General features: G+C 52.8%; 1 protein-coding gene and 1 pseudogene across 1 annotated transcript; one reads left to right on the top strand and one right to left on the bottom strand.

Annotated features, from left to right (window-relative positions):
• Positions 1–272: 272 nt before the first annotated feature.
• Positions 273–100,651, bottom strand: CFAP46 (cilia and flagella associated protein 46). Its single transcript, XM_088019923.1, has 59 exons — positions 100,603–100,651; positions 100,081–100,205; positions 99,775–99,906; positions 99,160–99,224; positions 97,718–97,882; positions 96,692–96,815; positions 96,124–96,218; positions 94,210–94,320; positions 89,832–89,931; positions 78,664–78,762; positions 76,264–76,454; positions 72,154–72,382; positions 71,916–72,036; positions 70,449–70,572; positions 70,144–70,274; positions 69,315–69,442; positions 68,296–68,429; positions 66,783–66,995; positions 65,395–65,560; positions 64,882–65,031; positions 64,181–64,288; positions 63,827–63,993; positions 55,187–55,318; positions 54,656–54,818; positions 49,255–49,339; positions 46,914–47,052; positions 46,381–46,564; positions 43,283–43,442; positions 42,836–43,041; positions 41,724–41,978; positions 40,840–40,989; positions 35,296–35,444; positions 34,387–34,485; positions 33,879–34,011; positions 32,975–33,121; positions 30,800–31,000; positions 30,600–30,706; positions 29,426–29,593; positions 28,187–28,322; positions 22,933–23,121; positions 22,050–22,238; positions 20,412–20,546; positions 20,158–20,337; positions 19,535–19,705; positions 14,330–14,427; positions 13,816–13,892; positions 13,120–13,250; positions 12,481–12,602; positions 11,615–11,694; positions 10,075–10,236; positions 5,438–5,499; positions 5,300–5,360; positions 5,194–5,229; positions 4,596–4,698; positions 3,362–3,474; positions 2,043–2,124; positions 1,377–1,513; positions 1,193–1,273; positions 273–397 (listed from the first exon to the last, which is right to left on the bottom strand). The coding sequence occupies exons 1-59, from the start codon at positions 100,649–100,651 to the stop codon at positions 273–275; spliced, it is 7,875 nt and encodes a 2,624-aa protein (XP_087876049.1).
• LOC114221833 (phosphatidylinositol N-acetylglucosaminyltransferase subunit P pseudogene) lies at positions 36,772–37,182 on the top strand (annotated as a pseudogene).
• Positions 100,652–121,896: the final 21,245 nt, after the last annotated feature.

The following is a 121,896-nucleotide window of genomic DNA, read 5'->3' as shown; positions in this document are numbered from 1 at the left end:
GGTTCTGGGGGTCCAGGCAGCTGTGGGGTCAGCCCCAATGCAGAGCCCCCAGAGGGACTGTCCTCCCCCTCCCCAAGGGTCCCCGTGCGAGCCGGGCAGGAGCAGGTTGAGGAGGAAGCACCAGAGCAGATCAGATTCAGGAGGGCCCTGGCATGACCCTGAGCAGAACTGGGGTTCAGGGGCGGGGCCCCCGGAGGAGGGGCGCCTACAGGGCGGGGAGGGCTGGGTGGTGGGTTCTTGGAGGGGCAGTCAAGGTCCTTGCCCCAGGGGGGTCACCCGATGGCCAGGTGTGGCAGCCCGTACAGGACTGGGTTGAGGGCGATGCGCAGCTGCTCCTGGTCGCTGAGCTGTGGCGGGAGGGACAGCAGTTTGTCCCTGGAGGCCCATGGAGGCTCACCTGAGGGAGAGTGAGACCGCGCTCGTGGCCTGTGTGGAGCCCTGGGGGCAGGGCGCATGGTGGACGACGGTGAAGACGCGGCCCCGCCGTGGACACGGCCACACATGTACAGCCACGGACACCGAGGCCCACGGCTGGTGGCATCCAGCCAGGGAGGGACCTCGCCAGGCCCGGGTCTGCCTGTCGCCTCCACACCTCACCACTCCCAGCACCGTGGGGCCAGGCAGCCAGAAGATCCCACCAGCAACTCCTCCTGCCATCAGCCAGCTGCCACCGCTGACCATGGGGTGTCCCTTCCTTCCAAGGCACATCCACACAGAACAACAGAGGCCACGTGGGCACCCCTTCCTCTGTCCCCAAAGCAGCTCGTTAGCAGCTCCTCACACCACTGGCTCTTCTAGGGTCCTCCGCTCTCGCGCACCTGCTGGTGCTCCCTCCCTCCCACACACACTCAACAGCCTTCACTGTCTGGTAACCGTGTTCTGGGCACTGTGCACCACGTCACTTCTAAATTTTAAGCTCCTTTTGTGGGGTATAGTTTGAAGATTTCCTGCTCCCACCCCAGAGAGCACGCCTGGGCTTCCAGAACTTGGGCGCCTTGAGCCCTTCTAACGCCGAGTGTGTTTGGCCCTGAGGATCTCACGGGAGGCTGTGCTCTCCGTCGGCACACGCTGAGCCGTGGAAGCGGCCCGGAAACGGCGGGCACCCCAGCCCGGCGGCGCCACTGGGACGCTGGCTGGGAGGTGGCCCAGAAGGGCCTGAGCAGCGGTGGGGACGGGGGACAGCTTCTGCTACCGTGGTTCCTCAGCTCACCAGATCCCATGCTCTGAAGGAGACGGACTGCTCTCCCGATCGGCCTGCCAACTGTCAACAGACCTAGGAAGGAAGCATCCCTCAGACTGGTCAGGGGCACCGCCGGCAGGCTTCCAGGGAGGCCCACAGGGCTGCAGACGGGCCTGGGACACCCGCACCCACTCACTTTCCCACAGGATGCCGGCCCGCAGGGCGTTGTCCTGCAGGAATGTCGGCCACTGGTTTGCCAGGATGCTCCTGACCCCCACCAGACTCAGAAGGATGGCAGTCTTGATGGGCTCCTCCAAGGACAGTTGGGGCACGCTGCAGGGGATCGAGCTCCAGTGGGACGGCCCGAGCCAATTCTTGAAACAATCAAGAACACCCTCCCCCCACTCCGCCCCCTGCCCCCCCCCCCCCCCCCCCCCCCCCCCCGGCCACGTGAAATGCCATTTAACAAGACAAGGCATTCCGGAATGCTGCCAAATCCCTCCAGACCACTCCCAGCCTTGGGGTGGAGTCAGGAGGCAGAGCATCCATCATGAGAGGGCAGCCCACACAGGCCCTGGGGTGTGTGTGATGTGGGGAGCTCTGAAGCCAGGGCGCCCTCCCAGCTGCTGGCCCCCTGGCCCCTGGCCCAGTCCCCGCAGGCCTTAGTCTTCCACTGCACCCCCCCACCCCCCCAGGGTGGGTCTTGCAGGGTGGGGTCTGGGGGCAGATGGCTCTGCCCATGGGACGTAGGGACACTGTCCCCCACACTCCCCGGGAAGCACATCCATCAGTCCTAGGCCCCGCAGGCACCCCCATTCGGTGTGTGGAGGCCAGGCTGCTGGCTCAAAGCTGGTGCAGGCACCTCTTGTTCTCTGAGTTCTCCATGTGCCGCTGCATGCTCTTGTGGGACCGCGTCAGGCCCAGCAGGACCATCATCTGGCACTCTGCAGGACACAAGAAGGGCAGCTCAGCAGCCGCACGCCCAGGAGTGGGAGGCCAGTGCAGGCTGGTGGTGTCACCCAGGGCATGGGGCAATCAGGGAAATGCAGCCCAGTATGGCCAAGGCTTGGACTTGAAGTCCATAGTCCCTTTCCCAAGACCCGCCGGCTGCACCAGCACATGGGGACACTCTCTGCTTTGGGAACCCCACACCCTTCCCAGTCTTCTAGTGCAATCGGCTCAGCTCCCAGCATGCCATGCCAACAAGGCAGCCCAGCCTGCCAGGGGCGGTCTCAGGCACATGGCCCCATGTGTCCGCTCAAACAGCAACACTTGGCTGTGGGCATGCCGAGAGCCCCATGGGCACAGAGTTGACTGTGCACTTCCTGCAGTGGCCTGGCTGAGGGCAGGCTTGGGGGGCTGTCCCTAGGGGCAGGCAGAGCCTCCAACAGTCGGGAATAGCATAGGACACCAGTGGTGTTGTCAGCCCCACACGAGCCTGGTGAGCTTAAGAAAGCCTCTGACCTCATGCATCTGAGAAGGCCTTGTTTCTACCTCCCCTGGGGGTAAGGAATGCGCCGGTGACAGGCTTCTGGGGTGGGGTGGACTGTTGCGTGGCCCATCTCCAGGGCCTGGGAAGGAGACCGGTAGCAGGTGATGGTGTGGGGGTGTTCAGGTGCCCTGACCACGGGACACATGTCCACGTGCTTGTTATGCTGTTGTCACTGGGCCATGTGCCTCTTGAGGGTCCCCGAAAAGGCTCTCCTAGCAACTACGCAGTGTGACCAGTCAGCCACTGCCTCAGGGGAAGGTCACTCAAGGCCAAGCCAGACCGCCCACTCAGATGTCCTCAGGGGATGGCCAGACAGAATACAAGGCCTAGAGTGCCCACATTTGTGCTAGGAGTCGGGAGGGGGGTGTTGTGGTCAGTGTGTTCTGGAAGTGCCCACCCTAGCCCTCCTGGACTCTGCAGGCCCAGCCCTGGGGGTGACCCTCCCAGCTCCTGCCTCCGGCTGCACCTGTCAGCTCTAGAACTCTGAACGGGGTCTCTGAGAAGTGGAGGAGGGCTGCCCCCAGAGCCCTGCTGTGCTTCCAGAGTACCCCGGGCCCCTGAGCCCTTTCTCAGACAGACGATGACTGACGGCGGCGCAGGGGCCTTGCTCTGTCCCTGTGTGGATCCATCTCAAGCACTGGGATCCTGGCAGAGCATCGGGCTTCTGGGGCCCTGAGGGACTGCCTCACCTCGTAGGTTCATGGCAGCCAACCTTTCCACCAGTATGTGGGACAGGAAGCTCTCCATCCCGTAGAAGAAGAAGCCGCTGCAGCTGCCCAGGAGCTGCTCCCACTCGGCCTGGCTGCAAATGGAAGGAGGGCGGCCCGGTGGTCGGAGCCAGAGGCCGGCCGCCGGCATCCCAGGACGTCCCTGGGGTGCTGTGGCCAGAACCACATCTGTCCTGAGGCCTTCGGGGCTGGGCTGCAGGCCGGACAAGCTCCCAGGACGTGCTTTGAAAGCAAAGCCTGTCCTGTGCTCTTCGCTCCCCGTCCCACCCCTCTGTAGGACAGGGCTAACGTCCACTCTCCTGATGCCCCGCGTCAGCCTCCATCCTGCATTCTATCCACATGGTTCTCCGGAGAAAGGACCTCGGGTCCCTGGAATGAACTCTCATCTCACGGAGCAGTGGCTCTGGAAAGTGCTGGAAGGACACTTCCCTGATGGCCAACCACTCCCAGGTCTCTGCGAGAACCCACAGGGGCGTGTCCCTGCCCCCTGCAGTCCACACCACTCCAGCAGGCCCCGCCCACTGCCCACAGGCCCCGCCCACGCGCAACCTACTCTTCTCCAGCAGGCCCCTCTACAATGCTGCCCCTCCTCCTCTCACAGGCCCCGCCCCCTCTCAGCCCCGCCTTCTCTCGCGCGGCCCCGCCCCACGGGCCCCGCCCTTCCCTCGCAGCCCCGCCCTTCCCTCGAAGCCCCGCCCCACGCCCCCACGCCCTTCTCCCTCGCAGCCCCGCCCACGGGCCCCGCCCTTCTCCCCCGCAGCCCCGCCCACGGGCCCCGCCCTTCTCCCCCGCAGCCCCGCCCCTCTCCAGCCCGTTCTCCTCCCAAGCCAGGGGCACGCCCTGCACTGGACTGGCTGGGGGACCCCGGGCAAAATCACACTCCCGGGGGCCAGGTCCTCGTCGGTAAAGTGGGGATGAGGACAATGACGCCACCATGCAGGCACCATGAGGACCAAGGAGCCCACTGTGTGGTGAAGAAAGGCCAGACACCAGGAGCCTCTGAGGGTGGGGGTGGCAGGGGTTTGACAGCACGGAATGCGGGGTCAGGGTTGGGGGCGCCTGAGGAAGGAGGGAGGAGTGCGCGACAGGCGGAGACGGAGGACAGCGGCCCCTCCCACCACGTGCGGCGCACCCCCGGCCGGCCCACATCCACCTGCCGCTGCAGGGCCGCGTCCCCAGACACCCCGGCACCGACCTGGGGAAGTGCTTATTTCCCAGATGTCCCACCCAGAGAGCAGTGAACGTGTCTCGGAATCTTTCCAGAATTTCCCGGGTGACGAAGACAGGAGTCAGCCTTTCTGCAACAGGAGTTGAATGGAGCTTGTCTCACATGTGGAGCACTGAGGGAGATGGGCAGCAGGCAGTCCCCTGGCGTGGCCCCTCGCGTAGAGATACAGGACACGGTGCGGCCAACGTTTACTGCGTGTGGAAATGTCAGTGCTCCCTCCCTCCCTCCTTCGTAAGGGGATCTTACACTCGATCTTAGCCAAAGGCCGAGAAGTGATGTAAAACCAATTTAGCAAAAGAAGAGCCCACAAGAGTTAGACACTTAGAGCTGCCCTGGGTGGCAGGAAGTCCCATTTGGGGCTCTGAGAAGGGGGGCAGTGGACCTCGCTTCAGGGGTTCACTTTTCCTACAGCTATGGTCCCGACTTGGCTGTGCTGGCCACGGTCACGGGACCCCACGCCCCCCGTGGTCAGTGTAATGGGAGGCAGCCAAGGGTGGAGCCCAGAGGGTGGTGTGTCGAGTGTGTGCACGTGTGCACGCATCAGGGGCCCGTGGGAGGCGCTCACCTATGCCCCGGGCCTCCCCGTAGGGGTCCACGATGACTAGGTCTGGGTTAAGGAGAAACAGCGCTTGCGCCTGGGTGTCCCAGACGGCGGGGCCAGTGAAGGATACACTTGAAGTTGTCGGCGTCCACTACGACGCAGTCGGGGGGGATGAGCCGGGGCGGAGCGTCCTGCACCACAGACAAGGGTCGCTGGGGAGCCCGCGTCCTGTAGGGGGGACCCGGCCTCCCCAGGCCCGTCTGCCCACCTTCTGTCCCTTCTTCGCTGGACCCCGCTTCCTGCCTCTGCTCTCCTTCACGGTCCCCTCAGCTGCAGACAGCGAAAGAAGGTGGTGTTTGGGGCTAGAATAGTGGGTGGCACATAGCATTATGAACACAATAAATGTCCCTGAAATGTTCACTTTAAAATGGTTATTTTTTTCACCTTAATGAAAAAAAAAAAAAGTAGTGCGAACAATTGACTTTAATTTTTGTAAAGGTGAAAGAGCCATGGTTTCTGAAATGTAAAGGCTTGCAGGGCTGGGGAAGGCCCGAGGCAGGAGACCTCAAGAAAGAAACCGTCACCAGAGGCCCTGCTGCCTACCCAGCTGACATTCACACACCATGCCGGGCACCCACCAGTGTGCCCGTGGCGTGGCCCAGTCACAGGGCCGGGACCGGCTGGTTCCTCTGCCTCCCGCACAAGGATTTACACGTGTCTGTTCTAGTGGCTCGCAGATTCTTTTGCAGGGTCCAAAAATAATGACAGTTCACTTCCTTCCCGCCCTCATGCCTCTCATGTCTGTGTGTCTGCCCGAATTGCAGCTCCCACAGAGAAGGGACGGAAGTGCGGCCGAGGCTCCTGCTGTGTCCTGACAGCAAGCTCCCCGGGGTGTGCCGTCAGGAGGGCGGCTCGCTCTCGGTCTGGATGGAGCCTCCACCAGGGTGAGGTATGTCCACTCTGTCCCGGTTTGCTAAGAATTTCTATTATGAACGCACACATTTTATCAAATGCTCTTTTCCTGCAGCAACTGAGAGGGTTGTAACTTCGTTTTCCTTTAATCCAATATAACAACACTTGCAAATTTTTGAGGTCAGACTGGGTGATATAAGTTCTATTTTTCTTTCTTGTGCTGGTCTTGGCAGTCTGGGTGTCAGGGGCCGACAGAAGGCTAGGACGGGTTGGCCCCTTTTCCCTACTCCAGGGAGATCTGTTAAGACTGATGTGAACTGTTTCCGGCAAGTCTGGTAGATCTCAAGGGAGTAAATCTATTCATCTCCTTTCCTTGCTGGTTCTGAGACTGTTCGGGGTGTTCCTTCTTGAGTCTGTGAGCTGTTTTTCCCCAGGACTTGGTCCGCTTTGCCTAAGGGTTTGGATATACTGTTGTCAGGTCTCTTAGGATCTTTTAAATCCCTGATGCATCTTTAGAGTTTGAGTCTCTTTTCATTCCCAACTTTGTGTATTTGTGCACCATCCACCTTTTTTCTTGATCATTCTTACCAGAATGTGTCTATTTTATGAGTTAAAAAAAAAAAATTATTTCCAGGGCGCCAGGGTGGCTCAGTCGGTTAAGGGTCTGCCTTCGGCTCAGGTCATGATCCCAGGGTCCTGGGATCGAGCCCCGCATCGGGCTCCCTGCTCAGCGGGGAGCCTGCTTCTCCCTCTGCTGCTCCCCCTGCTTGTGTGCGCTCTCTCTCGGTCTCGCTCTCTCTCTGTCAAATAAATAACATCTTTAAAAAATTTTGTTTTGCTTTCTATTTTGTTGATGTCTGCTCATGTGTTTATTGTACCCTTTCCTCTGCTTTGAGTTTTTTTTTTCTTTTGCTGTTCTTGCTCTAACCTCATAAATTTGATGCTTAGCTTGTACACTTCCAACCTTTTCCTTTTCCGATACGAACATCCAAAGCTGTGAGATCCTTCCAGATCCTGCGGCCATAGCACTCCACCGGCCTGGGACGTCCTGCGATCCTTTCTCCTGAGGCCCGGGAGATATGCAGAGGTGTGTTTTTAAATTTGAAATGAATGGAATTTAAGAAATCCTCCTTTGGGTAATGGCTTCTGAGCTGATCACACTGTGGTGTCGGCCCATGTGGTCGTCACTCCAGGTGTTGTTCCTGGGGAGAACGTCCCCAGTTGTTGTACGGCTCCGGGTCTGTCCACAGCGCGGCTCAGGCTCTGCTCTTCCTGTTTGTCCGACCTACCGGACGTGGGGCGTGCATGATCTACCACCGCGGGACGGGTCCCCCTGTGTTGCCCTGGTTCTTGACTGCTCGTTGCTTCACATAGTTTGAGGCGATTTTATCCTGCTGACGAACCGACCATTACCACCATGGAATGACCCCAGCCCTAATGGTGCTTACAGCCATCAGGTCTGTTCTGCGAGACGATGGGTCACTCCATCTGTCTGTCCGTTCTCTGGCCTGCTGTCGAACCCATGTCCCCGGCTTCGGCCTGCCTTGTCAACCACGCTGTCACGGAGTTGACCGGTGTGGTCCACTTATTTATGTTTTAGTTTATGACCCACATGGACTAATCTCCACCACTTTGCCTTTTGATTTTTATTTGTTCCATTCACTGGCTGCTAGCAGCTTGGGTGAGGTGTTCGGACCATTTGCTTTTCTTGCGCTTGTCCCTCTGTTGATCTGGAGTTCATACACCGATTCTCTGCCTTTGGTGGTTCTCCTTAAATATTTGCCAGGAATGTTTCACCCGCAAACATGCATGCAGCCGGCGCAGCTCGCGGCCCCGACAAAACCCCCTCTGGGTGTGCGGGACCCTGGGGGTCAGGGCTCAGTACCTAATGCGTAGAGAGACTGAACTCACACCTCGCCAGTATTTTTGTTAAGAGTTTGGGCGCATTTTGTGTTGCTGCTGTAACAAATCACCACACGCGTTGGGGCTTGAAACCACACACATTTAGTGTCTCACAGACCTGGAGGTCAGGGTTGAACGGGTCCACTGGGCTGAAATCAAGGTGTGTGCAGGGCTCTTTCCTCCTGGGGAGAATCGGTTCTGGCCCTTTCCAGCCTCCGGCGGCCTCTGTCAGCGCCTCCCCATCTTCAGAGGTGGCAGCGTGGCCTCCTCCCGTGTCTCTGTGACCCTCCTGCCCCCGTCTCAGGAGGAGCCCGGTGCTGCCATCGGGCCTCCCAGCTCATCCAGGACACTGTCCTGTGTCACGGGTCACACTCCCAGATCCTAGGGAGCAGGGTGTGCACACACCCGGGCCGCCGCTCCTCCCGCCGCCACGACAACACTGGCCACGCGGAGCCGAGGAGAAAGGACCCTCCCGTAAATGGTGCTCCCAAGGGGAAGAGACGGAACCGTACCTCACGCTGTGGGTCAGGAGCGTGGATACCACGTAAAAGGCAGGAAAGAAAAACAGATGTATTTACGAGATATCATGGGAGAATAGCTTCATGATTGTGACATAAAACAAGTTAAAAAAAAAAACCCCAAAGCTCCAGCGATTAAGCAAAAGATTGATATATTGGACTATATTAAAATATTGTGTTCAAACAGCACCATTTAGGCGAGTGAGCAGACAAGCTCCAGAGTGGGAGGAGGCATCTGTCGCTCATGTAAATAATAAGAAAATCCGTATGCAAACCTATGGAAACCCCACAAACCGAAAAGAACAAAAACCAGATAACCCGGCAAAACTTGGCCCTAGACGCGGACACGAGCGAGTCCACGGCGTGGCCGGCAGGGGGCGGCGTGTCCTCTGTCCTGTTATTTGAGAGGGTCTTGGGCGCCGCAAGCTCGCCCACGAAGGGCCCTCCCTTCTCACCGGGGGCTGGCACCGTCTGCGCAGGAAGGGCAAATACACCTGCTGTCGGTCCACCAGCCCCGTCTGCTCTTTGTCCCCCGCTTTCCCTCTTTTTCTGCCTTTTGCGCATTGTGTATTTTGTGCTCCGCTTCATCTTCTTCGTCGGTGTGCGGGCTGTAGCCCTCAGACCTTCTGCAGTGATGTGAGGATGTTGCTCGTCGCCTGCGTGGTCTCTGTCAGGCAGCTGGGGTCACTCCTGGCCTCGCGGAGGCTGCTGAAACACTGCTGGGGTCCTCGTCACTCTGACCACCTGCCCTGGAGTCTCCTCTCCGCTTCCTGTGTCCGGGACTTATGGAAACATGGGATTACGGTTTTCGTCAGATCTGGGGGGGGACACGGGCCATTATTAATTCCTGTATCCCTTCTCTGGGCTCACGGCCCATCCTCCATGGGGTCGGCCCCATTCTCGGGGACCAGGTTCCGCACGGCCTGCCCTCCAGCGTCCGAGACCCACCACTCCATCTATTTCGGGTTTTCACTTATTTCTGTTAGAAGGGCAATTTGGTCCTTGTTACCCTCTCCTGGATGGAAGCCAAAGTCCAAACTATTTGTTTTTAGTTGAACACATTCACTGAAGTGCAGCACAGAGCACGAGCCTCCAGCCTGGGCAGGTTCACACGCTGGGCGCACGGGCGCACACAGCCCCCAGGACAGGACAGGGTCAGCCCGAGTCCCCAGCTGCCCCCAGGCCTGAGTGCCGTCCGTCTTCCTGGTCCCCTCCCTCCCTGCCCCTCACCACCTAAGAAATGAGTAGCCATGTCGTTGGGCACCACCCATCCCCGGTTTGTGGGCCAAGAGCAATGTTTAATTTCTCCTTCAGTGGACCTTTAGCACCTCACAGACACTGGGCGCGTAGTAGGTGCTCTGTGACTATGAGCGGATGAGGGCCTGGAACAAAGCGTGAACATCTGATAAGAAGCGTCTGCAGGAGTCCGCGTGAGGTACTCAGACGGGCCCGCTGGAGGGTCCGTACGGTGAGGGCCCCGCTGGAGGGTCCGTACGGTGGGGGCCCCGCTGGAGGGTCCGTACGGTGGGGGCCCCGCTGGAGGGTCCGTACGGTGAGGCCAAGGGCACCTTACCTGACTCCTCTTTATGGAGGCGATTGCACAACATCTGCAAGGAGAATTCTCGGGACACGGAGGAGACCGTGCCCTCCTTAAACGCAGAGAGGCCTTCCAGCGGCAACTCCAGAAGATCCTTGTCCACAATGAGGATGGTGTTGTCTGCAGCCTCGAGCTGAACTGCGGACAGGGGACGCCAGCTATGAAGGCAGGGGGAGACGCGCTCCTGCGGACCGGCAAACCCCTGCGGCGGGCCTGCTGGTCCGGGTCTGTCCCTCCTTGTGGAAGCCATTCGACTGCACACAGACCAAGAAGTCTGAGCCGGGCTCAGCGCATGAGGAGCGGGGCCCGGGGCGCGCCAGGGTTCTCTGGGGGATGGACACTGGTTCTGGTGGCACGGCTAAGTCACAGCTCAGACCTGGGTGGGGCCTCCATGGCCCGAGGACCTGCCCCCACATGGACAGCCAATTCCAGGGCAGGTCCAGGGATGCCATGACTCCCTCTAAGCATGGAACCCCCTTTCAAAGGATGAAGATGTGCGCTAAAGGATTTGCATCCCTGCGATGTGGCAGCTTCTCCAAGTGACCACGGAGCCCTCGGAGAAGCTGCTGAACCTGCCTGGCTCATGAGAAAACCTGCTCTTTGCGACAGGTGTGAAGGGGATGAAGGGCAAGGCCACAAGACGCCTGAACTGAATTCACTGTATGTACAAAGTAAAAACAAATCACTTAAAAGTGAGCAAAGGCCTTAACCTGGGGAATTTTTAGGGCAGAATCTCAGTTCACAGAAGTGACCTCAGGTGGGCAAGCTCAGCCCCTCACCCTAAGGGCGGCCCCAGGCAGCCGCGGGCACTGGCACGCGAGCCGGAGTGACCACGTCTGGGGCGAGGTCCTGGCCCGAGGGCACCTCCAGGCACTTCTGGAAACCAAAGCACCCTTGGATAGAGCAGCCCCTCCTTTCCCTTCTATTGAGTAATTCTGTGGGGGCAACAGAAAAGGCGAGCGATGAAAATGCCTTTGAAAAAACGATTTATCAAGCCGCAGGTGCCGGGTGGGAGGCAGAACCCTCCCGGACGCGCCACGCCCCTGGCCACTTGTGGTGTTTGGGTGATGGCGCCAGCACGTTTCCCACACATGTGAGCACAGCGAGTGAGAACCGGAAGGTCTGTCCTGGTGGCACAAAAGGTGACCGGGAAGACACCGCTCAGGCGCCGGGGCCCTCTCCCCTGCGGCGGCTGCACCAGGCACATTCACCCTTCCTCCGGGAGATCAGCAGATCACTGACGCAGAAGCTCGTCTGCCCCTCGTGTCGTCTGGCGCACACACGCAGGCTGCTGACTTTCCCAGGAAGTGTGGGCGTGCTGGGGTCTGTGCTGCGGCCGGCAGCGGCATGAAGCCCCCACCCAGGGCACCGGCGTGGGGCTGCGCACACAACCTTCTGGGGACCTTCCCACCTCCCTGGGAGACCCTCTGGGGGGCCTGTTCCTGCCCCGACTGCGCTCTCCAGTGAATCCCAGCCCAAGTTCTCCAGCAGAAGCTCCCATCAGGCCCCTACTCACCATGGGGCAGGGACACTTTCCTTTCCTTATCTTTGCCTTTTGATTTCCCGGAATCCGCAGCAGGCGTGGGACTCTGTGTTCTAGAAGTCAAAGGCATGTCCAGGTTCTTAAAAACATGTGAACATCACATGTACTAAGAATGGGAGGAACATCAGGCAGTGAGCGCCACGAGGCACGTTCCGTAACTCACTCCTGGGGGCCGGTCTCCCTGTGCGGGAGGCCAGGGGTAACAGCACACACAGGAGCAGACAGGACTCAGGATTATCTCTGATCTACGGGCAAATCTCAGAAGTACCGCCCACCCCACTGCCCAGGTCCTCTGCCTTCTTCTCTACTGAGCATAAATCACAGGGGCTCAGGACTGGGCCGTGCTCCCCACTCCCACCCTGCACCAGCAACAGAAGGGACCTGAGTGGCTGGGATGTGCCCCCAGAGAAGATTTTCAGCAGCCCTAGGGCTTCTTCCCTACAACAGAGGGTTCTGAGTCGGGCACTGGGGATGTGAATTCAGCATGGCCTGATTCAGCACAGAGCAAAGCTCATCAACTTCACAGCGTCAGAGACCCGGACTTCCACGTGGGAACAGCATTCCCCCACCCCACAGCCGGCTCATTCTGGGATTTGGAGAGGCAGCGGAGCCGACAGGCAGAGCCCCCCACCCTGTCCACCCTGGCTCCTGGGCACCCTATTCCTGACTGCTCCCAGCATTGGGGCTGGGGACGGAGACATGGCGACCCTCCTGTCTGTCCCGAGGAGAGTGCCGACTTTGGGCCTGAAAACCACCCCCGCTGGGATGTAGCCAGCCGCGCCCTTGCCCTCTGTGGCCTCTGCCCTCAGGCCTGGCAGCTGTCAGCCCACGGCAGGTACCTGGCCGCAGGGCTGCTGAGCACTGGGAACAGTGGCCTCAGGTACTCCTCCATGGATGCCAGGACATCACTGAATCTCTGCAGAGAGTGTCTTTCCCTCTCAAGGTGCACACTTTCCAATTCCTGTCTCAACCCAAACATCAGCCAGTGATCAGAAGTGTCTAAGGGGGAGGGGCCTCATAAAATCCCAACCCTGTTAGAGCAAAGAGTGGGAAGGACCCTGCAGGACCCTCGACCACGCCCTTCCCCAAAAAAGCCTGGCAGCCGGAGGCCCAGCCGGCTGCAGAGCAGGGCTCCCTGCACCCGCCCGCGCCAGGACCAGGGCCCACCAGATCCCCCTGCGGGCAGTGCTCCTTGCCGCTTCCACCCGCCCCATCCTTCGAGAGGTCACCCTGGCACCCCGGCCCCACAGTTGTCTCTGCTGACGTCAAGGAGGCAGCCGCACCAGACTCGCTCAGGGATTCAAAGAACTGGCTACCCTGTGGGGACCCCGACCTGGGTGTCCAGCAGTGCCTGGGGTCTGGATGGCCGGTGCCATTCACCTAGCCCGCCCTGCCCCAGCTTGCTGCAGCCGGGCCAGGGTCTTGGTGCCCTGCATGGTGGCGGCAGCAGCACTGGGAGCTGGGCTCATGGGTCTTACCGTGCCTGAGCTCAGGGCCGGGTCCTCATTGTTCACCTCAGCTTGGGTCAGCTCCCGGAACTGCTGGGCACTGGCCAATAGGCAGGAGAAGGTGTCTGGGTTCACGGCCACCCGTGCCACCTTGCAGGAGCCTGCGGAGACCGACACCCCTGCTGTCCCACCCCGCGGCCTCACAGACCACCCTCTGGGGCCGAGGACAGAGTGGGGGGTGTGCATAAACGCCGGGAGTGGGTAATCGTGAGCAAACTGTGGGCACAGGATTTCTCCACGTGAGAAGAAGTTCCTGGCTATGGACACGGCTCGCTCGTGGGCACTCACAATAGCTGTCAAAAGTGCGGACACAGATGGATGTCTCCGTTCCACAGCCTTCCTTCATTTTAAATGAAATGCTAAGTGGAATTATATGCCAGAGATGTTAAGGAAGAAAGTGGGAATATAGTCTTTTTTTGGGAGAAGAAATTCTTGAGGGGGAGGGGGTGGCTGGTCCATCTCAGGGCCACTGGTGGTCCGGGAAACACCCCTGCCTCCTTCCCTGTCTCTCACGGGCTGAACAAACCCCACTGGGCAAGCACATGGAGGGCTGGGCCACCAAGCCCCCAAGGTATGCGTCGTGGCCCCCGCCTGTGGAGGCCCTGCGCGGTGCGTGCCCTACAACGTGGGTGAGGCCTGATAAACACCTTCTGCAGCAGAACTCACCTCCCACTTGGAGCACCTTCCCTTTGGCCGCGGGGATGGACTTGGGTCTCTCATAGGCTGTGCAGTACAGATGGGCCCTGTTGGCAGGACACAGGGCAGGGTCGAAGCCCAGCTCGTGGGGTCCTGAGTCAGTGAACCACATACACCCCAGCAGGAGCCCCCTTCCCATGAATGCCTTGGCCAAGTCAAGACACAGAATTGAAACAGGCCCATCTGGGCACAGGCGAGGGTTCTGCTCCATGGTGAGGGAGGCCTTCAGCAGATGCACAGGTCCCATGCTGTGGACGGCAGGTGGATCGGGGTCCCCAGTGGTCCCAGCCTGGCCTCTCCCAGGGGGCTGCTGCCCCACCCCATCACAGCTGGGAGCCTCTGCCAGTCCGTGTCGGTCCAGCCACGGCCTTCGGTCCACCCATAACATGCCCTCCGTCGCAGCCCCGGTGCGGTATTCACGCAGCACGGGAGACTTCTTAACAGGGTGGGGGCCGGCCCCACAACAGGAATAGGAAGGCTTTACCGGTCCGGCGAGTGCTGCAGGATGACGATCCGAAAGGCAGGCGGGATTTCATTCAGGAGGTTAAAATGCTGCTCAGTGACCCTTAGATTTTGCCAAGCCTGTGTGTGATAAACAGGAATCAACCGACCGTGCACGATGCAGGCCCCGTCGCTGAGATGTCTGCTAGACTTCGTGCGGGGCCTCAGGCCGGGTGCCCCGCGGCCGGACAGGGGCGCGACCCCTGCAGGACGCGCGGCCGCCACAAGGGGGCAGAGGGCGCACGCGGAATCCGCCGGGATCCCCGAGCTTCCACCCTCGGCCTCCATCACAAACCTGACCTGGCTGACACGAGCAAGCCTAAGAACCCAACCAAGTAACCAACGGAAGATCCTCCAGCAACCTAGCGGCTTCCCTCCGTCCTCCTCCCGGTCCCCTGAACGCCACGCGTGTGGACAGGCGCGCGCGCCCCGGCCCTCCCGTGCGCCCCCCGCGCCCCGGCCCTCCCGTGCGCCCCCCGCGCCCCGGCCCTCCCGTGCGCCCCCCGCGCCCCGGCCCTCCCGTGCGCCCCCCGCGCCCCGGCCCCGGCTCCGCAGCCCTCCTAGATGAGCCACAACGGCCCACAAGCACACCTCCCCACTTGCTGATGAAACCAGCTTCGCGTTTGCAAGCGCCGGCTGGGGTCCGCACTGGCGTCCACGTGTGCGGGTGGAACAGAGAGAAAGCAGAAAATCCTAAGCGAGCCGCACCCACCGGCCCGGATGAGAAGCGGAGCGTCGCAGGCGCGGAGTCCCGCGCAGCCCGAGCGCGCCCCCAGCCTGTGTCCCCTCCGGGCAGTCCCCGCCCGCTTTGGCCGAAGCTGCAGGACGGGCCTCCAGGCACGTGTTCCCTGGGGACAAGGCTCTTCCATTGATGCGGCCCCGCTCGCTCCATTGCAGATGTTCAGGTGGGGGTCTAGTAGTGACTGAATGCAGTTTTAATTTTTGCAATTCCCTGATAACGAATGAAGCTGGGTGCCATTAAAAATGTCTAGGGACCATTTGGGTATCTTTTGCGGCATTCCAGTCTTGTAGTTTTTCTTCTGTGTCAGCGTCTGTCCTTTTCTCGTTGAGGGGAGCACAGAATGCGTGCTCTGAGGGTCTCCTCTGGGGCTTGCTTTTTGTTTAGGTTTTTATTTTAACTCCAGTAGAGTTAACATGCAGTGCAATATTAGTTCCAGGTGTGCAACACAGTGATTCAAGACTTGCATACATCACCCGGTGCTCAGCACAAGTGCACACCTTCATCCCCTGTTCCGCCTGCCCCCACCTCCCCTCTGGTGACCATCAGCGTGTTCTCTAGAGTTAGCAGTCGGCTTGTTTCCTGGCTTGTCTTTTTCCCTCTGCTCATTTTGTTTCTTAAATTCCACATAAGTGCAATCATATGGTATTTGCCCTTCTCTGACTTACTTCCCTTAGCACAATACTTTTGAGCTGTATCCACATCGCTGCAAATGGCAAGATCTCATCCTTTCTGATGGCTGAACAATATTCCATTGTGTATATAGACCACATCTTCTTTATCCATTCATCAGTCAATGGACACTTTGGCTATTGTAGATAATGCTGCTATAAACACCGGGGTTCATGTATCCCTTTGAATTGATGTTTTTGTATTTCTTGGGTAAATACCCAGTAGTGCAATTGCTGGATCGTAGGGTAGCTCTATTTTCAACTGTTTGAGGAACCTCCGTACTGTTTTCCAGAGTGGCTGCACCAGCTTGCGTTCCCCCCAACAGTGTAGGAGGGGTCCCCTTTCTCCGCATCCTTGCCAACTGGGCCTGGAGTTTTCTTTGTGGGGATGTTTTTAATAAAAGATTCAATTTCTTTAACAGATAATAAGTCATCCAGATTTTCTATTCTGTCAGCTTTGATAAGTTGTATTTTTTGAGAAATTTCTCTATTCCATCCAGATTGCCAAACTTTACTAGAGCACGGTCGTACAGAATATTCCCTTATTGGCTTTTTGAAGTCTGAAGGATCTCCATGATGTCTTTTTATTGCTGATAGTGGAATTTTGGGCTTTCTTTCTTTCTTTCTTTTTTCCTTTTCGAGTCTTTCTAAATGTTCATCAATTTTATTAGTCTTCTCTTTGGAACCCTTCTACCCCTGTTGGTTTCCTCTACCCTATATTTGTTTTAATTCCATTGTTTCTGTTGTGTTTCTTATTTGTTACCTTCTATTTTTCTTAGAGGTGTTCTTATTCTAGCTTCTAGAAGTCAAAACCTAAATTATTGCTTTTAAGATTTTCTCCCTGTATTCAAGGCTGTATTTTTCCTCTAAGCCTTGCTTTAGACAAGTCTCATAGGTTTTGATATATGGCATTTTCATTCTCTAAGTCAGTTTAAAATATTTTCTAAATTTCATTGTGAGTTCTCCTTTGACTAATTGATGATGATAGGTATATTGCTTAATTTCAGATTAATCGTATCTTTCAGTTATTGATTTCTAATTTAATTGCACTGTGGCTGGACAACAAAGGGAATGATTTCCCTTGGTTGGAGAGTCTTGAGGCTTGCTATGGCCCGGAACCAGTCCATCCTGGCACACGCTCCCTGCACACTTGGAAGGAAGAGAACCCAGTCGTGGTTGGTGCTGCGCTCTGTGAACGCCTCTGTGAGTGTCCGCGCAGACCTGCGCGCGAACAGCTTTCCCACGCACCCCTGCGTGCTTACTTCCATGGGAAGCCGAGGCAGCAGTGGGTCTCCCAGCGGACGTGGGCCTGTCCGGCACTGCTGTCATTCCTGTCACTTCTGTTTCGTGCATTTGAAGCTACCTCATTGTATGTACAGACGGAGGGCGCTGATCTCTGTCCACTGACCCCCGGGTCACCTGGCTTTCATCCGATGAGTATCTTCATGGCTTAGATACTGTTTCTCATCTCTTCCATCCAACATTTCTGTGTCCTTATATGTGAAGCAGGTCTCATTTAAGTGGCATGTGATTGGATTTTGTTTTTCTTGTCAACCAGTCTGACAATTTTAAGTCTTTGACTTGTAGGGTTTGGTCGACTTACATTTATTGTAATTATATATATATTTGGGTTTTGAAATACCATTGCCCTGCCTTTTCCTACTGGGAACATATGTTTTTATATTCTCTCTCCTCACTCTTTTTGCCTGTTTTTGGGATAATAAAATACTATTATTTGAATTTTTTCTTTTTATTAACTTAGTTACACATTAATTTAGTGGTTACCCTAGGGACCATGACATTCACCTTTGGCTTATTATAATCTAATAAAAATGTAATTTTTACCCTTCCCTAGTAGTGACAGAAGCTCTGCATTGTAAGCTCTGTTTAATCTCTCCTGCTTTTTGCATCATTGGCTTTCATTTTACTTCCACAAAATAAGCTCAACTCTACAAGATGTTAAAATTACTGTTTTACACACTTAAAATTTATTTCCTTGTACCTAAATATTTGCCTTTGTGGGATTCTTGGTTCTCTCGTGCGTTCTGGTGTTTCTGTCTGGCCGCCCCTCCTAGCTTCTTGTGCTGCAGGCCACCTGGCGGCCCACTCCCTCGGTTTCTGTGCGTCCACGCGTGTCTGTGCTGCCGCGGTGGGCAGTGGTCTCCCGGCTGGCTCACAGGTGCCCATGGCTCCTTGCTGGCGGCCCTCGGGGTTTCTGACCTGGGCTGCAGCGGTTCCATGCTCATGGATGCGCTGCGGCTTTCCTGTGTTCCTCTTGCGTGGTGATGCCGGCGCTCCTGAGCCTGGGGGCTCGTGAGTCTGGGGAGACCGTAAGCCATCGTGTCACTGTTGTCTCCGGCGGGGCGATCGTCTGCTAGTCCGCCTTCCCTGTGCCGTGTTCATGCTCTCTGAGGAGACCTCACGTGGCGTCTTGCTGGAGCTGGTATCCTGGAGGCCACTTCCTCCCAGGATGGTCCTTATTTCCCAGGTGCCATGAGAACCACAAGGAGTTTCACTGCCGTCCACGAGCTTTCAGGCAAACTCCCCACAGCCCAGGACGCAGCTGCAGTCCCCAGGCGGGTCGTCCCAAGCCTGCTGCGAGTCCCAGAGGGTCAGCGCTGACGCGGCGGTGGGGGCGCAGTCAGGGACAGCTCGCGGCAGACAGCTTCTCCTCTCAGGAGCTGTGGCTCAGCCTGCTCTCCTGTCCACAGCAGAGGCTTAAGGACAGCAGTTTCTGCTCATCACCGGGCTCCTGCTGGGGTGGCCTGCTGTGGTCCACGCCCCACCCCCAAGGGCAGCCGACTCCTGAGTCTGTGACTGGTCTGTGCACCTGACCCAGTCGATGCAGGTCTTCTGCAAGGATCCCTGAAACAGCAGGAGGAGGAGCCCTCAGAGCACCCGAGATGGAGTTGGCCGCCACCGACCCGTCCCTCCACGGACCCGTCCCGCCACCGACCCGTCCCGCCAAAGACTCGTCCTGCCATGGACCAAGCCCCTGCCCCCCGCATCCAGCCCCATCCTCAGCACTGCACATGCATCGCTGCATTGGTCCCTCAAGGTTCCTCTGAGGTGGGTGCTGGGTCACGCCCACCCCTCAGTGGGCCTCAGTGGACACACATGGACGTGTCCTCCAAGTGTCGGTGCCTGGGCTGTGCGGCTTCTCCCGGTGGACTGGCCTGCTCGTCCCTGCACCTGTGACGGCCTGCACTGCTCTTCAGGAGAAGGCGAGGCTTTCCAGCACTGGCGCTCAGCTGGGGGTGATTCTGGGGACCTTTGTGGTTGTCGCAGCTGGGGAGGGGCTGCCAGCAGCTGGTGAGCACACACGGTGCACAGGACGCCCCACCACGAACGACGACCCGGCCCCAAGCATCAGAGGGAGAAGAGGAGCTCTGGACAAAGGGCTGAGGTCGGACCCACACAGGTGTGCACAGAGCAGCAGGGAGGAAGACAAGTCGGCTCCTGGCTGCCGTCCCGGTTTGTTGCTTTCATCAAGTTCCATTTCCTTAAACCCCAGTCCACACTGCTCTTCCAAGCCGATAGGACGTGCTAGCCTCTGCAGTGTTTTACTGCGGGCTGAAAGAAGCACGCCCGCTCCAGAAGCCCCTCGGGGGCCCTGTCCCCTCCTGGCCTGCTGCAGGCCCGGGCATTACAGTCACCAGGAGGCCCTCGAGGAGGCAGAGGCCAGAGAGGGTGAGTGACGCCCCCAGAGTCACACAGCTATCGACAGAGTGGCACCGCTGGGCTGTGTGGCCCGGGCGGGCACAGACGGCTCGCTCACCTTGGAAACGACAGCTAACGTCTGCTCCACGCTCGCAAACAAGCTGGTGGACACCCTCCCCTTCTGCTTCAGCTGGTGCTCGAGCTGCAGCAGGGCCGCAAGCTGTGAGCTGCTGGTGTTGGCCGTGGCCGTGAACAGGACATCCCGCATCATCTCTGAAGCCAGGCAGCTCTGAAACAGACACGGGACGGGGCCAAGGGCTTGAGCCCTGCCCTGAGCCAGGGGGCGCCCATGTGGGAGGGGGGCCAGGGGCTGCTCATCTTGGGATGCTGTGCTTCTCCTGGCCCCCGGCCGTCACCAGGTCCTTCACCACTGTGCCCCCAGCACCTGCTCACTTCTTTGCTCTCAGCCTCAAGAGCATGAGGCTTGGTGGACCAGCAGGACGTCAGTAATAGGGGCTGGGGCTCAGGAGAACCTCAGGAGGATGGGACAGCCTTCCCTACTTCTTCCGGTGACTGGAAGCTCCCTCTTCCAGCTGAGCACCACTCTCTCAAGGCAAAGACGCTGGCTGTAGCCTAGCTGGCCAGCCCACCAGCAGGAGGGAGTGCTGGATGCCCAGGGAAGTCTCCCTTCCAAGGTGGCCAAGAAGGGCCTTGAGGAAGGGGCACAGAGCAGAGCCATACCTGAGACAGTGCCAGGAACTGGCAGGTGGCTGCCGGGTCCAGGGCGCCGGTGCACTCCACCATGTCCAGGCTGGCAGCGGCGGCAACGTCCAGGAGGCAGCTTCCCAGGGCAACCTGCATGCACTGCAGCAGCACCTCAGAGGCCTGGGCTAGGTACCGCTGGGCCAGCACCATCCTCCTCTGTGGGGGCGCAAGGCTCGGGCTCAGGTGGGGTCTGTGGGCAGGGCCTCATGGGGCAGGTGGTGTGACCGTACCTGCTGATCCGAGCCCTTCCTGCTGTGCTTCTTGGGGGTGGCCCTCAAGGCTCGCAGGTCTTCGTAGTGATCCTTGCCAGCCCTGTCCTCTGGGACGGTCTCCAGTTGCCCAAGGCTGTTCAGCTCAGTGATGGCCTACGGAGAAGGCACCTCCTGTCAACCAGCATCCACCCCACTGCCAAGCCCGGGTGTGCCTGTCACGCTTGGGGCATCTCTGTGGGACCCCTCGGTAAGGCGTGCTGCAGGTAGCCGTCAGGCCTCTCACCGACTGGATGGACCTGTGGGGCCCTGGCCAGGAGCCCTGGTGGCTGGCAGGTGCAGCCTGTGTGGGGAAGCAGCTCTGGAGAAGCAAGCCCGAGTATCCCCAGTCTCAGAACAATCGAATTCTGTGCTTACTTTTCTTCAATCCTTCAAAATCACCTTCCCCAGGCATGGGCATCAGCCAGCACTGTGCAGCCAGGACTGAGTAAGTCAGGCGCCCACCTGCCCCCGGGGACCTGGGCCTGCCTGACTGCAGGACCAGCCACACTGATGAGGTCCTCGGGGTTGTCAGGGGGACTCTGCTGGGGGGGGCAGGCAGCTGGTACAGAGGGAGCCCCTGGGTCTGTGGGGTCACGACAGGGACCAGCAGGGGGAAGCCTGGCTGGAGAACGGGGCTGGGGAACAGGGGTGGGGCTGAGGGGGCACACTTCTTGGAAGCCACCTGCATGTGTTTCCCTGATGGCCCCTCTGAGAGGGAGCATGGTTAGTGCCATTCCATAGGCGAGGACCCCAACCCCGAGGGGAGGGGACTGCTAAGGCTGCATCTCTGGTCGATGTCCACCCGACTCCACACCTGTGCAGGTGCTCAGCACACACAGACTGAGCGAGGGGCCAAAACTCCATCATTGCACCCAAATGTGAGTCCAGTCCCAGGTCCTGGGACCACACAGATACTACATCAGGACTGGCAATCACATGGGGGTACGGAGCCCAACTGCTCGGGGCTGGGGTCTTCCTATAAGAGCAGAGTCCATGGGGATGAGCCTGACTCTGCCTTTGAGCAGGTGCCTTCCAGATGGAAGAAGTGGCATCCACAGAGGCATTTAGGCCGGTGGCCTGCCGTTTCTATAGCAGCAACTATCACCAGCACTCTTGTCCAGGGCTGGGGGGCTCCCCCGGGGCCACCAGGCCTGCTGGGCAGCCTTGCTGGGGGCTCTAGAGAAGGGCAGGGCCCCAGACAGTGTGGGTGGTAGAAGGGAGTGAGGGGGCTTGGGGCTCCCTGCTGCACACGAGGAGGGGGGTTTTCTGCACCCAGCACTCAGGCAGACCCCAGACCCCCTGGAGGAGAGCTGCTGAGGTGCAGGCAGGGTGCCCACACTGGGGGCTGGGGCATGCTGCACTTGGACCACCTCTGTGCTCGCTTCCCCTTCCTCTCTAGAGTCTATCTCCAGAAGTCCGTTTTCCTCTCCCACCCACTGGCCACGCCGGACAGACTACGGCTTGCCTTTTTCTCCCTTTCTCAGGTCACACCACCATTCTCAACCCGGGACAATTCGAGGCCTGTTTCATATCCCTGTTCTTACTGAGATTAGGTGAGGTTTAAATAGCTGCTTTGGTTTTTACGCATGGGTGAGGGGCTTGCAGGTGAGCACATACCGAGAGGCCCTCCTCCCAGTAGCAGGTGGGGCGCTCGGGGTCTGCGTGCACCGCCAGCAGGCGGAGGGCCTTCCCCGCCAGGCCCAGGACCTGAGCACGGATCTCCACGCAGCCAGCACACAGCGAATGCAGGCTCCCCAGCTGCACCAACACAACGTGGGCCAGGGTCCGCCTCAGCATGAACCATTTCTACAGGAACACAAACCGCCTTGTGGTTACTTGCACCCCGCCCTGGAAAGTGCCAGAGGACGACCCTCTAACGCCCCCGATACCCCACCACCACCCCATCCTGCCCCTGAGCTCCCTGGTCTAACGCCCCCAGGAGTGGCGCTATTCAAGCTGAGAAATGCACCCTCTGGCCTTTGGGGAGGGTTTCCAGGGCTTAGGTGTTGGGAGGGTCACTAAAATCTGCTTATATAACCTTAATTTCAGACTCACTGACAAATAGATAAGCTCATATCAAGTTCAATTTTAGGCCTATCTTTGATGTATTTATGGTTACATCAAGTTAATTTGATTCATAGTACATGAAATCTAAGAATTTGTCCGAAATGGCAGGATGTTTCCTTCAGATCTTTTGCAAACTCAACTTTTTTTTTTAACAAAATGAATTCACCTCTGTAGAGCTCTTTAATATGCTGCCATAATTAGTCAAAGCAAACGCACACCCTGGGTAGGAGAGTGCAATGCCCCTGGGAACGTCCCCCAGGAGACGGCCAAGGCCATCAGACCGGGGGCCCTGGGAGCCGCTGGGGCTGAGAACACACTCGCGGGCAGAGAGCTCGGCCCTGCGCCTTCTCCCGGTCAGTCTTGCTGTCCCAGCACACGGCAGCCCGCAGACGGGACCGAGAGCCATGGGCCCGCTTCGTCTCGGGGAGGTTACCAGGCCAATGGAGGTGTAGTCACTCAAGCTCTGCAGGTAGTCACCCAGCAGCTTGTCCATGGAGCCCTGCTCAAGCTGCTGGGCCTGGGCCTCCGCCCACATGAGCTGCAGCATGTCCAGAGACGCTTCGGCAAGGCTGAGCCGCAGGAGCGCCAGCTTCCTCATCAGAGGCGTGTTGATGTTCTGCAACTGGGCGTGCCAGACACACACACAGAGCGCCACAATTAAAACAATGCACGGGTCCCTCTCCCCCAAATCCTCATGCCCCTTTCTTTTCTTGTTTTTTTTTTTTGAATGGATAAGCATTCCTTTTTATTTATTTGTTTTTTATTTTTATTAACATATAATGTATTATTTGTTTCAGAGGTGCAAGTTTGTGATTCATCAGTCTTATATAACACCCAGTGCTCATTCCATCACATACCCACCCTCATGCCCATCACTCACTCAGTTACCCCATCCCTCCCTGCCCCCTCCACTCCAGAAACCCTCAGTTTGTTTCCTGAGATTAGGAGTCTCTTATGGTTTGTCTTCCTCTTTGGTTTCGTCTTGTTTCATTTTCCCCCTCCTTTCCCCTATGATCCTCTGTCTTGTTTCTCAAATTCCTCATATCAGTGAGATCGTATGATCCTGTCTTTCTCTGACTGACTTATTTCACTCAGCATAACACCCTCCAGTTCCATCCACGCCGTTGCAAATGGCAAGATCTCATTCCTTTTGATGGCTGCATAATATATTCCATTGTGTATATATACCACCTCTTCTTTATCCATTCATCTGTCGAGGGACATCTTGGCTCTTTCCACAGTTTGGCTATTGTGCACATTGCTGCTATAAACATCGGGGTGCACGTGCCCCTTCGGATCCCTACATTTGTACCTTTGGGGTAAATTCACAGTAGTGCAATTGCTGGGTCATAGGGCAGCTCTATTTTCAACTTTTTGAGGAACCTCCATACTGTTTTCCAGAGGGGTTGCACCAGCTTGCATTCCCACCAACACTTTAGGAGGGTTCCCCTTTCTCTGCATCCTCACCGACATTTGTTGTTCCCTGTCTTGTTAATTTTAGCCATTCTGACCGGTGCCTCATGCCCCTTTCTAACCGGGTCCTTCCTCCCAGGCAGCAAGGGGCCACACTCCGGCCCCACGAGCTGGTTTGCAAGTTCTAGAGTTTGTACCACTGTATTCATACAGCATGTGCTCTCTCTGGCTGATTCCACTCCCATATTTACTTCCAACCCATCCACGTTGCTGCTTGCACTCACACCTTTCCACTGACAAGGAGGACCTGTCATGAAAGTGGGCCCAAGTGCAAGTATCCACTCACATTTGGGGCTACTGCAAATACAATGGCCGTGAACACGTGTGCGAGAGCTTCGGTGCGGATGTAGGCTTTCACCTTTCTCAGGTAAATTCCTAGGCATGGGATGCTGGTTCCTCTGGTGGCCCGTGTTTAACTGCCAAGCTGTGGCCCGTGCTACACCTCCACAGCAGTGACGAGTTTGGTCCCTCGTGTCCATGCTAACATTTCCTATGCTCAGTCTTTTAAATTGCAGCCATTTTAATAGGTGTGTGGTGGTTTCCCTGACTTACTGGTGAGTTCATCTTCCCCTCATGTAATTATTTACCATCCACCTATTTTCTTTGGAAAAACATCTGCTCAACTCTTTGCCCACTTTTTATGGGGTTGTTTCTTATTATTAAGTTTTATGAGGGTTTTATATTCTGGATACAAGACCTCGTCAGTCATATGGTTTGCAAATATTTTCTCCCAGTTTGTGCCTTGTCTTTTCACCCCCTGAATACCGTCTTTTGAAGAGCAGGCTCCAAGTTGTCAGTTTATTATTCTCTCATGGATCATGCTTGTGTTGCCGTATGTAAGGAATCTTTACTGAACCCAAGGTCCCAAAGATGTTTTCCTCTAGAATCCTTATGGTTTCAGCTCTTACCTTCAGATCTATGGTCCTCTTGGGGTTGAATCTGATGTCTGCTGTGAGGTATGAACTGAAGTCTGTCTTTTGCATGTGGATTTCCAGTTGCTCCAGCACCACTGTTGTATGGAGTAGCCTTTCTTCACTGAATTGCCTTTGCTATTTTGTTGAAAAGCAATCTTCTGTCTGTGTATCTATTTCTGGATTCTCTGTTACGTTCCATTGATCTGCTTGTCTTACTTTTACACTAAAACCACACTGCTTTGATTCCTGTCACTTTATAATAAGTCTTAGAATCGGGTAGTGTTAGATCTCCAACTCAGTTTTGCTTTTTTAAAGTTGGGTTTGCTATGTTACATCATTTGCAATTCCAAATGAAATTTAAAATATTTTTTTTTCAATTTTTATAAAAAGCCTACAGCTTCTTGGTCAGGATTGCAGAAAATTTATTGAGATCTTAGTAATATCAAGTCTTCTGGTCCATGAACATTGTATATCTCTCCATCTATTTAGGTCTTCTTCAATTTCTCTCAGTGATGTTTTCTAGTTCTCAGGGGTGAGTTTTCACTCTTTTGTCAAACTTCATTTTTATGTGGTCCAATGGTTTTGTTTTTGAATTTTTAATATCTGATCAATTGTTGAGGGTATATAGAAATATAAAATTAATATTTCCATATTGTTGTGTCCTGAAGCGTTACTGCAATCACTTGTTAGTCCTAGTACATTTATTATCATTTTTGTAGATTGCATGAGATTCTTTCTTCTTTTTTTTTTTTAAGAGAGAGCAAGCAGGTGGGGGAGGGGCAGTGGGAGAGGGAGAGAGAATCTTAAGTAGGCTCCTCACCCAGCGTGGGGCCCAACTCGGGGCTCGATCTCATGACCCTGAGATCAGGACCTGAGCTGAAATCGAGAGTCAGATGCTAAACCGACTGAGCCACCCAGGTGCCCCTGCTGAGATTTTCTATACAGATAATCTTGCCATCTGTAAACAAAGACAGTTTTACTTCTTCCTTTCTAGACTGGGCATTTTTTATTTCTTTCTCTTACCTATCGAATTGGCTACAACTCAAGTATAATTCTGAATGAAGGTGGGAAAAGCACTTTACTTTCCCCACTAAGTGTGACATGAGCCCTAGTGTTTTCATGGATGCAGTCTATCACCTGGAGGAGCTTTCCTTCTATTAATAGTTTGCTAAGAGTCTTTTTTTTTTTTTTTCAGTCAGGAATGAGTGTTGGGTTTTGCCAACTGAGGTGATCATATGGTTTTTTAATTTTTTAAAAAATATGGTGAGCCAAATTGATTGATTTTTGAATGTTAAACAATCCCAGGATAACTCCAACTTGGCACTGATGTGTTATCCTCTTTACACATTATTGGATTTAATTTGCTAAAATTTTGTTTAGAACTTTCACATCTGTGTTCATGAATAGTAATGATCTGTAGTTTTTGTTTTGGTATCAGGGTCATACTAGCCTCACAGAGTGGGGATGTGTTCCTTCCTTCTCAATTTTCTAGAAGACTTTGTGTTGCATTGGTATTATGCTTTCCTTAAATGTTTGCTAGGATTCACCAGCAAAGCCACCTGGCTCTGATGTTTTCTTTGTGGAAAGACTTTTAACTACAAATTCCATTTCTTTAACAGATGGAGGGCTATTCAGGTGATCTGTTTTTTTTTAATGAGTTTTGGTTGTTTGTGTCTTTCGAGGAATTGTTCTGTATCATCATAAAGTTGTTCAGAATATTCCCTTATTATCCTTTTAATATGTATAGGATCAATGGTGATGTTACATCTCTTATTTCAGATATTGATCATTTATGTCCTCTCTTTTTTTTCCGGATCAGTCTGGACAGAAATGTATGAACTTATTTATCTCAAATAACAACTTGTGGTTTTGTTGATTTTATCTTTTATTTTTATATTTCCTATTTCACTGATTTCTGCTCTGATCTTCATTTTCCTTTCTTCTTATTTGGAGTTTGCTCTTCCTCTACTTTCTTACAGTGAAGGCTAATGTCATTAGTTTGGGATCTTTTTTCTTTTGTCATACGGTTATATAGTGCTACAAATTTTCCCCTAATCATTGCAATTAGAGACATCTTTAAAATTCTGACATGTGTTTTCTCCCCCTTCGGATCAGAAATACCTTCCCTTTTGACTTGTTCTCTGGCTCATCGTTAATGGATGCTATTTACTTTCCAAATATTTGGGTATTTCACCCATAGCTTTCTGGTATTTTTTTTTAAATTGAGGTAAAATTCGTATGACATAAAATAACCATTTTAAAGTGTACAATTCAGTGGTACTTAGTGCATTCACAACCTTGTGCAGCATCATCCTTATCTACTTCCAAAATGTTTTTTCATTCCAAAAGAGAACCCCCTCCCCACTCAACAGCCATGTCTTATGCCCCTCCCCAGCCCCCTCCCCTACAACCACTCATCAGCTTTCTGTCTCTATGGACTTAACTATTCTATCTTTTATGTTGCTTTTTGATTTCTACTTTAATTGCATTGTGGTCTTAGTTTATATATATGTATACACATACACACACACACACACACACACACACACACACACACACACACAAACTGTGGTCAGTAGTAACTTTTAACACCCTTGTCTTTGCATTCTGATATCTGTGCCAGTTCTCGGTAGGTCTTGATGGATTTTTCTGCATGTTATGAGGTATATTTTTCCTGCTTTTTGTCATGGTAATTTTGCATGCCATTTTTGATTGGGATTTTGTCATGGTAATTTTGCACTGGTTGCCAGACATTGTGCGTCTTCTTTTTTTGGCAGATGGACACTTGTGGTCCTGCTTTTGCCTTTGCTCTGGGACGACCATCTGCAGACACTGTGGTCCTCTTCGGTCTTCTATGACTTTTCAGGCAGATCCAGGGCAGGGCTCATCCAGGGCAGATTATCCCTGACTGAGACAAGACCGTCCGTCTGCTCTGCACAGCGCTCTGGGGTCACGAGGTTGTCCAGTCTGGCTGGTGGGAGCAGGTGCCACTCCAAGCCTGAGTGGGAGCCTGACACCTTCCTGACCCCCTCGGACCCCCTGCTTCTGCAGTGAGTGTGGACAGGGGCGGGGCCGCCTCAGTTCAGGGACGACAGTGCTCATGTGGACATCTAATGTGTGTCTGTTTCACATTTTTGTCCACTTTTTGGTTACTTTGGAAGGGAGGGCAACTCTCATTGCCGTTAGTGCACCTCAGCCAAACTGGAAGCGGGCAGCCTGTATAGGGCAAGTGCAGGGTGTATCTGTGTGTGCCGAGGGGGTGCTCTGGGCTGCAGGGAGGGACCCAGGACACACACTCACCTCCTGCAAGGACAGTAAGCCCTGCACACTGAGGAACAACCCCTCTGCCTCAGCCACAGCTCTTTGGACCAAGTCGTATGCCTCCAAGTGATACGCGGTTTTTCGCTCTTCATTTTTCTCATTTTGGGCACATAATCTTTAGAAGACGGAAGAGTGGAACTTAGAACAAAAATTTCAAGCATTATACCATCACTATTAACAAAATGCATGGTATACAATTTTTAAATAATTATATTGTATTTTTATTAGTACTTCAAATTTTATGATTAGATGTTCTGTATGTCACTGTCTCTTAGCACAAAATAAGTATGCATTCTATACTATTTTTGTAAAATTAAATCTATGCCTAACAGATCCAGTGAACCAGCACCACGATATTAGTTGTGCTGATTTAACCGCCTTGTTTTCCTATTTGTGGTTTCTGTATTTTTTAAAGTTCTACAATGACCATATATCGATTCTGTAATAGTAGGATCAAAGTTACATTCCACAAGTGTCCAGGTGGTTTTTCCCTCATCAAGGCTGTTTTTAATACCTTCTAAACAACATTTGCTTGTCGTGCTTCGAAATGCCTGCATGTACCCCAAGCACGGGGCGGCCCAGGGCTGGATGGATGGAGGGGAGGTGGGAGAGGGAGGCCGTTTAGTGAGGCCTGGCCTCGTTCCTCTGCCTCTGGGCCAGTCTCTGCCCTCGATGACAGTGGGGACTTTGAGAGGTTGCATGAGGGAGGCTGACAGAGGCCTGCTGGAGGGCAGCTCCCAGGCTGCCTCCTCAGGCCAGTGCTGGTGTGAGCAGGTGCAGGGGCACACGGGGTTGACGTGTGTATGGCTGTGAGTGAGCACCTGTGAGTGGTCACGGGTAATGTGCACATGTGGGTGTGACCTGTGTCTGCACAAGTGTGACCGACATGTGAATGCTATGGGTGTGTGGGGGGCTGGGAGGCGTATGTCCATGTGTCTGCAGAGATGCAACAGGTGGGACACTGAGGGGGCTGGATGAGAGCGCGGTCACCCCCTGTGCTGCTGTCCTGGAGGGAGGTGCAGGTGGCCACAGGGCCAGGAGGAGGTTCTGCTGGAGGACAATGGGACCCGGGGGGGGCTTGGCCCAGGAGGAGAGCTGGGCATGGGGTCAGGACAAGGGGCAGGGGAGCAGGGGCACAGGGATGGTCCCTGACTGTGCTCAGAGCTCCAGCCCCTCAGCCCCCCTCAGGAGGCCCCCCTCCCCAGCAGGGCTGCTCACCTCTTTATCTTTGCGCGCTCTAGTTTTATGTCCACACAATTCTCTCTGTAGCCCCAGGTGGTCAACTTTTTCTCAATCTCCATCAAGTGATCATCCAGTTCGGTCAGCAGAAACAAGCGTTCACAGTCAAGTAGTCCCTGAACGGCCCGGATGCAGAGGCTCACACATCTGTGGGGGGCGTGGACCATCCCATGTGTTGACTGCAGCCCGGGCAGTGTCACCCTGATGCTGAGCACCCTTCCCGCAGACCAGAAACCACACAAGCCACGTGCTTCCATCACAAGACAGTCAAGCTGGAAAGTAGCATTTCCCCCCAAAGCACCGCCCTCCTGTGACTCAGGAGCAGGAACCCACACAGAATCCCACTTCCGACGTGTGGGTGCTGCCGGCTAGAGTCCCGGGAGCCCTGAATAGGAGCGGGAACCCATGCAGGTGGACAGCCATGAACAGCCCCTCTCAGATACAGGAACAAACAGAAGGCGCAAAACCAAGAGGACAAGCCTCGGCGGCTTCTTTGTTCAGGTCAATGAAATGGTGACGCGCAGCCCTGATTTAGGAGACGAGCGGGGCACGGGCGCAACCTGTGACAAAGACTCTGTGACGTTACAGGACAAGATCCAGAAACACATACCAACACGACCCAAATCCCAGAGGAAACAATTTTCCAGAAGAATACAAATTCCCAGAAAGACAGCTCAAAAAGAAGCCAAAAATCTGAACGACCAATAAGCACAGAAGGCCAGTGCCACTCTTCAAAGCTCTGTGCCCAGACAGGCGACAGGCTCGGGAAGCAGCCGGCGCAGAGGTGAGGACAGAGCCCGACAGACCCCAGGGAGGCATCTGCTCACGGCACCGAGTTCTACACTGTCACGGGGGACGAAGAAGACCCGGCAGCCAGATCCCCGCCGGGGCTCTGCCTGCCCCTCACCTCACAGGTACCCCTGAGAATTTAAGAACCAAACAAGCCACCTGCATCCCTGCTCCAAGAAAAAGGCACATTGGAAAGGAAGAGACACTGCCCCCAGGAGCAGGAAGGCCGAAGGTCAGGCTCTGGCGACCTCCCTGGGCCTCCTCCCCCAGGGGCCATGGGCCGCACACAGGTTTCGAAAACCCCATAAAGAATAAAGTCAACCCTGGCTTTCACATGAATTAAGTTTTTCTTACAAAGGACTACCTGGCTTCTAGGTCTGTGACCATAAATTCCAAGATGGGCACTCGGTTAGGTCTTTCCTTCTGCAGGACCCTGAAGGTATCTATGAGTCTTTGAAACAACTGGAGGGCCTGAGGAGGACAGGGCGTTGACATCTGCATGTGGCTCCCGGCCACGGGGACCCGGCCACATGCCCCCCTCCGAGGGCGCCAGGGGGCCCCTACCACCACTTCGCTGCCATCGCTTCCCAGGGCCAGGAGCGTGTCTGCCAGAGTCAGGGTGGAGCTGTACCAGAACTCCTCGCCGCCCCCCCGGCGCTGCGCCTGCTCCACCATCTTCTTCGCTGGTCCGTAGTTCTTCTCCTTGTTGGCCAGTTGTGCTAGAAGGTGCAGGCATCTTGCTTCCGCACAAGGGTCGTCAAGCTCCTGAAACATGTATATGTGCAGAGAGAGGATGGGGTGGCGGGAGAGAGACAGCGTGAGAGCAGCTCGGGGCTCCAGGCCTTCCGACACAGTGTCCACTGGGCTGGCCCTCACCTCTGAAGGGCGCCCCATATTTGCCCTCAGGGCATGGGGCTGGGTAGGCTTCCGGCCTGTGCATGTGCGAAAACCCGCTTCCAGGGTTCCCGACCCCTCCCCTTAGCGGCAGAGTCCGCAATGCCCTCCTGGGAGCCACCGTCCAGACGCTGGCTGAGGGCAGCGGGGCAGGTGGGTGGTGAACGGACTTTTGCACCCTAGCCAGCCAGGGCCATCTCATCGCCCAACCATCGCACACGGTTTCAGTGGCCTGGGCGTGGGGTGGGGGTGTTGTCGGCCTCTGAACCACACCCAGGCAGGAGGACGTGGGCTGCTCAGGCAGGAAGAGCAGGAGTCCAAGACAGCTGGCTCCAGACAGAGGCGCAAGCATGCAGCCCGAAGGGACTGAGGAGGGGGCCTGGTGGGCCTGGGGCCTGTGGTCCAACAGCCAAGGCCCCAGAAGGCAAATACAGGCTGGAGGCGAGGAGAGGAGGTAGACACAGGCCGGGCACATACTGGCCAGCAGGGGGCGTGGGGGAGCCACAGTGAAGACGCGGACTGGGGGCTGCGGTGGACGGAAGCAGGGGCTGGGGCCTGCAGACGCCCCAGGGAGACGTTGCCAGGCTCTGACCACCATGGCCCCACAGAAGCATGGCCATGGTGTGGGTGGTTGAGGGCAGCGGATGGCCCCCATGGAGGGAAAGGCCCGTGGGCAGAGCACCATCCATGCATGTGGAACACATGAGAGAAGGCTCGTGGGGGTGCAGTGTGGTGTCTGGAGGAGGCAAAGGTACCCCAGCCACCCTCTGGGGATGGACACTCCCCAGGAGCTCTCTGACACCTGGCTCCTCGGCCCACTGGTCTCAGAAGAGGCCGTTGCCAGCAGCGTGCAGCTCTCAGTGCCACCCCGGGTGCTTCCCCTCCTGCCCCCGGCCTCACCCCCTTTGCAGTCCTGCCTGCACACAGCTATCTGTGTTGGCCTGAGCACCCTGCCCACTGCCTGAATCTCCCATGGCCTTGAATTTTTGTGCTTTTATTAGGGACTTCTCTCTCTCTGGAGTCTTTCAAAACCAGGGACAGCCAGTCTGGTCCTTTAGCTTTGCCTTGCTCGCCCCCCGTGCATGCAGTTCTCCGAGCTGGATGCAGATAGAACCGCCTGTCTGCAGGTGCCGGAAGGCCACCATCTCTACGGGGAGGGATGCACACATAGGCATCCATCCTCACCGATGACAGAGCCCAGGAGAAAAGCAACAGCCTGGCTCGGGAGGAGACAGCTGGGGCTTTGGAGCCTCCAGGTGCTGGCACTAGAAGGGCCAGTCACGGGGGCACCAGGAGGTCCCAAAGATCTGTGCTCAAGGGCAGAGCAGGTTCAAGAAGCTGAGCAGATAGGAGTAGCAGGGGGGCTAAGGAGCTGAGCTAAGATCTGAACAGCCAGACTGGAATGCAAGCCTTTCTGAGGGGGCTCAGAAAACCCCAGGCTTCCAGTGAGGCCCCCAAGAGAGCACAGATACCTGCAGGGCCTACACCTGAGGAGTAAGGACGAAACTCATGGGCCAGGGGCCAAGCCCCAGGCCCTCCAGGCTCTCAGCCTCTGTATGCAACATCAGGATACACAGCGCCGGGAACACTGCCATCCGTGGAATCAGACCCGTGGCAACCATAGGAAGCAGGGACTTTAGCAAACTCTCCAAAAGAGTGAACAAAAACCAGAGAAACAGGCGAAGGGCAGAGACTTAGATCCAAGTCCAGGATGGACGTTCCAGAATGGCGAGCAGCAAGCCAGCTTCCAAGCAGACAGCCCGAGTCCCAGAGAGCCGCCGTGGTGCGCAGGTGGGCAGGCTGATTCTGGCGGTGCAGGCGCCCCTGAGCCCGGCAGCCCCTCACCTGGAAGGCCAAGTAGGCCTCCGACAGCAGCAGCCTCGCAGGCTGGTACAGGTCCATCTCCAGCAGCACTTCTGCTTTGAGGGTCCACAGCTGGGGGAAGGATGTCCCTTCCAAGCCCCTCCCGGTCTCTCCGTTTATCTTCAGGAGCTGGAAGGCAGGGCAGGTAGGTCTGCGCCCATGGCCGGCAGGAAGCTGCCCACCGTCCGTGGTTTCCCACCAGGCTGGGCCCCCTGCCTCGGCAGCGTGCGGTCTCCCGGGACAGCCATCTCTTCTCACCCACCAGCTCAACCCCAGGGGCATCAGAGCTGGTCCTGTGCTGCCCCTGCTTCCGCCCGTGCCCCGTGCTCTGTGACCCCACTCTCCAGTACCAGGCGGCACCTGGACCGGCATGGGAGGTGTCACTGAGCCTCTGAATTCGGCAAGACACGTGGGGGCCTGGCATGTTCCTACCACGGCTCCCAAATGGTTGACGTTGGGGGCTCACTAATGGAGTCCCAAGGGGCGGTATGCCCATGGTGACAGGTGTGCCGAGCGCGGTGGCTAGGATGGCTACTTTCCTTGGTGGGCGAGCCCACACAAAGTGAGCCCGCTGTGTGGGAGGGAGAGCCGGTTAGTGGTCAGACTTCCTGGCCACTCTGTAGCTGCCAGGCCTCGACCACCCTGCCTGTCTTCTCTGAATCCTGCCCAGTGCCTCTGGCGGGCACGCTCTGAGGTGATCTGTAGCTCCAACTTCCCCAGAGACATCCAGGGCACACCCGACCAGTCCCCGGGTGTCCCAGGGAACCCGGCATGAGGGTCTGGACACAGCACACGGTGAAGACACGTCCCGGCTAGCAGCCCGAGGTTGGCCTCGGTGCTGCCCCGCTGGGCTAGGAACAAGGTGTTGCCCGCAGAGTGAGGGTACCTTGTCCTTGGCCACGAGGGGCTTCATTTCTGCTGGGTCCACTGCAGTTATGGGTTCAGCCAGAGTTGGCACACTGTCTTCCAAGAGTGGTTCCTTATTCTTCTCCTTTCTCAAGGCAATTTCTTTTCTGCAGCTAATGTAAGTAACACAGGTGATATGCCAAAGAAGAAATACAATGGCCAAGACATACCTGAAGATGTTCAGTGTCATTAGTAATCAAGGAATGCAAATTAAAATAGCTATAAGCAGCCACGGATCACTCACTTGTTTACAAAGATAACACAGAATTCCCATGACTGCCCCCAGGCACTGCCCCCCACCTCCGGCACAGCCCCCCCAGGCTGAGCGCCCTCCCACCCCCCACTGTCTGGCTGTGACGCAGGATGGGGCCTGGGGTTGGAGGGGACACAGCCGGGAGCAGTACCGCGTTGGCCAAATCCTTCCTTGGTTACAGGTGAGCTGGTGTCCCGCCCACGGTGGGTAGAATAGCAGTGGGGAAGGGCCACACCTTGCCTGCTCCAGCTCATAGATGTACGTCTGCCCGGCCACCTCTTCATGGTAGGCAGCTGTTTCTCGCAATTTCAAATCCGAACAAGCAAGGGCAAGTCTAGGGGAAGGGGTGATAGGGAGAAAGAACACGGTCACACGGGACCTGGTAGATCAGAGTCAGGCTGCACTGGGCTCAGTTAGCCTCATAACAATCGGTAAAGAAAAAAGGAATGTATCATTTAGTGATGTCTTCAATAATTTTTAGACCTAAGCAAAATGACACAGGTGCCTCTACCAAACTTCAGGTAGAAAGAATTTTAATACTCACTGACACATCTTACTCCATACATACCGTCGCAGGGCGACCTTCAGAGGGAAAAATAAGGCACCGTGCGTGGGGCTGTGGCCACAGTGACAAGTGCAAAGCAGAGAAGCCCTGCTTTGATTCTGATGTGAAACGGTTTTGTTTTGAGAGGATTTCAAGCTTACATAAAAGCGGCACAAACACTACAAAGAATTACTGTGCATCCCTCGCCCAGATCGTTTCGGCACAAGCGCTTCACCGTATCGGCTTTATCGTTTTGCCTCCGCACCCCTGCCACCCCCCTATGTTTTTTTTCTGGATGATTTGAGAGTAGGCCACAGACACAGTGGCCCTTCATTCTAATACTTCAGTGTATATTTCCTCAGAACAATGATCTTCTCTTAAGGGCCAGGTCAAAATTTTAAAATAAAATTACTATTTTTATGTTAAGTATATGGATTTATTTGGTTTTACAAATCACAGGGACTATTATTTATAGAAATAGTCAACCATAGAATCAATATTTGGAAACGCTGTTTGTTTTTATATTACTTTGGGGAAATTTTTCCCTTTAGCCACCTGAATGTTCCCCAGTTTCCCTGAATATAAAACAGTCATACTGACCGCAGGTGGTAGAGATCTTTGAGGCTCTTGCTTTCTACCACAGACGCCGCGATTACTACACCCAACTGCAGGACTGGGATGGTGAGCTCGTAAAGGGACATCTTCTGCAGGGCTCTGACCAAATGGTCCAGATAATATAAGGTGTATGTCTACATAAATACACAACAAACATGTAAGGTCAAAGAGGGGAGGAAGGGTAGGCCACTAGCTTATAGGGTCTTTCTTCAAAAACCTCTATCCTTCTCCATGACAAGCACAGCTCCTGGCACACAGCAGGTGCTCAACAGTGTTTGTTGAATGAATGAATGAATGAATGATGTGCTCTCCTCTTCTCTCCCTCATTCATAGCTTTCATCTTGTCGTCTGCGATCATCCAAAATCTTCAACGCCCAAGTGCAGTTAAAAGTCCTCACAAGAAACAATCTATTTACATATTTACTCAAATTAATGTTTTTGTTAGATTTCTTCTACTAAAAACTGCTGATCCATTAAAAACAGAATTTTTTTATGAACACATATAACTGCCTTAAAATTTAATACAGGTAGAGAAGAACAATACTTATAACAACAGACTGGGTTTGATGAAATAATTATTCTGCAATGAAGAATTAGAAAAGTTGGATGAAGTATTTTAAAAATGTGCCAAAAGCTCTGAAGACTGGGTAACTGATGCTGGGAGAAGTTACTGGGCTGAGTGCCAGAAGACAATGGGTATCTAGAGAAATGAGCCTGCCATATTGGGGTCCCTTTTTCCTGGGGGTTTCTGTGGATTCAAGAGGCAGCTGAGAGGTTGGATGGTACTTCTGGTTTTTGTTTGTTTGGGTTGTTTTGGGTTTTTTTTGTAAGGTGGAGACAACAAACTGGCCTTGAGGGCCCACTGAAAGCTTCATGCCCAGGCTGGGTGCCTAAAGGTCTGCACCTTAGGATGAAGGGTGATCTACAAGTAAAGCAGCTGTCTCAGGGACTTCCTCAAAAGCCAGTGGCTTCGGGTGGCCTGGAGAACATGTGGTTCTTTGAGAGACTAATAATTGGTAACTCCTGATGAGGCTGGTCAGGAAAGGGGTGGGAACACACAAATCCTACAAACCCTGCGGACACTAAAAGATAATAAAAGCACATTAAGAACATTATATTACAAACTTGAAATTTTATATTAAGTGGAAATATCCTAGAAAAACACAATCCACCAAATTACAAGAAGAAACAGAAAATCTGAAGAGCTCCAGAACTACAAAGTAAACTGAATCATAACTTATGACCTTCCCATATTGAAGAAAAGGCCCAGAAGTTTCCACCAGGGAACTCTCCCAAATTTAAGGAAGAAATAACAAATAATCTTATACAAGTCTCCCCAAGAATAGTAAAAAAAAAAAAAAAAAGATGGGGGGGCCTTCCATGGTGACAAGAGGAGTGTCCTGGCTGGCGCTGCCCTCATGCCTCCCAGGCCAGCAAAGATTATCTCAAGTCACAGGGAAAATGGTAGAAAATTCACTGTCACCATTGCCAGAAAGAGCGATTTATGGTTTTATTCCTTTCTTAAGCTCCCAAGTTGGCTTCATACTATATCTTGCTATATCTTGTGTGAAATCTTATTCCTGAATCTTGACTAAACTCCTTAGGCTTAACCTATTGGCCTCAAAAATATTGGGCAGTTGCACGGCCATCTACCTCCTCATTACTATAGTAACTGGTTATGTACTTTTATGTGGAATGAACGTGATGAGTACCTTTCCGCTCAACTCCATTCACACGATCCCAGATAACTATGCTAAGATCCACAGCAGAGGAAATACACCAAGAAGAGGCCATCCCAGCATTAAGACGTATTCCCATTAGTGAAGTATATCAAATGTTCTTTTTTGCAAAGAACTTTACACCAAAAACTAAATTGTATGTGGGCTAATACCAAGCATTTATTGTAAGTTTTGATATAGTAATTTTGACCATAATTACTTTTATTATCTATTAATAGCCTGATATTGAAATGTAAAAAAATTGAACTTCTCTTACATTATGTTCCATTAATATTAAAATGTTCTCAAATATCAGTTATTAATGAACAGAATAAGTAAAATACCACTTCATCATATACCAGACTTTAAAAAAAAATAAGTATCAGTCAAAGCATGAAGTCCCTCCAAAAAAAGGGATGGGGGAGAGAACACTTCCTAACTAAAAGGCCAGTGTGAGATTGTGACCCAGAAGGTCATGGATCCTTGGACTTTGTTTTTGTTGCTGGCACTGAGCTCCTAAAACCCTTGCAATCTTGTGGCTCATGAGCCCCTTCTGAGTACAGCTGAGTTTACGCCCGGGAGGTGACTCTGGGCAGCCCCTGTCCAGCTCAGGCTGGGGGTTGCATGCCGGGGACCCAACCCTGTGACCAGAGGGCGGGAGCTTTGGTCCCTCCCCCCGATGCCGGGCTCGGAGAGAGGCTGGAGACGGGATAAATCGACGGCCAACCATTTCATCACTCACGCCTGCATAACGGAACCTCCCTACAATTCCTAAGTGGAGCGGTGTGGAGAGTTTCCGGGTGGTGAACACGTCCACACGGGGGTGGCGCATCGAGTGCCACACACTTCGGAGCTCCTGTGCTCGGCACCCGCCCAGACCTCGCCCCGTGGACCTCTTCAGCTGGCTGTTCACTTGCATCCTTTCTAATAACCCGGTAATCTAGAAAGTAAAGTGTTTCCCTGAGTTGTGAGCCGTCCTAGCAAATCATCAACCCCGAGGAGGGGGTCACGGGAACCTCCAATTCGTAGCCACGTCAGAGAGCGGTGCGGACAGCAGTGTTGATGTGGGGGCCACCCTGAGGGACTGAGCTCTGAGCCTGAGGAGCCCGTGCCCACCAACCCTGGGAGGTCCGTGCCGGGACCGGGCTAATTCACAGGATGCCCGGCTGGTGCGCACAGACAACAGGAGGGCTGGATGTTGGTGTGGAAAAGCCGCACGTCTGGCGCCGGCTGGGAGCAGGAAATGGTTCAGAGTCTGAGTAACTTTTTACCAAATCCTGACGGTGCTATATGAACAGGAATGAACATGGAAGCAAACACCCCAAAGTGTCAAACACGATTATACATGAGATGAATAATACGTTTCAGCCACATTAATCTTATGATAATTATCAGCAAAAGATCAATGTAATAAATTAAAAGAATAAAGGAGAAAAAACATTATCCCTTGAACAGATGGAGAAAAATACTTGGTAAAAGTCTATAGCCATTCATGATTACGACTCTTAGCAAAGAGAAATAAGAAACTTCCCTAGTCAATAAAGAACATCTATAAAACTACAACAAACACCAATTATACTTCCAAGTAGTGTTGGGGACCCTCCCGTTGAAGCAGGAAATGAGATAAGGCTGTGTGCTGTCACGGTGTTTCTTCAACACCTGCTGAGGCCTGAGCCAGTAGAGCCAAGTAAGGGAATGAAAAGTGCAAGGAATAGAAATTAGGAAGTAAGCAGCTGGCTGTAGATGGAATGATTGTACGCACACGAGATCCAGAAGAATTTACAGATAAATCACCAAAATTATTAAAAGGTTAACAGAGGGGCGCCTGGGTGGCTCAGTCATTAGGCATCTGCCTTCAGCTCAGGTCATGATCTCAGGGTCCTGGGATCAAGCCCCACATCGGGCTCCCTGCTCCGCGGGAAGCCTGCTTCTCCCTCTCCCACTCCCCCTGCTTGGGTTCCTTCTCTCTCTGTGTCTCTCTCTGTCAAATAAATAAATAAAATCTTAAAAAAAAAGGTTAACAGAATTATATTTCTATATTTCATGTGGAGTTCAAGCATGACACAAAAAGGCATATTTACAATAGCATCAAAAATATCAAATACATGGAAATACACCTAACACGTGCTTAAGCTCCACACAGAAAACTCGATCCTCTGTGAAGAATCGAGGGCAGGTCTAAACCAGTGGGGAGGCAGACTGTGTTTACGGACGGGAAGGCTGTGGAGAGGGTTATCTCTCCCCGAGTCCGCGGGAGACTCAAAGACTCTGAGCAATCACAGTCTGCACCCCCCAGAGTGTTAAGGGGAATCTGACACGTGGATTCTAAAGTACATGTGGAAATTTGAGGAGAATGGAAAGAATGTCCGAGACCTTCTCGAAGAACAAGGTGAGGGCATGTGAAGTTCAGTAATCATGACCATGAGGTGTGGGCACACGTTTGTGGACACTGGATTCAGGACAAACGTGGCTCTGCAGAGAAGATGGGCAATTTTTTTCCCATAAATGGGGTTGGAACATTCAGATACCCAGATTTAAAAGCCTGAGGCTGACCTTGCCCTACACCACACCCACCAATCTCAGTTGGATGGTCCATGTGAATCTGGCACATAAAACCATAAAGCTTTGGGGAAAATATTCTAAGAGAATATCTTCATGACCTTTGGAAAGGGAAACGGCCTTTTTAAGCAGGACACACAAAGTATAGTGACAAAGGAACAGGTCACTAATTTTTATCACATTAACACTAGGAACCTCTAGTCAATGAGAAGACCGCAGGAGAGCCAGGCCGAGAGTGCAAGGTGATCGGCCCTTCGTAAATTTTCGAAGTGTTGTTCCCAGACTAGATCAAGAATTCCTTCAAATCGACAAGAAAGAGCCAGAAACCTTACTAAAATGTGGGCAACAGACTAGAAAGGCCGCAGAGAGGATGTCCGAGTGGCCAGAGGACACAGGAAGGTGCCACCATGCTTCCTCTGAACGGCCAAAGTAGGAAGGGGAGCCATACGAGGCCGGCACAGTCGACCAAACACATGCTCCAAGATGCACGGATTCCATCACGAGCGCTCACAGCAGCTTCGCGAGTGAAGCCACGAGCTGGAGACAACCCGAATGTCATCCAGTGTTGAACGGGCAAATGGACCGTGGTCTAGTCAGGGGCCGTGGGACCGCTCCACAGCCAGGAGAGCCAACAGGTGTTGGAGACACAGACGACCGTGGACAAATCCCACAAAATACTAAGTGAACGAACCCAAACGCGAAAGATTTATAGGGAGTATTTCCACATTTTTAAGCACAAAAGACAGGCAGAAGGCAGTGGGCACTGAAGGTCCCCAAAGTCGTCGGGTCTAATCCCTGGAACCTCACAAGCAAATGGGCTTCCTTGCCAGTGTGGTTAGTGTGGAAATCCAGAGAGGGAGAGATTTCTGTGGGTTACTTGGGAGGTCGCAGCCACAGACACTGCCCCACAGCGGCGTTTCTGTGTTCAGGCGTGTTCCTGGCGCGGGGAAGAAGTGGGGCGGGCTGCATGACGACAGGGAGCATGTGCTTCCCACTGACACCGGCGGTTCATCTGGGGAGTGTGGCGGCCTGGACGGGGGAGGCCCGGGGCTGACCGTGCTCTGCGCCTCAGCCCGGGCAGCACACACAGGTGTCTCCTTCTCAACGAGTCACTAAGCCCCCTGTTCAGGTCGCCCGCTTTCTGGATACACTTCACGACAGAAAGGCTACCACGGGGCAGGGACACGGGGTTCGGAACGCAGGTTGGCTGGCACCCTACCAAAGCCCACACCACTGCTTGAAGTCGCCTTACCGGCTTCTGGATGCTTGATGGGTTAATGGTAAAGTCGCTTTTATCTTGTTTAAACACCGACATCACTTCTTCAGGGCAGGAGTAGGAAGCCCATTCTTCTATGCTTGTGGGTAAGTCTTCAAGCTGTTTGCCAGGAACTGTGGTTTGATGCTGTAAAGCAGGTACGCAGGATTTCTTTTAGAATCAGCACCGCCTGAGCAGACGGGGGTGAGCCCTGAGAAGGCAGCGCCTTCGGGGACCCAGGGCTGCCTGGATCTGGGCCCCCACCCCGCCGCCTCTGCCCCGATGGTGCCCCTGCATGTGGCCGCCCTCCCCGTGACCCACACCAGAGCCACGTTCGATTTCACAGCCAAAACACCCTCTGACATCACTTGCAAGAGCACAAAGCTCTCTGCCACGTGCAAACCAGAGTCTCCCTGGGGTGCCCCGCCTCGCGGTACCCTGGCACCTGCACATCCCGCGTGCGGTCAGTGCTGTGTGGACACGCGCACAGAGGACATAGTGCTGGAGCCCGGTGGGAGTGCCCGCTCTGGACGGCCACGCACACAGGACTGTCCAGCGGCTGCAGCCGGCACGGCCGCGTGGGTGCGCGTGCGGGCTGCAGGCTCCTCAGGATGTGGGGGCTCCCTTCCCCCGCTCCAGAGAGCTGCCCTCCCTCCCGCACACCCACGGCCAGAGAGGAGACCCACGTCCTGGGTCACCCTCCTAACAGCCTGGGGTTGTCCTCCACTTTACAAAAGAGGACACTGAGGCATAAAGAGGTCCAGCAGGCCCCACAGCCTGGGTGTAGGTCCAGGCCCAGCCACGTGGCCCCAGTCTGTGGCCCTGGCCCTCCACTGTCGGGGGCCCAGACACAGCCCCATATTCGAAGGTGTGCACAGTACCTGCTTGAGGCCTTTGCCCTTTTCTCTGTCCTTCCCCGTGTCCTTCCCCGTGTCCTTCCCCGTGTCCTTCCCCGTGTCCTTCCCCGTGTCCTTCCACGTGTCCTTCCGTGTGTCCTTCCACGTGTCCTTCCCCGTGTCCTTCCACGCGTCCTTCCCTTTCTCCTTCTCTTTTTTAGGCAACAACAAATGTGAACTAGCTGTTGCTGCTAGAATTTTACTTTCTGAAATTGCTTTTCCTGCTGTTAATAAAGATACCTGTGAAAAATGAAATCCAGATTTGCAACATTAAGAACAGCCGTGCACACGCTCCCACACCTGCTCAAATCTGAGGGGCGGCTAGTGGTCCTGAGGCTCTGAGTGGCAACCCCATGTCCACTCGGGCCCCAGGGCCACACCAGTGAGCCCGCCCCATTCACAGGTGACTGCAGCACCCCTCAGTGGGTGGGACACTCAGCCCTCAGGACGCCGGACCAGCGGGGACACGGAGCTGACCTCCGAGGAGGGCCTGTCAGCTCCATGAAGTGAGCTCATGTCTCTAACTGAGAACACGTAGACCCTTTAGCCGTTCTCCTAAAAGAAGTGTGAAAGAATCCTTGTTTTGTGGGCGATGGGAGAGTGGGCTGGGGCATCTTGAAGACCAAGGATGCCTTCCCAATCCCTCCCATTCTTCCCACTGCCAAGAGGTGACAGCCCCACTGTCCCCCGGTACATTGCTGGGAGGGTTGGGGCGCTGCCCTCAGGAGGTCCTCGAGAACCAGAGGCTGAAAGAGCTGCCCTGGGAGGGCCCTGTAAAGAGATGATGGGGAGGAGGGATGCACAGAAGAAGGTTCTGGAAGCAGAGGGTCAGGGCTGCTGAAGGGCAGGCAGATGCAATCATGGGCTGGCTGTCCCCTCCACATGCAGAGGCTCCGGGCACCGTTGCCCGGGGGTACTTCGTGGTGGATGGGCAAGGGTGGTGGGTAGGTTTCAGAGAAGAGTGTCCCCAGCCACTGCAGCGTGGTGAGGGTCTCTTCCGTGGGCTGCACGAGCAGGAGAGGCCCGCGGGCTACAGGGAGAGGCATGGGCTCCTGCCAAGAGCTGGGGACCGAGCAGGGAGCAGCCTCACACCTCACCTGCCAGATGCGCTTGAGGTATGTGTAGGCCATGAGGCAGTAGTCCTCGTAGCCGGCCGCGCTCGGGGACACCATCAGGGCCAGCAGGGTGTAGGCGCGAGCCAGCGCCTCCAGCTGTCTCACGTTCCGAAGCTTCTCCAAGGGGACTGACCCTGAGTCCTCGGACACTACACTTTCTGGGGCTCCCTGAGTGGACAGGTGCTCCTCTGCAAGACAGGGGTGTCCAAGCCATGAGCATGTCCCAACTGGGCCCTTCTAGAAGGCGTACCCGCCTTGAGAGGCCAGGCAGGCCTTAGGGATGGTGTCCCAGGGCTCCTGCCCCCCGCATCCCAGGGCTCTTCCCCCAGCGTCCGAGGGCTCCTCCCCTGGCTGCAAGTCCCCTCAGGGGTCTGAGAGGACACGTCCACCTCAGGCCCGGCTCTGAACCAGAGCAGACCCCACCCTCACCTGCCAGCTCAGGTGTGTCACTGGCAGGTGTCATCAGCAGCAGGATGTCAATCGCCCACTTCAGGTGGAATGTCACGTCTTCCATAGGAAACTGTTTGTAATACAGCCACTCGCTGAATTCCATGATGTACTCAACTTTTTGCCACTCACTCTCTGGCTTCTTTGGGATGAAACAAAAAAGGACAGAAGAGACATGTGCTTACCACTCAGCATCCCAAACACTGAAACGGAGGGTGTCTTCTGGAAGCAAGTGTGTGCACAGACCCCGCCTCCACCACGGCGGGACCCTCTAGGGGGACATCTACTGTCCACACTCCTTAGAACCTTTCCGTTGCTGATAGTTCTGTCCCAAGACCAAAGCCTGGCAGATCTCTCCGGGCCCTCCACTCCCTTTGTGGGCCTGCCTGCCCCGCCTGCCCTTCCTGGCCCCCAGGCCTCCTGAGTCAGGCCGTCTTCAGTCTGTGCCCAGCTTTGTTTCCTAAGGCACTCATTCAAATGTGTATGTGAGGCACTCTCTGGATGGTTCTGTGGTTAACCAGAGCTCCAGGGGTCAGGGAAGATGCAGCTCTGTCCAGCAGGCAGCCCCAGAGTCCAGCAGGCAGCCCCAGAGTCCAGCCCAAGGCCTGGCCCATGCACAAACTGGGTCACAAGTCACCGCACCAGGGAGTGCAGCTGCTCCCCGGCCCTCACAGAGCAGAGCCAGCCCAGCCGATGGCACCTCTACCTTCCACCCACCCGGCCCCACTCCCCCACCCCAAACACCATACTCCACACCTGACCCTTGGGCAAGTGGAGGGGAAGCTGCCATCTGTGGGGCGGGGGAAGGCAGGAAGGGGCAGGGTGGTGCTGAGGAGCAGGAGTTTGACTTTGGGTGTTGGGTTGACACATGGTAAGATGGAAGGGGGAGTGGGCAGTGGGACATGTGAGGTGAGGGTGGAAGAGGGTCCAAGCTACACACTCAGTCGTGAGGAGACTCGGGGTGGAGGTGGTGTTTAGCCCAGGAGCCTGGCTGAGATCGTCAAGGTGAGAGGATTGTGGATGGAGGCCTGAGCCCCTGCCCTCAGCCTCAGTAAGTGGGGAGGGAGGGAGGAGTGAGCGAGAGGCGGGGCGATGTGCGAGCCCAGTGAAGGAAGCCTGTTGGGCGGAGACAGGGCAGGTGGGGCCTCAGGACCCCCATGGCTGTCTCGATGGCTTTGGCTAGAGTTCTGCAGGAAAGCTGGAGAGGGCGAGAGCCGGGTTGGAGTGTTTATGACACAACCATCATCTTCCCAACAAATGGGGCTGGGAAGACAGGGCATCCACATGCTCACGCCAGCCACAGAGTGTGACTCAAAGCAGATCAAAGATTCAATGCAGGAGCTGCAGCAATGAAGCTCCTACAACAAACACAGGAGTAGATCTTCGTGACCTTGGACTACGGGACAGCTTCCTGGATATCGTCCCGTTAGCATAAGCAACAAAAGAATAAATTGGATTTCATCAAAACTATAAACTTTTGTGCTACAAATGACATCATCAAGAAAGTGGAAAAGTGGCTGAAAAAACAACACAGAGAGAAAAAATTTACAAGTCTTGTATCTGATAAGGGGTCGTGCCCAGGATGCACGAGGAAGTCCTACAGCTCAACAATAAAAAGACAAACAACCAAATTAAAAATTGGGCAAAGCATCTGAATAGACATTTTTCCAAAAAAGATGGACACGTGGCCAATACATGCATGAAAATACATGCATTAGTCACCCAGGAAACACGATGAGATAGCACCGCCACGCGCCAGGACGAAAGAACCAGGCGGCCAGGTGATAGTGTCACCCAGGCATGGAGAGACTGGAGCCCTCTCCACCGCGGCTGGTGGGAACAAGCTCCTGGAAGGTTAGGTGGAGATCCACAGGGCCCCGCAGTTACACTGTTTGGGCTGTGCCCAAGAGAAATGTGACCACGTGTCCACACAGCGCTATTCGCAACAGTTAAACATGGAAAGAACACAAACACCCGTCCGATGGAAGACTCTCAGCCCTGAGCGTGAAGGAAGCTCAGACACAGCCTATCACATGAGGCCTGGACACATTATGCCAAGTGGAAGAAGCCAGTCACAACGGACACACCTTGTGCGACTGCACTTCCGTGAAATGTCCAGACAGAAAAACACTCATGGACAGAAAGTGGACTGGCGGTTCCCTGGGGCTGGCGGTGGGGAGAGCAGTGAGTACAGACGGACCGGGTTTCTGGATTGTGGTGGAATATTCTAAAGTTGACCACAGTGATGGCTGTGTAACCCTGTGTATTTACTAAAAATGTTTTGTACCCCCGAGAAACAGTAAGCAAGGGAGGAAGGGACTTGGGGTCGGGGGGACAGAAAGCCTTTGCAAGGAGCCTGGTGCCTTTCTCTGGAGTGCCGGGGTCCATGCTGCCTGGTCCCAGTGAACCTGGCGGGGACCTTCGTCTTCCACTGACCACTCAGCGTTGCCCACACAGAGCAGCGTCCTGACCCGTCCCCAGTTAACTCCTTCCCGAGAGACACGCCACCCCTGGGACCCTGGCTCAGTTGAGAAACCTCACGGCAGGATTTGCTCCGTGAGAGACGTTCTGTGTAACAGATATTTGGTGCCGGTGCGCCTGACAGGGCTTCCTTGTCCTTCCGCAATTCCCACCTGCCGCCACATCAGGCACCTCCCCTCGCCCGAATCTGCCCCCACGTCACTCACAATCTGTCTTGGTTCTGGTTGGGGTGGGGAGTCTCAGAAGGCTGCAGAGCCCTGCTCCGTCCGCAGCCCCGTCCAGCCTCGGGCGTCCCCCCCTTGGGTGGGCTCCACCCACTCCCCCCACAGTATCTCCCCTGCAGCAACACGGCACCCCACCCACACGAGGACCTCATCCCTCCACGCTGGGAAGGGGCGACAGAAGATAGGCCTCTGTCTACTGCCCTTGACTCATCAGAAAGGCATATCCCCTCCCATGGCTCCTCCGCTGGTCGAGGTCTTCCTTGGGGTGCCTCCCACGCAGCTGCCCAGGGGCTCAGCCTCCCTCCACGGGGCCACATCTATAGCCGAGTTGAGTCACAGCCTGAGTCACAAGCACCCAAAGCTCCTCAGTCGGACCTGCAAGGCTTGGATGGCGTTGTGGTAGCAGACCAGCTCTCCGTAGACACTCTTCGAGTTCAAGGCCAGACGGTGCCACATGTGTGCCAAATAATCTTCGCTTTCGTCTTTGAATTTCTGTATTTCCATTGTGAAATTCTGGTCAAGTTTGGCCTTCACAATGACCATATGTTTAAAAATCAAGCTAGAAAGAAGCAAAAGAGAGCAATTAATGCTTGAATGATAAACAAATACAGATAATGCTCCTAAAACTAAGGAATTTTTGTCCATTTTCCTACTCACAAAGACAAAACAGAATGGAACCTCAGTTCCTTGGCATTTGCGTGTGTTGTGTTTTAAATCCCCACCCTTCTTGTGTTGAATTCCCAGTGGGGAAATAAAGTCATCCGTGGAAATGGGAACGTGGTGGTGGGCACCAGTGGGGCAAGCAGGGGAGGGCGGCTCTCTGGGAGCGGTGCAGACAGGTGAGGGGTCCTGGGTGTTCTGGGGTGGTCCCTGGGAGGGCGGGGCTCCTGGAGGGGAGGAGCACTCACAGGCGGTGCGCCGTCCGTGGCAGCACCTGCACAGCCTCGTCCAGCACCTTGAGGCCACCCTCCCAGTCACCATGGTCAGCGTGGCAGTGGAAGAGCAGGCCGTAGAGCGCGGCACGGAGTGTCAGGTCATCCTCAGCACCTGCAGTGGGACAGGTGCTCGGCAGTCTGAGAGGGGCCTCTGTGGACAGCAAGGCTGGGGTGCCCGGGGAACTCTCTCAGCACCACCCCCGAGGCTGTGGACGTTCCAAAGGGCAAGTGCACTGCGTCTGTCCTGTGCATCAGCAACCGTGTCGGCCCGACAACCACCCTCCGGCCAACACGCCGCCTGTCTGTGGGGAGCAGGGCCGTATGACATCAGTCCTTGAGGCCCGGTCACTCAGAAGAGGCTTATCAGGGGCTCACTGTCCCTGCAGCCACCCCACTGAGCTTTCTCCACCACGTGCTTCCAGAGCACCTCCCGCCCCCCACTTAAGCTTGCTCAAACTCTGCGACCTCCAAGCCCTTTCTGTTAGTCTTCTGTAACTCTAAAAATAGACACTGTGAGCACGAGGGAAGAAGAATCCGTTCCTGGCAGCCTTAGCCAGCACCGTTAGGAGTGGAAGCACCCTGCGGAGGGACAGAGACCAAGCCATCTTGTTGACTTGCCACCAAACACACCACAGCACTGCCGAGCTTCAGTGCCCCATTGTCCCACGTGAGCAGAGGCCCCGCCGTGGGCACAAGACACTCAGAGGGCTCTATTTTATATCATTGACCATGTAGCTTTCTTTCCCTGTTTTGAATTGTTGGAGCAGATGAAGAGCATGCCTGGGGATCCTGCTACCCACATGCCACATTGCATGGGACCTGTGGGCCCCCTGTGGCCTCTCCGCAGCCAGTGCGTGGGGTCTCAGTATACGGGTGTCCCTGCTATCCACGCCCAGGAGCAGGTAGATTCAGGCACATGACCGGACAAGCTGGTCAGCCTCTGAGACTGGGGTAGCAAGGGCTGCTGATGTCTGTCATTTCAGTCCTGACTAGCTCAGGGGTCCTGCCTTTCCTCTGCCTCTCCCTGATCCATGCCAAGGAGCAGCATCCTCCCCGATCCACAGTCATGCTCATGTCTTTGAACAGTGACTGCTTTTCCAGTCCACCCATGGAGGCCTGTGGCAGAGACCCTGCCAGCCGTCGCCTGTGGGCACTGGGACCCCTCCTCCTCCACATCCCCCTGCAGGTCCTGCCAGGTGGGGCCTCGGGTTGCAGGGAGGCCTGCGAGTCCCCACCAGGGAGACCAGTGCCGTGTGGAGCCAAGCCTCTCAACTCTCGGGCTACTTTTTTACTGCAGCACGGCATAGCCCATCCTGACTTAATATGACTACGTCTCACAGAAGTTATTCATTTAGCTCCCAAATTTGGTGAAAATATTTTCCCAGTGTTTACTTTTTAATTTTCTATATTTCTCATTATTCTCATTATTTAAATTTTTGTACATTTGAAGATGTGAGTCTTTGCTCACTTTAAAGTTTAAGAAGTAATCTTCCCACAAAACACTTGCTATGCTCAATTCTACTTTCTGATTTTTCCCCTACACGCTTTGAATTTTTACTGCTACTCAACTGCTTACCCTATTTGACGTTTGGTGCTTATTTTGGGGCATGGAGTTCAGCGTGCACTCAACCTGCACGGTCTCACAGTCGTGCTGTATTCTAGCAGGCAGACAAGCTCTGCACCGGGCGCCAGTTTCTGCCATCTATGGGAACTGTTGGGGTTTAGTACTCAACTTAATATTTAATTACACATGGTCGTATTTTTTTGTTCATTATTTTAAATCAAGTTTATCTCTCCAAACAGACCTGAAGTTCTCAGGGAGGGGAGACTGTTGTCCTAAAATCCCCAGCATTTACACTCCCCAACAGACACTGCGTCTCTTATGGTAACAGGGATGATTATCTTTTTAGCAGAATTAAACATGAATTCTTAAATATAGTTTTACTGTTCTAAGTTCAGTTTGTGTTTTGTTTTTGTTTTGCAAGTCTACATCTCCACATTTTTTTAAGGAAGTGGAACAGTATGATCTATCTGCCAGAGTAACCCAGAGGCTGGGTTTCACGGCAGCCCCTAGGCTGAGAGTACCTGCCCTGACCCAGGGGGCCCTGGACAGTGGGCCTCTAGGCTTTGGTGTCCTTGTGCACACAATGCGGATTCCACGAAGCTGTTGCTCATCACACCCCAAGCACCGAGCATTCACTCTCTGTGGTCACTGTCCTGATTAAGCGGCTCCATACGAGGCGGCAGGAACTCTCAGCACTCAACACTTCCCTTTCCTTGTGCTGGTGGCCGCGTCTGTCTTGTGTCTACAAACCTGGGAGAAAATGACCTTCTGTCATCCCTCCACTGTGGAAGTCCGCCGTAGGCCACTGGTGCAGAAGCAGCACTTTCCCTTTTCCCTGAAGTAAAAACAAAGAAACAATACATATATATGAAAGTTGCAATTTATTCTTTCACCATTTTGATGTTTATTTGGCTCCATATCTAATTACAGAAATTGCAACTAAATTTCTGAAATACTAAGTCATAAAACATGAAGTCACATTTCACCCATAAGAGAAAGCTCCCCAGTGCACATAAGACCACACACAGAGAGACCACCTCCAACATAGCCTGCAGCTTTTTAATGACAGAAAGCATCCAAATCCATTTTAGAGCTTGAAATCAATGGGACCAAAAGCACATTAGAAAAACTTATAAGAGGCATGCCTGGGTGGCTCAATCAGTTAAGCATCTGACTGTTGGATTTCAGCTCAGGTCATGATCTCAGGGTCCTAGGATGCCCCACATCAGGCTCCATGCTCAGCAGGGAGTTTTCTTGGTATTCTCTCTCTCTCTCTCTCTCTGCCCCTCCCCCTGCTTGTGCATGCTCTAAATAAATAAATAGATAACTTGTAAGATACAGCAAACACAGTGCTCAGAGGGAAGTTTATAGCTGCAAATGCCTACATGGAAAAAGAAGAAAGATCTCAAATCAAGAACCTAACTTTATACCTTAAGGAACTAGAAAAAGAACAGACTAGATCCAAAGCCAGCAGAAGGCAGATAAAGATTAGAGCACACATAAACAAAACAGAGATTGGAAAAATAACAGAGAAAATCAATGAAAAGATCAAGAAAATTGACCAAACTTTAGCAAGACTAACAAAGAGAAAAAAAGAAAAAAGACACTAAAATCAGAAGTGGCAGTGGGAACATTACCACCAACCCTGGCGAGATAAAAAGGATTCTAGGAGAACCCTGAGGGCTAGTGTGCACCAAAAATTAGAAGACCAGGAGAAATGGGCCAAAATCTTGAAACATACACATTGCCTAAGCTGACTCAACAAGAAATGGAAAATCTCAACAAACGTCAAGTAGAGACTGAATCAATAATCACAAACCGTCCAATAAAGAAAAGTCCTGGACCCAGTGGCTCATGGGTGGATTCTACCAAATGTCTAAACAATTGGCACTAATCCTTCTCAACTCTTCAAAACACTAAAGGGAAAGAAATACTTCCACGCTTATTCTGACACCAGCATTACCTTGATAGCAAATCCAGACAAACACATCACAAGAAAAATCACAGACCAATATCCTTTATGAATAGAGATGAGGCAAAAATCCTCAACAAAATTTAGCAAATAAAATCCAACAGTACAGTAAAAATATTATTCACCATGACCACGCGGGGTTCAACCCAGAAATACAAGAGTGGTTCATCACATTAATAAAATGAAGGAGAAAAACTACATGATTATCTCAACTGATGGAGAAAGGTATTTGACAAAATCCAAAACTTTTCATCATAAAATCTCAAAAAACTAGGAATAATGGGAACATTTCTCAACACACAAAGGGTATTTATCAAAAATCCACAGCTGACATTGTGCTCAGTGATGAGCAACTGAAGCTCCCTCCTCAGATCAGGAACAAGATGAGGGTGCCTGATTTCACTGCTGCTGTTCAAGATTCTCCTGGAAATTCCAGCCAGATTTATAGACAAGAAAAAGAATAAAAGGTATCCCAATTAGAAAAAAGAGGTAAAACTCTCTCCATTCACAGATGACATGATCCTATATATAGAAAATCCCAAAGAATCCCCAAGAAAATCATTAGAGCTAATAAAGCAATTTAGCAAAGCTGCAGGACATGATACAACAGTCAGTTGTTTTTCTGTGTATCAGCAATGAACAATCTGGAAAGGAAACCGGGAAAGTGCTGGGGACTTACTTGTGTCCCCCCACCACCACCACCAAATTCATATGTAGGAGCCCTCGTCCCCAGCACGCTGCTATTTAGGGGGTAATTAGGATTAGATGAGGCCATGAGGGGAGGGTCCCCACAAGACAAGACAGCAGAGATCTTGCTCTGTCCCCATACTGCCCCCAGAGGAGGGCAGAGCAAGAAGGCAGATGGATGCAAGACCCAAGAGGGCCTTCATCAGAACCTGACCACACTAGTTCCCTGGTCTTGGACATCCAGACTCCAGAAGAACATGAAACAAATTTCTGTTGCTAAGCCACCCAGTCACCCAGCATTTTGTTATGGCAGCGAAAGCTAAGACAGAAAGCAATTTCATTTATACTAGCACCTAAAAGAATTAAATACATCCAAAGAGGTGAAAGACATATCTGCTGAAAACTATGAAAACATTCTTGAAAGAAATTAAGGAAGACCTATACGAATGGAAAAACATCCATGTTCGTGGATAGAAAGTCTTAAAAATGTTAAACTGTACATACCACCCAAAGTGATCTACAGATTCAACACAACCCCTCTCGAAATTCCAACACCCTTTTTGGAAGAAATGGAAAAGCCAATCCTCAAATTCATGTGGAATTGTAAGGAGACCCCAAGTAGCCAAAACAATCTCAGAAAAGATTAATAAAGTTGGAAGACTCATAGTTCCTGACTTCAAAATTTGCGATGGTAATCAAATCAGTGTGGTTCTGGCATCAAGACAGACATACGGACCAATGGAATAGAAGAGAGAGCTCAGAAAAAAACTCTCACATATATGGTGAAATGATTTTTGACAAGGATGCCAAGATCATTCCATGGGAAAAGAACAGTCTTTTCAACAACTGGTGCTGGGGAAACTGGATTTTCACATGCAATGAAATAAAATTGTCCCCCTGCTTTACAGTATATACCAATATTAACTCAAAGTGGGGGGGGGACCCTAAACATAAGAGCTAAAGCTATAAAACCCTTAGAAGAAAACACTGGAAAAATCCTTCCTGACATTGGATTTGGCAATGAGTCCATGGATGTGACACCAAAACTTAGGCGGAAAGAAAAAAATGATTGAATTTCATCAAAATTAAGAACGTTTATGCATCAAGGGATACCACCTAGGGAGTGAAAAGGGAGGCAAACAAATGTAGAAAAAAGTCTGCAAATCTTATGTCTGATAATGATTAATATCCAGAATATACAGAGAATTCTCACAATTCAACAACAAAAAACAAACCAGTTCAAAAATGGGCAAGGATCTTGAACAGATGTTTCCCAAAGAAAATATGCAGATAGCTAATAAGCACATGAAAAGATGCTCAATATCATTAGTCATCAGGGAAATGCAAATCAAAACCACAATGAGGTATAGGGGCGCCTGGGTGGCTCAGTCAGTTAAGCATCTGACTTTGGCTCAGGTCGTGATCCCAGGGTCCTGGGATTGAGCCCCACAGTGGGCTCCCTGCTCAGCGGAGAGTCTGCTTCTCCTCCCTCTCCCTCTGACCCTCTCCTCACTTGTGTGCTTGCTCTCTCTCTCTCAAATAAATAAATAAAATCTTAAAAAAAAAAAAAACCCACCACAATGAGGTACCACTTTACACCTACTGGGATGAGTATAATTTTTTTTTTAATGGGAAATAACAAGAGTTGACAAGGATGTGCTGGTGGGAGTGTACAATGGTGCAGTTGCTGCGGAAAATAGTTTTGCATTTCTTCCAAAGATTAAACACAGAACTACCATATAACCCAGCAATTCCACTCCTAGGTATATGCCCAAAAGAACCGACATCAGGGACATAGAGATACTTGTACACCCAAGTTCATAGCAGCACTATTCACAACAGTGAAAATGTTGAAACAATCATGTCCATCAACAGATGAATGGATAAACAAAGTATGGTCCATCCACACAGTGGGATATTATTCAGTCATAAAAAGAAAGGAAATATTGACACCTACTACAACATGGATGAACCTTGAGGACACTGTGCTGAGTGAAATAAGCCAGACACAGAAGGACAAATCCTGTATGATTTCACTTATATGAGGAACCTAGAGCCGTGTCCCATTCGTAGAGACAGAAAGCAGAGCTGTTGTCTAATGGGGACAGGGTTTTTGTTGGGGATGATGAAAAAGTTTCAGGTATAGATACTGGTGATGGTCATACAGCATTGTAAATATAATTAAGGTCACTGAATTGTATACTTTCAAATGGTTAAAATGGTAAATATTAAATTATGTATATTTTACCACAGTTTTAAAAAGCAAATTGGCAAAAACTGAACTTTAGGTTAAGTTTCATAAATGTCTAGACCTGGGCTTGGCAAACTTTTTCTGTAAAGTGCCAGATAGTAAGTACTTGTGGCTTTGCGGGTCACATGGTCTTGTCACAATTACTCCATTCTGCTGTTGTAGCCAAGCCACAGACAAGATGTAAATGCACAGGCATGGCTCTGTCCCAATAAAACTTTATTGACAAAAACAGGAGAGAGACAGGCTAGATTTGGCTCATGGGTGGTGGTTTGCCTACCCCTGGCTTAGACTATCAGAGGTCATAAATACCTTAGTAAGAAATCGAAAGCATCAACCAATTTCTGATATGAGGCTATGATTTTCAATTTTCTTCTTGCTGTCTCTTGAACAGCAGTGTCCTGGGCCAGGGACAGCCTTGGGAAGGCCCAGCTCTGGAATCAGCATAGAGGGTGGCTCCCCCATCTCGTCCTATCCCTGCCAAACCTCCCATAGCTTATCTGGATGCTGGCCTCTGGGGCTCTGCTGGACATGTGGGCTGGACTGAGGGCTCAAGAAACTCCGTTCGTGGGCTCTGTCCTAGACGGTCTGACCACAGACCTCTGTCTGCCAAAGCCTATGACCTGGAGGCCTTCCCTTCAGAAGGGCCCTGCTGAAAACCGCAGGTTTATAGGTATGAGTGTGGCCTTCCCTGGCAGATAGGAAAGGTGCTGGAAGCTCTGTGGGCAGCCGAGTCCTGGGGCTGGAAATCTCCAGGATGTGCACAGGACACATGTGGTCAGCAGGCAGGTGGGGCAGCCCTCACTGACCTCCACACACCCTCTCAAGCTGAGTCTGGGCCCAGCTCTGCCGGCCTTGGGGCCAGGTGGACAGAGGGAGCTAGCCAGAGACAGTGCCTCTACCAAGACCACACATGCTGGTGATGGGGTGGGTGTGGGGTGGAGTCAGGCCAGGACTTTGGCTCTGCTGTGGTTTTCCTCATCTGTCTGAGTCTACTGTTCCGTTCCCACCTCCTCCGTCCTTTCCTCTGTCCTGCTGGAGCTTTCTAGGTATGGGTCAGCGTTCTCTAGGAGAGGAGGGACGGAGAGGCGGGATTTTGGAGATGTCACTGTCCTGCAGGCCCCCCACTCTGTTGGCCTTCATGTTCCTGGTTTCAACTGCTCCATGGGGTCTGTCTTTCCTTTTGGGATCTTGCCCACCCTTTCTGGAAGCAGCCTGCCCCACTGTGGCCCCACACAGCACACCTGCTTTTTCGTTTCTGTCTCATTGATGATGCTGATGATCCTCTGTATGACGTTCTTGTTTTTCTTCCTGTTGGCTGCAGAGGACAGGAACGGAAGCCAGGTGTTCCAGTAGTGCCTCACGGCCAGCATCACCAGGGCGCTGCTCCTCGCAATGCCCCCAAACCTGAAAGGGAATTCCTGACCTGGAGAGGTGTAGACATGGACGGACAACACAGCAGCAACATGTGAGGCTTCTGGATTTACAGGGTAGGAAGTGAGGCTGGGTGCCACAGAATACCCCACGACGTGTGTGCTCCCTCCCTCTGATGGCCACGTGGCCTGTGGTGACCCGCTCATGCCCAAGGGGGTGGGGTGGGGGGTCACCACAAAGGGTGAGATAGCTCTGGCCATGGGGTCACCCAGGGAGAGCCAGCCTTAGTGACAGTCCCCACTGAGCATGGTGTCCTTCATTTCATGGTCCAGCAGTTGCCATTTATCCCATGCACAGTATGCACCCCAAACCCCCTGACCACTCAGCACAGCACGGCGTACTTGGCACTCTCTACGAAGGCCTTGGCGGCCACCGGGCGCAGCTGCTTTCTCCCCTTCAGGTTCTCCATGATGCTCCTGCCCTGGATGCAGGCTGTGGTGCTCAGCATCTCCGCCACCAGTTCAGTCTCGACCCTGGGGACAGAGAAGTGCCTCACATGCAGGAGGGCTCTTCAGGGGAGACAGGTGCTATGCAGAAAGGTGAACGAGCCCTGGGGGCATCCACAGTAACCTCACGAAAGGCCCCAAACCACAACTGACTGGCTGAATCCAGTCAACTCACAGGACCATGACGCAGAGTCATGGACTGGTGTTTTAAATGACTCATTTCTAAAGTGTTTTTGTCGTGCAGCAGCAACGGGTGAGCACCACAAGGCCCTCTGCCCTGCCCCCCACACAGGATGGCTGAGCACCACCAGGAACAATGGAACTCCACTCCCTGTGCCCCAGTGAGTGTGGTCTCAGAGGGCCTCCACTGTGTGCCGAGAGCCCAGTCCTATACGTTTCCGACTCAAAGCAATGTCAAGAAGGCCGTGAGGTCCGTTCTCCCTCAGTGCTTACTATCCTAGCCACACCGTGGCTTGTGCGCATATAACACCATGTACACTAAGATGTCACCCCCTGCCCAGCGCTGGAGGGGAGCAAATCCCCGAAACTCCACTCAGGGGGCACTGGACTTATTCTAGGAGAAATATACTGGTTCCTGGGCAGACTCCCTCCATGGGCCACCTGAGTCTTTATTTTTGAAGTGTGTCTTGAAAATAGCTTCTAGTTGGGTCTTACTTATTGTATCCAGTGGGATAAACCCTGCATATTTAACTGGAGTGCTGGTCCATTTACATTTAGTAGATTCATGGACGTGGCTGGGGTTGAATCTTCCATTATGCTTTGCTTTCCTTTCATCCCATATGTTGTTTCTTTCCTCCCCATTTTTGGGTTAATTGAATATTTTTTAGCATTCCATTTTGTCTCCACTATTGGATTTTTAGTTATACTTTTTTGTTTTATTATGTTTTAGGACTTGCTCTAGAGATTACAACATACACCCTTAACTAGTCACAGTCTAGCTTGGATTAATGTTCTATCATTTCACAGGTGATGTCAGAACTCTGAACAGTATACTCCTGTGTACCTCATTCCTATCATTTGTGTTATCATGGTCATGCATTTTACTTCTACATTTATTAATAATCCCACAATTCAATGTACTTTGGTTTTAAACAGGCAAATGTCTTTTAAAGAACTGAAGAACTGAGGGTGAAAGCCTTTTATATTTACTTACACATTCACCACTTTGGGTACTCTCCATGGCTTCTTGGACCAGCTTTCCACCTGCTATCATCTTCCTTTAGCCTGAAGAATTTCTTTTGGCATCTCTTCTAGGAATGGATTATCTTACCTTTAGTTTATCTTAAAACGTCTTGATTTTGCCTTCATTTTCTGAAGGCTATTCTTGGACATGGAATTCTAGATTGACAGGCTTTTCTTTTTTATCACTTAAAGTGTTAGGCAGTCTGCATTGTTTCTGCTAAGAAGTCTGCAGTTTTAACCTTGCTTTCCTATATGTAATGCATCTATTTGCCTTCTGACTTCTCTCTAATGATTTCTCATTACCTTTGGTCTGCAGCCATCTGGCTACAGTGAAAATAGGTGTGGTTTTCTTTGTGTTTATCCTGCCTGGAGTCATTGAAAGTCTTGGATCTCTGGGTTGATGTTTTTAACTGAATTCGAAAAAATGTAAACTAGTCTATCTTCAAATATGTGTATTTCTGCCTCCCTCTCTTGCCTCTGTCCTGAGACTCCCTTTACACGTGTGTTAGGCCACTTGATTATGCCCCACATGTTGCCAAAGTTCTGTTCATTTTGCTTTTCTGTCTTCCCTGTGCTTTGGTTTCAGTACTCTGTTGACCTGCATTCAGAGTTACTTATCACATTTTCAGTGTTCAGACATTAAGCTCTCCCAGTAATATTTCCAGATACTGAATTTGTCAGTTCTAGAATTTCCAATTAGTTCTTTCTTACAGTTTTCATTTCTTTGTTGAAATTCCCCACTTGTATACTAGTTTTTCCACTAAAAATATATTCTTGTATTTATAATGGTTTTTTTAATTTAAATTTTAAATTTGTTGTCTGCTAATTCCAAAATTTGTGTCATATATGGGTCCGTTGACAGTTTCTCTGAAGTAAAAATAAATAAATCTTTAAAAAAATAGAATAGAAATTTATTTTTACTTCAGAGAGAGAGAAAGTGTGAGCAGGAACAGGGGAGAGGGGAGAGAAAGACAGACAAGCAGACTCCCCACTCAGTGGGGAGCCCGACGTAGGGCTCAATCCCGGCACCCTGGGATCACAACCCGAGCCGAAAGCAGATGCCTAACCCACTGAGCCACGCAGGCGTCCAACTGTTTCTATTCTATTGACTGTGTTATCTCCTGGTATGGGAGAACATTTTCTTGTTTTTTCATGTGTCTAGTAATTTTTTATCTTACGCTGGACACTGTAAGGACGATATTGTTGAAAGTATACTGTTGGGAGTGTGGATGATGTTGCCTTCCTTTAAAAGAAAGTTGGGTGGGGCGCCTGGGTGGCTCAGTCATTAAGCGTCTGCCTTCAGCTCAGGTCATGATCCCGGGGTCCTGGGATCGAGCCCCACATCGGGCTCCCTGCCAGGCGGGAAGCCTGTTTCTCCCTCTCTCACTCCCCGTGCTTGTGTTCCATCTCTTGCTGTCTCTCTCTCTCTGTCAAATAAATAAAATCTTAATAAATAAAAGAAGGTTGGGTTTTGTTCTGACAGGCAGTTAATTTACTGGTGGCTCAGCTTATCTTATCAAGATTGGAATGAGACTTTTTAGGGCAAGTCTACGATAGCCCTTATAGCCCTATTCCTAAGGTGTGATCTTTTTGAATGCCTGGCAAGTTCAGTGAAGCCTCCCTGACTCTTGTTGGTCAATTCCACCATCTCTTTTTAGCTCAGAGACCACACTTCAGTGCCTGTGAGCACACATGCTCTGTCCAGTAACCTCCTCTCTCACATCATATCCTGTAAATGTCAGCTGCCTCAGCAGCCCCCGGCATGGATCCCTGTTTTACCCCAGTATGTTTTCTGTCTGGGCTCCACTCCCCAGCGCTGGTATTTGAACAGTCCTCCAACCCCACCTGGAAGAAAGTAAGGGTGAATGTGGAGCCAGCCCACTTTTGATGTTCCCTTCTTGCAAAAATTTCTGCTTTGGACCATCTGTGGTCCAATGCCTGAAAATGATTATTTCATGTATTTTGTTGAGCTTTCCAGTTTTTTTCTTTTTCGTAGAACAAGAGTATATTATCTGTTACTGTATCATGGCCAGAAATGTAGAAAAGGGACTTTCAAATTTATATGAAGACCCAACACTGATGATTATGTTAAATAAAAATGTTGAACCAAGTACAAATGTCCCAAATATTCGTAGACTACTTCTTTTTAACCTATTTTGTGTCTATTTTAGGGATCCACATGAAATTTCTTATTAATGTATATTCCTTCACATTGATAGTGTGAATGTGAAAATTATTCTGGTACTAAACACTCAGAGGTGAAAATAGTAATTGATTAGTAACTGTATTATTTTTCACCAAGAACTAAAAATTATTTTTACTATTTAATATGAAGTGCTATTATAAAATTACTCTGTGACCAATTCCACACTAGAGTTTCTTCATATAACTTGCAAAATGGAAAAATTAGCACAAAAATTTGAAATATGTGTAATTAAAAAAAAAATCATCTGCAGTGCATGCCATGTGGCTGAGTGTGACCATGTATCCTGCTTGCCCAGGCACAGGGTCCAGTGCTCTGAGTGCCCAGCAAGATCACTACAAAGTGTGGCATCTCTTACAGAACCAAGGACCACTGCTGTGTGTCCCTCCAGCCGCCTAGCACAGAGTAGCATTCCTAGACACACTAGCACCCAGCTGTGGTTGGATGAACGGCCAGAACCCCAGTCAAAGCCAGGCTAGATGGGCAATTCCACCACATGCAGTGACAGTGGTGACCACTAGAGGACAGCGACGTTCCACAAATGTTTTCAAAAGTCAACGTGGAAATTAAATTTTTATAGTACCTGTATTTCCCTATTACTCTATGTACATACTTATATTTTTATCTTAGTATAAGATTTATCATTCTAAAATAAAACTCAATTTAAGAATCACTGATGAAGGGGCGCCTGGCTGGCTCAGTCGTTAAGTGTCTGCCTTCCGCTCAGGTCATGGTCCCGGGGTCCTGGGATCGAGCCCCGCATGGGGCTCTCTGCTCAGCAGGAAGCCTGCTTCTCCCTCTCCCACTCCCCCTGCTTGTGTTCCCTCTCTCGCTGTGTCTCTCTCTGTCAAATAAATAAAATCTTTTTAAAAAAATAAAGTCACTCTGATAAAAAAAAAAAAAAAAAAGAACCAGTGATGAAGAATGGCAAAGCCAGGGCACACATACTTCCTTACCTGCCCCGTCCTCCTGACCAGCCTTTGGCCAGCAGCGCAGGGCGTTTTAGCCCAACTACAGAAGGACTAACGCAGTGGCACTCACGTACCAACTCCTTCTGTAACAATGTCTTCGCAGTTTCTCTTTTCAAAATAACTTCTGAATTGTTATCAAAGTGGCACCTGCACATGGTAAGGAATAACTACCTCCTACCTGGCTCCCAGTGCTGTTCCCCAGAGGGAATGACTTCTAAATACCCAGCCCGGTCCTCCGTAGGCATGCGCTGGCCTCTAAAACCCTGGCATCTCACTTGATTCCCAACATACCAACTTCACACGTCCCCCGTGGAGCTCTTACAATGATCCATGGAAGCTTAAATTACTCAGACCCTCCAATTTATGAATACGGCTGATTACAGCATTATTTTAATTCCCCTATTTATCGTCTTTGTACCTTAAAATACTATACTAGCTCCAGGTCTTGAGGACCCTGAGCCGGTGACACTTGACTGCTCACCTTCTCAGGCAAGGACGTTATCACATTCCCCTCCCTTCCAGACACGCCCCTCCCCCACTAAAGCGTGTCGTTTGCACTTTTACTTTTGTATTGTCAAAACTGGTAACAGTTAGCTTTTGCTAAGTAATCACAAAGAGGTTTCCTTTGTCAAAATGTTAATCCTAAAACTAAAGTATCAGTGAACACCGTGATAACGCAAATGTTTTTCACTGAGGAGTCAAGCTGTGTATGACTTACGTGTCTTCTGGAGTTTCCAACTGGCTTTTTCTCCATTGTATTATTTTCCTTTATCACAACACCTTGGGTCGTCTGTCTTCCCTGCCCTTAACTTGCCAGGCCCTCCTCCAACCTGCTCCAGTTTAGACAGGTGGCTCTCTCAGCTAGCAGTGCAGCTGGACAACTTTTCTGGGTTGAATCTATTATTTCCAACATCCCACATATTTCTCTTTTTTTGGTTTATTCCCTTGTTTTTCTAGAGCATATCCTTCAAGGAACTTTCTAAAAACAGGTGTGTGGGACATATATATTCTAGGTCTCTGTCCATCTAAAAATGGCTTTCCACACCCATAGACTTGACTGAAAGTTTGGGTGAGTTAGAATTCTAGGCTCAAAATTATTTCCACCTAGAAAGCTCCATTTTTCCCCTGCCTTCCAGTGATGGGTTCTCAGAAGCCTGTCGCACTTCTGTCTCCTGCGACCTTGTTGGACCCTCCGTCTGTGGTGACTCGACGTGTCCCCGTGGTCTGCACGTGAGGGTCTCTTCGCTCCCCTTGCTGCGCATTGGTGGCAGGGCCACTCACGAGGTGGGCCGTGTGCCTGGGGCCTCTCCTCATCACCCCCCACTCAAACTTTTTCTCAAGAGCACTCTCTGCTCCTTCTGGAGTTCCAAAAGTTAAATGTCCCACGTGTCTTCTGGCTTCTGTCATGCTTTCTGTACGTCTGTCCTTCTTCATCTACTTCCTGTGAGATTTCCTCACGGAATTTATGCTCAAGAGATCTTCGGTCCTTCATTATTCCCTTTCCACAGCAACACTGTACTTTACCTCTTAAATGCTGCACCTTCTCAGATATGTTGAGGGGTTTTCTTGATGTTCTCTGATCGTTGTGCAGTCGTGCATCAGAGTAATTTTCCCTATTTAAGAGTGTGGCTAGGATGCTGCTGGGGAGCTCTCGGTACATGGCTTCGGCCCATCTGCTGATGGGCATAGCCTTATGCAGGTTGGCGGAGAGCTGGTGGCGGGTGGGGCACCCCTGACGCCCTGCCCAGGGCCAGACTTCCGGCAGCAGCCAGGTGCTCTGTCCAGGCTGCTGCACATCCTGTCTCAGCGCATGGGTGATGGCGTGGGCTGAGGCCAGCAGCATGCAGCCTCCCTGCAGCCCTCGAGCTGCTTGGCCAGAGACTGCCCCTCCGTCCCCACCTGCTATACGGTAAGCCTGGGTGGGAAGTTGCAAAGTTACTCTTATTACAGATTGTTGAGAAAAGATAATGTCTGGCCTCTGAGCACCGTCAAATACACCATCACCAAAACCAGTCCACACTGTTTTGGAGGAAGGGTCACTCATGATGGAAAGGCCCTCAGTGCTGGTGGTGAGAAACAACAGGCCCCATCATCACCTTTGCTTTCCCAGGGAGCCTTTCTGACATCCCCACGGCTGGGGGACGGTGGGCACAGGTATCTTGGGCAAGGCTGGCAGGGACATGTCCCAAAAGCTCAGCTCCTCGAGGGGCTTAGTCAACTGCGTGCCTGTAGATTGCCGGCTCCTACCACTTTCCAAGAGCCCTTGCCCTCCGCCCGCCCACCTTTCCTCCTCTCTCGTGGGGAAACCTCATCCAGCTCCACCTCATCCCAACAGATATTCACGGCTTGGGCACTCTGGAGGCCTATGCCTCGGCTTCTAGTGACCCCTGGGCCTCAGAGGTGCAGCCTTGAGCTCCGGGCTCCCTCAGGGGCAGCCCTGTCTTGACGGGTCGTGCAGCCCAGGGTCCTAGGCATCCACCCTGACTTTCCCTGCGGGGCCACCTTGTCACCTGCTCTGCTCTCCGCTTGGTTGGGCCAGTGCCTGCAGCCCCCCAGCAGGACTTTATGGCCATGTGTCCACCCCCTCCCCACCCTGGCTGCCCCCAGAGCGAGCTTCCTGTGCCCCCGTGTGGCCGGAGTTCCTCTTCACGCTGGGTCTCCTGTCTCGACCTGCTACTCCCCCAGGCCAAGCCTCTGCACTAGAGCGTCCCATCTGAGGAGGGCGGGCCCTGGTGGGCACACACCACCCCAGCCCGGTCACCATGCTGTGGCCACCCCGGGGGAAGGGGTATAACAGAAAGTTGGCGGCTGAAGTGCAAGACTGTCTTCTGTTCTTGGGGCAGCTGGTGCTCACGTAGGCTCTCAGAATGGGGGGGCCTCTCCTGCTGCCCCATGGCCTGGGGGCTCTGGTCACCCTGTGCTGCGCCCATCTCGGGGACGCGCACTCACAGGGACCACGACTGACTCTTCTGGAAATTTCCGGTGTGCTCCTGCTGACAGAGTGGGTGCCATGCTCACATCCGAGAGGCAATGTCCAGTGGTGTCTGGGAATGTGGGCTTGTAGAACCAGACGCCTGGGTCCAATCCCAGCTCTGCACCTGCCAGCAGGGTGGCCTCAGGCCAGTGGCTTGGCCTCTACCTGCCTCAGTTTCTCCCATCAAAGTGGGAGCCATGGTGCCTACCAGAAAGCTGCTCCTGGGAGTGAACGAGGCAATGCTGCAGAGCCCTTCAGGCACACCGTGCCCGTGGTGCACCAGCCTCTGCTGGCCCCTGCGCTGAGGCCCTGGCCACAGGCTGGTCGGCGGTGTGAAGACACCTCAGGTGGCACATCGTGCACATCGGGCGTGTCTGATGCAGGCTGTGCAGCTGCTGCTAAGATATGGTGGATGCATTCCCGTCCCTGGGATTCGGAGTGAGAGACAGACCACCCCCCAACTACCAATCACGCTGCTGCGGCAGGCAGCCTGAGACGGGGCCGCCGCCCGAGGCTGGGGCCACAGGGCTGGCAGGCACACCTGGGATCTGGCCTTGGACAACCAGACCTGCTGTTTGGCCAGCACGAACGTCTTCATACCCTTGGGTCGGTGATTTCGTTGTTTTCAGGAAATAACCCGAAAAGAACCTCAAGGGAAGCTGTCTTTACCTCAGAAACATTTACAACAGCCACAGATTTGGAACAGCCTCACACTCAAGTAGGGAAAGTCTCAGCATCACCGTGGCCTGTGGGGAGCAGGGAGCGGGCAGCGACCCCTGAATGTATGTGGCCTAGTCACAGTCACCGGAATCAAAGCTCAGAGTCCCTCGGGAATGGCAGACAGCTGATCCGGGAGCCCCTTTCCGCCTCCGTGCCTGTCACGTCACAACCAGGGAGGCCGGTGAGGCCTCAGGGCCCTGGACACAGCTCTCGGGGGCCATGGCTGCTGAGGCCGTCCTGGCTGACGGAGTTGGCAGGCGGAGGTGGCGTGGACGCACAGGCGAGGCTGGGAAGCTGGCTGGGATGAGCCGGGGCCTGGTGAGGGGCTGGTGCTCGCACTGTGACCTCTGCCTCCTTGTTTCTCGGTGCTGCACACAACGTGTGACATGAACACCTCACGTACCCCTCCTGACCTTTGGGGAATCATCGGGACACCAGGAGACCGGTGCTAGGAGGCTACTTACGGGCTACACATCCTCAGGTACCGAATGCCCATCTGGATGGCCTTCTGCGAGCAGAGCATGGTGACCTCGTAGTCGTGGGCCGCGTGCGCAAAGTGGGTCAGCCGCATGAGGGTCTGCAGCTCCACCAGGGGGTCCGACCAGCTGCACTCGGAAGCCATCTTCACCAACTTCCCGGGGGGGCGGGGAGAAGGGGCGTCTGTTAGCGTGGAGAAGGCACACAGGGGAGCTCCCACGTGGCATCAAAGGTGGCTCCACAAGGCGCCAAGTCTGCCCCCTGAGGCAAGGCCCCCTGACCCCGGCTCTGTGTCGGAGCCGCAGGTTCCAATGAGCGGCCTCGGGTCGGGGGACGCCTACCTGGGCCAAGGGGGGCACAGTGAAGTCCATGAGGCCCAGCCCATTGCCGGAGTACATCTCCAGAGCAACAAGGACTCGCGTCACCGAGTTGATGTCCTCGTCAGGACTCTAGGGGAAGGGAGCGTAAGCGTCCATCAGCCCAGAGTGCAGGGACATGCTGGGACACGTCAGCATAGTGGCGACCACCAGAGCCACTGCGGGGTCTCTCCAAGATCCCTTTCCAGGCAGGAGGGCTGGTGGCTGGGCTGGCCAGCATGATGGGGCTGCACTCCCATGGCCCCGGTGCCCACTCTGACTGCCCACCAACTGAGAACCCACGTCTGTGGGAGCAGAGGCTGTGGGCCCCCACCCCTCTCCACTCCAGGTCCCTGCTCAGCCCCCACAGCCTCGGGTTCCCAGCTCAGGGGCCTCCCTCCGGCCTGAGGGCCCCTCCACATAAGGCCACAGGACTAAGGAGAGGATGCCATGGCCGGGGTGGTGACCTCACTGGGGACAGACTTTCCTGGAGGGCAAGCACTGCTCTGCCAGAGGAGGGAGTGCTCCCCAGTGCACACCGCTGCCCAGGTTGGCGAGGCCCCAGGCGGGAGGCAAGGGAAGATTCATCAGGAGGCTCCTGTCCCGCAGGTCTGGGCACATGGGACGAGCCTCCCCAAGCCCCCAGGCACTCCCAGATGCTGGCTAGCACCCCAGGGTACGGGCACCTGCTCGTCCATGCCCAGCCGTGGCCCAATCTGCTGCTGCAGCAGCTGCTTGGCCTTCACCCAGGTGGCAATGAGCTGCTGCCGGGCGCTGGTGGGCACCGCCTCCTTGGGCACAGTCCCGTCCGTCAGGCTCAGGGCAAACTCGCAGACCTAAAGCACACAGGTCCTTGCTCATATGACCTGAATTTTACAGGGAAACCTGAGCCGAGACCCAAATGATTAAGACTCAGTGGACATGACTCCTGGCCAGACCACATCGGTGGTTTTAAGCAGGCTCCAGTCCTGAGGCCGGGTGGCCTGACCCCCACCTATAGCCGATGGCCTGCGGCCTCCCCGAGAACGTCCAGGGCTCTCCTGTTTCCTTATGTTTAGAGAACTGCATGTTTCCCACTGCTCCTTGCCCTGCACCCCGTTTCCTGGCCGTGGAAAGCCCACCTCCTAACTGTTCTGCCATCTGTCACCTCTGCTAATTGAGTGAGGGTCTCCCAGCCTCGCGTGGGGTGGGGGTTGTACCTCCACCGCAGTCCTGACTTCAGAGCTGGCTACCGAGTCCAGTGGTATGTGAAACAGGTTCGAGCGCACGGGTCTTTTAGATTTTTCTGGCACTTGGGCTGGAATCCAGTTAAGAATCAAGCCTCGAGCCAATGCATTGCAGAGCATCACCAGCATGGTGGGGTCTCTGGAAAGCAACGCACCGGCGGTGAGAGCACACGCCCACGCACAGACTCAAGCAGAGGCAGACGCGCGGACCTCAGGAGTCCCGGCTTCTCATCTTGCTGGGCCCCGGTTCATGGAGTTGTTCTCAGACCTTCCAGGGGACACTGGCTGTGACGAGGGCCACACTGGGGACGCCTCAGTCCCCTGCCACAGGTGGCCTTCACACAGAGGGCGCCCCCACCCACCCCGTGCCAGGTGGGCGGGCTCCTCAGGGCGTCACTGGGGGCTGGACAGAGAGGCCCACCTGGCCTCTGTGCTCGCTCTGGAGCGTCTGCCCATCCGGCCTTACTCATGCCTCAGGCATGCCCATGGGTCAATTAAAATGGTCCATGTGTCAAGAATCAGGGACTCAAAGTCTGATCCCCAACCACGATGGCACTTTGCAGGGGAGCTGCCGGGGGGAGACGCTGGTGTCCGCGGGGTCCCGGCAGGCGCTCGAGTCAGAGGGGCGTCTGTGCGGCCTGCTGAGCAGTTCCGAATCTCGCGGTCCATTTTTGTTGTTTGTCACTTACAAAAATCCACACACACATTGCTACATTCCAGCCCATTGTAACGTCTCTACCTCAGTATCTGATGCAAAAATCTAAAATCTTACTGCTCAGACTAAAAGCCAAACCAACAACAACAAACGAGAGTTCTGAAATGTCACCCTCGTCAGGCAAACTTTAACCCGACTTGATGGTTTCAAATGTTTAATTTTAGCTCAAAGGCTCACATCCACCTGCATAAGAAAGCACACACATGTAGCAGATTTCCAACCCTCTCCAAAACGAGAGTGAGATTCGTAGATGGGGTTGCTCTTTCCTTCCATTTTCCCAAGGGACTTGGGTCTCAGCAAACAGTCCTTAAAATCCTTCTGTCTGGAACAGAGTGAGGCCGGCAGGAATCTGTGCGGGGCGCTGCGGGGGCCGAGGGGGGCTGCATGTGGGCGAGGGTGAGCATCTGCTTGGAGATGCTTGAGCAGCCCTCCCTGTGTCCCCACAGGTTTCCCCATGTCCCTGTCACCACCACACACCAGCCAACAGCGGCCCCACCATTCAGCAGGAGGGCAGGGGTGGGGGTTGTCCCAGGGCAGCACGTGTGACCCCCCAGTTCCCAGGCCTGAATCAAGGTCTCTCGGGGCATCAGGATGGAGCCAGCCCAGGAGGTCAGGAGTGCACGCAGTGCCCGCCAGCCACACCTACCCGTTGTGGCCTGTGGCCTTGACGATGCTCAGGAGGTGGTCCAGGGTGTCCACAAGCTCCTTCTGCCTCCCGGCCATGATGAGGTGGTGGTTGTGGTTCAGGACGTAGACCACGGCGTTCTGCACGATCCAGCCCTCCCGGATCTCCTGTCCGATCTCAGCAGACCGCAACCAGCTGTGCATGGCGCTCTGCGACAGACTCTCGATCCAGGTCCTGCACCACAATGCACCCCGTCAAGCTCTTCCTTTGGAACAGGACCTTTCTCAAATGGCCAACATGACATCTGCCAACAGCCCAGCTGTCTGCGGTGTCTGGGGTCAGAAAGGTGCCCCTGCTGGGGCTGCCTGCTGGACCCACCACGTTCCCTCCTGGGGCCCAGCTCTGCCCAGCATCCCCTCCCCCAGCTGGACGTTGTCCCTCAGCACTGAGTTCCCACACACGCAGATCACACCCTCCCACTCTGTGCCTCGCCCGCAAACCTCCCTCTGGGCCCCCGGCCGCCTGTCTACCTCTGCAGCCTCACCCTCCGCCCCCTCCCCGCTGCAGGGCAGCCCATTCTCTTGGACCCATGTTCCCAACACCTTTTTGGTAAAGGGCCAAACAGCAAGTATTCTAGGCTTCGTGAGCCACAGGTAGTCTCTGTGGCACCTTTTTCTCTTTTTTATTTTACAAATGTTTAATACATCAAAACCACTCTTAGCGCGTGGGCTGTACAGAAGCAGCCGTGGGTCAGGTGTGGCCTGGGCCGTGGTTTACTGAGCCTCCTCCCCTGCAGGCGGGGCCCTCAACAGGCATGGCATGCCCCCGCCACGTGGCAGCAGGCTCCCGGGGGCAGAGGCCCAGGCTGTGCTCCGTGCGACGCTCTGAGGACTGAGGCGAAGACACCCGTCCGTGTAACAAACACCGAGACAAACGTTATGTGCGCAAAACGAACGTGCCACCCGCCATGGGAGCGGGCGGCGGCCAAGAGCCTGTTCGCTGGTGGAACCGACAGGGAAAGTGGCTCACCGCTTTCCTCGATGGCTCCTGTGAGATGTATGGATAGCCACTCGTTACCACGTTCTCTTTTAAAAATTAGATCAAAGACGACTAAAACCCATCACGTTAACACCGCACCTCAAACTCGTGCCTGTTTCTGTGGTGGCGGCTCACGTGGCATGTCTTCTGGGCTGTCCTCTACACAAAGTGCTCCTTCCCATCCACACTCAGGATGACAGAGGCCCAGACACGTGGGCCGGTCCCGTGGGAGAGCGGACCACAGCCCCTCCGGTGAGCGAGCCACCCCTCCTCCACGCTCCCGCCACGAAGACCGTCCCCTGCTCTCCTGTTCTCACTAATAACACCCTAACTGGGAGGACCCATGGGTGTCACACACAACACAAGCCACACACGTGGTCCAGGCGCAGCCACCCCCGGATCCGTGCCCTGATGCCCCTGGCCACCCAGCCCGCGCTCTGTGCACCAGCCGGGCCCGCAGCTGCTGGGGACGCCTGGGCCCTGTCAGGCCACCTACTGGTACGTGATCCACTGTGCGTTGTCCTCCGGGGACTCGACTGTGTATCCGGCTGAGTGCTGGCTCAGGTCCTCCGGGGGGTGCGGATGGTTATTTAGGTCCACACCCTCTGAGCGCAGCAACTGGACAGTGGCCTGCAGAGGAAGTGTGCGGCAGGAGCGGTCGGGGCGTGGGCAGGCCCTGTGATGAACCCCATGGTCTTCTCAGCGTGCCCCCCCCACCTGCCCCATAAATCCTGTGTCTCAGGAAGAGAAGGCCCGTTCTAAGGGCACAGTCCCGGTCACGCCACTGCTCAGACACCGTCACTTCTGGGCGTCTGTCCCCCGCCCCCGGTCACTCTGCGAGTGTGCGGAGATACTGACGGCGGCTGAGGGCACCGGCATGGGTGGAGGGGCCGGCCGCACAAAGGGGGCTGGGGAGGGTGGACGGTCCTGCTGCCACCTGCTGTCGGCTCACCAGCACCAGGCTCTGCCCCATCGTCATCGTGTCCCTAGCTCACGGCACAGACTCCATCATTCAGTGAGGCTCTAGCCCCACTGACCCCAAGACAAACAGTCCAAAGTGGCCCCAACAATGATGGAGTTACAAGATGTCACCACGGTCGCCTCCCTGAGTGGAGGTGCAGGTGGCGTGGCAGAGAGGTCAGCCCCGCGGCCCCAGCGCTGACCCTGGGGTCTCTGCGTGCTCACTGCAGGAGGCAACGGTGAACCCCGGAAAGGCCGGCCCACCTCTGATGAGAGTAGATAAAACATGCACACCTCACTCAAAGTGCGGTTGAAGCAAACACCCCCAAAATGCAACCGTCACCTTAGTACTTCCAGAACTTTGGGTTCCAGATTGAGAAATGATTTCTAGGGAAAAATATGTATTGACACATAATCACAATACGTTTGTGAACCCAGGAAAACGCCCCTCCTCTGCACTGCTGTTTCAGGAGACGGTCTCACGGGGAGCGCCCCACGCCGGTCCAGGCGCCCATGCTGAGTGCACACCCGCGATGCCACGGAGCAGGGACGCACCTCTGCACTGATGAACCCCACCTCCGCGAACTTCCGGAGCAGGCTGGGGGACACCTGCCTCTGCAGGGTGGCCTCCGCCTGGCCCCAGGCCTCCTGGGTCTGGCTGTCTCCAGCCTTCTTCTTCTTTCCTGAGGGAAAGGGTCGCGCTCTAGCCTCGCTCTGACATGCTTGTCTTTTCTAGCAAACAAAATACAAGGATTCCTGGCCCAGGAAGGGGCCGGAGGAAAACCCCCCAGTGGGCAGGGCTCGCCTGAGGGGGGATGGCTAGGGCACCCCGACAACACATTCTTGGTTTTGCTCGTGCAGTTCTGCCACTCGAGAAGCCCCCAGCTCCGTGGAGCCTGCGGTACCCACGTCCCCGGCCATCTGGGACCCCTGGCACCTCCCTGTGTCCTGTCTACTAGACCAGAACTCCTCTGGGGAGCTGGCCCCCACACTCCCGAGAAAGTCGCCTGGCCACGCTCGGCCACGGTCACCCCTGCCCTCTGCCCTCTGCCCCCAGGCTCCCAGCCCAGCGGCCTCGGTTTTCTTGCTCATAGCAGGTGCCTTCCCCTTTCTGAGCCCCTGATGACCTCGAGTGACCCGAGCCAGCAGTCAAGGGTGAGACAGCTGCATGGAGGGCCTGATGGGTCACGGTGAGCTGGGTCCCAGCAGAGATACACTGACCCGCACCGCGGCCTCCACTGGGAGTCTGTCCCACCGACCACCCTGTGCTGAGAGCCCTGCCCAGCCGCTGCCCGCAGCGCCATGGCCTCTCGGCTCCGGGCTTCAGAGAAGGCGCAAAGCCCCGAGCAGTGTCCGGCTGGTGCGCGGGTGGGGGCCCTGGTACCTTTCTTCGGCCGCACCAGTTTCTTCACCTTCACGTTGTCATACAGGAGACAGAAGCGGCTCGCCGCCCGGCACACATCCCACACACCTTGCCTCCGGGCAACTTTGGCGAGCTCCGCCCAGATCTGGATTCTGCTCACCAGCCAGGGAGAAGGGCAACACGTGAGGGGCAGCGAGATCAGGAAGCTCCCAGACCTGCCGCCGCTGCACGAGAGGGCACCTGGTGGCTCCACGTGGCAGGGCCCCACGCGCCTCCCTCCAGGGCGCCGGCACCGGGTGCCCACGGGGCTGTGCCACCTCACCCACCTCTCCTTGTCATTCTCACTCCCCAGACGCCGCAGATGCCCAGCAGCTTTGTCCACGCTGATGATGTGGTGCCGCGCCTTCGCAAACAGGTAGGTGAACCGGCCCCTGGATGTCCCCATGGAAACTGAGGGTGGCAATTGAAATGCCAGGCTGACGTCAGAACAGTAAGGGACCCAGGACTGGGAGGGGCTGTGTCTGTGTCCTGGGGGCCGGGAGCCACGGGCATGGCCGCCTCATGCAGCGGCTGGGCTCTGCTGGTTCTGGTGGAGCCTCTCTGGTGGGTTCTCCCTCACATCGACCCCTGCCCGACACCCCCCACCCACCCTCATGGCCTGACCCTTTGATCTGCTCGGTGGTGGAGGCTCCTTCTGGTGCACGGAGCCCAAACTTCGAGAGCTCGGGCTCCCTGAGCGCTGGGATGCCCAGCACAGTGGTACAGGGTGCCCAGCACATGCTAATCCCCCTCAGCCAACGTGCCAGCCCTGGGGAGCCAGCCCTGGGGAGTCAGCCCTGGGGAGCCAACCCTCGGGAGCCAGGCCTGGGGAGCCAACCCTCGGGAGCCAGCCCTGGGGAGCCAGCCCTCGGGAGCCAGCCCTCAGGAACCAGCCCTCGGAGCCCCCTGAAGCCCTCTCCTTGCAGGGCCACAGGGCCTTCTCCGGCTGGATTATTGGCAGGCCGGCAACACACTGGCTGATCGGAGCACGTCAGGACTGCTCACACAGCTCTACCCTTGCCGGGGTGAGGTGGAAACCCAAGGTGGCACCAGCACAGCCCAGAGGAGGCCCATGGCCAGCAGAGGGCCATGTCCCAGAGCAGGCCTCTCCCACTGCTGGGGCATGACAACTGGGGGAGCAGAGCGTTGGGGCAGCCTTGGGTGGGGCTCCCCGGCCGGGCACAGACCTGCCATCCACAAGGATGTGATGCGCTGGGCCGATCAGTGATGTGGGCAGGACTGAGCCCCCAAAAAGGTATGATGAAACCCTAACCCCCACAACCTCCAAATGTGACCTTATTTGTGTCTTTACAGGGGTGATCGAGTTACAATGAGATCCTTAGGGTGGGCCCTAATATGTTATGACGGATGTCCTTAAAAAGGAGGAACTCTGGACCCAGAGAAACAGGTACAGAGGGAAGACGCTGCGAAGACACGGAGAAGACTGCCATCTGCAAGCCAAAGGGGGCTGGAGCCACCCTCCGCCCGACCTCAGGGGGAGCTCCTAGCCCTGTTGCCACCTCATCTGGACCCCGGGCCTCCAGCCCGCTGGTCGGTCCTGCGGTGAAGGAGGTCCTTGGTGACAGAGGCCGAGCTGAGACCCAGCCTGGCTTTTTCAGAGCCCCAGACTGCTCGCACATCAAGGCCTGGGCAGGCAGGTGCGGACCTTAGGTGGAGCACAGCATGGCCCCCACATGCCAGGGCGGCTCCTGAGCAGAAACATGCTGGGCTCCAGGAGTGAGGACAGTGTGTACCTTTGGCCTCGTTCTCACTGTCGAGCACAATTTGGAAGGTGTCGGGGGCTAGCACCAGGCCGGCATTCACCAGGAGAGCCCGCTTCTTCCTGACGCTATCTTTTGGGATAGCTTTTTTTGCCTGCAACAGGAAGAGGTGGTATGATGAGCGGGCTATTACATCATCTAAAGCGACCCTGTCCTGTGCTGTGTGCAGGCCCCCAGTCCCTGGGCAACCCTGCAGAGGCCATGATGGCACCTGCTCAATGGCCATGATGGCCTTGTCCTCAGCACGCTCAGGGGACTGGTACAGCATGGTACACAAGTGCAGCCGGTTCAAGGCCATGGTGAGCTTGTCCTGGTAGAGGCCGAGGCTGTCCAGGAGCATGGCCTTCTGCAGGTGTTGCATGGCCGGCTCCAGCCGGTGCTCGTCCTCCTCGATGTGTGCTATCTCCATGTGGACTTGGCAACGGAGCAGGACCATGAGGCTGGGGAGGGACAGCACGGTGTGACACAGGCCCAGGGCATGCTGACTTCCTGTGAGACCCTCCCGGCGCCTGGGCTTCCCAGCATCCTTCAGCTCCCGCCTGGCTTTGCCCAGAGGACTCACACGAGGGGACGAGCAGGGAGGTCCCTGCAGAGCAGCTGGGACCTGGGTTCTGGGGCTGAGAAGCAGCAGGTCAGCAGACTGGGGACCGTGCCAGTGAGACCTGCTGGGTGGAGGGCTCAGCGGACACGGGAAGCTTGCAATGCTACCGCCACCACCTCTGTCCGTAGGTACCACCCCACCCACCACGCCCCACCACTGCCCGCCGCCGCCGACAGAAGCCTGCTCTTTGCCCCCCAGGATGGGGCCCTGCTCTGGTCTTAGCAGCTGAGGAACACCCCCCACTCAGAACGGCCGCCGCATCCCATGGGCCCTCACCCCTGCCTGGCTGCTTCTCTGGCTGGGCCTCTGAAAGCATCTGCACATGTCACTGGAGTGTCCTCAGAGCTTCTCCACCCACAACGGGCAGAGACCCCACATCACAGCCGCTGCCCTGGGACACCAGCATTAGCAAATCCGACAAATTCGGCGGAACGCAAGTTCTGCAGGACCCTTGAACTGGCTGAGCGCAGATGGAGGCGTAAATGCCACATGGTATGCCTGTGACCTCAGGGACAAGGACACAGGAGTGCCTGCGGCTTCACCCACGCCCGTGAGGGGTCCCTGGTTAGTGCCGGGGTGTGGTCCATGCGCCTCGTCAGGGAACCAGGTTCACAGACTCTGTCCAGAATGGGCCATGTTTCTGGGGCAGGCCCTGCCCTGAATGATGCTCCTCTGGGCAGCATGAGCCCGGACCCCACAGTGGGAGACCCGTCCAGGGCTGACTGAGCCGAGGAGCTGGCTGAGGCAAGCCAACAGCACACGCTCAGCACAGGGGGCTACACAGAGGGACAGCCCACATCAGGAACAATCTGGCAGAGCACGGGGCCACTAAGCCAAGGAGGCGAGATTGGAGCTCAGCCTGGGCAGTAGGAGTCACAGGCGGATGGAGTGAAGGGCTCTGCGGTGCCGGAGACTGGACATGCAGGAGCCTGTCCAGCACCAGACATGCTTAACTCAACACCTATTACAACAAAAATGAACACTTCTCCAAAGAAGATGGCAGAAGCCAAGCACTCCATAGTGCATCACCCACAGTGTCCAGCACACAACAAATAACACTAGATGTGCAAGGAAAGAGAAAAGTATGACCCACAGTCAGGATACAGGAAGGGCCAGATGTTGGGTTTACCAGATAAATCCTTCAACTCAGATATTAAAATACAAATATAAATGTATTCAAAAGCCTGAAGGAAGACAATACTAAGGACAGAACAGATAGGGAATCTCAGGAAAGGAGAACCCGTAGAAACCGGAGACGCTAGAGCTCAAAACAGGAATATTTGAAGTTGGAAAGCTCCTGCTTGGGGCTCACAGCAGGCTGGAAACAGGGGGAGGAAGAGCCAGTGGTCCTAGAAGTCATCCATTGGAGGAACAGATTGAACAAGATTTTTAAAACGAGCAGAGGCTTGGGACCGGCGGGCTGTATTCAGGACACGTGCAAGCTCAAGTCCCAGGAGGCAGAGAGCGAGGATGAACAGATAACAGCTAATAATTTCTGATGAGAGGCCCTGTCACATGTCTAAGCATCTCAGTAGACCCAAGTAGGAGTTTTTAAAGGCTCCGGGGAATACCACAATCAGAACTCTGAACACAGAAAGGAGCAGAAAGGCACATAGCAAATGGCAGAACCACGCTGAAAACAGTGCACCCTTTTATCAGGAACTATGATGGCCAGAATAAATAAAACAGCCTCTTCAAAATGTTTAAAGAAGAAAAATATCTGTAAACCCAGAATCCAATAACCAGTGACAATAGTCTTCATAGATGAGAGTGAGGTAAAGTCAGTTTCAGATCAACAAGAGTTCTTCACCTGCAGGAAGGTCTTTAGAGTGAAATAAAGCAGGTGGGAACTTGGATGTGTGCGAAGGAAAGAAGAGCCAGTGGGATCAGCAAAGTAGATAAACATGAGAAACTACTATTTTCCTCTGTAATTTTCTTAAAAACAAACAAAACCACTGGCTGTATGACCAAATGACAGCACGGCAAGGAGAGGTAGATCTGTTTATACGTAAGATACATCACACCATGTCCAGACGTGAAGCCCACGACCACAACAGCTCCAAGGCAGTGGGTGCTGCGAGCGGGGAGCAGCACTGCAGGGCTCCAGCATCGGGACGTGCGGAGGGGTGCGCAACCGGCCCACGTGGACTTCGCTGCCTGAGGACCTGTATCACTAGCCCTTGAACAACCCGCTGCCCCAGGACTCATGGTGGAGAAACAAAGAAGCCAGTGAAGGAAGTGGGGTAGGATTCTAAAAATTAGCCTCAGGGAAGGCAGGGAAAGAGCATCAGGAAGCAGAAGGGATGGCAGAAAGAAATGAGGTCAGAGACAAGCTCAGTGCAACACCAAACACAGAGGAGCTAGAGCTCCAGCCACCACACACATGGTCCCAGTAGATGAAAGGAAGATGGGTGGATGCTGCCCACCGGATGCATGCTTCAAAGCCTAAAACAGCATCTCCTGCCCCTCTTCTCCCTGCTTTACCTTTTAGCAGTAGGCCTAAAGGCCTTTTTAGCACTTAACACAGCCAGCCTACTGAAAGCAGAGTGGAGATGTAGGTGTGGGTGCAGGTATAGATGGTGGCGCAGGTGTGGGTGCAGTTGCAGGTATAGATGGAGGTGCAGGTGTGGGTGCAGGTGCGGGTATAGATGGAGGCACAGGTGTGGGTGCAGGTGCAGGTATAGATGGAGGTGCAGGTGCAGGTATAGATGGAGGCGCAGGTATGGGTGCAGGTGCAGGTATAGATGGAGGCGCAGGTATGGGTGCAGGTGCAGGTATAGATGGAGGTGCAGGTGTGTGTGCAGGTGTGGGTGCAGGTGCAGGTATAGATGGAGGCGCAGGTGTGGGTGCAGGTGCAGGTATAGATGGAGGCGCAGGTGTGGGTGCAGGTGCAGGTATAGATGGAGGTGCAGGTGTGTGTGCAGGTGTGGGTGCAGGTGCAGGTATAGATGGAGGTGCAGGTGTGTGTGCAGGTGTGGGTGCAGGTGCAGGTATAGATGGAGGCGCAGGTGTGTGTGCAGGTGTGGGTGCAGGTGCAGGTATAGATGGAGGCGCAGGTGTGGGTGCAGGTGCAGGTATAGATGGAGGTGCACGTGCAGGTATAGATGGCAGTGCAGGTGTGGGTGCAGGTGCTAGGCTGTACACCCTCACAGCACCTCTCTAGGGCCTGCTGTTGTGCCTGGCCCAGGGCAGGTGCTCAGCAAGTGTGTGATGAATGTGTCCAACCCAGTGCGGACAGAAGGCATGGCATTCCACACTTCAGCACTGACCCATCTGTGCTCCAGACACCAGGTGATGGGCCTGGCTTCACAGCCAGTGGGCGCCACACTGTGGCCGTGGCAGGCTCTTCCACCAGAGCTTGTGAGCAGGAACAACTGGGTTCTGGTGCCAGTCTTGGGAGGAAGTTGGACCTGAACTGAATCTTGCTGTCAGTGTGTGCCTGCAGGCTCGTGGAGCCTCGGTGCTGGGACCCGGGCCGGCCCTAACTTTACGTCAGTCGGTGGGGGGGGGGGGCCCCAGCGCTGCCTGGGCCCCACTTGTGGCCTCGTCGCTGCAGCAGCTCTGCAAGCCCTTTCTGATGCTGGTAGATTTTCCTGCCAGCACCGCTTTTTGGGGAAATGAGCTGGATCTCATCTCTGTCCTGGTGTCGAAGGGTCTGCCCAGCCCTCTTCCACACGAGCATCCCCCTCTCTGAGCCCAGGATCAGGAGGCACAGGCTACCTGTCCACCTTCTCCAGGATGTCCGCGATGTTGGTCAGCGGCTTCCGCAGGTGGTGCCGCAGGTTGTGCTGCAGCAGTGGGAGACACGTGTTCCACTGGGTGGTACACACCACGTGGATGAGCCCGGGCTCACCCAGCCGCACGGCCCGCTGGAGTGCCACGTCAAGTCTCTGCACTATGTTCAGCTGGGTCTGCACGAAACACACAGGCCAGTCTGTGAAGACTGAAGGGGAGTCCCGCACACCACCTGGGGAGCTGGAGGGTCAGGAGGCAGCAGGTGGGGCCAGGGCCCAAAGTCTGAGTCTGTCTGTGGCAACGGCCCATGTCACCTTTTCTAGAAGGGACTGGTTGTCTATAAGATACTTCCTTAAAAGGCTTAGAATGGGCTCTGCACACCCACGGATCTCCTTCTCTTCCATGAGCTGATTCCATCCAAGTGTGCGTATTTCCCGGGCTTGCATATTCACCGTGGCCTACAGCCAGTTATGTTTGCCACCCAAAGACCATCTTCTCTCTTCTGTGCTACAAGTGTGCTCCCACCAGCCAGTCTCTGGTCCCACATTCGAGGATGTGTGGAAGCGGTTTACAGCCCACGCTTCCGCAGAGTCCCCTGGGGCTGCCCGCCAATCCTAACTCGGCCACGTCCCACGGCCTCTGGCTGCCAGCACCCTCACGCTGCACCTCCACGTATACCTGCACCCGCACCTCCACCTGCACCTCCATCTATACCTGCACCTGCACCCACACCTGCGCCTCCGTGTATACCTGCACCTGCACCCACACCTCCACCTGCACCTGCACCTCCATCTATACCGGCACCTGCACCCACACCTGCGCCTCCATCTATACATGCACCCACACTTGCACCTCCATGTATACCTGCACCTGCACCCACACCTCCACCTGCATCTGCACCTGCACCCACACCTCCACCTGCATCTGCACCTGCACCCACACCTGTGCCTCCATCTATACCTGCACCTGCACCCACACCTGTGCCTCCATCTATACCTGCACCTGCACCCACACCTGCACCTCCATCTGTACCTGCACCCACACTTGCACCTCCGTGTATACCTGCACCTGCACCCACACCTCCACCTGCATCTGCACCTGCACCCACACCTCCACCTGCACCTGCACCTCCATCTATGCCTGCACCTGCACCCACACCTCCACCTGCACCTGCACCTCCATCTATACTCACACTGCCTTCTGAACTGGCACCTGAAGCCTCCCGACCAGTACCAGCGGACAGAAGCCGAGGGACTGAGCTCAACACAGCCGCCCGCCACAGCCCCTCGGGCCACGTGCTCTGCTGCAGCCCGTGATAAAACCTGGGGCCAGTGTGCTCTGGAAGCCAGGTCCTACACAGCCCTGGTCAGGCTTCTGCCAGGTGCTGGACAAGGTCAAGGCTAGAAGAGCCACATGAGCAAGTCCAGCAGGAACATGAACATCCACCAGGCAGCAAGGAAGGCGCCATGCGGAGCCTACTGCAGGTGCAGAGGACGGAGCCCTGTGCCTGCTGCTGGCCTCTGGCCGTAAGGCTCTCTGGAGGCGCCATGAGCTGATCCACGAGTGCCCGCCTCAGCTCCACATCAACACTAGTCACCACTACTCTGTTCCAGTAGATTCTTTTCCTTTAAAGCTGCAAAAATTCTCATTAAAGAGTAGTCTAAAATAATCTCTGGATCCCTTTCCTGGCAGGGCTGCCGGTCCAAATCCTACTGCGCTAAATAAGCCGATGGGAGAGAGCAGCCAAGCTCATGTCGCCTGTAAATCTTTGCCACCATGTTTAGACAGCTGCTGCCACACCAGCTCATCGGAAAGAAGCTGCCTCCTCTCCGACGGCAGAACGAACGTGGCAGACAAGGCCACCATCTCCAGGTGGAGCAGCTGAGGAAGAGCAGCTCTGGTGAGCACAGTTCCCCCTCCCAGCGGGGTCCTCTGGACTTTCCCTGCCTGGACTGCCCGCCTCTCCCCCCAACGCGCCCCTGGGATCCCCGCCTGCCCCCCACGCGCCCCTGGGATCCCCGCCTACCCCCCCCCACCATGCGCCCCTGGGATTCCTGCCTCCCCCCACACATCCTGGGGTCCCTGTATCCCCAACAACCTCTGATGACCCTCTTCTGCCCACCTCTGGATCCCCAGCCCAGCACGCAGGCTGCATGAGCCCCACACGCCCGGCAGGCCAGATGACCCTGGGAGCTGTGGGGGACAGTGCTCGCTGCTATGGAGAATGGCGGCCAGTCCTGGTGGGGCTCCTGCCAGAGAGGCTGTGTTCACAGGTGGGAACCCGATGCACAGGAGGCCGGCCTACGTCCCCGTCACCTGGGAGTCAGCAGCTTCCAGGAAGTGTGCGAAACCACTCAGTGATGCTGAGCCTGCTCAGGGGTTTACCTCAACGGCTGCTCGGACATAGATTTTAATTTTACTTTCGAGTCTTAAAGCTTCTAATTCGTACTCCAGGCATTCGATTTCAATCAGCTTCCCAGGATCCTGCAGGACACACACAGTTTTTGTATACATGGGAGATTTTTACTGAAAGCAATCACACACATTCATTAACTTCAAAGACCATTTTAAAATACAACTAACTTACTAGGTAGAAATTCGACAAGAAAACATAAGAGAATACAAAGACATACAACAAAAACTTAAAATGTTCCCCCAAAATGCAAAGATTTAAATGAGAAAGCAAACAAAGTTTTTTTGATACCTTTTTAATCGTGGGGGGAAAAGGATAGTTAATTTCACTGGACACTGAATTTTTACTTGAGTACACCAACTTCAGATAGCAAACGTGTTTTGTTTTACTTATCCCTGATAGGGTTAGGATGAGAGCGCCCTGCTTGGTGGAGGCAGAGGTGTGGGCAGCAGGAACCCGGGACTTGTCTTTGCGGGGCACACTGTGCTTCTACCAAACTGCGAAGCTTTCTGCATTCCCTCCAGCTGTGACTGTGGTGAGAGCTTCCCCACGTCCTCTCCCACGCTGCTGAGCGTGGTCAGTCTTGAACTGTAGCCAGTCTAGGAGGTGTGTCTCTGTGAGTTAGTACAGGATGTACACTGGTCTCCGCCTCGGTTCCCAGCACAACTCCTGGAACCCCTGTAATGCTCTAAGTGACAGAGCACCAGGAGCATCTTTCCTTCTGAATATGTGACTCCCGTGGGCTCCTGGGTACGAGCTGGTCACACAAAGACCAAGCCATGATTACAAGCTTGGGATTCTCCGCCCTGCCCCTATCCTCCAGAAATGCATCAATAATTGGATCATGCCTACGTGAGGAAGCCCCCATAAAATCCCAATAGTACAGGGTTTGGGGAGCCTCCAGATTGGTAAACATGTCCACATACTGGAAGGGTGACCCACCCCAACTCCACAGGGATAGAAGCTCTTGCCTGTGCTTGGGACCCTCCCAGACCTCGCCCTCTATATCTCTTCATCTGGCCGTTCATCTGCATCTTTTATTATATAATAAATTGGTAAACCTGTTTCCCTGAGTTCTGTGAGCCACTATGGAAACTTAATCAAACCCAAGGAGGGGGTTGTGGGAACCCTTAATTTGTAGGCAAAAAGGACAGTTGTGGGTAACTTGGGGACCTTCTACTCACCACTGGCACCAAAGTGGGGGAGCAGTTTTGTGGGGCTGAGTCCTTCACCTGTGGGATCTGATGCTGTCTCTAATAAGAGCATCAGAATTGCCTAAAATTATAGGACACCCAGCTGGTGTCTCAGAGACTTGCTTGCTGTGGGGAAAACCCACACACATTTGGTGTTGGAAGTCCCGGAAGTGCACTGTTCTGTGCGAAAGCAAAGCAGAAACACTCAGGACTTGGAAAACCAGCTCTTCCCAGAGTAGTCAACATCACAAGTAATGACATTCCACACCTTTTCTTCTCTCTAGCCACACATCTTCACCGGGGGAAGTGTCTATCCAGAGCTTTCCCCCTTTTTTTTTTTTTTTGGTTGTTTTCTTGATACTGAGAGTTCTCTGAATATTCTGGATATGAAGCCCTTTATCAGATATGTGATTTGCAGACATTTTCAGTCAGGATCTGGTTTGTATTTTCACATTTTCTGAATAGTAGCAAAGAACAAAGGTTCTTCATTTTAACAAAATGTATCAATATCTTGTATGAATTATGCTCTTGATATCAAATCTAAGAATTCTTTGCCTAACTCAAAGTCACAAAGATTTGATTTTTTTTTCTAGAAGTTGTATAGTTTTGACTCTCACATTTAGGTCTACAATGCATTTTGAGCTAATTTCTGTATATGGTGTGAAGTAGGGGCCAATGTTTTTGTTTTGTTTGTTCTTGTTTTTGTTTTTTACCGTGTGGCTATTCACCTGCTGCAGTACCATTTGTTTAAAAGATGACTTTATCCACCGGTTGCCATTACACGTCCGTGGAAAGTCAGCTGGCCATATGTTTGCGGGTCTGAGCCTGGACTCATTCCATCTACATCACTTCCTTCAGGCCAGCACCACACTGGCTCGACTACTGCGCACCCACCATACGTCCTGGAGTGACGTAGCGCCCATCTTCTGACACTTGTGCGTTTCCAGAGCTGCTTTGCGTTAGCTTGGCTCCTTTGCATTTCCATGCAAGTTTCATGATCAGTGTGACCATCTCTGAGGCTCTCCTACGAGGACTCTGCATGGGAGTGCGCCAGAGCCGCCATCCAACCCGGACAGAGGCCTGTGATTCACATCAGTATCTTCATTCTAAACAGCCAATGACCTTTTGAAGAGATATAACTATTTTTTAAAAGTCTTTCACATTTGTTCATGTACTTGCCCTTTCTGGGGGCTGCTCTCTATTTTCTGCAGATCTGGACTTCCATCTGGTGCCACTTTCTTCCACCTGAAGAGCTGCCTCTAAAGTTTCTTGTAATCTGGCTCAGACTCTTTCAGATTTTACATATTTTAATAAATACTTTACCTCTGTTTTTTTTTAATTTTAAAGATTTTTTAAAAATTTGAGAGAGGGGCGCCTGGGTGGCTCAGTCGTTAAGCATCTGCCTTCGGCTAAGGTCATGATCCCGGGGTCCTGGGATCGGGCCTCACATCGGGCTCCCTGCTCCGCGGGGAGGCCTGCTTCCCCCTCTCCAACTCCCCCTGCTTGTGTTCCCTCTCTCGCTATGTCTCTCTCTGTAAACTAAATAGATAAAATCTTTAAAAAAAATTTATTTGAGAGAGAGAGAGAGCACAGAGAGAGAGGGAGAAGCAGGCTCCCCACTGAGCAGGGAGCCCAATGCAGGGCTCAATCCCAGGACCCCAGGATCATGACCTGAGCCGAAGGCAGACAATCAACCAACTGAGCTGGTTTTGAAAGATACTTTCCCAGTGTAGATTTTTAGGTAGATAGTTTTCTTGTTTTCATATTTTAAATATGTTGATCTTATGCCTTGTGGCTTGTATTGTTTCCAACAAAAAGTTGGCTGCCATTCTTACCGGTGCTCCTTAGTACATAATGTTTTCCCCCCTTTAAAGATGACCACATTTAGAATTTTGACCCATTATTTCTCAATATACTTTCTTCTACTCCCTTCTTTCTCTCCTCTCCTTCAGGGACTCTGATTATACACAAGTGAGTCTGCCTGAAGTTGCCCCATGGCTCGCAGAAGCTCTGTTTTTCCATGTTTCTCCCGTTTCATTCTGGGTGGTGCTTATCTTTTCCTCTGAAATGTCAACGCTGCTTTATTTTTTAAAAAAATTTATTGAGGTATAATTGACAAATAAAATTGTATATATTGAGTGTAAATGTGATGATTTGATATATGTATACATTATGAAATTATAACCATATCAAATAAATTAACAAATCAATCGCCTCACATATTTTGTTTTGTTTTTCTTTTTAGTGAGTATGCCTAAGATCTACTCTTTAGGAACTTTCAAATATACAACACAGTATTATTATTATTTTTTTTTAAAGATTTTATTTATTTGACAGAGAGATTGACAGCAAGAGAGGGAACACAAGCAGGGGGAGTGGGAGAGGGAGAAGCAAGCTTCCCGTGGAGCAGGGAGCCCGATGCGGGGCTCGATCCCAGGACCCTGGGACCATGACCTGAGCCGAAGGCAGACGCTTAATGACTGAGCCCCCCAGGTGCCCCTACAACACAGTATTATTAACTACAGTCACCAAGCTGTACATTAGAACCTTAAAACTTATTCCTCTTATAACTAAAACTTAGTCCCGTTTGACCAACATCTCCCCGCTTCCTGCACCCCCTAGGCCCTAGCAAGCACCATTTTATTCTGTTTCTCCATCTGGCTACTTTCACTCAGCATAATACCTCTAGACTCATCCATGTTGCCACAAATGGCAGGATTTCCTCTGTGTGTGTGTACACATACACAGTCTGTATTATATAATTATATATATATATAACTATGTTGTCTATAGACTGTGTATTTCTGTGTGTACACACACATTTTCTTTACCCATTCATCCACTGACAGGTTGTTCCCATATCTTGGCTATTGTGATTAATGCTTCAGTGAACACGGGGGTACAGATATCTCTTTGAGATACTGATTTCACTTCCTTTGGATATATTCCCAGGAGTAGAACTGCTGGATCATACTGTTGTCTATTTTTAATTTCTTAAGGAACTTCCCCACTGTTTTCCATAATGGCTGTACCAATTTACATTCCCACCTAAAGTGTACAAGGGTTTCCTTTTCTCCACATCCTTGGGCATCTGAAGTGGGGTAGAAGCCAATACTTGTTACCTCTTATATTTTTGATAACAGCCATTCTAACAGGTATAAGGTGATACCGTGGTTTTGATTTGTATCTCCCTGATGATGAGTGATGTTAAGTACCTTTTCATGTACCGGTGGTTGGCCATTTGAGTATCTTCCTTGAAAAAATGTTTACTTGGGTCTTTAGCTCATTTTATTCATTAGATTATTTGGGGGTTTTTGCTACTGAATTGTATGAGTTCCTTATATATTTTAGATATCAATCCCTTATCAGATACATGGTTTGCAAATATTTTTCTCCTGTGTCATAGGGTGCCTTTTCACTGTGTGGACGGTTTCCTTTGCTGTGCAGAAGCTTGTAGTTTGATGTAGTCCCACTTGTTTACTTTTGCTTTCGTTGTCATATTCAAAAAATTGCCAAGACCAATGTCAAGAAGCTTTTTCCCTATGTCTTCATATAGAAGGAGTTTTATGGTTTCAGGTCCTAAAGGTCTTTAAACCATTTCCAGTTAACTTTTGTGAGTGGTGTAATATAGGGGTCCAATTTCATTCCTCTGCATGTGGACGCCCAGTTTCCCCATCTTGTGTTATCAGTGCGCTTGTCAAAGACATTAATGTGTGTGGGTTGATTTCTGGGCTCTCAATTCTATGCCATTGTTCTATGCATTTACTTTTAAGCCAGGACCACACTGTTCTGATCACTACAGCTTTTTAACATAGGTGCACATCAAGAAGTGTGATGCCTCCAGCTTTGTTCTTCTTTCTCAAGAGTGTTTTCGCTCTTCAGTGGTTCCATACAAATTTTAAGACTTTTTAAAAATTTTTGTGAGAAAGGCCATTGGAATTTTGATAGAGATTGCGTTGAATCTGTACATGGTTTTGGGTAGTATAGACATTTTAATAATTTTAATTCTTTCAATCCATAAACATTGACTATCTTTCCATTTATTTGTGTCTTCCTCAATTTCTTTTATCAGTGTCTTATAGTTTTCAGTGTATAGGTTTTCCACTTCCTTGGCTAAATTTATTCCTAAGTATTTATGGTTTTTGATACTATTATAAATGGGATTGTTTTCTTAATTCCTCTTTCAGATAGTTCATTGTTAGTGTACAGAAACAACTGATTTCTGCTGATTGTGAATTTTGCAACTTTACTGAATTTGCTCATTAGTTCTAACAGTTTTTGGTGGAATTTTCCCTGTAGCTTTTCACCATGGAGTATGATGTGAGCTGTGGGCTGGTCTTAGATGACCTTTGTTATGTTGCGATAACATTCTTTCTATACCAAATTTGTTGGGAGTTTTATCATGAAAGGATGTTGAATTTTGACAAATGCTTTTCTTGCATGTGTTGAGATGATCATATGGCTTTTATCCTTCTTTCTGTTAATATGTTGCATCACATTTATTTGATTTGTCTGCGTTAAACCATTTTTGCATCCTCAGGATAAATCATACCTGATCTTGGCATATGATCTCTACAATGTGCTGTTGAATCTAGTTTGCTGGTATTTTGTTGAGGACTTTTGCATCCATGTTCATCAGGGATACTGGCCTGTGGTTTTCTTTTCTTGTGGTGTCTTTGTCTGGCTTTGCTACCAAAGCGATCGAGGCCTTAAAAATGAGTTGGGGAGTGTTCCTTTCTCTTCAGTTTTTTTTTTTTTTAAGCGTTTTTAAAGGATTGGCATCAATTCTTCTTTAAATGTTTGGTATAATTCACTAGTGAAGTCATCTGGTCCTGGGCAGTTCTTTGTTGGGAGATTTTTTATTACTATTTCAAACTACTTACTAGTTATCAGTATATTCAGATTTCCCATTTCTTCATGATTCAGTCTTGGTAGATTGTGTGTTTCTATAAAACAGCCAGAAAAGAAGATGATAATAATAAGTCCTTACCTATTAACAATTACTTTAAATATGAAGAACGAAATTCGCCTATTAAAAGACAGAGTACTGAATGTATTAAATTTTTTCTAAAAAGACCCAACTATCTGCTGCCCACAAGAGACTTACTTCAGCTACTTTCTTATAGGTTATCCATCTTGTTGGGGTATAATTTTCATAGTGTTCTCTTATGATCCTTCATATCTCTGTGGTATCAGTGGTAATGTCCCCTCTTTCATTTCTAATTTTATTTGAGTCTTCTCTTCTATATATGTCTATTAAGCCCATTTGGTCTCAAGTGTAGCTCAAGCCCAATATATCCCTAATGATTTTCTGTTTGGATGATATATCCACGTTGAAAGTGAAGTCTTGCATATCCCTGCTATTATTGTGTTGCTGTATATTTCTGCTTTCAGATCTGTTACTACTCGCTTCATGCCGTTAGGCGCTCTAATGCTGGGTATGTATGTATGCACAATTGTTACATTCTCTCGATTAATCAATTGTTTATCATTATATAATGATCTTTTTGTCTCATTACTTTTTTTTTTTTTACTTTTGGATAAGTAAGTATAGCTACTCCTGCTCTTGTGGTTACCATCTACATGGAATATCTTTTCCCATCCCTTCACGTTCAGCCTACATGTGTCCTTAAAGCTGAAGTAAGTCTCTTGTGGGCAGCATATAGTTGGGTCTTTTAAAAAAAATTTAATACATTCAGTACTCTGTCTTTTAATAGGTTAACTTAGTCCTTCATATTTAAAATAATTGTTAATAGGTAAGGACTTACTATTATCATCTTCTTTTCTGGCTGTTTTATAGCTTCTTTTTTCCTTTCTCCTTCTGTGATTTGATGATTCTCCAGTGTGGTATGCTTTGACTCTTTTCTTTTAATCTTTTGTGCATTGTGCTTTGTGGTTACCATGAAGCTTACAGAAAACATCTATAGTCATGACAATCTATTTTAAGTTGAAACAACTTCACTCGAATCACATACAAAAATTCTACCTTTTTACTACTCCCCACTGCATTTTATATTTTTCATGTCACAATCTACATCTTTTAATGTTTTGTATCCATTAACAAATTATTGTAGCAAGTTATTCTTAGTAATTTTGTCTTTTAGACTTTATACAAGGTGAAATGATTTATACACCATTACAGTATAAGAGTATTCTGATGTAACTATATACTTACCTTTACCAGTCAGTTTTATACTTCCGTATATTTTCCTGTTATTAATCAATGTCCTTTCACTTCACCTTGAAGAACTGTCTTTAGCATTTCTTCGAGGGCAGGTCTAGTGTCGATCAACTCCCTCAGCTTTTGTTTGTCCGGGACTGTCTTTCTCTCTCCTTTGTTTCTGAAGGACAGTTTTGCTGGATAAAATATTCTTGTTTGGCAGTTTTTCCCTTCAGCACTTTGAATATATCATCCAATCCCTTCCTGGCCTGCAAGGTTTCTGCTGATAAATCCATTGAGAGCCTTATGGAGATTCCCTTGTATCAGATCATTTTGGTTCTCCTGCTGCTTTCAAAATTCTTTTATAATAATAATAATTTGTATAATAGAACTTTGGCACTTTTATTATCATATGCCTTGGTGAAGTCTTCACTGGGTTGAATCTCTATGAGACCTATGAGCTTCGTGTACTTGGATGACCAAACCTCTTCTCCAGATTTGGGGGGTTTTCAACCATTATTTTTTTTAAATCAGTTTTCTTGCCCCTTCCTCTCCCTTTGCCTCTGGGACTCCCATAAAGCAAATACTGTTTTGCTTGCTAGTATCCCATAATTCACATAGGCTTTCTATTCTCTTTTTCATTTTTTCTCCTCTGGAAAATTTCAAATGATCTTTTAGTTTACAAATTCTTTTTTCTGCTTGATCAAGCCTCCTATTGATGCTCTCCACTATACTTTTCACTTCATTCACCGTATTTATTCTTCGGCTCCAGGATCAAAAACTCTCTATTTGATTGTTTTTTTAAATGATTTTTATCACTATTGAACTTCTCATTTTGTTCACACATTTTTCCTGATTTCATTGTGTATCTGTGTTCCTTGTAGCTTGCTGAGCTTCCTTAAAACAATTATTTTGAATTATTTGTCTGGCAATTCATATACCTCCATTTCTTTGGAGTAGGTTATGGGAAAATTGTTGTGTTTCTTTGGTGGTGTCGTGTTTCCTTGATTTTTTGTGTTTTTTGTAGCCTTGTGTTGATGTCTGTGCATTTGATGAAGTAGTCTCTTCCAGACTTTACAGTCCAGTTTCGGTGGGGAGAGACCTTCACCTGTGGGTGGGGTGAGAATGCCAGCGAGGTAGGATGTGGCTGGCAGCTATCATGCTAGGGAAAGCCCAGCATCATCGTCTCCATGCAGCTCCATCAGCTGAGGTTAGCCTCAGCAAAGACTGTAGGATTCTTCAACAGTCAAGGCTGCTGGTCTCTAGTTTCAAGGTCTGTTGGGGTCCTTGGTGGCGAAGGCTGCTGGGGACCTCCTGATCACTTTTTCTCCCACAGGGAATGTCATGGCCATGGGGATCTCTTTTGGCACTGGATCTGGGTTGCAAGCACCCTAGCAGTGGTGGCACGGATTTCTGGTGCACGGGCGCCAATGGAGCAGTCGTGGAGCTGAAGACTACACTGGAGTGCTTGCGCAGCAACAGCAGGTCTGGGGTCCTGGGCACTGGCTAGCTGACAGAAGCCATACTGTGTGTGACACAGGTGTGTGTCCAGTGGCCAGGAAGCCGGAATCTAGATCTAACTGCTTTAAATTCCATGGCAGGAACTATTCTCAGCCCTGTGTAACTCTGAAGACTGGTCCCCGGTCTCTGGTTAGGCGGGCCCCTCTCCACCTTGTGTAGTTCCCTTCCACACGTGCACGAATCAGAACTCAGCTGAAGACTCCAAGGGGGAGCCTCTGGAGCTCTCCAGAAGTCTCATTTTGTGCAGTTCACTCCTCTCTGGTGCTCTGTCCTGTGAGCTGGAGCTGCTCCGTCCTCCTGACTGCCACCTCCTCCTCAATCCAGGTAGACTGTCTTAGGTTTCACCTGTGTTCCCCTCCCTCGCTGAGTCTGCAAAGTCTCTAGGCAGTAAGCTAGGTGATGATGAGACTCACCCCCATTTGTTCCCCTCCTCTCAAGCTTTGCTTTCCTTCATTATCTGTTGTTCAGTGTCTTGAAAAATACTGTTTCATATATTGTTTGGTTTTTTTAGTTGTTTCAGGCATGAGGGCCTTTTACCCCAACTTGGCCAGAAAACGTTCATTTCTTTCACTATGTCAATTTCATATTCTTTCCCCCTTTTAAGAAAAGGTTCACTTATTCCTCAACAATCATACAGAATGACAAGTTTGTTTTTGTTTACCATTACTCTTAAGAGGATAGTAAAATGTCAGGCACTGCAGTTCAGTGTTGGAAATCTAACTCTGCCTCACAGTCACTTCTAGTTTCCTCGATTATGACTCTTCCCTCTTGGTTGATGTTGCTCCAAACGGATCCCCTGGAGTGACTCAGCTCTTGGACTTCTCAGCCAGGAGGCTCGTCAATGCAGGGAGACCCTCTGAAGAAACAGCTGACAAACCCTGAAAATCTGAACATGCCCTTTTAGGGAGACTGTAATGATGTTAACATCCATTCCTCTGTTCAACAAAATCTGCCGAGCACCTCTGAAGTGCCAGGTATTACGCTGGGAAATGGGGCTACAACAGCAAATGGATCAGGCAGGTCCCTGTCCTCCAAGAGGTTGTGTTCTCATAGCAAAAATGGACAATCACCAAGTAACACATAAACTTACCAGGAAAATATAACAATTCCAATACCCATAAAAAATGACAAATGTACGCTGTAAAAATGAGATATTCATATTTGCAGGGAGAAATTTAACACATTTCTCATAGAAATCAAGAAAGTCAATGGATAAAAATGAGTGCGGATGTAAAAATCTAAACCAATTAACACTGAGAGCTCTTTAATGGATACCTATAGAATCCTTTACTTAAAAAATGAAGACATCCTTTTCAAGTACGCACAGAATATTTACAAAATCTAAGAACAACAGATACTGAGTATATTGCAAAGGGCCAGTTGAGGAGAGGGTACTGTGATCTCAGACGTGCAATTCACTGGGCCCTCTGCATTTGAGTTACACATTTAACTTTAAAAAAAAGAACCGGCGCTAGATGTTTCCATGGATACCACAGACCATGGCAGCACCAGGAGGACAACACACTCCCAGGGGGGGTGTCCCTCTCACAGGAGGTTGCTCTCTGCGGATGGTCTGAGCAGAGTGAGACCCCAGTGCTAAGGCTGGGCCACTCTATGTGGAAACAGAAGATGGGAATGGAGCCATAAAAGAACTCTGAAGTCCTTCAAAAATAGCTACCCCCGCTGTTTCCATCCCCTGTGCTCTCCGGCCGCGGAGTTCTCCGGCCTCAGCTATACCCACCCCTGCACGCGCATCCCAGCTCCCCCCTCAGGCAGTCCTATCCAAGTCCTACCAGACTGTCAAGGTCCAAGTGAAGTTTTATTTCCTTTTCTAGAACAGTTTCCAGATCAACAGAACCACAAATATGACTGCTTTCCCTTCTGGTAAACTGTATGTCTTATTACCTGCACCATGGAAGGGACACTATGCTAGAGCTTTATTTAGAGGGAAACTTCGGAGAAGCAGCTGATATCTAAGAATCACAGGTACTTTGGGACTAAACACAGCAGGTGCCCAATGGAAAAGGCAGGAAGTGACTCTGGTGGCCACACGGACTGTGGCTGCAACGCAGCGAGAGTGCGTGAGGCACATGTCACATCAGCTCAACTGGGTGAAAGGCACATGTGGAAAACTGGCGGCACTTTACCAACCACATTGCTAGGCCCTCCTGTGGGAGGGTTTTGGAATTTCTTTCCCTCCCTTTTGCCTTTTATGTCCAGGTGACAATGAGCAGGTGCCATACATCCACAGTCACCCATCACTTACTGTGCTGTCAATATTCTTCAAGTCTGAGAGGCAGCCAGAGGAGATCTCCTCACATTTCAAGGTCAAAGAGAGACGAGCCAATTCAAAAAGCAAAAGAATTCTGGAAATGAAGAAACAAAAGAGCAATGGATCAGAGGAGGCATCAGGGAACATTTACCTGCATGTACCTGTAGGGGAGAAAAAGCAGTCATCGGTTAACCAGAGGCGGGAAACAAAAATAAAACAAACATCCTAGGTCCCCAAGCCCAGCCCCCGCCAGGCCCTGACACAGAATTTGGCGGAAATGAAGAGCTCCGCCCGCTGGGCGAACTGCTCCTCGTTCTCTGCCCTCAGGTGGGTACAAATGCAGGGAAGGAGGCAGGGAAACGCCCCGCACAGCCTCTCGGCGCCTCAGGTGTCACCGTCTGAATCATCAGAGCAGTGGGGGCAACACGGGCAACAGCCATGAATTTCCTGACTCAAAGCTTCTTCCTCCAACCACGGGACAAGCATCCAAGGATATCACTAGTCCAGGGCTTCATAGAAAGTAGCAGGCTGATGCTAACATCTATATGGGAATGCAAAGGACCCATGAGGGCCAAAGTGACTTCGAAAACAAGGCTGGAAGACTAGGCTACCTGATCTTGAGACTTAACGTAAACCCGTAGGAGTCCACGCCTGATCTAGGACAGGCCCGGGTCCTCCGCCTTGACCGTGACATCCTGGACCAGGCAGTTCTTTGTTGGGCACAGGAGATGCATCCTGCACACCGCAGTACCTTTAGCAGCGCCCCTGGCTGCCAGTAGCAGCCCCCACAGCGGCCACTGGTAGTCTCCAGACATGCCAAATGTCCCCTGGGACAAGCCGGTGCCCTTTCTGCCCTTTTTGAGCTAACCATCACAGTCTTACCCAGGACCCCAAATGGCTAGTCTGCTGTAATAACCGAACTCGGTGTTGCCACCCTCCCCAACCTGCACTCCCACCATCCCGGCCCACCTCCCCCTCCCCCTGCTCAGCCCCTGGAGCTCCAAGGACCCTGGCAGGCCTGGCTTGACATCCTGCCCTTCAGTGCTCCCTGAGCTCCAGCCACACGGACCCACTGCGCAGGTAAGGAGGGAGAACCCGAAAAGATATAAATCACTGGGTTTTAGTCCTTTTTTCAGTTTTAAACTAACAGAACATTTTTTCCCACCCAGAATTCTAGGCACAGAAGCCTGGGTGGAGGGGTGTCAGCAGGGTCCCTCACTCAGAGTTGGGAGCCTGAGGCTTTTAGACAGGAAGGACCTGAAAGCAAACACAGAAGGCAGCTCGGGACAGGCGGCCCGGCCAGCACAGGACACACCCTCTCCTCCAGGCCCGAGCAGCACCAAGCAAACACAGAGTGCACACGAAGCCAAGGAAACCTAACTGTCCACATCAGGAGCTGCCGGGCTCATCCCCGCTGGCCACACACAGTAAAAGCAGAAGTTCTTACAAAAGTAAAGCCACAGAGACACTGCAGGGGACAGAACCATTTTCAAACCTGGAGGTGGGAGGGCCTTGCTGGGCACACAGGTAGAGGCAGGGAACACAAGGCCAAGCCTGGCTCATGGTGGGGGTTGGGGGCACACAAGTGGGGGTCAGGGTATGCCGCCAGCTCTGAGCTGGGGCCACATGGCCTGGACTTCTGGGGGACCCGGGTCAGCCCTGACTCACAGGGCTGTTGGGCAAGGAATCCGCGACAGGCCCAGGACTGGCGGGAATAAATATGAGTTCGAATTATTCTCATATTAAATAAAACACTTCTGTACATCAAAAATTAGTTTTAAAAACCTAAAAGGTAAACAAACTGGGACAACTGATAAATATACTGGCGCTGGAGGGCTCAAATTTTAAAATAGAAAAATCTTCTGCAAGTCAATAATGAAATGGTTTATACCCTACTTATAAAAAATGGGCGAAATAAGTGTATAGGAAACTAATAAAGGGAAAAAATGCCAGGAAATGTAGGACAAAACACCAGCAGTCAGAGGACGGGGTGAGAGCAACGGCATGCCCCTCTCCTCCGACTTGCTCCGAGAGGATCAGAGAGGTCAGAGGCAAGGGTCTTCACATGCGTGCTCCGTGTGGCTTTTGCAGCATGCATCAGGGCCCCAGAGTCCCATTTCTAGAAACTTCCCCTGGAGCTGCTCATATCAGCAGTGAGCCCCCCCAAGGGAGGGCCCAGCTGTAATAAGGGACGCTGGAGGGGACACTGCACATTTGTGCATACACATGCCTATGCGTGTGCATGGGTTCTCCTAACCCGAAGTGCTCTGACTGACCTCCTAGAGGGCCTGAAAACCCACGTTAAGAGCTTAGTTGCAGAATATTTTGTGATGCAGAAACATGTTCACAATTCCTATGGAAGAAGTAGACTAAAAACCTATGTGATAATAATGTTGAAAATATACACTGATCCATTTTCAAACTTCCTATAATTACTGCATATTAAATTTGAAATAAGAAAAAAATGATGAAAATCATTTAAAGATTTATTTATTTATTTATTTTAGAGAGAGCGAGTGCGGGGGTGAGGGACAGGTAGGAGAGGCAGAAGGAGAGAGAATCACAGACTCTGCACTGAGCGCGGAGCCTGATGTGGGGCTCAATCTCACGACCCTGAGATCATGACCTGAGCTGAAACCAAGAGTCGGATGCTTAACCAACTGCGCCACCAGGCATCCCAATGATGAAAATCATTTTAAAAATATGTATATACACCACCCCTGGTGCATTAAATCTGTACAAATTCAAGAGCTGTGGATGAGTTCCTACAGGAAGTGACAACATGAACACGAGCCACCTTGTGGTCCCTTTCATCCAATCTACCGCAGGCGGCCTCAAGATGCCCGGTGACCCTGCTCCCTGGTGTTCATGGCCTGTGTGATCCCTTCCCTTTGAGTAACTCACTGTTAACCAACAGGAGACCTCAACCTTGGGCCTGATCAGATCCCAAACAATTCTGACTTCCCTTGCGCTGGTCAATTATCCCTTGCTGGCTCTGATAAAGCACCTGCTCGTCGAGCTTCAGAAGAGACCACGGCCCCGCCAACACCTGGATGGCAGCTGTGCCTGGATTCCTTTCCCACAGACACTGTGAGAGAATCAGTATGCATTGTCGTAAGCTGCAAGCTCTGTGGTAATTTGTGACGCAGCAATGGATAATACACCCCCTATATGAGTTTTCTAAGGCGGCTGTGGTGGACTACCAACAACTAATTGGCTTAAACAACAGAAATTCCATCTCTTACAGTTCCAGAGGCCAGGAGACTGAAATCAAGGCATTGCAGGACCACGCTCCCTCTGAGGGCTCTAGGGCAAGATCCTTCCTTGCTCTGCTGGCTTCTGGTGTTCGCCAGCAATCCTTGGTGCCCCTTGGCTTGCAGCTACAACACTCCAATCTCTGCCTCTATCATCACCTGGCCTTCTTCACCATGAGCATCTGCATCCCAAATTTCCCTCCTCTTATAAGGACAAAAGTCACTCATTAGTGCCCATCCTAATCCAGTATGACTCCATCTTAACTTGATGACATCTGCAAAAACCCTATTTCCAAATACGATCATGTTCACAGGCAGCAAGGGTCGGGACTTGAATAGATCTTTTTGGGGAACAGAGTTCCACCCATAACACCCCAAAATCAATGAATGACAGACTGAAAAAATACATAAATAATTATTATAGACAATGGCCAAAATGTTTCATGTGTTAGGAGTGCCAAGAAGTTGATGAGAAAATCATTGAGAACTCAAAAGATAAATTCTCACAAGTGGTAGTTCAGAGGCCCCCACATATGGCTGAGCATTACACCTCACGGGTAATTGGAGGCGCACAGATGGAAACCAAAGCAGTAAGATCATTTCAGCCACCGGGTTAACAGGGTGGTGGTGGTGTCCATTCTTTTAAGTCAGCACACATGAGAATGTGACAAAACAGCTGCTGGATTGGGAAGCATACCCATCATCTCGGTGGGAATAAACTACAGGGTACATTCTAGTTCTTTCTGTCAGCCTCTGGCTCAGCTCTCCATTCCTAGGAATCCAATCCAGGATGCCTCCTAAACGCAAACGGCACCCAGAGGATGCAGGAAGGCACACAGGATTGAAAAACTGGAGTGTGCTGGGGGTGGGGGACTACAGCTGCTGCGACGGTAGGCTGCCACTCAGAAAGCTGAGATGTTTCAGTAACTTGAAAAGTACCTATGCTGAGAAGCTAAATTTGACTTAAAAAGTACGATATGAAGCTACGTATCCCAAATGCTCCTCAAACAGTACAAACCTCAAGACCAGAAAATAGAGTGGAATCTCCACAATGGCTGATGCTTGATGTGGTACAATGATTATGTAGATGTGAAAGTGGAAAAAACACGAACACTTACTTTTCCTCTCTGACTGAAGGGAAGTGCTGGTTATTATAATAACTTAAATGTTTATAGGCCTTCTTCAGAATTGAGTTCACATCTTCAGGTAACTCATTCTTATCCAATTTTCTAGAATTTATTCAAACAATAAATAACCAAAATATCATGTCAGATTTGTTCAAATTATCCTAAGACAAACTCCAAGTCTATGAACCTGTGTTTCCCACTGAACAGAAGGCCTAAAAAATCCCTCTTCCTTCGTTCCTTCACTCTCCAAGATGACTTCTCACACCTCCTTACTCTCCTCACTCCCAGAGCAGCCTCCTTTTCCCTGTACAGCCCCTCTGCCAGAACCAGACCCATAGGAGGGCAACCTTGTAGGCTGGCTTTGCCCTTCATACCTCCCCTGTTCATGACCCTGCGCAGCAAACTGCCTCCCTCTGGACAACTTCCCTCTACTCACACACACACTGGTTCTCCTCACTGCCCTTGCCTCACACACACTGATCTCCTCACTGCCTTCTCCTCATATGCACTGGATCTCCTCACTGCCTTCTCCTCACACGCACTGGATCTCCTCATTGCCTTCTCCTCACACACACTGGATCTCCTCACTGCCCTCGCCTCACACACACTGATCTCCTCACTGCCTTCTCCTCACACACACTGGATCTCCTCACTGTCCTCAACTCACATGCACTGGAGCTCCTCACTGCCTTCTCCTCACACACACTGGATCTCCTCACTGCCTTCTCCTCATATGCACTGGATCTCCTCATTGCCCTCTCCTCACACACACTGATCTCCTCATTGCCTTCTCCTCACACACACTGGATCTCCTCACTGCCCTTGCCTCACACACACTGATCTCCTCACTGCCTTCTCCTCACACACACTGGATCTTCTCACTGCCCTCACCTCACATGCACTGGAGCTCCTCACTGCCTTTTCCTCACACACACTGGATCTTCTCACTGCCCTCCCCTCACACACACTGGATCTCCTCATTGCCCTCCCCTCACACACACTGATCTCCTCACTGCCTTCTCCTCACACACACTGGATCTCCTCACTGTCCTCAACTCACATGCACTGGAGCTCCTCACTGCCTTCTCCTCACACACACTGGATCTCCTCACTGCCCTCTCCTCACACACACTGATCTCATTGCCTTCTCCTCACACACACTGATCTCCTCACTGCCTTTTCCTCACATGCCCTGGATCTCCTCACTGCCTCTACCTCACACACACTGGATCTCCTCACTGCCCTCTCCTCACACGCACTGGATCTCCTCACTGCCCTCACCTCACATGCACTGGAGCTCCTCACTGCCTTCTCCTCACACACACTGGATCTTCTCACTGCCCTCACCTCACACGCACTGGAGCTCCTCACTGCCTTTTCCTCACACACACTGGATCTTCTCACTGCCCTTGCCTCACACGCACTGGATCTCCTCACTGCCTTCTCCTCATATGCACTGGATCTCCTCACTGCCCATTCTTCTCACACAGTGGCTCTCAACCCTCCTAATTTCCTCTTGCCACTTTAGCAGACAGCTGCATACGGTTCCATTCTTCCTTCACTTTAAACCACTACTGTCAGGGTTTTACCCAAATTAACTACTCCTGTTTTGCTCAATGTCAAGGTCAAATGTTAAGCCTCATATGGAAGGGCCTGTTAGACAGATCTCACCCAGCCAGTGACTCTCCTCCTAAACCACTTTCCTCACTGGCTTAGAAGCTACACTCACCCATGGGAAGCCTCTCTCTGGCTACTTCTAAGTAAAGGGAGACAAGGCAGAGCCCCATCCTCTGGGCCCAGGCCTCACCCTACGGTTCCACTCTCACTCACCCCCTGGCACAGCCATATCCCCTCTAGAAGGCACAGAGACCCTGAGTCAGCACCTAAAACTCCTAAACCACTTACGCTTTTAGCATATTAATGTGGTAAGTGACAGCCAGGCTAGCGGAGGTTTTCTTTTCTTCCTCTAACTGAAGCTCATCCACTAATTCATGTCTCACCTGTTATAAAATGGGACAGAATTATTAATTGATTTAAACAAATAATTAGGTAGAGATCCAGATATTAATTACTATTTTACAATTATTCTTCCTTTAAAATTAGTATTTGTAATGAACAAGTATCTCTTCATTAATTATATTTTATATTTAGTTTTCATATAGAACCCAAGTTGATTTCCTATACATGAAAGTTAGTAGATGATGACATTCCTCATACATATTGTAGGGTTTACAATTACTTTATATTAACAAATTTTCTGCTAGCCTTTTTTTAATTCAGTGCTGTTACAAGTGAAATATTCAGAGATCACAATGAAGGCAAAAGATTTTATTTTGTTTTGTCAACGTATGCACGATGTATGTATGCTTTGGTATCTCTCAGTGGATGGACTTGGTTGTTTTTATACACGGTTCTCCAAAAATGACATTTAAGAAAATTACTTCTACCTACATTTCTCAAAATGCCAACTTACCATAACAGAAAATATGTGTCGATATTTCTGTGGCACGCTAGCTTTTATAAATGGTGCTGCAGTGGCACAAAATTTTGCAGCCTCTTCCCTTTTTCCAGCTTGTAGATAACAGTCCAGAAGCTCCCTGGATAATATAAAAATACTGGATATTAAAACCTGATGAAATCATTTTCTGCTGCAAATATCTAATAACCAGGTTATTATGCATTTTATTATGTTTCACAAACTTCAGAAAGATACAGGGATCAGGCAGCTCCTTACCCCAAACCTGCAGCGTGTGGCTAAGGAGGGGCTGCAGGCAGGGGCTGAGAGAGCTATGCTACTCCTGGCGGGAGGGAAAGGAAATGTTTGCACCATAACTACCTCAAACATTTATAATAGCATTTTTAAGAAAGACTGTATTTATACTTATTTTCTGTTAAAAGCTCCCCAAATAGCTGTAAAGCAGATAAAGAAAGGCTTTAGATTCTGAATTCCAACTTCAGGGCAGATCCTCTGGATCCTCCTTGCAGACATTCACCCAGTTGCTAGCCTGCACATGGTGCTCCCCAGAGATAGGACAAGTCTGGCTGATTGCCTTCCGGTCCACTCAGCACAAGGATCATATGCTGACATCTCTCGCTGTGGCTTCTCAGGGCTGTCCCTATGCTGATGCACTAGGTGCACACTTCCCTAAACAGGGCCATTCTGGCTGAGTTTTATGTTGCTAAAATGTCTACCGCATTACAATTTACTGAACTAAGTTAAAACCACGAGCCAGGATTATGACACAAGCTCACACTTCCTGTGTTTTGAGTCTAAACATTCATCTTCCTGTAACACCCATATGATCAGGACACTGTGATTTTATCTATAGACCTCATCAGACAAGACACAAAAAACGTAATTCTAACTACAGAGTAGAAAGCAGTGACATCCACCCTGCAGTGGAACATAATCATCCCACTGGGAGCAAGCGGGCGGGAAGGAGGTCAGAGGCTGCCAAGCGTGGCTGGTTAGGGACTCGTGGCAGGGCATCCAACTCACAGCATCAGCTCTGCCCGCCACTCCTTGTCCTCTTCTTCAGTCTGACTTAACACGTTGACAATCTGGGAGAGGCTGGAGATCAGATGGTGATGATATCCCGGCTTGAGAAATGGCCTCACCATTTGCCAGTAGAGGACCGATGCGTTATACACCAGGAAGTAATACCTGCAGCGCCAGCAGAGGAAATCTGAGACTAGGTCCCGAGCCTGACTGGAGCCTGTTGGAGCGGCCTCAGGCAGGAGCCTCAAGTCCTCTGTCCCCAGTAGATGGCAGCAGCACCATCTGAGCTGCTCTGAGCCGAGGGCACCCACACCGCCTACGCAGAAGGGGCTGGAGGCTGCAGTTCAACCCCAGCCATGATGACCCGGCCACATGATTCCTGAGTCCAGACTAGAGATCTCTTCACCCATTCGCTAAAGTGATCAGCTCCCTGTCAAAATACACCAGTAAGTGAGGTCTCCTTTGGTTCCCAAGAGATAGACAAGAACAGGCAAGTGCAGGGGGAATCAAGGAAGGCTTCCTGGAGGAAGTAACATCCTGCTGAGACCTGAAATGTGAGGAGCAATCAGCCCTGAGAGCAGTGCAGGGAAACGGTCTGCCAGGTAAAAAAGAGGGAGAGCAGAATCTTTGGGGAACAAAGTCCCCACGCCTGTGCATGGAGGGCAAAGTGGTGCAGGAGGAGGGGTGAGGAGCAGGGACACCCCTCAGAAGGTGGGCTTTTTCCTGAGGGCTGGAAGGAGCCACTGGAGGAATTGGAGTAAGGGCACCACAGGGGCCAATTTGCCTTTCTTGCTCCAGGCCTCTCTGAGAGGCCAGCTCTGCCTTGTAAGACCCAGGGTGCATGGGGACGAGGCTCTCAACAGCACTGATCGGGAGCCCGAAGGAGTGAACCAGGATTTACGCTTGAATCTCCTTTAAATGGTGTATCCTACTTAAATAGGTTGTATTAACACCACTTTATGTGCAACCTTAACAGTTTCAATAATATTTCTTTTCGACGAAGGAAACATTAAGTAGAAAACTGTGTTAGAGTTTTAGCTGAATCGCTAGGGACAGGAGGCCTTGGCCCGGGCAATCTGCCAGAGGGGATAGAGGTGGGGGGGGCGGGGGAGGGCAGGGGAGGGAGAGGCTCTGATGCTGAACCCTCAGAGAGGCCCAGAAAGTAAGAGGGCCATGGAGACCAGCCAAAGGAGAAGTTCCCACAGAGAACACAGACAAAAGCCATCTGCATATCACGGAAACCGCAGGACACACAAAATCATGTGTGTGTGGGACCCAGCTCTACGCGTTAGAGACAAGCATACAGCAAGGACACAGCAAGGACAACCCCCCCCCCCCCCCCCCCGCCCCGCCAGTCTAAACAGGTAGAACCACTTGGTAAATCCTGGTCCTGTACCTTTTACACAATCCCAGGTAGAAATGGCCGATTCTATTATGCCTACCTGGGTTCTCCTTTTGCAAAGTTTATTGCCTTCATATACTGAGTCACACAATTTTCAAATTCCTCCTAAAACAACATAAAAAATGCACAATTGCATTGAATTTGCCACTGAAACATCAATCATTGCTCGTGGTCACTTCCGTGGACATTAAACCACACTAAGGACTGGCCTGGGAGCCCATGTGGAAGCAGCAGGAGCTGCGGTGCCTCGTGCGGTCTCAGGCACACCCGGCCAGGCTCAAGGGTGGCTGTCCTGGGCACAACCAGGGCACCAGGATGCAGACGCCAAAGGTCAGACAGGAGCTTCCGGGAAAAGCACAAGCGGGAAACTGACGATAAATCTGCTGGCTGAGCTTTCCATAAAGAGTACTTTAGGATTTGTCTAGCCTGACACAATTTTGGAAGCAGGGTGAGATTGTAACTCTTTCCACACAAGATGTAAAATTTTGAGGAGAATCAAGGCAGCCTCAGGGAAAACCTCAAGTGGGACAAACCATTAGGTATTCGTTTAGGAATGGGGACCTGGCGGGGTCCCACTGAAGGTTAGGGTTGGAAGGCTTCACCCTCAAATGGATGCCCGCTCCATTTGAGGCCTCTCACCAGGGGCATCTCTCACCAGGTTTTCGGTGGACTTGGGGGCACAGAGCTGGGCCCTGCACAGGTGCGCTCGGCCCAGGAACTGGGTGACGGGCCCCTTCACCTTGAAGTACATCTGGATGCAGTCGTCACTCATCTCCGGGTGCCCCATCTGCAAGACACCACACCGCGGCCATGAACGGCCCCAGAAGGGTGCCTGCGGATGGGGCGCCAGGCAGCGGCTCTGCCAAGACCTGAGGACGGCACCCCCGCCCCCAGGTGCTGTCTCCAGCTCCACCTCGTGCTCCCAGAAACAGAGACCCTCCTAGGACCCCCGACTCAGTACCTTCAGCGCCTGTTCTGCACACAAAACAAACAGGTCTGGGCTGAAGCTCTCCATGGGGTCAAACTCTGATCTGCCCAGGTTGGCCGACTTAATCAGCTCGTAAGCCCTCTTCAGGGACGCGTCATCTACCAGGACGACAGTGGAGAAAGGTCTGGTCTGGAGAAAGCCCGCAGGGCAGCACTGTGCACCGGGGGCCAGTGTGGGAGGGGGCCGGCGGCCGGCGGCCGGGCGTCCACCCCCGCGGCCGCACCCCCTCCCCAACCTCCACCAGGCCCGAGCCTCGGCAGCGGTGGGGGCAGGGATCCTGAGCAACCGGGATGGATGACAAGGCGGGGTCGCGGAGGTCCTACGTGGTGGTGGGGGGGGGGGAGTGTGGGTTCCGCGGCCTCCCCAAGGTGGGAATCCCGAGTCGGGCGGGACCCGGCCGCCCCAGGTCAGGGGTCTGCTGGGTCCGCCTCCCCAGGGGGCAGGGTCCTGGCGGGTTCCGGGTCCCTCTGGCTGGGGGTCGGGCCCCCCGCCCACCCTGCTGGCTCTGGGCGCGGGCCAGCTGCTGCGTGATGACCAGGTCCATGGCGCCGGGACCGAGCGCGCTGGGTTTTCTCCGGCTAGCCGACCGCCGGTGGTTGCCTAGCGACCGAGGGGGACGCCGGCCGATCCTACGGGTCGGCGACTGGGCCACACTAGTCCGGAGGCGAACCGCCGCCGGGAGACCACCCGGTGCGCGTTCTTCCCGCCCTTCCCGGACTAGGACGTGGGGGCGGGGGCGCAGCCCCGGGGCGAGGGGAGTGGAGCGAGGGCAGGGTGCGCTCGCGTCGGGGTCGTGCCCACGCTGGCCCGGGCGACCCCACTCGCACCGGCCCCTGCCCACTCCCCGGGGCGATGCTCCGGCCGAGCGGCCCGCGTCCCCCAGGTCAAGGATGCCCCTGGATCCGGGCCTGGCTTCCGGAACGTATTCCCGCCTGCCTTAACTCATTCACTCGGGCGTTCATTCAGGCATTGATTCGGGCATCCTACAGACCGAGGATCGTCCGGACAGCTGTTCGCCCCTGCCTGGGCGGGGCCTGAGCGTGCCTGGAAACGCAGGGGCTGCACCGGCTGCCGCGTGCGGAGAGGACACCAGGCAAACAGTGAATGCCTATCTAAGGGTCGGATCCTGAGAGGGTCGCGCAAGCACGGGACGGGTGAGCTGAGATTTGCAAGAGGAGAGGAGGCTCCCCACAAAGGCGGGAAGAATGGCACCTGAGCAGGAGGGAGGGGCGCCCGCGAGGGCGCGTGGGCGGGACAGCCGGGAACCGGGCTCCAGGGCGCTGGCCAGGGTGGGATCGCCAGTACCTCCCAAGGGTACTGGACGCGGTGCGCCCGGGTCTCGGCGTTTTCTGAGGGTGCCAGGTGAAGACTGGTTTGGAGAGGGTGAAGGTGAAGAGGCCGCAGGCACACACCCAGGGCAGGAAGGGAGAGCGTGTCTGGGTGACAGGTGTGGGACCAAAGACGGCCAAGAGGCCACAATCCTGGGGCTTACACACAAGGGTGGATGGGGCATGCACCGGCATGGGGAGCTCCAGATGAGGGCTGGACAGGTGGTAGCTCAGGAGCAGGTGCTGGGTGTTCTGTCCGGGCGGGCGGGATGCTGGGGTATTCAGAGTGCACCTTTGCAGGAAGGCTCCTGGAGGTGCAGGTCTGCTCACAGCTGCCTAGACATGCTGGTGTGTGGATGAGTGCACCAGGGGTGGAGCGGGGCTGGAGACCACCAGCTTTGGAGACCCCTCGGCCAGGAGCAGCAGGAAGAGCTGCAGGGGGGCGGGGCAGAGAGGTGGAAAGGAAGCCGGGCAGAGCCCCAGAGAGCCAGAGGAAGGGTGTTGGGGGAGGGATCAGCTACGTCAAATCTGGCCAAGATGGCAGTAAGATAAACACTGAGAAACAGCAGCTGGGATTAGCAAGGTGGAGGCTGTGAGTGGCCCAAGAATAGCCATTTCTCTGAAGGGGGGTGGGAGGGTGGCAGAGCGCTGGAGGGGGTGGGAGAGTGAGTGGGGTCTGTAGTGGAGACAAAGAGGTGCACAACTTTTTCAAGAAATTTGGCTTCTCGTGGAGTGGAAAGAGATGAGGCAGGGACTGTGTCATCTGGGGAGGGATATTTCTAAAGGAATAAGACAAATGAGCCCTTTTAAAGTTGATGGGTTTCTATTGGCTAATGGGATGGTGTATGTAGAGAATCCTGTGGCATCCACAAAAACATGTAACTGCTAAGGGAATTTAGCAAGGGACAGGGTACAGCATCAATATGTGAATGTGGATTGTATCTGTAAATACCAGCAACAGATGAAAAAGGACAGAAACATACCATTAGAGTAGCATCAGAAACACACCGCTGTGGAATAAATTTAACAAAAGATGTGTACTATCCCTGCACTAAATCTACAAAACACGGTTGAGAGAAATGGAGAGAGGGCTGTGGTCGGGGGCCGGAGGTTTGGATTTGTAAGATGTCCTTTCGCTCGGAGGTACGCTTCTCGCTCAGAGCAATCCCAGTCACAAGCCCAGCAGACCTTTTTCTGGAAGTCGACAGCGGACCCTACCATATCCATGGAAACACAGAGAACCTAGAGTGGCCAAGAGGACTGTGAGGGAGAAGAGCAGCACTGGAGGACTCACACTCCTTCATTTCAAGACTGACAGGAAGGCTGCGGCAGCACGGAAGGTGGTGTAGACCAGGGGAGCAGAACAGAGTTCAGAACCAGATCCCGCGTCCAGAGTCCCCTGATCTGGCCAGACGTGCTGATTCAGTGGGGAAAACGGTGGTCTTTCCCACAACGGTGCAGAACACCTGGGGGGTGGATGGGCACCAGGACACGCAGCCCCCGCGCCACGCTGGGCAGCCCTCATCAGAGCCAGGTCATAGGCTTAGAAGGAAATTGAAGTGTGTGTAAGAGTGAAAGAAAATACCACACCATCTTGGAGCTGGAAGTTTCTTAGCTAGGGCACAAGAAAGTGAAACCATCAAGGAAAAAAATAAAACTGTCTTCATCAAAAGTAAAACCTCTGCTATTTGAAAGACTGTAAAGAAAATGAACAGATTGGAAGAAAATATTCACGATAAATATACCTGACATGGAAATTCTACCCAGGTTACAGTTTTAAAACCCAGTAAATCAATAAGGAAAGACAACACACACAAACATTGGACAGAAGACGTGAGTAGACACTGAACAGTAGAAGATCTAAGATTACCAAGTAAGCACATAAAAAGGCTCTCGGCATCCTGAGTAATCAGGGAAATGCAAATTTAAGTCAAAATGAGATTCTGTTGTAGACCCATTAGAATTGCTGAAATTAAAGAGATTGACCATGATGAATATCGGTGAGATACACCAGCGGGGACCCTCACACACGGCCGGTGAGAATGAAAAGTGGTACAATCACTGAGAAACAGAAAGTTTCTAATGAAGTGAAACAAGCTGCTGCCCTATGACCCCAGGATCCTACTTTTAGGGGTTTACCCAAGATGCCTGATGTGTCCTCAGAAAGCCGTGCACAAGAGTGTCCACAGCAGCTTTGTTCATATTAGCCCCGAAGTGGAAACAATGCAAGTATCCCGCAGTGAGTGAAGTGTGGTGGGCCCCACGGCAGGCTGCCTCTCCGCAGGGAGGAGGGCCGGGCCGGGGCTCCACGCCAACGACGGGGAGGCGCGTGAACAAGGGAGGGCAGCGGCACCAGGCGTGAAGGAGCACTCTCTGCGAGCCCACGTCCACCCAGCTCTGGGCCAGGCAGAGGAAGCAAAGACTGGGGAGACCAGGATGTGGCTAAGTGGGAAGGGGCGGCCGGCAGGGTCCTCCTCTCTTCTGGAGCATCGGGCACATGGTCGCACTTCCTTCAAAACTCCCTGCAGTCGCCATTTACCATGGAACAGCTGCAGCATACCCATGGGCGGTCATCTGGGACCCAGGGCCAGTGGGACCAAGCTGGGACCCGGCCGCGTGAGGAGGAGCACCGGCCTGGGGCGCCAGGGCAGGGTGGCTGTGAACCGGCTGGCAGCTGGGGGAGCCGGGGTGCCGCCGGGTTAGCCTAGGAGGGCGGACAGGAGAGGAAAATGTCGAGCACTGTTCAAGGGTTAGCTCTCCCCTCTGTCCCGCCTCTAAGACTGTGGGGAAGTCCGTGCTGCCCCACATACTGTTCAGCTTTCTTTACGCTCTCTCCTCCCCTTCCCTTCTTCTGTCTCAGGAATAGACTCCGATTTTTGGCAGGCACAAGGCTACCTCACTTCCCACCTCCCTTGTAGCCAGTGTGGTCAAGTAACAAAAAAAGCAATTTTAGGGGAGTATTCTTACAGGGAGAGCAACCCCTTGGTTGGTCTTCCTCTTGCCCGCTGGTGGAAATGTGGCTATGAAGGCTGGACCTTGAACAGCCGTTTTGTGCCATGAGGAGGTAGCCTCCACGCTGTGGATGAAGAAGCCTGGGTCTCCCGTCTGTGGGGCAGCTGCTTGGTCCTGGATGGCCTTATGTGAAAAAGAAATAGACATATCTCTTGTTAAATCTAGCTGCTTCTTTTTCCCTGGGACACTCCCAGCTGATGTCCTCACCAAGGCTTCCACCTTGCCTTTTCAAGAAGATAAGGATGCAGGGCAGACCACAGGGCAGATTTCTGGCAAGTATTGGGTCTACATTTTCTAAGATTTGAAATTCAAAGCATGACGAAATGTGTATACACACATGTACCTGTGTGCACACATGATAATGTATGGTATGTATATGTGTGTATACGTATATGTACGCATGATAAAATAGCTTCTGCCCGGACATGATTCTGAAACCCACACCCCCATTTTGCTCGGGGTCTGGAGTCACGCACTGTCTTGGAGGTAGAAGGCTCCAGTCCCTGTTTCGTCAGCCAGCTGTTAGCTCCCACAGAGCATCCTCAAATGTGTCTTTGTTTATTCAGAGGGACGCTTGGCACCATGCACACAGCATTTATAAAATATTTATTCCCCCCAAGGAAGTATCTCCCAACATTATGTAGTAAGAGATTTTCCAGATCCTAGAGTATTAAATATTAAAACTCATTTTTCTAGTTATACAGTAGCCTTAAATTTGAAGAATGGGGCACAAAGTTCTTTTTTTGCTGGATGGTGTTTCATTTAGTAAAGACAATTCAGGTCAGGCCCAACATGTTCTTTTTCTTTTTTTGCTTGAGAATCGAGTGTGGAACTTGTGGGGCTCTGTGCATTTCCCCGGCCAGTGCTCTTCCTCGTCCATGCTCCGACCCAAGACGCCTCGAAGACAGGCCAAGGCAGCCCAGGCGACACCACGGCGTTGCCCACGTAGGGGCCCACGTAGGGGCCCACGTAGGGGCCCACGTAGGGTCACACTGTGCTCACAGGAAGGCATCGGCGTGGGCGGCCCTTCCCCTGACGGTTCCTCGCGCCTCCCTGGCTGGCCTCCGGGTGGCACCTGCAGTGGGAAGTCCCTGCATGTCCCTCAAAGCAGCACTTCGGTCACCCTCTTTCCACACAGGGACCATGGCCTGTGTCTGCTTCCCAGGCCCACCATCTCCGTCAGCTTAGGCCGCGCTAACAGGCCCACCACCGCCGGCGGCCCGGACAACAGGAGTGCCTGGTCTCGCGGCCCAGGGGCAGAAGTCTGAGAGCGTGGTGATGCAGGGCTGGTGCCTCCTGAGGCCGAGGGGAAGGCTCTGGTCCTGCTAACAGGTTACTTAGAATCCCTGCCTCGATGCCAGCACGGGAAGTGGTTCTACAGTTTCTATTCAAACAGAATTCAGAAGCTTGTCCTTTGTCTCTACTCTCAGACTGCTTTCATAACATTGTAGTTACACGTTCCTTCAAGTTCACCAGCGCTTGGGAAACTGGACCTGTTCTTTTGTTTGTTTTGGGCAGGCGAGTTGGTGAGTGTGTGTGCACGCATGTGGGGGTGTGTGCATGTGTGCTTGTGTGGATGTGTGTGCATGTGGCTATGTGTGTGCATGTGTGTGTGCGTGAGCGAGGGTCACTGGTTCTGCCCGGGCCCGTCTGTACTTTTCTGAAACAGCATCCGTGTCGCCCAGACTTGAGAACGCACAGGTGTGAACCTGTGGTTGTCTCATCTTCTCTGTGTCTTGGGCTATTTCTACTGTTTTTCCTTATTTTGTGTCTCTGTCTTTTTTTCTTGGTTAGGCCAGCTAATGGTTCTACTTTATTGTCCCCCCCCCCCTTTTTTTTTGAAAGAATGAGCTTTCGGGTTTATTTATTGATCCTAGAATTCGTTTTTGACTAATTTTTTCTTTAATTCTTACCCTCCCCTTTTGTAACTTAACTTGGCTGTATGTTCTAGTTCTTCTTGAGTTGGATGCTTAATTTAATTACTTTCTTTTCTTGTTAGTTAATAAAGTAAGCAGGGGTATGGAGTTTCATCTGAGCACCGTGGACCCCGTAATTTCTGGTATGTAGTGTAAAAGCTTGATTCACGGGGTGCTTGGCTGCCTCCATCGGTGGAGTGTGTGACTCTTGATCTCAGGATCGTGGGTTCAAGCCCCACATTCAGTGGAGAGATTACTTAAAAATAAAATCTCTTTTTAAAAAATGGTTTAATTCTCAAATTGTTGAAACATGTTTTCTTACACAAATATGGGGGAAGTATGTGGCCCCGTTCCCTGTACCTCGTTAGCAAGGAAACGGGGAGTGTGACAGTCGGTTAGGTCTGCGGAATGGGCCCCCCGCGGGTGGGCGAGGATGGGATGCGGTTGCTGAGGCAGGTGCGCCCCTGGTGCACAGCGTCGGGGGCGGAGACCACAGAGCTTCTCTCCAGGCTAAGAGGAATCCCCATGCGTGGTCATCTTTCCACAGGGTGACCTCTGTCTCCTCGGGTTGGACGGTGTTCCAGGGGGGTCCTGGTGGGAGCTCTGCCCTCTGCGTGGCGGATGTTAACAGTCACGTGCCATTACTTTGCTGACTTCCGAATTCTGGCTGTTTCTGAACAGTGGGGCTTTCTGTGTCATTGTTTATTGGATGTTCTGGAATGAGAGCTCCTACCTCTTCTTTGGCGCAACAGTTTCCTAAAGAAGTTGAGTGTTCAGAGGGTGGGTATTTGTCGTGTGGTGGTGGTCTTGCTTCCTGTGGGGCTGCCAGCCCAGCTGCATCTGCTCTGGGGGCTCCCCGAGGTCCCTCCAGGCCCAGACATGCACTCGGCTCCCACAGTGCCCCGCAGACCCTTGCAAGGCCTGTGCTGGGCACCAGCTGAGTGGGCCACGGCTTTGCTTTCCTTTATCCGTGGACGGGTTCCTGTCCAGCCTCCTTGATCCATGAATACGATTCTATACGGTTTGGCGCATGGGCATTTAGGGCCATCCCGTCTTCACTGTGGGTTGCCCCATGGTCATTGTAAAGTGCCCATCCCTGTCTCGTTTAGGGCCTTATGCCTCGAATCCCACCTTGTCTGACACTGGGGTCTCAAGCCGTCTTTCCCCACCTTTATTGTGCTATGATGCACTTGCAATGACATGCACAGGCCTTAAACGTCCCATTTTCAGAGTTCTGACAAATGCATTCGCCCCGTAACCACACTCCTATCAGGATCGGGTCATTTGGTCCCCCCCCACGGAGGCCCCTACCGTCCCAGCCCACTCCCCGTGCCCCAGACAACGTCTGCTCCTGTTTACCTCTCACAGTTGGCCTGGCGTCCCACTTGGCGTGAGATCTGACCAAACGTTCTCTGGTGTCCAGCTTTTTCTCTCACTCAACACGGCGTTCTCCAGCCTCGTCCACGCAGCTGTGTGTTCCTTGAGATGTGGAGCAGCATGGCTGACCCCCGGACGATGCGGGGCTAAGGGGCGCCGACGCCCGCACAGCTGAAAATCTGCGTGTCACTTCTGACCCCCCAGAGCTGAACCACTAATCGCCCACTGCTGACTGGCAGACTTACCCGGACAAACACGGGACGAACTCATATGTTGTTTGCACGTATGTGATGTGTATCATATGCTGCGTTCCTACAATAAAGCAAGCTAGAGCCAGGACATGTCATTGAGATCACATTGATGTCACCGTGCCGCACTTACAGACAACGCTCTGTGTAGAACTGGACTCGCGCGGTCTGCGCCCATGTTGCTCCAGCGTGAGCTCTGTTCCCTCACACGCGCATCCACGCTCCTGCTGAGGGCTGTGATGATCAAGGCTTCCGTCAACTCCATGTGTTTTGGGGAGCTTGCTTTCGCTTCTTTGGGGCAGATGCTGACACACAGGGTGGGTGTATGCTTGCTTTATAAAAACTGCAAATTGGTTTTCAAAGGGCTGCACCATTTTACATGTCCACCAGCAACGCACGACAGTTCCAGCCGCCCCAGATATCTGGTGTGGTTTGCCGTCACCTTCACATTGTCACCGTTCTCGTGGGTGTGATGTGGCACCTCACCCTGGTTTCCGCTTGCGCTTCCTTACTGATGGCTCATGTGCTTGTGGGACTGCCACGTGCCTGGCCAGGCCTTGTGCCCATTTACTGAGTCAAGCCGTCTGTCCTCTCTGAATGGAGTTCCTGAGCTCCTGAACTCCTGTGCATCCTGCGGACAGGTCTTTCCTCTGCTCGCTGTGCGGTGGGAATGTCTCCCCCGCCCCAGTCCTGGGGCTTCGTGGACCAGTCGTCCACAGTCAGTTTCCCCTGGGTTTATAGAGCAGGCCGGTACCTGGACGGGCGTGGGCAGCCCCGCCAGGGCTGTGGGATGCTGGCGTCTGCGGGGCTGCAGCGGGGCTGCAGCGGGGCTGCAGCGGGGAAGCCTCGGGCCTTGTTCCCGATACCCACTCTGCAGTTCCTCTTGAGTTTCTCTGTGGTTTCTCCGCACGGCTGTTCCTACGAATTTGCACTTTTTTCAAGTTTTCAACCACGTGGGTAATCTGCCTGTGAGCCCAGAGCTTCAGAGCCTCCAGCAGGCACTTGCATCATCCACCTCAGGGGACCCCAGCCCCCCTTACACTCCCCTGTACCCAAAATGGGGACGTGCCCTTTGTCTCTGGCGCCGGGACTGAGGCAGATAACACGTCTGTGCCTGCTTGATGCAGACCACCCCGCACACCTCCCTCCTGCCCCAGGCATCATGGGGGATGAGAACAGGGACCCATGGAACCACTGACCCTAGATCGAAAATGGCAACTTCTTCTGGAACTGCTAAAAAACAAAATTCAACCAAGCAAATTTTAAGGATCTTACTAGCTTTGTTCAATGATTCAAGAATCAGGCAGCATCCCATCCGGCAGACAGGAATTACAGGCAGAAGGGAGCGGGACGAGGAAGTTCCCGCAGCAAAACGCGGGTGGGTCATTGCGGCGTGACCTTTCCTCAGGGGACAGCAGGGGCCTGTCAGGCAGATGACCTACCCAGGGCTGACCACGCGTTCCCGCCTCACTGCTTTAAGGGTCCATTTCTGGGTTTGGGTTGGAGACCTGGGGCTTGGGGAGAGCGATTCCATTTGGGCCTGTTGTCTTGTTTGTACAGAACCTTGCAGGATGGTGCCTGGGTGGGGGGGGGTACTCTCACCTGACCCTCCCCAGTGTGGGGGGGGCCTCACTCCCCCTCCCCCACCCACGGGGACCTGGTGGGTTTTCCCTCTGGCCCTGGTCTGAGGATGAGAAAGAGGCAGGCTCAGGGAAAGGATTCTCAGAGGGGTTTTCATTGTGTGCAAAGCACAAGGCAAGGGGAACCTTCTAGACCTGCAGCTCTCCCCTCACTCTCCCAAGCAGGATTTGGTGGAGGAAGCAGCCTGTCTGAAACGTGGTCCGGGAAAAATGTCCTGCAAACAGGAGAGATCTGCAGGCACACTCTGTATCGGGGGCTCAGCACGTCCCCAGCGCCTCGGGGAGAGTGGGCTCCGGGTCACAGCCGGCTCTTTAGGCAGAAATGTCCGGGAAGAAGTGAGATGCTTCTGGTAGGCCCGGCAGGATGGGACCCTGGTCCTCACAGGCCCAGACTCGGGACCCCCGGGGATAAGCAGAGCCCTGGATATGGGAGCAGGGTGGAGCCCAGACTCTGGCACCTTCGCTGTGCGCTGGTCCTCATGCAGAAGCACCAGGGCCGCAGGGATGAAGGGAGAGGAGCAGGGCCCCTGTGCACAGGGCAGACGCAGGCCGGGCCTCGGGGTGTGGGTTCTGACCGCCGAGGCTGAGCAAGGCCCAGATGCTGTGACATCTCCCTGCTGGCTGGGCTGGGCAGGTGCCCCTGGGATACCCCCGCCTCCTCCCCAGGCTCAGGAGCTCCCAGGCCTGGCCTCAAACAGTACAATTGGTGTCTTCCAGCCACTGCCGGTTTTAGGAGACCCCAAATAGTTACTTATGTGTTCAGGTCTCTGTGCTCAGGGCTCTCTGCTCTCAGTTGGGCGGCTGCCCTGTGCTCTGGTTCTTGGGGTCCAGCCAGGCAGGCAGGTGGCCCGGCACCCTCAGGGAAGGGGGACCACATGGGACAGGCCGGCCCAGGAGGGCGGGCACGCAGGGGCTGTGGCCCGGGGTGTCTGGAGGCCGGGCAGGGGCAGCCGGGGGTCCTTCTGTGCCAGGCCGTCGGCAGCTGCCAGGCAGAGGGGCAGGCTCATTCAGTAGAGGGGTTGTGGACCTCGCCGCAAGAGTCAGTGGGTGGTGCCTATTCCTGTCTCACCAGGCTGGCTGCACAGGAGAGTCTCGCAGGATGAAGGCCCAGGAAGGAGGGGCCCTGCTGCTCCAACAGCCTTGCCCCAGGAGAGGGGATTTCAGATGCTCCGGAAAGTTCTGGGGGGCTGGGGAGCAGCCCCCACCAGTGTGGACCGGGGTGGGTGGGATGACAGAGCTGCTCAGGGGTAGGTCCCTCCTGACCGGCTCCATGAAGGGCAGGGACTGAGCCATGTGTCCTGGAGCAGGAGAGCGAGCAGCCCCCACGGCCACAGTTCCAGAGCTGTGGGCACTGGCGTCCTTCCCCAGGGACTGGGCGGGAGGGTCCGCCAGTTCTGGGCCCGCTCCGAGGGTGCTGGGCACGCACGCTGACCGCTCCCCTGCTCCTGTCAGCAGAACCTCAGACATTTCTTCTGGTGGCTCACCCCCACCCCAGAAACTTAAAGGATTTTACTAGAAAAAAATGGATTGAGGGGGGAAAAGTCAAGAAAAAAGTCAAGGCAGGGATGACAAAGCAGGGGCGCCCCAGGACACCAGCGTGGCTGTGGGAGAAGCCTCACCACAAGGGCGAGGCCTCCACGGCGAGCCACACAAACCCAAGCACGGGAAGCACAGATCATTTGGGGGAAAGAAAAAGATAAAAAAACAATAAAGACAGAAAGCGTCACCTAAAAATTCAAAGGTATGAATAAACATAAAATATAAATAAAACAAATAAATATAAAAACTTAAAACATAATAAGACCAAAGTCATATCCATAAATGTTATGGGCCTGAAACACACCTGTTGAATGAAAAAGACTCAAATTGGAACACAAAGCAAACTAGTTACCTGCTGTTAAAAGAGACCCGCCAACACCCAAGTGGGCCAGAGGTCAGACAGACGGGAACAGGTGGCAGGGAGAGACGGGAGGGTCCTGCTATCGGGCGAGGTTAAAATCAAATTAAGAAAGCATCAGCAAAAACAGTAGGAAAATATTCCAAACAAGAAACCTTAATTCTGTCTTACCTACACGGGCCAAGAAGACAGGTGTAAAATTTTATGTCTCCGTTAGAGATGTCCGGTTGAGATCTGTATCTTATGCTGAACGTAGAGAACAAAACTTTTCTTTCCCACAGAATGTTCCATTATTGATCTCAAATGAGGTTCCCAAAAAGCCCTTAAATAGTCCCCAAAGTAGAAACAGTGTGGAGAACATTGTCTGATCGTGACAACAAAATTAGACATTAAAATACAACTGCAAACAGCCCTCCTAACCGAATAAAAACACCTGTGCCTTAACCAGCTCTGAGATTCAAGGAGAAATGAAAACAAATTTATTAAATAGACCATCTCAGAAAGAACCAGAGGGGAAGCATACACCTTACTGCCAAAGGCAGTCCTCTGAGGAAGAATGAATATTTAAGATTATGAACCACACAGAGTATCAACCACCCAACTCAAGTTTTAGAAGGAGTAACATTAACATAGAAGCACAAAGAAGGAAGTAAAGTGATAATAATAGGAAAGAGGAGAAAGCAGAAGGACCAGAGCTTGGCTAAATAAATCCAGCTCCAAGTTAGTCTTTCACTAGCTGAGAAAAATGGAAAAAGTACAAATATACGAAATAATAAATGATAAAGAAGGGATCGCATAGAGATTTAAACTCAAAACTCGTAGGAGAATACCTTGTTTTTATGGTGCTTTTCTAGGAAGATGGGAAGGAAGACAGCATCCAGAAGAGACAGCCCTCTCCGTGGACCCGTTACCATGGAGGGCACAGAGCCGAACGCAGACCCGACGCCACAGGGGACAGGCCACAGAATCTTGGCAGAAAGCTGACTCCATAGCTCTTGGCAGGAGACTGGAGAAAGGACAAGGGACTTGGGTGTGCTCGGATACAGAGACTCAACATTACAAAGATATTAATTCTTTTAAACAGAATTAAAAATTAATGCTATATAAACAGTACCAGAGCGCAGAAGAAGAAGGAAATCTTCCAAATTATGTCTGTGAAGACAGAACAACATCGATATTTAGTTTTGACAAGGTAGCACAAAACTGAAAGCTACAAACCAGTCTTGCTTGTGAATATCAATGTAAAACTCTTCAATAAATAAGTGTTAGCCAGCAGAATCTAACAGCACAAAAAGGGGATGGCCGGGTGGGCTCATCCTGGGAATTCAAAGGTGGCTTCATACGCGGACATTTATTCTTGACATGATTATTTCCGTAAGTGCCTAAAAGGCATTTGATAAGATCCGGCATCTATTCTTGATTAAAAGCTCTAAATTAATTAGGAAGAAATGAGCATTTTCCAACATCCTAAGGAAATATTATCATTACTCTTATTAAGTCAGAAACAAGACAAAGATGTTTAAGATTACCTTGGTGCAATTTGGTAAAATAAAGGAATCAGAGGCATAAAGAGGGGGAAAAAGGAAGTAAAGTGACTTTTATTTCAGGAAGGCAGGGCCGTGTGCCTGGACCCTCCAGGGGTATGCCGCTCTCTCTCACCTGGCTTACTGCCCACGGCCCCTCCTTGGTCCCTCCTTCTGCTCCCACCCCCAACCTCCGTGTCCAGAGTGGCCAGTCACAGCACAGCTGTTTGAGAGTCCGTGGCCTCCATCCATGGTGCAGAGGGCTCCTGTTTGCATGAAAGCCACGTTCCCTGCTTCCAGAGGGATGGCCTCTGTAACATCTCACTGAGTCCTCCGAGCGGCCCCGTTCCTGTGCAGACAGGGACAGGCAGCACCTATTTCTGCTGCCCGAGCTCCTCGAGGTCTGTCGTAGGGCCTGGAATGCACTATGGGAAGGTACTGTGGCCGTGGCCTGGGGACTGAGGGGAAGGAGCTACCAGGAGCCGCATCGATGCTGCCGGGAGGACCTCTCTGGGCATTGTCCTTTCTGCCCAGTGCCGTCGGGGGCCTGGCCACTTCCTACCATCCCAGGAGGCCGGGCTCCATTCATTCGGTCCACAGACGGCCCAGCTCCTACGTACCGTGAGCCTGGGGGCCCTGGGGGTCGCTGGGGGTTGGTGGCACAGGCTCAGGCTCTGGAACCGGACCGAGCGGGCTCAGGCGCCACACCGCTCATGCCTCCTTGGGCAGCTGCAGGCCACTCACTCAACCACGAGCCCGAGGTTCTCCATCTGTGAATTGGGAACCCTGCCCATGTGTGGGGGCCGCGTGGAGGCCGGCGAGGAAATCTGTGCTGGGTGGGGAGTGTTCGGGTGGCTTTAGGATATTTTGGTGCCCAAACCTTGGGATTTGGCTCCTGGGCTCAGATAGCGAGGTCCAGCTACAAAGGACGCCTGCTCGGCTTCTCCATGGTGTTGAGCGCCCTTGTCCGTGGACACCAGCCCTTCCTGCGTCTGGGGAGGAAGAGCCTCCATGGAGGCACGGGCTGCGTATTTTTAGCTGTCCCGTCTCCCTCCTGCTGGCTGCGCCGCTCGCGGGCGTTTCCTACTCTCCCTGCGCTGAGACCCGGCCGGCAGCTGCTAAGTCGGCCCAGACAGACGCTCAGCGATTTGATAAAATAAGAAATTGCACAATTCCACTCACCGAAGTTGGGAACCCACGGGAATGTGAGCCATGAGCCCACCGTCCTCCCACGGTGAGGACACTGGTGGCCCGCCCTCCAGGACCGCGGCCTGGGGGCACCACGCGCCCTCACCAGAGGACGGGCTTCCTGCTGCTCCCTGAGGACCTGGAACGCCGGCCTCGAAGCGCACTCCGTGGAGCCCCCCGGGGCCTGCAGGCGAGCCGTGTGAGGACAGAGCGCCCCTCCAGGACTCAGGAGCACCCGGGGGTCCTGTCTGTTCTGGGGGCAGTGCTGCCTCCCCGGCTGGTGGACAGGGCTGGGGCGCCCCAGGTGGCAGCCGCCAGGGCGGGCATTGTTGGGTTGGGAGGTGCAGGCGGACCCGCACAAGGAGGCGGGGGGGCATCAAAAGGGAGCAGAGGGACAAGCTAACGCCAGCCCCCCCCCAACCCCACACCTGGAGGGCGGGGCAGCGAGAGAGCCTCCTCAGCCTCGGGCAGGAAGCCCAGCGTGCTGGCGACGTCCAAGGGGCCCTGAGTGTCCCGAGGCTGGGACAGCGGCAGACAAGTTTTCCCCAGAATCACAGACAGGCAGCCATCTGTGAGCAGATCAGTGAAGGTTCACGAGGGTCCCAACCGGGAAATCAGGCTGGGAAGGGTCCAGCTGTGGTGAAAGCGTCCGATGCCCCCAGACCAGTGACCAGGCCCCTCACTGTCACCGGACAGCCCAGGTTGGGCTTCCCTCACAGCGCGAGGAAACTGGGTCCTGGAGGGGCTTCCACCAATGAGGCCACAGTCCTGCTCCAGCCCCGACACCCCCAGCCTCTGGCAGGGGGTCACTCACCCTGAGGGTGAGCTGCTGCCTCCATGGATTTCCGTGTCTCCTCTCAGCATTTGGGGTGTAAAATGAGGAAGGGCCCTTGGACCCCTCTCCTGCCCCAGGCTCTCACCTGCTTCCAGGGGTCCTGAGGCTGCCCCACCGTGCTCAGGAATGCTTGGAGTTTGCAGCCACGTGGGTTCCCCGGCAAACTCATGGGGCTCTCTGCTCCCCTCAAGTCGGGGTTGTCCCCGCCTGCGACTCTACCTCTACGGCCTGTCCCTGGGCTCTGTGGTGGCCTGGCGACTGTGACAACAGCTCCCCACTGGACCCTGAGGCACGTAGCCAGCCCAGGCCACCACAGCCCTGGAGAGTCAGCTCCTCCCTGTGCCCCCAACTCCAGTCCCCCTCAGGGGTCCAGGCAGCCCCTGTCAGCCCGGACCGGGGTGGTTGCTGGAGTGACAGGTCTGGGCTGGGCCCCACAGGGGTCTGCACTAGAAAGCCATTCAAACCTGGGGTTCTGAAGGTGGTGTCCCCCGGCACTCCTGTCCCAGGGGTGGTCCTCAGGTCAGTCAAGCCTACGGCAAGGAGCCTGTTATCGAGGCCCCAGGGACCCCTCGCAAAAGGAGCAGACTGATCTCAATTGTCACCTTATGATTTTCCTTACAAATGTCCCCTTAGGTCAGGGGCACCTGGCATTTCTCAAGTGGCCCTGTGGACAGAGGCCCTGACTAAAACCTTCCTACAGGCATGTCTTGTTTTCTGCAGAAGGGCGGCTGTAATCTATGTGATCAGGGTCAGACCCTGTTCTCGGGGTGCTGAACCCCAAGACAAGAGGCACCAGGAGCAGTGGCAACATGGGCAAGGCCCCTCTGGTGGAGAGGACCTGGCTGGCCTGGGAGAAGGAGCCCATCCTCCCCCCTGGCCCGCTGGGGGTCAGGGCGGACTGTCTCCCCAGCACAGAGGGGTCAGTACCTTCTGTGGCCCATCAGCCAAGGGGTGATGTTTTGTAGTTATCCTGGGAGGGTGGCTCTTTGTAGTTCATATGCAAAGGTGCAGTTGGCCTCCCCGCCCAGGAGGTTGGGCTGCTGGGAGCCCCTTGCCCAGGCTGGTGGAACCCGAGGCTTCTCCATGTCTTCTGGGTCCCAGCAGGACTTGGCCCCGGGACCAGAGCAGGAGTCCAGGTCTACACTGCCTACTACCTCCCTCCACCTCCTTCCCTGCCCCATCATGCTCCCGAGTCCCTTCCTCAGCACACATGCTCTTGGATCCTTGTATCAGGCCTGCGGCCAGGCCAGCCCACCACACAGCCAAGCGCCCTCCTGGGGATGCACACTGGCCTTGGGGCTGACCTCAACCCCAGCGTCTGCGTCTGACCCACCAGGTCACGTATCCCACACACCTGGCCAGGCTGTTGAGCAGGTAGATGAACGGGGGCGTGGGCAGAACACGGAGAGGTGAGGAACTCAGCGGCCCACACCCACAGCCTGGACCGGCCACCACCTGACAGCCCGGCTTGTGTCGGCAGCCTTGTCCCGACGTAGCTCCCCCTTCACACGGCCAGGAACGAGGCCCCCTGCAAGTGTGAAGCCACAGCTGTGGGTGAGCGCCGAGGTCCCAATGCCTAGCCACCCCTCGCAGGGACGCCCCAGCTCATCCCCTGAGGGGAAGGACCGGGTGTGAGCCCAGACTGTCCTGATCAGGCCGCAGCCACGCGGGAGGGTGACGGGGTCTGGGAGACATTTCTGTGTCCCTAACTGACAGACGCCAGGCTCAGCACCTGCCCAGGGGACAAGCCTGCTCCTGACTCCGAGAGGACCCTCACACTTAAGCTGTGAGAGTAGAAAGGAGATTGGCACTAGTTGATGGTGTCAGAAAAAGTCCTGGAAAACTTGGAAATGGTTTGATGGAGGTTGGCTTTAATTATGTTCCTAAAGCCTGAAGCAAGGCTGAGGGGCTGAGGTTACACAAAGACAAGCTGGAAATGTCGAAACTTCTGTGCAGACTGAACACTCCAGCAGTCAGCCTGTGCCCTGGGGGCCCCTGGGTGAAGCCAGCTGGCTTCTGAGGGTGGTGGGCTGTGTGTGTGTGACCACACGTGTGCACTTGTGCGTGTGGGTGTGTGAGTGTGAGCGTGAGTGTGCGTCTGTGAGGCTCTGTGGGTGTGTGCGCGTGAGTGTGAACGCGCGTGTGCGTCTGTGACGGACTTCCCACGTGTGTGTCCCAAGCAGGCCAGCCCTGTCCCCGCCGGTCTCCCTCACCACGAATGACGGCTCCCACTCCCACGTGGCCGCTGCCATCACTGAGCTGTCAGCCCAGCGCCAGGCGGACGTGATGAAGCGGGTGCTTACGCGTCGCCAACATGAACGGCAACCAGAGCAGAATCCGGCTTGATTGACAAGCATCTTCTGGGAGCGGAAGCAGGCCACCGCCGTGCAGGGAGGTGTGTGGATAGATGCCTTGAAGGTGTCATCTTGAATATAAATATCTTTCTTCAATGAACTGGAAAATGAAACTAACTCCTGCCTTAATTTTAAAGAAATGACATCAAGAGAGGGAAGAAGGAGGCCTGGCCCCCCTGCCCCCTGGCCCCCGACCCCCTGGAGGCCTTGTTATTGCAATATAAGGAGCCTTCTATTATTTGCTGAAATATTCATGGAGGTATGAAAAATTAAACATTAGTAGTTTGCCTTGTGTTTCACTATTTATTAAGCTAATGACTTACTTCTCTTTTGGCAAGGAGCTTCCGATCTCTTCCAAGAAAAAAAAGTGGGCAAGAGTAACAGCCCTCCTATTTCTGAGTGATTAAAATTAAAATTTAAATGACCTCCCCACCCAAAGTGAAAACTGAATAAAGATGTTTATGAGTGCAGCTTGATTGAAAATGAAAAATGCAACAGCTTTTTGTTATTCGCTTTCCTATCGTCTTGAGACCCTTAATCACATCTGTGGCGACCTTATTTCCAGGTAAGGAAACGTGGCCCTGGGCTCCTACCCCCTGTGTGCTCACCGCCCTCCCCCTGCTGCCCTGCCCCGGTTGCTCCCGAGAGCATCCCCGATGCCACACACACTCTAGAGGGCAGAGGTCAGGGGACTGGTGTCCACCTGGAGAAAGACCCTGATCCCGCATCCAGGACATCACCTGTGCGTCTGACTGCCCGGCGTTAGATGGGAGGTTCCCACCACCCCCTCCATGGGTTCGGTTTGCTAGAGCGACTGACAGAACTCAGGGAAACAGCTGACTCACTAGATCATTGGTTTATTTTAAGAGGCTGTAACTCAGGAACAGGAAGGCCAAAGGCGCCCCGGGGAGAGGTGGGGCTGGGGCGCCGAGCTTCCACGCCAGCTCCCGGACCCGGCTCCCCCAGCATGACCTTGTGCTCACTAGCCCAAAGCTCTCGAGATGCCCTCCTTTTGGGGGGCAGGATGAAAGTTCCAACCTTCCATCACAGGGCTGGCTCCCTGGCAGCCAGCCCCCACCCTGAGGCGGCCCAGCGGCTGCCCAGAGTCACCTCATTACAGAACAAAAAGACACCCTTAGGCCCATCGCTTAGGAAATTCCAAGAATTTTAGGAGCCCTGTGCCAGGAGCCAGCACAGACCAAACATACATTTTTTTAATTATAAATCACAATTATCACAAAGGGGAATGCCAGAAATATGAAAAAGGACGCTGGCATGAGAGAAAGCTCCCAGTGAGCCCCCAACCCAGGCTCTCCATGGACGTGGGAGGCGGGGGAGGTGGCGGAGGCTTGGGCCCCGGGGCCCCGAGCGCTGGGACTGTGAGGGGGCTCCTTGCCTGCAGCGGGTCGCCCTCACACAGAGGGGGGCAGTGATGACCCCCTCTCTCCCAAGCCCACACTCAGAGCCCCCTCCTACCTCCTCTGGGGATATAGTGTTTGCGGGCGGGCAGCTGCAGGAAGCGAGGGTGAGGGCGCAGGAAACGACCTGCCAAAACCCAGAGACAGGCCAGGCACATTCACTCGCTTGCTGCCGGAGACGTGCCAGGCGGTGGGCGTGAACCCCGCCGGACCCCACAACCACCGGAGACACTGCGGCTCAGCAGGTCTGAGGTAGGGCTGCAGGGGTCCTGTTTGTTACTTACTTCTCTTGGTTTTGTTTGTTTGGGTGCCTATCACTAATGTGGGTGTTTCAGAAATTATATAAAATGCCTAGAAAGGTGTTCATGTCCCTACCGTCCCGAAAATCAATCATCATTCCAATTATTATTATTTCAAAAGGTGGCATGTTACAGAAACGACCTAGTTCCCTCATCAGCGGCCTCGTGTTTTACCAGAGAACTCTCACCGGATCTTTCCCCTGTAGACATGCTGCGGCTTCCGTCATTCTCGGCTACTGTTTTACCCTCGATTCTTCCCCTCAGTGTTTACAGTCAACCACGGGCAGTCCCGGAAAGGACCCTGACAAGTCCCACAGAACACCAGCCTCTGGGAACTTTAGGATCACACCCTTGAACCCAGTGAGAATATTTCCACAACTCTGACCAAGAAACTGATTCATAAAACCACCAGCTCCAAACCAAGCAAACCGAGAATTAACGACTCGGGATTGAAGGAACGGGTGGGGGTGATCATAACGTTTATAACTTTCTTCAAAGCGTGGTTCGTCTTGCATGTCATGTTTTCCAGATTTGAGAACCCCTTTCTCCTTTCTTTCCAGCTATCTGTAACTTACAGCAATTTGGTAAAGTGCACTTTTGTGTAAACAGAAATAAAACATTTGTTTATTTATTTTTTTTTGTCTCCTCTGGAATTCAGAAACTCCTACTGAGTATTCTTATTTTCATGGTAACATAGGTATTGACCTAAGTTCAAAAAGAATGTGTCCTCCTTGGAATAGGACCCCATTGGGTGTGTCCTCAGCTTGATTTCGTGGCCTGGAGATGCTTTCAACCTCCCATCTGAGATCCCTTATTCTTGGACAGTTTTAAGGAACCAAGATTGACTTTTTGGAGCCAATAACGCCCCTTGGATATTACCAAAGCTTTGACTGGAATATCCTATTTGGGAATATGCATAAAATCATTATTCCCACTGCACTTATGTAAATAATCAGGCCAAGTTAAATGAAGCCCGATTTACTTTGTCTGACTATGATTATCTTTGGTAAACACGACTGGGTGTAGGAAGAATAATGTTTCAGTAGACACCTACAGTGTGCCCAGCACCAGAGTCCACTCCTGTTCATTGTTTCTGAGGCTTCATCATGTCCCCGTGAACTGGACTGGGTCCTAATTCTTCTAGTTTCCCCAAATATCTGGCTACACCTCTCCAAACTAACGTTTCCAATTTCCCTCCACCTTGCTGACTTGGAATCGCTAAGAATTAAAACTGCCCTTTTCCCGAAGCCCCAACAGCCTGATGGACGGCTGGACAGCTTGATGCAAACTTCAGAGTGGTCACCACAACAGAGCCCCTCAGGACAACCCTCTGCCGACTGTGTGGATGGCTCAGAGAATTCACCGGGTCACCTGGTGACATCGTCAAGGAGCAGGAACACCCATCAGATTGAGACCGCCATCCTCAGGGCACCTAGGTGGCTCCATGGGTGAAACATCTGCCTTTGGCTCAGGTCATGATCCCAGAGTCCTGGGATCGAGCCCCGAGTCAGGCTCCCTGCTCAGCGGAGTCTGCTTCTCCCTCTCCCTCTGTCTGCAGCTCCCCCTGCTTGTGCTCTCTCTCTATCTGTCAAATAAATAAAATCTTTTTAAAAAATAAGAAAGAAAACACCATCTAAAGATGCTTTAAGCTCAAAGCGAGAACTTTCTTAACTGGCTGCTCTCCAAACTGAGAAATTGAGTTTATAATAGTAACTATTAACCTTTGTTTTTCTTTTGTTTCCATAGAAATGCCTCTCCTTAAATATCTGACTGCTGACACCACACGGAGGCCTGAGTTGGACGAAAGCTCGCCTGCAACACGGCCTCGTCACGTCTGACCTGACGTGGCTCAGTCCTGCAAGGCACTCGGACGACGTGAAGAGGCAGGTGTGTCCCAGGCCCAGAAGCCCTCTGGGTATTCACTGTTGACAGAAGACAGCATGCCCCACACATCAGAACCTGGGGACTTAGCTTCCTGGAAGAGATGGCAACAAAAAGCCGCCCTCGAACCTCCTTGGCAGGGACCTGTCTGGTGAAAATCTCTGCAATTACGGCAGAAATCTGTAAAATTTTCGTCTGCCCTCTTGTCTTTCTCCTTGACTCCCGGGGCTCCGAGGCCTGCACGTCAGGCCACATGATACTGCTACACTCTGTTCATTTCTACAATCATCTCCCTCTCTCCTCCAGGTTGGCTGATTTCCATCGATCTGTGATTCGGAGCCCCCGCGGGAGCCTCTGGGGAGCTGGGCGTGCAGTCGGGTCCACAGTCTCGGTGGTGACTAAGCCCCATCCTGTGGGAGTGCGTGGGTCCCTTTCAGCCTCCACTTGGGGTCAGGACTCTGCGGCAAAAGCACCAAGTGTGATCCCCGCCCGTCGCTCCCAGCACGGAAAGGGGTGGCGAACCTGCCTCCTGCTGTGTGTAGCACCGACACGCAAATCCCCCTCGCTGAGCCTCAGTCCCCTACACACCCAGGCTCCTCCGTCAGGGTGCATGGCCCTCCTAGCCTGCAGGACACCACAGGGACGTCCCCAGCAGGGTCCACCCCGCACGTGGAGACCTATGTCTGCGATGGCCCCTGGTGCCCGAAGGCCTCCTCCAGTCTCGGACGGAGAGACTGTCCTGCCACAAATCACCGCCTCCGTTGCGTGTGCTACAGCCCCTCCCCGAGCTGTGCAGACCCCCTGAGTGGCAGAGCTCCCCCTCCGCCGGCTCGGACAGGGGACCTGCTCCAACGTTGTCTCAGCTGTATCAGC

The sequence above is a fragment of the Eumetopias jubatus genome, unplaced genomic scaffold, assembly GCF_037043125.1.
Source record: "Eumetopias jubatus isolate StellerSeaLion01/CBP00866 unplaced genomic scaffold, mEumJub1_p1.0 scaffold_17, whole genome shotgun sequence".
NCBI lineage: Eukaryota > Metazoa > Chordata > Mammalia > Carnivora > Otariidae > Eumetopias > Eumetopias jubatus.
Note: the sequence above shows the minus strand (reverse complement) of the source record. Positions and strands in the feature narration are given on the sequence as shown.

Excerpts from the sequence above, each read along its gene's own strand:
- CFAP46 (XM_088019923.1), bottom strand. The coding sequence starts at position 100,651 with ATGGACCTGGTCATCACGCAGCAGCTGGCCCGCGCCCAGAGCCAGCAG. Across the intron at positions 66,996-68,295 it reads GCACAGTGGATCACGTACCA|GACCTGGATCGAGAGTCTGT; the intron begins GTAGGTGGCCTG and ends ATTGTGGTGCAG. Across the intron at positions 14,428-19,534 it reads CGTTAGCTGTCGTTTCCAAG|GCTTGGCAAAATCTAAGGGT; the intron begins GTGAGCGAGCCG and ends TATCACACACAG.